Source organism: Natator depressus, chromosome 10 (assembly GCF_965152275.1).
Source record: "Natator depressus isolate rNatDep1 chromosome 10, rNatDep2.hap1, whole genome shotgun sequence".
Taxonomy (NCBI): domain Eukaryota; kingdom Metazoa; phylum Chordata; order Testudines; family Cheloniidae; genus Natator; species Natator depressus.
In genome coordinates, this window is record NC_134243.1 from 13,289,184 (window position 1) to 13,433,362 (window position 144,179).

Below are 144,179 nucleotides of genomic sequence, written 5' to 3' on the forward strand. Positions count from 1 at the left end.
CTCAAGGTCACGGAAGGGAGTCAGTGTCAGGGCTGGGATTAGAACTCAGGAGTGCCCTGTCCTGTGCTCCACTCACTACTGAAGCTCTCTCTGAAATGCATCCTTTGTTTCTGGATGGAATTTAATTATCCAAGAAACAAGCATATCTTAAAAAGGGAAACCCCTGAGGTTTGGTCTGTGTAACAGGAAGACCACAGTGTAACTGTTATCAATTCAGTTAGAAGTGGTAGGAGGAATTGCTTTGTACCCATCTGCTGATAAGGAAAAGTGTAATGGGGAAGGCTGCCTCTCTTCTGCTCATTGGGAAACTAACTATGTCCTTTCCAGATGATATAATATTCCAGACAGTTTTGCTTGTATTCAGTTACTGTCTGCCTGAATTATGGATATTTCAGTTAGGCTTTGCTGTACATGTATTTGCTGTGAACGGTTTACTTGTGTAATGGACTGAATACCCTTTAGAGTCACATACAGGCTTTGAGTTTAATACCTTGCTACTTGCATAATCATGGTATTGATTTAGCCATTGCAGGATCGGGGCCTTAGAGACTCTCTCTCAGCTTCTTTGAGTTATTATTGCTAATATGTCCTCTTGGTTTCACCTATGAGTAACTCAGATTCCCCCTTTTGGGACAGCTGCTTTTGCACTTGTTCTATGTAATTCCCAATAACAGACCGAAGGAGTTTTATTTTGTAAAACAACTGCTCTCGGCTCTTGCCAGCTGCAGCGTAGACGAGATTTTTATGGCCAGTAAAACTTGAAAATAGAATTTCATAAGGGAAGATGCTGACACAGCTGTAACCATTTAACAGTGCAAATGGCTCCTCCATAATAAAAGGAAAGCAGCCTCTTTTCCTAGAGAGGAAAGAGACAACAGTGGGGAGGAAAAGATGGCCTTTTTGGTAGTCTCGGTCAGATATTTTCAAAGTATCACCAAAAGGAAGAAGCTCCTAGGCAGAAAGATTCCAATGAAACCGCTAGTGTTTCTCAGCTTGAGTGTAACTCTGCCACACAGGCCAGCATTTCCAAAGGTGCTTAGCTCCCACTGACTTCATTATGAGGGCTTGGAACTCAGCAGATCTGAAGATCAGGCTCACAATGGCTGCTACTAAGGCTGCTATTTTGCAATTCAGAAAATATTTGCTGGTTAAAAAGGTTTAAAATATTATTTTTTAATTAAATCTGACTAAAAATGCTGATTGGCAATGGAAACACAGAAACCATTGGTGTGAGGACAGCCTAGTATCAGAGCTAATCCCACCTCCAGTGGAGATAGTGGGAGCTTTGCCGAGCTTGCTAAAGTCCCCCAGCTGGTTACGCTCTCTGGGCTGATCCAGCACCTGTTGAAGTCATTGGAAAGGCTCCCACTAACTTCAGTGGGCCTTAGAGCAGAACCCTGGGCAGCATGATAGCAGGGGCTCTTCTTGTGTGTGTATGTAAATCCATCCCTGCCTTTAAAGCTCCCATCATTGTGACTCAGGTCAGTAGGTGATTGTGTCTTTGCTGTGATGGGCTGTGCCTTGTGGAACTTGCTTTCCCCCAACAACCACCACAGAACATTCCTTCCCACTTCCACTGTTTGTGCTTTCACATTCCTGTACGGCAGGCATAGCTCCACTGAAATGCATGGCATGATGAGGCCAGATCCTCAGCTGCTATCCATCAGCATAACATTGTTGACTTTCATGGAGCTATGCTGATTGACTAAGGTTCTGGATCTGGTGTAAATCAGGAGTACTCAACTCAGCTGAAATCTATGGCGTTAACACAGTGTAAATCAGGAGTGAAGCCATGGAGTTAGTTGTGTAAAGTTGGTGTAAGTGAAAGAGGATCAGGGCCCTTTATTTCCAAAGCATTTTTACTATGACTGCTTTGGGTCTCATAGGTATGACTTCTCCACCTCCCATTCTCTTCTTATGCTAGGCCCCTGTCCTCTCTCCTTACATGCACTTTTTGTTCTCCTCATTTGAAGTTTGCAGTGGGATTTTTACTACAAAGTTTTTCTTGCATTGTGGCAGGGCATGCTCCACAAATTATATTATTATTAGATTTAAATAATGATGATTGCTCTCAATTAATCTTCCACCCCTACCATCCCCCTTTCCTTTATGAGAGGGCTTGTTCTGATCATCTGCAACAGTCCCTGTTATATTTGATTTTATTACAAGATATAAATTTCTTTCTGCAGCCCTGGCACACAGCATGCAGAGAGGAGAGAGGAATTGCCTAGCAACCAGGAGAACAAAAAATTAAGAGAATCAATAAGCCTGGATGGAAAGCTAAACAGGGACTTTAAAACAAAATCTTTTGTTGTTGTTGTTCCTCCTCTGGTAATGATTTGCAATATCTCAGCTGTAGCATGGAGAAGCCTTTGTGTGCAATGGATGCTTCTGGGGGCAGGAAGGGCCAAGGGACTGGTCTGCATCAAAATTAAAGGATAGGTGAAAACCCAGCAACGGACTTACATAATGCCCTCATCCTGCAAACACGCATATGAGTAATCCCATTGACTTTAATGGAACTATTCACGTATGCAAGTGTTTGCAGGCATGGAGCTAAGAGTCTGTCTGAGGGCCAGTTCTGTTGTCATTTACACTTGTATAAATCCAGAGTAATTCTACAGAAGTCAGTGGCTTTACTCCAGATTTACACCCGTATAACTGGAAAAAGAATTTGGTTCAGAGTTTTAAGGAGGTGACAGGCTGTTTGACATATGAGTGGGGGGCCCAATTCTATAGATAGTCCAGATAAAGTCAATAGTAGGATTACTTCACAGGAGTTAGAGCTGCAGGATTGGACCTTTGGTTAGCATGATAGAAAAAGCAACCTGTAATGTACAGAGGGTCGCTTCATGATCATATCAATTTTAAAAAAGATCAGAAATTGATGCAGTTAAACTTAGTATCTATCCGTAAAAATGGCAAGATAATGTAGGAAAATATTTTCCAGATTAAGGAAGAGTCCCATCGAAATCAAAGGCACTATTTACAGAACTGAAGTTACACATGTGATTAAGTGATTGCAGGATCAGGGTGATAATTTGGATTTAGTGGTGGTTTTCTGTTGGGTTATTTGAGTCCTGATCCTGAAAACATTTGCATACAGGCTTAACTTTGGATAGAAGTCAAGTCAATGGGATTCCTCACCATAAAGTCAGACTGATAAGTAAGCCTATGCACGATGAAAGTTTTGATTTTTCTTTTTAAGGGGATGGGGTAGACTTGAACAAGTGGATTCACTTCACAAAACCAAAAAGTTCCATAACGAAACTGAAGTTGTATGAATCAAAAATTACTCTGGCACAGTAATTTCTAGGCTATGTATGATCTCGATGCAATTGACTAACAGTTGGAGAGGAAGGATGAGCCAGTATTTAGCATGTTCACCTAGGACCTGGGAGACCAGGGTTCAGCTTGCTGCTCCATCACAGACTTACTGAGTGACCTTGGATAAGTCCCTTAGGCCCAGCTCCCCATCAGTACAGTGGGGATTATAGCTCTTCCCTACCTCACAGGGGTATTTTGAGGATAAATATATAACAATTGGGAGGTAATCAGGTGCTATGATGATGAATAGATTTGTAAAGTGCTTTGAGACCCTTGCAAGGAAAGTGCCATTGAAAGAAATGAATCAGTTTTTTTTTTTAATTTGAAATTTTATCAATCAAGAAGAAAAAAAAAAAGCAGGAGGGTAGGGAAAAAAATGTGGACATCAGTCAAGTTTTTTTTTTTATTGAGGGGGTAGATATTTTAATTTTACTAAACAAAAATACACTAAATGATCAATAGAAAACAAAAAAAAAGAAATTCCGAAATATCAACCCCCAAAACATCCGCTGAAATAAACACAAAAGAAGGCCCTGCTCATACTTAACTTTATGCACTGCGAGTGACCCCCTTTGGTTTCATGCAAACTAAGGCCCCAGCCTTGCAAATGGCTCTGTCCAGGTTCATCTCGGCACCCAGGCAGCCCTTCACTGCAATCAGAAAGTGCCCTGACAGATCCATGGCGCCGAGGGCCCCAGCCTGCCAACGCATAGGCAGGGGCTTACGCTGAAACCTCTCGGCTGTGGTGTCCGTGAAGCCGGCGGGGCTACTCGCCTCTGCAGGCTCGGGGGCAAAAGGTGGGATTGGGAAGAAGGTTTGGCTCTGTCCCCCCCCCCCACGCAGCGCGCCGCTCTCGCACCCAGGGGGCTCCGTGGTGCCCGCCTGCAGGAGGGAGGGTTCGCCACTGGAGGTCGCGGGCGAACAAGGCTGGCCAGGCGAGGGCCCGGCTCGGGTCTCCTGTGAAAGGCGGACCGTTCCCCGCCGCCGCGGGAGGAACGCGGAACCAGCCCCGTGCAAAGAGCCGCCGCGGCTGCTGCCCGGGCTGGAGGCTGCTCAGAGCCCAGTGAGGAGGATGGGGAAGCGGGAGCCCTAAGCGCCCTGCTGCCCAGGGCGGTCCGCCTTGCCCGTCGGAGCCGGGGCCAAATGAAGCAGCCCCCGGCGGCGAGGTAGCCTCTCCAGCGCCCCCCAGCCCAGCCCCATGAAGCTCATCTAGCGGAGGAGGAGAGAAGCCAGAGCCGAGCCCTTCTCACTCGCGCCGTCCCCATGGCGAAGGAGAAGCCCAGGAAGGCTTTGCAGGAGCTGCTCCAGAGACCGGGCAACCAGCTGTGCGCGGACTGCTCGGCACCTGGTAAGGGCGTGGGGCTGGAGCGAGCCCCCCCCAGCTGCCACCCGGGGCGGGGGAGCGGCGTGGCCGGAGCATGCGGGGGAGTTGGGGTCCCTGGGCGGCCGCCGCCCTGTGGGGTCAGGGCTGCACCTGCTCCCATTCCGCCAGCCGCCCGGGCAGGGTGGGGTCCCGTCCAAGTTTGCCTGGGCCAGGTGGCCGCCCGCTCGGGGAGAGCCCTGCTGCGGCGAGCTCAGCGGCCAGCCTGCAGTGGGTGCTGGCCCCTGGCCGGGCGATTGCAAAACTGCGGGCTCTGGAGAAAGAGGAAACCGGCCGCCGGGCTCTCTGGAAGGGGGCCGCGAGAGCAGGGTCCGACCCCACCCTCGGCCGGGGGTTCCCAGGCCGCTCCCCTGGGCGACGCAGGGCAGGAGGAAGGTCTCTCAGCTGGGGAAGGGGATGACCCAGGAGAGGGGTGAGGCCCCGATCCGGCAGCTGGCCGGGCCAAGCCGTGCTCTAGACCCTGATGGGGTGCCAGGAAAGACAGGGTGCCCTGGAGTTCCAGCAGGGAGGGCCGGGGTACCTCGCTTCCCCTCCCCCCCGCTCTCTGGGGCTGACTTATGAATGCTGATGTCATCCCCGGCTACTTCAGCCGGTTTGTGTGTGTGAGCTGCAGTGCAGATCAAGCCCTACGCTCACATGAGAATGCCACTTCATTACTTTGCCAGGGTGGGCAAGCAGGCAGCGCTGGGGTATGCAGGCGTTGGGCTGGGCCATCCATGTCAGGCTGGGTGCTCTGCCTCCTTGCTCCTGTCCTTATTTCCTCCCTGCAAACTGTGTGGGGCTTTTGTTGCCAAGTAGCCACGGTTCCCTTTCTCAGTGAATCAACAGACCTGGTGTACCCAATGCCTGGCTCTGTGCCGCTTTCTGCCAGCCAGCCTTTGACCACCACACAGGTGTTTGCTGAAGACTTTGCCTCTTTCTTCATGATTCATAACTATAGATGATAAAATACCAGTTGTGCTGGTTGCTGGGAGGGAGGGGATGGCCGGGTTGATTCTGAGCCAGATACACACCCTTCCTTGTCCTTTGAACAGAGAAGTCACTGGGGGCTGAGCCTGGTGGTTTGAATGCCTTACTGAGTCCAGTGATGCTCAGGTCTGTGTTTGCAGGTGTCTGTACAGATCCCCTGGGGAAAAGTCCTGTAGAGTTTAGTAGAAAATAACCTTCCGGGGGAGAGTGGCCGAGAATGATACCCCTCTTGCAGAAATTGGTAGGATGAGTTTAAAATATCAAGCCTGCAGAAGGGCTATCTTAAGCTATTACACTCGATAGGTTTTACGACGTTCTACAGAATGTTATTACCTTTCTGTAGCACCTTATTGAGTTCCACCTTGTTAAATATCAATAGGACTCTACCATCTGGGATGGATCATTAACTGTGGGTTGGTGTCCCTAATCTGCATTGGAGCTAAACTGGGATCCCCGAAAGATACTTTCAGTCACGTTGTACCTGGCTAGTGATGCCTAAGAACCTGCTACTACACAGTGTGTGTGGCTTTGCTGGCTGGTAGAACTCCTGCTAGTCACTCCTACCACTTGCCGTATAAGCTTATTAATCCACCTTTTAGGCATCTTGCTGTACACAGCTGGGGTCTGATTGCAGTAGGAATCTCCCTAAAAACCTTCCTGAATAAGAATTTACAGGCCAGCGCTGTTCAGATGGATAGAATAAAAACCCACCCAACAAAACAGGGAGCAGTTACCCGGTATCATTGTGATTAAGATGAAACTATGGTTCAATAAAATAGCTTGTGTTGTGGATAGGTTGTTAGGGACTCCAAAGGCGGGTTTTAAGGCTATGAAGCCACGGTCTGCTGTTGGTTTATGCCTCTGACTGGGGTTCAGTAACTGTAAACTGACATGTGGCTGCCTATGCATGTTATTTAGGACAATTAAAGATGAGACACACACACAGTGTGCATGTGTATGACATATAAAATCAGTGGACCAAATCTGGTTATTCGCATTGGGGTAAAGGAGAGTAGGATTTGGTGTAATGTTTTCCAGCCTAGGCTAGGCAAGGCAAGGCAAGGAGCAGTGAGGTGGGAACAGTTACATGTCCCTTGACTTGCGTTGCCCTATACTACATCCTGGCATGTGCAGATTAAATAGCAGGTGGTGTATTTCCCTGATCCTGCAGTGGCTCCCAATACAGCCAGTCATGGGAGTTTCTCCTGTTTACAGGGCTGCAGGGGCAGGCATATTAGCACAAATTTCCCTTCTCATCCTAAAAAAATGTTAGTCTCTAAAGTGCCACAAAGACTCTTTGTTGTTTTTGGTGATACAGACTAACACGGCTACCACTCTGAAACCCTTCTCATCCTGTGTCTCACTTAACTCAGGGAGTCTACAGCAGTGGTTTTCAACCACAGACCCTTGGGGTCACAGACTATGTCTAAGATTTCCAAAGGGGTCTGCATCTCAATTTGAATTTTTGTTAGGGTTCTGCAAATGAAAAAAGGTTGAAAACCAGTAGTTGAAAACCCATGGAGTCCTCAATGGAGAATAACCTTCCTTTTAGAGAGAATTGGGGCGGGGGGGGGGAGGGGGAGAACGCACACAACAAAATAGAAATAGGGAAGGAAAAAATTTAAGAAAACAAGATGAGAATGGGAGAAGAGAGGAGAGAAAGCAAACAGAAGACAGGAAGGCTGGTGCCAATTGGCAGATGGTGCAAGGGGACAGAGAGAATAGGCATCCAGCTGCCAGTCCAGTGCAATCAGGGATTTGGTGAAACTAAAGGCTGATATTCTCTCATATGGAGTGTGTGTCTCTCTCTAACTAAAATACAAGGGATAATTCATGAGCCAGTGATGATTGGCTCCAAGATGCAGCTATTTAGTGAAGGGATTCTAACAATAGGGTAAATAATAGAGCTGTTTGGAAAAACAAAACAAAATAGCTACTGTTTTCAAATGATTTTCATTCCATTTGTAATGAAAGCAGCTCACTTCTTTTGAAATTTTCTGCAGAATCAAATCTTTTTTTAGAAACCAGTGATTTTTTTAAAGTTACATTTTTGTCAGTTTTGGAAAAACTCTCCCTTATCATTGATTATTTGTGTTGCGGTAATGCCCCAGAGTCCCAGTCACAGACCAGGACCCCATGGTCCTAGGTGCTGTACAAACTCTGAACAAAGAGATGGCTCCTGCCCCAAAGAGCTTGCAATCTAACCTCTCCTAGTGACTAAGCTGTGCAACCTAACAGCACAGCAAAAAAAACCCAGCCCCCAGAATGGTAAATGAGCACACAAAAGTAACCTGAAATAAGCACCTTTCCCTCCAGGTTGTATAGGCCTCCTGGTCCACATACTCCCCCTGCCCTCCCCTGACCACTTAGGTTAACTGCTCCTCCCAAGCCTTATGGAAACCAAAACCAAAGGGAAGACCAAAACCCAAAGATTGGAAAGCAAACTAACAGGCTTATTTTTTCATTTGCAGTTTTTATTGAGCATTTTTTTTAAAAAAAGCAGAAACCTAATTGTGGGGGTGGAGGGGTGTTGTGGGTGTGCAAAAGTTCATTTTTGCAGAAAAAGGTTATTTTTGACGATAAGTGCGTTCTGTCCAAGAATTCCAACCTGCTGTAGGGAACAATGAGAGAGCATGTTGTCTGAGTCTTCGAGACTGAATTACAAATGGATAAACCATTGTAATAAAACTGTTACTCGGAACACACGGCCTTGGATCACACACACTGCAGGACTCTTTGTTGGATTGTGTGTCTCACCTGGTGGAAGCCAGGTTGCAGCAAGTCTGTTTCACTGGACCAAGGTGTTGGTCATCGGGGAAGGCAGAGGGTGGTGCGCAGGTCTGACGACACAGCGAATAATCTCTCCTGACGGCTGGCGTGCAATGTCTCCTAATACGTTGGAATTTTTTTTTCTTTAAGACTAATATGGCAATGCAATTGGTTTTAAACCATTCTTTGTTTCAGGCAGTAGCTTTCTGCACATTTTGAGATGGATAGTTGTCTGGGGGCATAGCAAGGCTTTGCATGTTTCTCTTCATATTTCCATTCTTATCCGGTTTAGGGTTGCATTTCCACTGGTTCAGAATCTTTTTACATTGATTCAGGGAGGAAGAAACATGGACCCGCAGGCAAAAGTGCAAATGCCACGGGAGTGGTGCTACGGCTTAGAGCTCGTCAAGTGCGTTTTTATGGGCTCCAACCCATTCCTTGTTAATTTTCTGTCATGTGCTTTCCCATTTGACTGGGGTTGTCTGTACACAGCCACACACTGGAATGATTGAAATAAATGGGAAAAAGTGTAACTTCCACTTAGAATTAGATGAAATTCATCTAATTCTAACAGGATGGGTGATAGTGGGAAGGCCAGGAATGATAGTAGGGCGGGACCATGTTATTATAGGGCTTGATCCTGTAAGGTGCTGAGCACTCCATTCCCCCTGGAGTTGAGGGTATCTAGTACCTTGCTGTACTAGGCCACTCAGAACAGCCTGAGGGGTAAGGAGAGAGCTTACAGCAGGGGCCATTACAACCATAGCTCCCACATACCCAGGAACTGGGGCATCTTTCTGTGCTTAAATTGTTGCTCTAGTTAGGCAGAGCCATTTAATGGAATAAATACATGACATAAGGTTGGTGACTGCAGGAAAATGTAAAGAAGTGCAAGAAACCCCTTGCCTTGTTTTGGGAGAAGGAGGGCATTGAAAGAGGTGGGCTGCGGGGGTTAAGATCAATCAAAAGGATGGGTAAGGAGCTAGCGGGCAGAGGCGGAGAGGAAAGAGTTCCCATTGTGTTTGTGTTTTGCTTTAGACCATCTCTGCAGGGAGAAGGGCTTTTTGACCCACCAGAATGCTTCATGTTGCAGGGCTGTGACTGTCCATCCCAATTTCATAACTCGCTAAGCTTGCAGCACTGCTGTGATCTGCAGATAACAAGCCGAGGGGGGTGCTCAGGCCCCGAGCGCTGGATGCAAAGGGTTTGGCATATTTGTAAAAATGTCTGGGTAAAAGCTCCGCTTACAGGGAGTGGTTGTCTGCAGTATGCATCCTCACATGTAAAGAGCAAAGCCCCTTTCTAAAACCCCAGCATTTTCTCCTAAAGTACAGTAGCTTCGAGACGCAACAAAATCCTGACTCTGCACACAAATGTCTTCTAATTCCAGCATTAAATCAAGCCTTTCAGCTAGCTAGCTACTGAAGAGATATTTGCTCTAGACTGGGCCAAACTCAAGAAATTGAATCAGTGGCTGACGTTTCTAATGTTTAATTGTATTAAAATTGCCATGGTTGCACCATGTGGTTAGTTAACATTCCTATTACATGGGAAGAAATGTTTTGCCTACCTGTCAAACTTCCCCCAAGGTTTTCTTCTTACCATCAGAAACTATAAGCCTCCTACTGAACCACTGTTGCTGTCTTCTTAATAGGACATCAGTGCCAATCACAAATGGTTTATCTTGGATGCAAACATACTGAAATTATCGGTCAGGCCCTTTTTTCAGCACGACATGTCTGAGCCAGTGATGTCCACTGGAGGATGCATTAACATGTTATAGCATTACTGGCCATTGAACAAGGTCCCCGAGCAGGGTTGCCAGGCATCCAGTTTTCAACTGGAACTCCCAGTCGAAAAGGGACCCTGGTGGCTCTGGTCAGCACCATTGACCAGGCCATTAAAAGTCCGGTTGGCAGCACAGCAGGAGCCCGGGGTGAAGGAGGGCTCCCTGCCTGCCCTAGCTCCGCACGGCTCCCAGAAGTGGCCACCAGGTCCCTGCAGCCCCTAGACCAGTGGTCACCAAACAGTCGATTGCGAGCTACTGGTCAATCCTAGAGGATCTCCCAGCCAATTGCGATCTCCAGCGGTGCAGCCAGGTTCCCACTAAGGCTTGCTCGCTGCCTGCCCCGGCCCCACACCGTTCTCAGAAGCGGCCAGTGCAGCCCCAGGGGCACGGGTCTCCATCTGCATGCTGCTCTTGCCTGCAAGCACTGCCCCCGCAGCTCCCATTAGCCGGGAACAGAGAGTTGTACCCAAACTCCCACCCAGAGCCTGCACCCCCTCTTGCACCCAACCCCCTTCCCCATGCTCAGCCCACAGTCCCCTCCCACATTGTGAACCCCTCGGCTCCTGCCCAGAGCCCACACCCCCTCCCAAGCCCCAGCCCCCCACCCCAGCCCCGTGAAAGTGAGCGAGGATGGGGGAAAGCAAGTGACCGGGGCGGGGGGGAATGGAGTGAGTGGGTCAGGGCCTCGGAGAAGGGGCGGGCTAGATCCTGGGTTGCATAAAAAGGTTGGAGACCACTGACCTAGATGCATGGGCGGCCAGGGAGGCTCTGCGTGTTGCCCTGGCCCCAAGGATCGGCTCTGCAGTTCCCATTGGCCAGGAGCAGTGACCAATGGGAGCTGCGGGGGTGGCACCTGTGGGTGCGAGGACAGCGTGCGGAGCCTCCCTGGCCGCCCATGTGTCTAGGGGCTGCAGGGACCTGGTTGCTGCTTTCTGGGAGCCGCAGTAAGCGCTGCCGGGACCCCGCACCCTAAACCCTCTCCTGCACCCCAACCCCCTTCCCCAGCCCGGAGTCCCCTCCTGCACCCAAACTCCCTCCTGGAGCCTGCACCCCCACAACACCCTGCCCCAGCCCCCTCCTGCACCCCTCATCCCCAGTTCCACCCCAGAGCCCACAACCCCAGCCAGAGCCTTCATCCCCCCCACCCACATTCCAGTCCCAGCCTGGAGCCCCCTCCTGCACCCCAAACCCCTCATCCCTGGCCCCATCCCAGAGTCCACAACCCCAGCCTGAAGCCCTCTTGCACACCCTGAACCCCACATTTCTGGCCTCATCTGGAGCCTGCACTCCCAGCCCAGAGCCCATACCCCACCCGAACCCCCTGCCCCAGGCCGGAGCCTTCTCCTGCACTCACACTCCCTCCCGGAGCCTGCACCCCTCCAACACCCTGCCCCAGCCCCCTCCTGCACCTCAAACTCCTCATCCCTGGCCTCACCCCAGAGCTCGCACCCCCATCTGAAGCCCTCACCCCCCTCCTGCATCCCTGCCTCAGCCCAGTGAAAGTGAGTGAGGGTGGGGGAGAGTGACAGAGGTAGGGGCTGGTTGGGGAAGTTAATTTCTGAATCCGCTCTAAATTTCCCATATGTCCTGGGTCCTTCTCTCGCCCTTGTCTAGCAGTGTCTTCATTTTCTGTACTTTCAAGATGAGTGAACCATAAAAATGCCATCTGAATATCTCGCTCCTGGGCTTAGTTTGTAAAGATAGGCATGATAACAGCAGATTTGTAACTTTAAAACCAGTATAGTCCATCAGTAAACACCATAATTATCTGTAGTGTTTTGCAGTGGAAGTAGTCTGAAACTGGCATCTGTTGTACTGTAGCAATGATACTTAAAGATCAGTGGCTTATTGCGTTTATGGTGGTGTGTTCTATTTAATAATCTCCTAGATCCATGTTATTTTCCTTATATTGGCTTGGCTTAAGGGAACAAAGCCATTTGGTTGGCACTTAGGAATGCCTGGAGGTTTTCTTTGATCAGGTTGTACTGCTATTTACTAAAGGTAGAAGCTTGATCATAACTGTTTTTTCAGTAGTGGTCATGGTGATGGGAAAACTAACAGCAAGAACTGATTCCGTCAAACTTTATCTTGGGCAGACATAAACCTGCAATAAATTGAAACCAATAGAGAAAAAAGTGCATGTGAGTGACAGTATTTGTTACTGGCTCAAAAGGGGCACGGCACATAAGTTGTCTGAAACATAATTATTTTTGAAATACCTAGATTTACATTAGACAGCCTGTGTAACTGCGGTTTCACTATGGGGCACTTAACAAGAACGTTCTCTTTCAAAGCATGGATTTAATCAATGTGGTTAACTACAACTTGCTGTAAAACTTCGTAGGTGGCTCTTCTTTAAAACAGCTTCACGAGTGTAGTCATTTGCTTGGTCACATCACATCCTGTCTCTGAAATCTGATCGTGGTCCATCAAGACAACCAACTGCTGGGATGAAACCTCTGACTACCTCGAGGTCTGGGCATGTTTTAGGCTGCTCTGTGTCTGAGCTGAGAATTTTTCAACATGTTACCCTGGGGATCAGTAATGAGGACAGTGAGGCTATGACTGGTGGTGGTTGTTATAGCTTCCTTCATCCAAAAGTAGAGCAAAGCACATTACAGAATAATACATGCAGAGCTGGGGACCAAACCTATAAACTGTGCATGGAACTCTCTGACTCCAGTGGGAGTTCCCTGTGTGCAGGGTTTGCAGAATGCGGTGCTCTAATAATAATGTTATAAATGTACATAAGAGGACTACACGGTAGCAGAGGCAAGAGGGGAAAAAAGGGAGAAGCTGGGGAGGGGGTGACCGTGAGTAATTGGAGGATGGAGGGGAGTGGAGAAATCAGTAGCAGATTATTTAACAATAGAGTTTCGAGGGCCAGTTCCTCTTGCGGAGCAGACAGTCCTGGCAAATTTTAATTCTCCACAGTTCTTTTCTCCCCCAGCTTAGGTTGGAGGGGATTAATTTCACTCTTGACACTTCTGAGCTATGCTCCTTTCCACTCATCCTGCCGGCACCAAAAACAATCACCAAGTTATGCTGTGAGAGGACCGCAGCTGTCGGTGCTCAGCAAAACACAGACATCAACGCACATCTCCCCGCTCCCCACCACCTCCTCCCCATTGCCATTCTGCATTTAGGAGCAGCTAAAATATTTGAAAACCAGAAGAGCAATAAACAGAAAGTCAGTGCTAACACACAGGACGGTTAGTGAGAGCTGCCCAGCTTGAAAAATGAGTCCCTCTACCTTGTTGCTTATGCAGCTCTTTCATTGTGCTGTAGAAAAGGTTAACTTGCTCTGTTGCAATTTGGTGGGACTTGAGTTTGGAGCAACACCGCCTCTGTTGTAGGCTAGAGCTGAGCAGGTAAGGTTGAAAGGAAGGTGGCAGAGAGAGAGATGGCTAGAACAGCCAAAGGCTTTATCGGGTAAACTGGTACAGTCGCTCCAAAAAATTGGGTCTCCCTCCCCTCGTGCTTTTGCCGCGCTCTGTTCTTCGGAAATATAAACGGACTGTAAGGTTCAGGAAAACGTGGTTCCTGCTAATGGCCCAAATTCTGCATCCTTAATCAAGAAAAGCTGCCACTGAATTCAGTAGGGGTTTCGTTTGATTAAGGACTGCAGAATTTATTTCAAAGAACGGATTAGTTGCACTAGGGTTGTGTCTAGAGGCCCCACCTGGGCCTGGAACCCCTTTGTGCTTGATAGATAGTAAAAGACAGTCCCTGCCCACAAGAACGCACGCTCCGAATAGACCAGACAAAGGGTGAGAGAGAGGTAGTGTAACTCTCCCCATTTTACAGGTGGGGAGCTGAGGCACAGAGTTATGAAGGGACAGATTCTGAGCTGGTGTAAATCATTGTGGCTGATTTATGCTAATTGAGCATCAAGCCATCCGGGGACTTGACCAAGAGTCACGCAAGGAGGCAGAGCTGGTTAGTGAAACCTGATCTCCTGTGTCCAGATTGTCCAACAGTTCTGAAACTGGCAGTCGTGAGATTGTTATGTGCGGGATCGTGAGTTGTCAGCCTCCACCCCAAACCCTGCTTCGCCTCCAGCATTTAGAATAGTGTTACAAATTCAAACTTTTTCTTATATTTAAGGGTGGTCGCACTCAGAGGCTTGCTGTGTGAAAGGGGTCACAGATACAAAAGTTTGAGAACCACGGTGATAACCTATGAAATGATCCCATCTCGAATATGGATTTTCTTCCCTTGATCTGTGATACTCTGTCCTTCCTCTTGTGGCCCACATTTCATCAATGGCAAGTTGCAAGCTTGGAGCCTGATCTAGTGGGTGGAGTAAAATGTGACCTCTCCCATCGGTAGAACACATTTTAACAGAGCTTTTCCAGGAAGGTTTTTGGAAGCTTGCACCTAGACAGTTCAGGCAGTGTAAAAATAAAAAAAAAAAATTCCCTTAAATACTCCTGCCCGTTTAAGATAACATTTGTTTTGTAAAGAGACAAACCTGGTATTTTTTTTAATCTCTTCTGACAAAATTCACACGGACTGATGTGCGCTTTGGTAGAAATTGTGCTGAAAGAGGCACTGCTTTGATCTGATCTCATTACACTGAGAAATCTTAAAGCATGATAACGTCATTGCAGAATTGCTTTACTGGGACTATGGTACCAACCATCACTTGAGTCAGCCTCTGACAGGTTTATTCCTGTGGTTAAACACATGCTTTGCAGCCCTTGATGTTTATATTTGAGCCTTGTTCATGAATTTGTGAAAGAAAAGCAGTTAACAGCACTTTCTGCACATCTTGGATGTGCCATGGCCTAGCCAGATCTCAGAGGGCCTTGGTTCAAGAATAGGTTAGGGGGCCTCTTTCCCAATTCCAAAATCTAAAATTTTGCTTACATTTACCAACTTGGAAAATCAGAACATATCCCTCTTTTCCACAAATCCATGAACACAATATACAGGCTGTCTCTATACATTTTTGCAGGCTGTCTACACACAGAAACATTCTATTTACACACTTATACAACAATTAAGTAAAACTGTTGTTTTCTAGCTTTTGGGTTGACAAATATATCAAACTTCTCTATCTTAAAGAATAACTTCCAAAGTAACCATTAGAGTGTCAGGAAATTCAAAGAATAAGGCTTCTACAGTAACATTAACTCAGCCATATGGCACATTCATAGCAATTGATGTTCCTTTCTCACTCTTCAGTATATATTTTATAACACGTTTTTGTCAAAACTATACAGTCACAGGTAACATTGTTTTAAAGCTTATAAAGATGCAGGTTTAATCTTTTTTCATTGTTTCCTTACCTTTGTGTCGAACACCATTTTAGAGTAAGACTGAAAGAATTTTAAAGGTCTACTTTATTTCTCCACACTAAAGCTTAGTGAAATGCAAAGAATTAAAAAAAAAAAAAAAAAGAAAGCAAAATCATACATTCAACAAAGCAAAAGTAAAGGATAGTGGAGACTCCATGAATTTCCAGGTGAATATCCCCCATGTGGAACAAGCAGAGGGAATGCATGGGAGGATTGGGGAGCCTATCACCACAGATCGATGCGGTTGCCAGGTAGACAAAGGCAAAATCGGAGGAATAATGTCTATATTTATTGGAATATTTGAAGTGTAGTGTTTACATGTGCTACTCCCTCCCCCGGACACTAGTTTGGGTTAAAAATTTCTAGAGGGGTATTTAAACAGTGTTATGTAAGGTTTTTGTTCTCTGGGGGTTACTGGTTAGCTGATGATAAAACTGTGTAAACCATGTAAAATTGCTTAAAAGCTCATATGAGAAACTCTTAAGTGCACTCCAGATTTTTTTAAGAGCCTCTCTACCAAGAGCAAGTATTATTAACAAATTGATATAGTTCTTTATAATAACTACACACAAAAAACCCCAAGAGGCCAGAAAAGGGTTTAGAAGAGTTTGTAAAAATGACTTTCCTGTAGTTTCACTTCTTGTTTTGATGCATGTGTGCTGCGTGGTGTGCTGACAGAGCGGTATCATAAGTGCATCAGTAGACTTGCAACATACTTTGCTACATATACTTTATTTTGTTTTGAAAACTCATGAATTAATTTAGCACTAATTAAGGTTTGTTTACACCAGATTAAATCATGCCACTGTCTGAGACAGGATACTGGACTGCAAGTACAAGATGCTTCACCGGAAGGTGCAATACCACAGCGGACAACCACAGAATAACCTCTCCATAGGGAAGTGTGTTCCAAATCCCAGCAGTTTGTGGTTGGTTTAAACGCTGAAGCATAAGGGATATAAATATTCATTTTTAAAAAAACTTACGTGAGAAATTTCAGGGCGCTCTAACAAAGCTTGGTGACTGGGCAACATGTTAACAGATAGATGAAGTTCAGTGCTGACAAATGCAAGTTAAGGCACGTTGGAAGGAATAATCTGAACTACTCATACACGTTGCTGAGTTCTACATTGCTGACTACTAAATTAACAGGACAGAAACCTAGGCATCCCTCTGACAAGTACAATGGAAGTTGGAAACCTTTGCTCAGTATGCGGGGAATCAACAGAATAAAGAGGTAGGATATATAGGGACATCCCACAAAATACTAATGTTAGCATAACACCATAGATGTATATACTGTGTCCTCAACTCAAATAGCGTGTGCAGCTCAGGTAATCCTCGCCCCGCCCCGCCCCGAACCCCCCGATTGGGAATAGAAATAGCAAAACCAGAAGGGGTTCTGAGTGATAATGAAAATGATTGAGGCAGGGAGAGACTGTTGAATGAAGAGAGAATTAAGCTGTAGTTGACAGAGGAAATGAATCAGAGGGGACTTAAGAAAGGCGCACACAATAATTAATGTTATAGAGATGGTAAATTGGGGGTGCCCTTTTTTGCGGTGGGCACCCACCCCTGCAAGTGGGACACTCATGGCAGTGGAGAGGCAGCAAGTATAAAAAGGCTAAAGATATTTTGCATTACACAGCATATTGTTAAAGTTTCACAGTTTGGTAGGAGACAAACAAGAATTATCCATTTATATGGATAACTAGAAGATTCACAGCTATTGTCAGTAGCTTTCAAAAAATGAAGAACTTGTCTACCTGAGGAAATTGGCTGGAATACCTGTTCTGGAATAAAGTGATTTTTATTTCAAAATAGCTGGAAGAGCCAACCCGGTCAATTTCACCTTGTAGTCTTCCAAGAGTTTGTCTATCAACCCTCATGCTTCTGGGCACAAACAAAGCAATAAGTGGGGCAGGGGGTGGAAGCACCTTCCCCAATGGATGGGTTCCCATTTGCTTGGGTTTCTTGATCTAGTTCTGAAGCATCAACCCCGGCTGGAGGCAGGATATTGGCCTGGCTGCTGGGCAGGGCAGTTCTTGTGTCACAAGCTGGTGTCCTCGTTATCCAGCCTGCCCAGACTCCAGGCAATGGCCTGTAGCAGGTTGTTCTGCAGACTGCTCGCATGCAGGGTGTAAGAGCCTTGCACAGCCTGGGTAGGGCTAGTTCCCCCCCGAGCACCTGGGCTGCAGCAAGGCAGCAGCTATGGGGCAGTGGTTTGGGGGCTAGAGGGTTGCCACCTCAAGACAGAGATGATGGTGGGGGACGGGCAGGGGCTCTTTTCTAACACACACGTTGTCATCAGAACAAGAGACATGGATACTGATATGTATCACAGCACATCCCTGTAGGAAATATCAGAGAAATTGATTGTTGCCCCAGGCATGGGCTACCCTGGAAGATGGCCCCACCCCCTGACAACCCTTTCCCTGGAGCCACTCAGCTCAACCACAGCTGGACCTGGGGATCCCCCTTTGGCCCCCTGCACTCCACACCCCTACCCTGCACCCCCAACCCAACTCAGCCTGCACCTGCTGGTCAGCTCCCAGCAACACCCACACTGCCCGGTCCACCCTCCACACTTTTCCAGATGAGCTCCTCACTGCCTCAGTGTGTGAATCCAGGCAGCAGCAGCCAGGGCAGGGGCTGGGGTCTTCCCGGGTAGCAGACCTGTGTAGGGGTTGGACATGGACCAGCAGGTGGGCAGGGTGCTGACCTGGAGTCAGGCGGGTTGCTGCTCTCGTGGCTGAAGCCCCAGATAGCAGCACCTGGTGGTGCTGCCAGGAGCAGCTCCAAGTCGCTCAATGTCTGAGGAGCTGTGGCCATGACCTTACTCATGCTGGGGATGGGGAGTAGCTGGGGTGGGCGTGGAAGCGCTTCCCTGGCAGGGAGGCCATGTCCTGCTGTGTCCTTGGAGCCTCGTCTGCCTATAGGTAGACTGTGGCCTTACTACAATGGGGCCGAAGGTCGAGTGACCTAATGGGCCCCCGTAACATCATGGGCACTGGTGCGACTGCACCACTTGCATCTTTGTAGCTATGCCCCACGGACGTGTCACGCGTCGCTTTTATGAGCCATGACCCCCGGGTGTGATTGGTGATGGCTGTCCGTGGTTATAAAAGTGCTCAGAGTCTCTATACAACTTGTTAATTCCTCTCCAAACCAAAGTCAACGAGAATTATAGACCCTACCTGCGTGGGGCTGGAGTGAGAATAAGGTTTCATAACGATCATATCCACACCAAGTAGGAGGTAATTTTAAAGAGAAGCAGGCAGTAAAATTCTCTTTGCTGTTTGAGATGCGAGGAGTAAGCACCACTCACTAGAAGGTTATGGATCTGAGCATCTCACTGGGACTAGGGCTAATACACTGGCTGCTGTATTAGAGGGACAGGTTAGAGATGCCACCCTTCAGTCGTGATATTAAGCTGAAGTCCGTCCGTCCTTCCTGGCTGGAAGCTGTGTAGGTAGAAGTGAAGGACCTGCTACTTTTTGAGTCCTTGATGCTTCGACCTTGCCCAGCATTCCTCAGCAGATTCTGAAGGCCAAGGCTGTATGTGAGCTATTGTTGCACTTTGGACTCATTTACTGTTTGAAGCACAGAGATTCTGGGAGGTACCGTAGAACAGGATTTGATTCTACTGGTATGTTCTGAGATCACCTGATGGAAGGGGATAGAGCAGTGCAAAAAATTAAAGTGTGTGTTTGTGTACACGCATATCACATACTATAATCACTCTCCGGGTACGCCTATAATCTAGCTCAGTGGTTTTCAACCTTTTTTTCATTTGCAGACCCCTATAAAATTTTGCATGGAGATGTGGATCCCTTTGGAAATTTAGCTGACCACAGACTGAAAACCACTGATCTATCCCCTGACAACAGTCTTCATTACTTTTGTGGTGGAAATATATGGGACCTGCATCTCCTCTGAATTTCGTTAGTGTCAATCTGAGTCACTCCACCTAACTCAATAGAGTAACACAGATGTAAGTGGGAGGAGAACCAGACTGGTGGTGCAAAGTGCTGAGCACTCTCAACTCCCACGGATCTTGATAGGGCTGGAGGGTGCTTGGTATCAGACAAGATGTGCTCAGCATTTCACAGGATCATGGATATATCCCAGGCTTGAGCCTCGGCTTGTGTCCCAGAGCTTCCTAGGATGGTAGACTCCACAGAATGAAAGGAGCCCATAGGGTCTGGAAGCTGGATTCCAACCCTGGGACAGTAGAATTGTCACTGGTTCTCAGGACTAGGGTCTTCCTGGGAATAGGGTTTCTCCTCCTGTGCAGATGTGACAGAACCTTGTAGACTAAAATGGGGCATAGTGGTCATAAAATGAGTTTGACCAGGCAATTCATTTTGCTTAATTGGTTTTAAATCAGAACAACGAAACTGCAGGTTGATGTTGATAACCCGTATTCCTCTTTTGGGGTGTGCCTGGGGAAGCAGCTCATGGTCCTCTCCTTAAGACAGACTTTAACAATGGATCCCAAGGAGCAGCTCCAAGCTAGCATGGGAGAACCACAGAGACTACCTAGAGCTGAGTTTCTTTGACTAGCCCCTCCTAACCCAATTCCTGTTTTTCGGTTGCACAAATTGCAATACAAGGGTGCCATTAAATATGCATAAGGAGAAAAAGCACATTCTCTTGCCTTTTATAAATAATTGCTGCTCTGTATAGAGTAAATGTTTAGCATAATTACTGCAAGAGAATAAACAAGTTATGACAGTTTGCAAGAAAATGATCATTCCCCATATTCATTAACAGCCTGATCCTGTGAGGTGCAGAGTGCCTCACTGCTCCTGCTGATTGGGGGCGGCTGAGAAGGAAGCTCAGCTGCTCCGAGGAGGCAGTTTGCATTTGAGTTGGAATAGCAAGTGCTGACATTTATTACTGGGCGTTCAAACAGAGATCATTGCATGGGCATCAGCCAGAGACGCTGGCGTGTGTGTCCTGCTGTAACGCCTGCTCTTTTTCTCTGTTAATCGCATTAACTTACTTTAACCCTGCGTTTATCAGTAGAATGTGACGTCCCTCATTTGTGGTGCTAAGGAACAAACCAGGGATTCAGTGAGAGTGGAATCAAATTTAAAGTGCCCTTGCCGTTTGTCAGCTCAGAGCCCAGCACTGTAAACAGTGGGGCTTTGCTCAGCAGAAATGCAGAGCTACAGCTCAAGCATTCATCTTCCGCTCAAGCAAAGCCTGAAAACCCTTCTGGTTCAGATTCATCCGATGAAGTGAGCTGTAGCTCACGAAAGCTTATGCTCAAATAAATTGGTTAGTCTCTAAGGTGCCGCAAGTCCTCCTTTTCTTTTTGCGAATACAGACGAACACGGCTGCTACTCTGAAACTTTTCTACCATGGTTACTTTGGGGCCCTGTGTAGAATTCCTTTATTCTAATCAGAGAAACATAGGGCTGGAAGAGACCTCAAGAGGTCATTTAATCCAGCCCCTCGATGATGTCTCTTTTGTCTGGCTTTTTCTTGGCACAATAGTATGGGGTTTTTTTATGATTATTATTATTGTGATGTGTCTACTATAATTATAATTGTTTTCTTCAGTGCCTGAGCACCTCAGTGGGACATAGGTTTTATCACAAAAGTTGGAATTTCTCCTCTTCATTTCATGAACAAATGCTGACGATGAAGAGAGATGAACGTTACAGCGGTTAGGTTCACTATGACTGTGCATGCAGATCCAGTAACTGTGTGAATAAATGAGCCCTTCACATGATTTTGAATGTAAATTAGACCCACAAACTTGCCTTCCTTTTGCATGTACATTTGCACATTAAATGCCTTCAAAATCATAAAGCCCTTCTGAGCTCTGGGAGATCTCCAAATTTCACTCTCTTTTAGTCCACTTTTCCCCTCGCTAAATTCTGTACTCCAATTAGCTGTCCCAAAGCAATACTTTTCCTTTTTTTTTTTTTTGTCTTTCAGATCCAGACTGGGCATCGCATACCCTAGGAGTGTTTATCTGTTTAAATTGTTCAGGAATCCATCGCAATATCCCGCACGTCAGCAAAGTGAAATCAGTCCGTTTAGATTCGTGGGATGATGCTCAAGTTGAGGTATACGTTATTTTTTAACAAGTCACAAAAAATGTGATTCCATTTTTGACAAGCTCAGACAAGCAGCGATATTGTGTGTGTGTGAAAATTGCAAATTTCAAAAACTTTTAACCAGTCCTGCTGCTGACTCATGTTATTTTAGTTGCATTCTATCACCTCTAGTATGTTGGCTATTTAGGGCCTGAAAGCCCTCGAATCCCATCTTGCAGAATTGGGCTCTTACATTGTGCTCTCTGTGACAGAGACCTTAACTCTTCTCTGTATGAAAAACACCTCGCTAGCTGGCTGTGGGGCTATACTAATAATTAATAAATCTAACTAGAAAACCTGTAGGCTCTCACATATATTGTACCCCAAGGCATGAGCCGTGCTACCAACTCTCAATTTCATCACGAGTCCTATGATTGGGGTGTTTTCTTAAAGCCCCAGCTCCTGGAGTCATGTGACATACATGAGAAAATGAGCTTTCATTTTAAAAAAATTGTTTCCAGCCTTCATGGCTATAGAGAAAAGTTAGAATACAGGAACCATAAAGCCTCAATCCATATAAAAGAACCCTAACATCATTATTTTTAGAGACTTGTGGTTTTTATGCAAATATCATGATTTTGGGGGCTTTACTCATGTTTTTTGAATGCATAAGAATCTCTGGGACAAAATACAGCTTCATAGAGTGCAGAGGTTTTCTCTGTGTGTGTTTGTTATTGAATTTGTACTGAATTCTGTGAGCATGTATGTGTCTATCACTGCAGAGTTTTCAGCTTAGCACTTTCAATCCTAGAACAGAAGGGAATGAGGACAGATACTGCCATGACAGACTGACTAATCATGTTAAAGGGCAGCAAACAAGTCCATTTTCCAATGTTGTTGTTGCTGAGGAGGTTGTAGGATGAAGGTTTAAAAGCACCTTTAAACTAAACTGCCAACCTTCAACCTACTTCCTGTAGTTTCTTCTCCAGGAGATCAAGGTTCTAGCCTTCCTTGTGATGCTGATTTCGCGTAAAACTTTGGATAGGTCATGTAAGCCTAGGGTTTCAAAAGTGGGTACTGACTCCTTGATTCTTCCATTCCAGGGGCCAGTTTGAGGCATGTTGGGTGTGATTTTTTTAGAGTGATGAGCATCCATGACTTCGTTGACTTCAGTATGAGTTGTGAGTGCTTAGTACCACTGAATATCACACACAAGGCGTCTTGAGCTGGTCACCCAAACTCAGAGGCCACTTATGAAAAAATTGCATGAAATCCTGGCTCTGTTGAAGTCAATGGAAAAATTCTCATTGACTTGGGTCAATGGAGCCAGGATTTCATCCCTTGATCATAACCTCTCTGATCCTCATTTTCCCTGAATGTGAAATAGGGGTGGTGTGTTGGTCAACTAAATTTTGCCTGCAAACACCTCTGAGTGCAAATTACATTTATGCCACTGAAGTGTCAGAGGCAGGGGAACAGCTGCTTCTCCTTCTCTCTGCTGTATAGCAGTAGGAATTGCACTCCTCAAAGGCATGTACCTATGAGGAGTGAGCATAGTGAGACCTAGAGGCTGGTCAGGGTAATCATGCGCTGGTGTGAATTGCAAGAGTTCTTGTCAGTATAGCTCTTAAATTCTGCTTCCTTGTATAACAAAAGGGCCAGAATTGGATTAAGACACAAACTAATTGCTGAGTCCTGCACATCCTCATGCACCATCAGCAGCAGGGGGCTCTTCCAGGAGATTTAGCTTACTGGAGTGGCTTTGCACAGAAGCTTCACCCTTCATTTTTATGCCGATCACTTAATCTTTCCCAAGGAGCAAAAATAGGTACAGATTTCTTTAAAACAATAATAAAATCAGAGGATCTTTTTCTGACTGTCATTTGGCTAGGGTAGAAATGCTAGGGAGCAGATTCAGTGCCAGATTCTGCCCTTGAACATGGCCAAGTTAAGGCAGAATTTGGCTTGGAGAATCCGCCAGTGCGAAATGGGGGAGACCTGCCCTTAGTTCCATGCATTGACCTACACCTACCAATGAAACCAGTGGGGATCACACATGTGACCAAGGGCAGAATTTGGACCCGGGGATGAAATGTCCAATCTTGATGGAAGAGGTTGTTCCCAAGTTTGTAGCAGCCTATGTAGTCACCTGCCTGATGAATGATGCATCACGTTGATGACAGCAGCTGCTAAGAGAAATGGAAATCTATGGGTCCTATCCTGCAGATACACTGCTGCAAGATCTAGCACGTCCTTCCATAAGAAGCCCCAATGGAGTGTTGCCATACACGTGTGCAGAATTGGGTACTATTACTACTCTGTTGAACCAGAGATGGGTGAAAGAACCAGAGCTAAAATTGCTTAATTTTTTCTTTTTTTTTTTTTTCCCTCTCACAGTTTATGGCCACAAATGGAAACAATGTAGCAAAAGCAAGATATGAATCTAAAATACCACCATTTTATTACAAACCAACATTTCCTGACTGTCAGTAAGTAACTAAATATTTTCACTGGTAAACAGCATTTATTTGTTTGTGCAACTGCAGCCTCTGTAATATTTGAGTTTTCAGGGTTTGGTTTGGTTTTAAATTCCCAGCGGGGTTTCAGTTATAAAGGGCCTTGAGAAGTTCCATTCCTCTGGATTTATATGGTAGGCTAGTACTACGCATGAGATTTTATTTAATAACTACAGTTGGATGGGGCAGGGAAGAATCAATAGATTGCTCGTTCCCTAGACCCTTCCAAGTTTCTAAGGAATTTTTAACTATGGTTTTTAGACCCTCCCCCACCTTTTAAAATAGCCCTTCTGCATGAAAACATGGCCCTACCATCTGATATACTAGATGCTATGTTGTTGTTTGTAATACAAAGATGCTCTTTTCTGTAGTGCCAAAGCTGCTATCATATGCCCAAGACATAATCTTCCAGGATAGGACAATAAAAGAGAGACTCTACATAGTACTATGCGGGTAAACACTCACAATGGGCTGGGATTATTACAGTGGTGGAATCCAACATGACAAAGGTGCCATAGTATGCCCAAAATTACTCTGCTTCAGCATTTGAAGGGAGGGGAGAAAATCGGTTTATATTGCTTGTCTGATTAGACCCATCTCTAGGGCCCAATCCTGCAAAGTCCAGGGTGCCCTTGACACCAATTGAAGACAGCACTCTGCAAGATTGGGCCCCTGGAAGGCAGTACTTCCAGGAACGAGGTTGTAGTGTTGGCCAATCGGCAAATGACAGCACCACTTTGTCACTCTGTCATGGATCGACATGGATGCTCCAGCTTTTAAATGGTCCCTTGGAGGAATCCCTTCTGTTTGGCAGACCTTCCCCTCTCCCCAAGGGGTCATACTTGTACTTAAGATTGGGCTACATGGTCTCAATGCCTGTGAGACTGAGCCCCTAGGCTCCAGCACTCCTGTTTCATGCCGGGAGCTCTGCCCAATGAGTCCAACTGAGAGAGACTCCTGGTCAGGGACTTGTGCATCCTTCAGGGACCCATGTACCTCAGCAAGTATATGCAGTGACACCTGGCAGCCTTTTAAAAACAGAATAGGGGTTATTAGTGAACTGGAACACAGCATCGGAAGTCCTTGGGTTAGCACAGAGAAAGGTTAAGACGTAGTCCATCTGGCCACGCCAGTGCAATCAGCCAGCCAAGCTGCTCTGGATTCCATTCCAGGCTCTGTCTCTCTGTCCCTTTGTCAGTCTAAGTTGAGGGCTCTGCCTGTCTGCAGAGGGCAACTCTTAACCCTACCACCTGCCATCTTTCCCTTTGTTCTCAAGCTGGGGCCTTGGCTCTGCTTCCCTGCTGAGAGTGGGGGAAATGATTGAAGGATTCACAGAAGGGCCCATATTAAATATCAAATCTGACTTCCTGCCTAAAGCAGACCAGAAAATACCTCCCAGTAAGTCCTAGACCGAACCCATGTGCATGATACTGCTTTTACTAGATTCTTAATCCTGTTGCTATGGCTGTTAAGAAAAGTTAGTTCTCTTAGTTTTCTATCTTTTTTTTTTTTTTCTTCAAAACAAATCTTCCATGGAGAGGAAGAGAGTGTATGGGATCCCTAACTGATTTCTCTTGTTGTGTGCTAGAATCTGTGTGAGTCTTTTTCTCCCCAACCCTTGTTTTAAAATACCAATGGTAAGTGTAGGATTTTGGAAGCACCAGGTTGAGTCTGTCTTGGCTTGGCACTAAAGAATTGTTCATTTGCAAAGTGTTACCAGATCATGATTTTGGTCTGATATGATTTTTGGTATCAGATCCCAGTACTTACAGTTAGAGAAATGATTTGAGTAAATCACTGTAAATGACCCCTTTAGAACAATAATGCTGTAAAATGGAAAACAACCTCATCTTGTTACTGTTCCTCAAAAAAGCCTGCTCCCTCTCAGAAGAGTGACACCAAACCATAAAACAAACAGCCTGCCCCCAGGGCACAATTGGAGCCCCATTCATCCTGGAGGGTAACGTTTCTAAGGACTGGTTAGGAAAACATCTCCCAAGAACCTAGAGTTGTGGCCATTGTATTCGTGGGAAAAATAACAGAATTCCGGCTGGAACACTGGAGCTCAGTCATCTCAAAAAGTCATTTCAAAGGGGGAATAAAGTGCGTCTTTACAAATTCATGATATTTCTACAATTTACTACTTTTTTGCCCAAATTTTCTGCCTCTCCATAGAGGGAGCATGGCCCAGAGCCTTGATTACAGGGCCGGGCATTCAGAACCTGCCAGGATCTGTTCCTGCCTCTGCCTGACCTTAATGCTTTGCTTGCATGCATCAGATGTTGAGCCAGACCTTTTAACTTTCACAGCTGCTCGTGTGAGTGAGTCCCATTAACGTCAATGGGATTTCCCCTGTGATGAAGAGCTACTTTCACAAATAAGTTTGGAAGACAAGGCCTATTATTTAATAAGGCCTCCTAGCCCCCCCGGGAAGTTACGTAAATGTGATTGCATCCCAACTGAGGTTTAGAGAAAGTGAAGTGACCTGTCCAAGGTCGCACAGCCCAGCAGTGACACAATCTGGTGCCACCTGCCTGCCATTCCCATGCTGAATCGGCAAGACCCCTGCCTCCCCATGCAAGCCACTGAATCTCTTTGACCCAGTTTCCCCATTCACAAGTGGTGACAATAATACTTTACATAATCATCCCCGAGGTTTCTCATACAGTTTTGATTGACCTTTGGTTAAAGACACGTCTTGGCTGGATTGCCAAGTTTTTGTTCACCCCTGGGGCAGTCCCTTCAGACAGGTTGCACTGTGCCGAATGACGGGACAGGGCTCTTCTAAGAATGGTGGTGTTGACACCAAGCAAGGGCTCAGATAGTGTCTGGCCCCCCAGGTGCATATGGAGAAGGGAGGACACAAGAACCTTCCCTGTTGACTTCCCAGCCACAGTCAAACAAGAACTCCTTCTTGTTAGACCCACACAAAAGGCCATGCCACTCCTTTTCCCCCCGGACAAGCCAAGCTGGCCAGCTATGGAGGGGAGCACCCCTTACTGAATGGTTCAACAGCCTCCATCCTCTTACAGACCTGGTAACACCCTTGAAGCAGGTCTCCCAGAGTCCCCATTGGGGTGGTGCAGCTCAGCTCATCCCCAGGGCTTAGCTGCTGTGGGAATGGTCACCACCATTCAGCTCCGTGCATGTGCAAGAGGAAACTGTTGCTGATTTTCTCTCTTGCATTGCTGGACTGAAACCGCCAGTCTATTTACAGCTTCTTGAAAGATTCTGTACAAAACATTCGTCATGTTAATTTTCCTGGTTTAGCCTCTCTTGTGATACAGAGGAAAGTGGTCTGAAATCCAGTCCTCCTACCAGCAAAGACAGAAATTACTTGATACCGATTCAATTGAGACTATAGGGTAGTCTGTAGCCAGAAGAGCAAACTGTCCACTCTAGGACCGATAGCCACATTTGCAGCTGTTTCCAAGCCCAGTTAGTCTAGCTCTCTTAGCTGCATTTCAGGCTTGCCCGGGGAGAGCCTAACAGAGGCCAGATGCTGGCAGTGTTTCATTCACTGTGTTGTCTGTACTTACTCTGAGCAAAATTAGACAACACTGTGCTTTAAAACACACCTGGAACCCTGTCTACAAATGCACTTCATATGCTCTGTAGCGTCCTCTCAGGTGATTCCATGTGCTTTGGGTGTTTACATGCCAGCTTCTTAAACTGTGCTAGCAACATCAAGAATAGTAAGGCAACAAGCCATTGTTCCTGGTGAAACTGGGAGAGGCTTTAAATAGTGTTTTTAAATTACAGGTGATGTACATGAGTGGCCTGGGGCAAGTGACCCTTAGAGAGGGGCTAGGATAGGAAAACAGCTATCGGTCATCTGGCAGCCCAAAGGAATCCAGGTCGGGTGTTCATTACTCACATTGATTTGCTACAGTATCTAGCCAACCCCCTTTGCTAGGGAGCAGAGGCACTGCAAGCATGGAACGAGGGCTATTCAGGAAACAGTCACACATGGAGGGTTGTCTGAGCTGTGGTTGACGTGCCTGCTCCTGCAGCCTCTGATACCTGCAGCCTCCGACTCGCAGGAGTGGTCCTACTGGTAAAGGCTAAGCTCTGACTACTCACTCTTCGCTATGAGCAAGGACTGCAAGGGTGAGTAAGGATTTGTAGGATCATGCTCTAACCATATGTCTACTGCAGGGAGGGGGCCTCCCAGCCCTGGTAGACAGACTCACACTAGCTGGAACTAGCATGCTAAAAATAGCAGTGTGGACATTGCACTTCGGGTGGTAGGTCGGGCAGTGACTGGAGCCCTCAAGTCAGGGGTGCCAGAACAGAGGGGCCAGGGGGCCATGGCCCCATCACTTTTAAAAGTGGGAGAGCATAGTCTTAAGAGAGAGCGGAGGAGGGGGACGGCGTAGAGAGGAGCAAGCAGCGTGCGGGGCCCGGGGAAAAGGATGGAGCGGCGGGGAAAGGATTGGGACTCAAGGGGGAAGGGGCAGGGCTCCACTTCTCAGGAGCTTCTGGCATTCCTGCCTCAAGGCCACCTGAACCCCTGGGTCGGAGCTCAGGTGGCTAGCTCCCCCAGAGCTGCAACATCCAAGCTGCTCTATTTAATGTGCTAGCTTGAGCCTCTCTAATGTGAGTCTGTCTGCCTGGACTGGGCGGCTCAGTCCCAGCTGCAGGGTAGACGTACCCGAGGTGAGCTGTGGATGAAGAAGGAAGCATACCAATACTTATCAACAGAGGCAAAGACAAGTCTTAATTTGTTGACACAGCTGGCTGAAAACCGATTAGAAAAATACAGAAACGCCCCTCTGTATATGGCTTTACTTTCTGTGGATCTAAATCCACACCTTCACTCACTACTTACCAGCAGCAAGATCTTCAGATTGAGTTGTAATCCTACTGTGGCATGACTAATGCTATAAGTGAAATCTAGTGTGTTGCCTCAGTCTATACGTTTCTTTGGACCAGGTTTTGATCTTGGTTATTCAAGGCTTACGTTGATGTGAGTGAAATCAGCGTCAGGCCCTTCATCTTTAACAACATAATATTTTAATGAATCAGCTTTCAGTGCCCAAGTGCTTCTGGTGGGAGTGTGGGACACATTAGATTTAAATAAGAGTACAAAGTACCATGGGCAGTTGCAGTACCTGGGGTATGATGAGATGACAAACCAGAGCGGTCAGGTGCTTTCAAATCATCCAAGAAACAGCAATGTCCCAGTAGGGTCCATGCCCTGGATAGTCCTAAGAATATAAAAAGAGATAATTATAGGTAGAAAAATAGTGGTTTCTAATATCATTGCTATTGTGCAGTTATAAGTACTTTAAAAATGTGTTCAGTCATTCAAAGCGCTGCTCTAGTTGAAAAAGCAACTATGATTATTTATTGATATTTTTTCCAGGTTTAATGTGCTCAATATACAGATCGTTAGATGCTCGCTTGTTGTGTTCTGTTTTTGTCTTTTCCCTTAACTACCAGCCCTGCAAACCCATGCTGGGCCCTGAAAGTGAAGCTGGGTCCTCCCCTGCCCATGCAGCAGCTGTAGCAGCATCAGTAATGGGGTTTCTGTGTGCCAAATTCTGCCCAATTTGTTACCCTCTTGTCTATGCAATCCCATTGTTTTTAGATCATGCCATCAGTTACAACTGTGTAACTCTATTGCCTTAAGTGGATTTGCACAAATGTAACAGACTGGAATTTAGAAAGCCATTCTGTTGATGTTCTGCAAACAGAGCTAGGATCCAGCTCTCACACTCACAGCTGGGTTGCGTCTTCAGACCTCACAAGAGCAAACGCAGTAGACCATGTTTATGTCTCTGAAGGCAGCAGGTGTGAAGACATGCATGGAACAGATCTGCTAAGGGAGAAGACTATCTACCCACTTACATAGCCACTTTTGGGCCAAAGCCCAGTGAAGACAAGGGAAAGGCTCCCATGGACTTGAAAAGGCTTTTGGATTAGGCCTATTAAGCCAGGTTCTAGCGGTGCATTCTAACTTGTGGTGTTCTTTCTAGCCATGCCGCTGTAGTCTGTCTATGTTAAGCAACTATTAAGAATGACTTCTAGCTTCGTAGAAGTGTAATTGTTTTGATTGCCCTTTGCACCAGCCATGAGATACCAGTGGTGGTTTGCGGAGGATGATTGATTTATTTGGTGTAGTCATTTTTTTTTAGAAATAAGCAAGTGAGAACTTCTGAAACCATCATAAATGGGCATTAGCTAATATAGGTAGCTATGGTGATGGTAACCGTGTCTTCTACACTTTGTACAGCATTGAGCATGTTGTTGGGGCTCAATAAATCATCAGGATATGGAGCATTGCGGGAGCTCCTTTGTCTCTCAGGCCACATGCTTCTTTTAGCCAGGTCCTATGTTTGTGCTATTGTGAATTTTCCATACTTGAATCACACAACAGGTGGCCTTTTCACAAAAAACACATCTTTTTTTATTATTATTTGGGTTTTTGTATCTTTTAAGCAAGGCAGTTCTCACACAGAAGATGGAGTTTGAAAATTGGCTTCCCCAGCCTGTTAAAAAGGGTGTTACAGGGGGACTGGATGGTAAGCTAAGCCACAGGGGGTCTGTGTCTGGTCAGATGAGCCTGTGGCACCTGACAGTGGAAACTGTAGGCAATTAGCAGAAGTCTTATGTCAAACTTAAAAAAAAAAAATCCTCCATTCTTATTTGCCTCTATGCGTCTTCTGTTTTGTAGTCTGAACACATCCCATTAGGGGTCTTTTCACATTTCACCTAGGTATTCAGGTCCAACCTGAAGAGAAGCATCATACAACACCGGCACCAATTTGGTGCTACTACACCTAGCCAGAAATACGTCTGCTACATCGGCTTAAGCTGCACTGAGAAGAGGCAGTGAGGTCCAGTGACTAGGACCCTGGACTGGGAATCAGGAGAACTGGGTAACACTCCCAGTTTACCACTGACTTGCTCTATAAGCACTAGCAAGTCGTATCCCATCTCTGTATGTGTTTCCCCGCTCATGCTCTGTCTGTTGAGACTGTGAGTCCGAGGCTCTCTCTTGCTAAGTGTTTGTACAGCCCCTAGCACAGCAGGGCCCCAGTCTCAATTTGGGGCCTCTAGGTCAGAGGTGGGCAAACTACGGCACACGGGCCACATCTGGCCTGCAGGACCATCCTGCCTGGCCCTTGAGCTCCCGACCGCGGAGGCGAGCTCCCAGCCCCTCCCCTGCTGTCCCCCCTCCCCCCGCAGCTATGTCGCTGTGCGGGTAGAGTGGCTGGCTCCGGCCAGGCGGCGCGGCTTCCAGTTCTGCCGCTCTGAGCGGCATGGTAAGGGGGTGGGGAGCGAGGGTGTTGGATAAGGGGCAGCGAGTCCTGGGGGGCAGTCAGAGGACAGGGAACGGGGGGGGGGGGGTTGGATAGGGGGTGGGGTCCCGGGGGGGCAGTTAGGGGTGGGGGGTCCCTGGAGGGGGCAGTCAGGGGACGAGGAGCGGGCAGGGGGTTGGAAGGGTCAGGGGTTCTGAGGGGGGCAGTCAGGGGGCAGGAAGTGGGAGGGGTTGGATAGGGGGCAGGGGGCCAGGCCGTTTGGGGAGGCACAGCCTTCCCTACCCGGCCCTCCATACAGTTTTGCAAACCCGATGTGGCCCTCGGACCAAAATGTTTGCCTGCCCCTTCTCTACATGCTCTTGTAATACAAATAATATGTCCAAGTAAGTCCTGCTTGGCGCACACAGTGCAGTCCTGGTAAGGCAACCAGCCGCATAGGTTGGTGCAAGAGAGGTAAGAATCTTCAAGGGCTGTGGGCTACCTACAGGTAGATGTGGGCCACAACACACTGCACGTGTTGCAGAATTAACCAGTTGCCTTTCTCTATGGCTTTGCTGTCAGCCGCTCTCTGTGCAAACCCTAGTTGTTATCAACGTATGGCCCTGAGGCACTGTTTCCAAACGGTCGCTTCCCCGGGTGAATGTTTCAGAAAGTTGTGAGCCTATGAAAACAACTGTCATGGAAACGTGACAATAGCCAATGCTACTGGAATCTGGTATCGATACTAACAAGATCTTCTTTCCCTTTAGCCATAAAACATTGTGGTTAAAGGGTTTCATTTTATACCTGACTCTTGCCTACTTACTAAGGTATTACGGCCAACATTTTCAAAAGTCACCATTGCCCAACTTGAGACATTGTAAAATGGCCTGCTTTCAGAGAGGGGATGCTCAGCACTTTCTAAATCAGAACTCTTTATGGTGTTTCAGGCTGGACACCCAGAATCACTGGTCACTTCTGAAACTCTTGACTGAATTTGGTAACTTCTACTGGCACGTGATTGCTTGTAATCTACACACTTTCCTCGATTCAGTGCTATGGAATCTGCGCCCCCCCCCCCCCATACAAATCATCTTGTCTTTTGCCATGAGTCCTAAAGACTATTCATTCATATTGATTTATTTAATTCACGGAGGAGTTCTGGGTTACAAACAGTACAGATACACAGGCTGTTTCCTGCACGTTTCTAACCCAAATGCTCACCATTTTAAAAAACAATGCTGCTGTGAGCCAGATGTGGTGTTTAACTGGCCCGTCCCTATGCAATGACTTTAACTGAGCAGGTGTTTTTAACCAGAGTATAAGTGTTTTTTGGTTGCTTTTCTTTCTTCATATCTCCAAAAAGAAAAGGAGGACTTGTGGCACCTTAGAGACTGACAAATTTATTTGAGCATAAGCTTTCGTGAGCTACAGCTCGCTTCATCGGATCTGCTCAAATAAATGTGTTAGTCTCTAAGGTGCCACAAGTACTCCTTTTCTTTTTGGGGATACAGACTAACATGGCTGCTACTCTGAATTCTTCATATCTGTGTCACTGAAGCTGGAGGGAGACCATTTATTCAAGGAAAATTGGCATTGGATTAGAGCAAGTTGAAAATTTTCAGTCAAAATTGTTTCTTGATGGAAAACTGTGTTTTTGATTAAACAAAATTGTTTGTGAAACATGTCTGCTTTCTGCGGAAACTTTTTGTCAGAAAAACCCAGCACCTGAAAACCAAACCTTTCAATTCAGAAAGGACATTTCCCAAATCACAAGGCTTTGTTTTGGCTTGATTCAACATTAAAACTACATCCTCATGAGCCATCGCAGTGCTACATGGGAATCATAGTTTGTGTGCCTTATGTCCCTATTCTCCTATGTGGGCTAGATTTTCTGGCTGAACTACATCTCCCATGATGCCTCAGAGGCAGGTGACTTCCATGATGCAAGATAGGAGACTTTGGGGCATCATGGAAGATGTAGTCCAACCAGGGAGACTGGGGGCATAAGGTACTCTAATTACACCTCCCATGAAGCACTGTGGCAGTGCAGGCAGATACAGTTTGTCAGACTGCTCCAAAATGGAATGTTCTGTTTGGATTGACCCAATATTTCATTTCAGTGTTTCCCAACCAAAACTTTACGTTTTCAGCCAAAAGGTTTTGGGCTTTCAACAATAAGCCTAAATGTTCCATGGAATTTTTTTATTATTTTTTTTTTGGATGAAAATGAATTTTTTTCATCAATATTTTTCAAGGGGAAAATACCCTATTCTCCAGCCAGCTCTTTATTGGACACTCCTGGTGTTTTTGCTTTATATTTTCAATGGAAAATGGCTTTGAAGCAGTGAGGAAGGGAGGAAGACATCTGTTTCTTTCCTATTAATTTCACCTCCATAAATATATTTTTCCTGTGATGTGGTATTTTTTAAAACGTTATTAGACAGAGACTTGTCCTGAATCTGTGCCAGCTACTTGCTTCATTTTAAATGGCATCTGACTCAGAACTAAAATGACTCAAATGACTCCATCTGGAACCTTTGCTGCTGTCCCTTTGACCTGAAACCATCTACTTTGTCAATGGCACATTCTCATTTCCAAAAGCAAACAAGTAAAAAAAAAAAATTATGACATTTCGAGTTCTCAAGCACAACGCCATCTGACCCTTTCTTTGACCTCTCGCTCTGCCATCTCTTTCATTCAAATGGGAGTTTTCCATTTATTTTAGTGTTAGCATATTCAAGACCTGTTCTGTTTTCTTCTCCTCCATTAAATTTTGCTCTCATTTTGATTTTTGATTTCAGTTTGCTCTTGTGTTAATTACAGAACAAAGAGCCCACTACCTTCCTTCTAGTCATTTGCCAGGAATGACACATTCCCTGTATCTAACAGTCTGGCAGACTTTAGGTGGGCTGTAAGTTTTGGATCAGATTGCAAAAGCTGTGTATCTTCTAAGTTTTGAAATAGAAATTGGATCATTCCTAGAAATATCAACCTCATTACAGGGCCCACTGGTCACTATAAACCTAATAAATGGTGGCCGTTATTTCTGCTTAGAGAACTCCTATTGATGTTAATGGGAGTTTTCCATATTTGGTCCTCTATTTGGCATGTATTGTCTGTCCCAACTTCTTTAATTCTTTACTTCTTTACCCTTCAGTTCAGTTTATGTAGAGCCTACATCATGGTAAATACAGCTAAAATCAAACATGCAGAAATAAGTTTACAGCACATATGTAGAGCAGCCGCAAGGGTTCATTAAAGTGAAACATCGGTCTGATTCAAAGTCCAGTGAAAACGGTGGAAGGACTGCCATTGAAATCAGTGGGCTCTGTGTTCTGAAGCCTTCAATTAAGGCTTCATTGGTCCTAACCACTTACAACTCCCGCTGACACCAGCGCAGAAATCCAGCCCCTACTGAACTTAATAGGAATCTTGCCATTGAGTTCAATGGGTCCAGGATTTCCTTGGGAGTTGCAAATGATTCAGACCTCTCAGGATCAGGCCTTTATGGCCAAATAAGCGTATAGAGTGCATCCTGCAACTGGCCTGCTCATGCAGAGCCCTGATCAAACAGATCGGAGTCCCAGCATAATGGCTCATGAATTTGTGCACATCTGCAGGTATGTGTAGAAACATAGATTCTTGAGCATTGCCAGTTTCATAGAAAATACAGAATTGTAGAAAAGTGTTTCCTAAGGCATATGGATGACCTAAAATACCTGCTGTAGAATTTGCATTGTACAGTGAGGGGATGTGTTTCAAACTTGTGTACGTGAACCTAAATCCATATTTAAGCACCTACATAAGAAGCCTGACTTTCAGAAGTACGAAGCGGGTGCAGCTCCTATTGAAATTAGCAGACTCCACTGAAGTTAATGTGGGTGCTCTGAATTTTCCTCCCCAAGGTAAATTCTGACTAGTGTTGTTTGAAAAGTTTCAAAGATTCAGTTGTGATCAGCTTCTCAAATGTTCAGCTGTGGACATGACAATATCTGAATTTGATGGTTTTTGTTGGTCCCTCAGTGTCTCTCTAAGCTGTGCCACAAGTACCAGCCCTCATCCCCAAAAGGGTAGCAGGTGTGGAGGTTTTAGTTTGGCTGAGGAGATATTGGCCTTCTGCAACAGCCAAACTGAAGAAAATAGTAGGATAGTAAAATTAAAAGTATTTGTGATTACGTCGCGTAATAGGTCTGTAGCTTCCTAGATGGACACAGCCCTTTACAAACATAAGAAGACAAGATCTGTGCCGCTCTGTAGAGTTTACAGTCTGGATTACAGCTACAAACCTAACAATTAAGGATCAGATATGAAAATAAGACGAAAAGGGATTTGGAGGCAAAGGGGGAAAGGCAGATCCAATATATTTATATTGTAGTAATGCCTAGAGTTCACAACTAAGATTGGGCCCAGTTGGCCTATACACTGTGTGTACACACAGGGTATGTCTACACAGCATGTGAAGGTGTAGTGGTAGCACAGTTAGGCATGCTCATGCTAGCCTAAATTTGGGTAGCCTGGGTAACAGCAGTAGTGTAAACAAGGTGACATGGGCTTTAGTATGGGCCAGCCCCCGGAGTACATATCCAAGTTCCCTGGCAGGCTTGAACTCAGGTGGCTAGCCCATGCCACCATGTCTACACTGCTGTTGTTACCTGTGCTTGCTAGATTAAAGATAGCATGGATGTGCCTACCCATGCTCCAGTGACACCTTCATTTGTGGTGTAGACACACCCATAGTGAGAGTCAGTTCCTGCCCCAAAAAGTTTATAATCTAAGTAGATAAAACAGACAATGGATGGGAGAAAAGAAATATCACTATCCCCACGTTTACAGACCAGGAAATGATTATACCTACAGATATGGATGAATATTCTCTTGTAAATTTGATTAAGTTGTTTGCTGCAGCTAGAAATGATTTTTTATGATGAATTTTGTATTCATTTTCATAAGGAAACAAATACAAACAAAAGATAAATGAATTACAGCTTGTAGGTGCTACCCAAATACTGCACATTTCACAGGCTATCCAATCAAATAATGCAATCACGCAATTTTACAACTTGTCAAAGTTGCAAGGCCAGACAATACAGAATCAGGCAATATTACACAGACATAATACATTAAGGTTGGGGTAACAATAAAAGAAAAAGACATACACAAAGAGGCAAACAACAAAAGGAAGGAACAAGTGGATGGGAAGAGGGAGGGGAAAAGGCAGAGAGGTCAGATGCAATGGAAGTCTGATATCATTTGAGCTATCTCAGCATTCTGTATCCAAATATATTAATTTAAAAAAAATTAACACTTTTTTTCTCCTCTGAAGCATTTTTTGAGAATGAGGAAGTTATGCCAAGCAGATACTGTGTTTAATTTTCATAAAAGCATGAATACATATGTGCTCCTTCCATGCACACATTATTTATTTATTTGGTCACACAGATATGATGGGGTTGAAGTGCCATGAGTTCTGCAAATGATGAGCAAATCTAACCCGATACGAGGTCATTGCTGAGTGATACTCTTGCTGAGATCAGTATAACCTACTTCTAAATGTGCCCACAAAGAAACAAACTTGGAGTAACCCGTGGTGCTCTTAAGATTGTAGGTCAATAGACAATTAGGAACAATTAAAACAGTCTTGAGGCTACAGCAAATTCCAGGCCAAATACCCTCATTAATGCTAGCAGTCACTTTTTTATTTTAATTTATTTGTAATCTTTGATCTAAATGTTTTTCTGAAAATAAAGACCTTGTGTGCCGTATAAATGACACCAGTTTCCTTTCTGGAGATTTCAGTTGGAAATGTAGGGCATTTAATAATAGACGGATGGTTTTCTACAAAGTTTTCTGCTATGCGCTTCGAGTTCAGCTCTTTTACACTGAGGAGTACCTTCTCATCCTGATGCACAGAGATCTCTTTGCATAGGCTGCAGTCATTGAGAAGAGATGATACCTCTCAATCTTTAATTGCTGAAAAGTCAACCATTTAAATGCATTGTCGTTGGCATGCCTGATTTCTGCTGTATACCAGCAGCGCTGCGACAATCTTCTCCTTTTGTTCCTGGACTGATCCCCCTAGTTAAAGAGTTCAATCTGACAAAAGTATTTCCTGGCCTAGCATTCCAAATTGAAATGAAATAATATTTGAAATTACTCTTATGTTAAGAAGGACATCTTGCACTGAGGCTAGATGCTGAGTTACTCTGCTAATTTTTGCATATACATTTTTAAAAGTTCCATTAGAATTGTGTGCACAAGAATCAACTTGTGGTCTAACTGACAAACAGAGGAAACCCAAGCCAAGCCAATGACTCCGGCTCATGTACAGTTTAATTTTTGGAGGGCTTTCAACTTGCACTCACATTTCCATTGAAGAATTAATGATCATAAATTATTTTTTAGCTTATTCTGGACTATGTCTCCTTTTCTGTTTTTTTTTTTTTTCAGACTGCTACGAGAACAGTGGATCAGAGCCAAATATGAAAGAAAAGAATTCATTTACACTGAGAAGCAAGAGCCTTATTCTGCAGGTAGTGAAAGAAATTCTCAGCAGATGATTTTTGCTGTGTACAAAAGCATCCATTTACTTTCCATGGTCTCCTTTTCTATAACATTGAAAAATTACAGCTCCCTAGACAGGAGGGGAAAGTGCAACTCCTTCGGAAAAGACTCCCCTTGGGGTTGGGTCGAGACTTTAGAGTCTGATTCAAAGCCCGATGAAATCAATGGAGGGGTCATTTCATTGACTTCAGTGGGCTTTGGGCCATGCATGTGACCAACAAATAAAGTACAAATAAGATACTTTCTGGTTGCTGGGTGTGTTAATAGGAATTAAAATATAGGTCACTACTTGGTAAGGATATGACCAGGAAGAGTTTTCCTTTGGGAATGATGAAGTGGGGTTATTAACTCATTTGGTTTTGTTGTGATGTCTTTGTAGATAAGTGTTTGGGGGCAATATTTTTAAATTGTTTTTCATGCAAGGTGACTGTGTGTGTGTGTGTGTACCCACAGGTACCTGCTCTTGTGGTTAGGGTCAAAAATTCAGCCAACGTTTAAGTGCCATTAAATGCAAGTTGACTGTTGTTTTTAACAAAAGAAATTGGGGGTTTATTCTTTAGAATTATCACAATGATAGCTAAGCCATCTGATTTGATTCAGAAGTCATGGGATCCACCCCACTTCCCCATTAACTTCAGGCCAGGAGGTTATTACTTATGTATATAGGGACTGATCCTTCTCCCATTGCAGTCAATGGTAAAACACCCATTGTCTTCAGTGGAGCAGGGTCAAGCCCATGGCATAACAAGTGTACCATTGAAAAGGCTTTCCATGCAGCCATTGAAGTCCCTCCTCCAAATAGTTCCAATCAATGCATGCAATACAATACAGCGAGGAACTGTGGAGTTTGTAGATAGATTGACTTGTGGAGCAGAAGGATCTTCAGAAGAATTTGTTGGGGATCTTTTTAAGTGGATGTATAGGATTTGGCGAACATTACTTTTGAAGCTGTTGTGAGTGACGTGAAAGGAGACATAAAATTGGCTGGTTTCCTGTTCTTTTCTTTTCATCAGATGAAGGTGGCATTGAATTTATTCTGTATTTATACTGTACTTTTTTTTTTTTTTTGGTTTTTTTACACCAGCTATGTGCATGGATGGCGCCGGAATAATTATATTAACAAGGACCATGTTAGTGACGAAAAGGTTAAAATATTAATTTCATGCTGCTTGTGGAGCCTAATAATAAGCAGGTAGCACCTGCGGTTTGCTGCTAATCGAGCTACAATTAAAATCTGACCTCATGTATACCCAGCTTATGTTCAAAGAATTTCTGCTATGCCATTTTATGGTTATATGTCACTATATGTAATGTACATATTAGTGTGAGAGAGAGAGTGAGTGAGTGTGTGTGTGTGTGTGTGTGTGTGTGTATATGTATGTGTAAAAGTGGTGTGTTTCAGATTTTCAAAGCTGCCTAGCAGATTTATATATAGTCCGTTAATTTTAATGGATGGGGGGTGTGTGTGTGTGTGTGTGTGTATATATATATATTTATATATATATAAATCCCCTAGACAGCTTTGAAAAATATAAACTAAGATATGTACAATACACACCCACAGAGTAACACTTTACTGTCCGCGGAATATTAATCTTTAGTGTTAAGGGACTTTAATTACATGCCTAACTTCAAACACATGAGTAATTCCACTAACTTCCATAAAATGACTGGTGTTTAAAGTTAAGCATAAGAAAGAAAACATAAGAATGGCCATACTGGGTCAGACCAAAGGTCCATCGAGCCCAGTATCCTGTCTACCGACAGTGGCCAATGCCAGGTGCCCCAGAGGGAGTGAACCTAACAGGTAATGATCTAGTGATCTCTCTCCTGCCATCCATCTCCACCCTCTGACAAACAGAGGCTAGGGACACCATTTCTTACCAATCCTGGCTAATAGCCATTAATGGACTTAACCTCCATGAATGTATCCAGTTCTCTTTTAAACCCTGTTATAGTCCTAGCCTTCGCAACCTCCTCAGGCAAGGAGTTCCACAGGTTGATTGTGCACTGAGTGAAGAAGAACTTCCTTTTTTTTGTGTTAAACCTGCTACCCATTAATTTCATTTGGTGGCCTCTAGTTCTTGTATTATGGGAACAAGTAAATAACTTTTCCTTGTTCACTTTCTCCACACCACTCATGATTTTATATACCTCTATCATATCTCCCCTTAGTCTCCTCTTTTCCAAGCTGAAAGCATGTCCGAAGCATGTGCTTAAGTGCTATGCTTTGGATTGGGGCCTAAGTGTTTTGAGAGTTCTAAATAGATACTGTAGCAAGGACTCAAACAGGAGTTAATTTTAGCTGCATATTTTACAGGTGTTGTCTGATAACTTCATTAGTCAGGAAAAGCTATGCATTGTTTAAGCACATATTGATGCACTCTGGTTTTTTTTGCTTTTTAAAAAAATCTTCATGAAAAATTAAATAGAGAACAAAGTAGAACAATGAGACATTTTTAAATGAACATCACAACCATTTCTGTCAGTCTCTGGACAAAGGAATGCAACTACATGCATATGCATTGCTTTATGCTTTTAGCTTGTCTTTTTGGGGGGGGGGGGGGAGGCGGAGATGAGAATTTGTCACAGTTAAGACCTGACACAGGGCCCATGTATATTAGCCACAAATGTAATCTAGAAATATTAGCCAAGATCTGCAGCTATGGCCAATGAACGCACAATACAAATCAGCCATGGGGTTGCAAAAAAGCTTGTTAGATATATTACTGTCCCTCAGTCCTAGGCCTGCTGCATGCCAGTTTGGTCATGTGGCACAAGTTAGAGCAGCCTAAGAGCTGCTCTAATTTACACTGCCTGCAAATGGCTCCAAGATCAACTGCCGTTTGTCAAGACCGAGGAAAATCCTGACTGGAGATGGTTGAAACTTGGAATCTTCAGTTCACTGGAAATTTCAAAATTTATTCTTGATCCAAATCAGAATGAATTTTCAAAATTTCCCATGAATCAGAATTTCCAAAAGATCTGAGTTCCAAAATTTCATTTTAATGTGTTCATTGTTATATTTATAATTTTTACATTATTTCATAACATGGCAGTACTAGTGGTGTCTAATATGTGCCGCTGCCGCTGACTTGTCATCATATGATGTAATACTTGAAATAGTCTTTTTATTTATTAGTTTTCAATCATTAAAGGCAGTTGCTGCTTAGTACACATTGAAATATTTCATCTTGTTTTTCTAGATCAAAGTTTCTACTGTCCCTATTCCTATGAAACAGTTTGACGCTTTGTGTCAACGACTCAACAGAAGCCACAAATTATGCACTGCTGCTACTGACGTGTTCATGAAATAACATAAAAGTAATTTGACACTGACAAAAATCCATCCAATAAAATTATGAAGCAAAATTTTGGAGTTCTGAAACGAAATTTCATTTCTGTATTCATGAACATTTGTCCAGAGGAAAAAGCTTTTCGTTTGAGACTATTTCTTCCCATGGGACTGTTCTTTGAAATCAGCGCAGTTTCTGAAATGATTTGATTTTGAAGAAAATGGCATTTTTCATCGAAAAAAACGGTTTCAGTGCAACACTTCCAACCAGCCCTAGTCCCAACCACACTGCATGCTCCGGCCATTCCCCTCCCACCAAATGCCAGGGTGACGTGGCTTACGAACCACAACACCAGTTTGGTCAATTCCTCATGTGCTGGAATGAGCAGTATGTTGCTGGTGGCCCCATGCTTATGGCTTCTTTGCACTGCAGGAACACATCAGGGGATCTGGGCTGCTGGTGTTCATTAATGACCTCATATACAAAAGGTGTCTTATATCACAACCATCTCACTGGAGTATGCATTTTCCCTCTTTTGTCTTCCATGTGAAGTTATGTTTTCCCCCTTAACACTATGTTTGACTATTTTTCTCACCATTCTGAATTCCCTGGAGAGGCGCTAGATTGCCAGTTTCCAAGTACGAAACATTTTGCTACTAATAGAGACATCAAGATCCATTTCCTGGTGTTCGCTGGAAGATTTAATTCCATCTTCCAATCCCAGGGGCAATTTTGTGCTCTAATATCTTTGCGATAATTGCATATAAAATAGGAGAATGCTCTTCTTTCAGTAGCTCCAAGCGAGGTCCTTTTCCAGCCAGTCTAATAACGAGAAGTATTTTTTTGAAGCCCTCATCAGAAATTCAGCTTCCTCTGTTTCCGAACAGCCTTTGGGGAGAGATTGTCTAGAGTCTGTAAATGCCAAACAAAAACTACTGCAGCCTGACTGACAGTCACCGCTTAAAGGAGTCTCGGGACTGGAATGTCAGATGTTGCAAGTCAGGACTGAGGTGCACAGGGAAGCAGGAACAGAGTCTGCCAGGAGGATGTGAGTTAACCCTACAGCTGCCAGAGAGCAAGAAGAGGAAGGACTCAGGGCTGTGCAGGGAATATAAGGTTCCATCGCTGCTCCCATAGAGATTTTGCAGAGCCCCTGAGCCAGCTGTCGCTGGGTCCCTTTGCTAGGTTAGTCTGCCTGGGGGGATAGGAGTGGTGAGGTGGGGGGGAGAATTCACTCTTACAGCCAGAGTAAGATGGGACTTGCACTGCTGCTCTGATTTCATACCCCAAGTGCCATCAGAGCACGTCCCCACCCATCTTACCCCCCCGAAGGGTCTGCAGGTTTCAGAAATCAACATCCAGTGTACCTAGTTTAATGTTTATTAAAATAAATCCTTCTTTCTGCAGGTGCAAGGCCTCGTGGTGTTCCCAGCTACATCCATATCTTTCAGCTCCCAGGCTTCGATTCTCCCCCGCCACACACGCGCACCACACTCGGATGGTTTCATTGCTTCAGAAGAACCATCGTTAATGGGTATATGAGCCCCATAGATTTTAGAGTGAGGAGTCAGTTCAAGTTCAGATGGCGCAGGAAGATTAGCAAAACAGCAATTAAATGCTTCAGTGATCTGCTATGGATACTTAACTGAGTTATACCTTTGATCTGCGGGAGCTGTTTAATTTCAAATGTAGCATTAGAGCTAAATAATTTGTTCACCCTCACCAAATTTTGAGGCAAAGAACTATTTGCATCTCAGTAATTTAGATTAATGCTGAAAGTTTGCATTCCTCCGGCAATTGAAACATTCGTTGCACAGTGACATATAATGGTACTAGTTTTAAAGTGTCTCATATCATTGTGTGTGGTTCAGCCTGGCTTAGTTCCTTTTGATAAATGGGCTGATTAAATTACTGTCAGTCTACAGATCGTTATTCCCTTTAACTCAGTTTAATGGAGCATGAGCTCTGAATTTGTTTGGAACTCAGATGGAGATAATCCCAAACAAAATATAGGGAAGACCTGGAACCAGAAGTCATCAGATAGGATTTCACTTTTCGTTCAATCATTTTGAAAAACTTAACGTTTTCCCTTGGAATATCATAGTTAGCTGTCGGCATTTAGGGGAACATTTTCAAAAGAGCCTTAATCCCACTGAAAGCCAAGTCACTTAGGTGCTTTTGAAAGTGTTACCCTTAATCAGCTGCATGTATATTTGTGACCAAGGAGAAGTATGGCGAGAGGAGGGAGGGGGTGCCAGCTTCAGGGTTAAAAGTATTACAATAGTTTGAAGTGATGAAGGTTGCAGCACTTGGTGCGTGCTGGGCAAAGAGCAGGAGAACGGTGTGGATGTATGGCTTGGAGTTGGTGATGGATACAAATGGGAAAAGTTAACTGATCTGAAAATGACCAGCATTCCAACTGTCCCTTTTATTGTCCCTGGGTTCCCGAATAAATCACTGCCAGGCCAGTGCTGTTTGTATGCTGTTACTGTGCATGCTGAACCCTAAGACAGGTAAAGGGAATACTCTGGAGGATGCATGTGTAGCTCGTCTTTGTACTTGCTTTAACATAAGAAAACAAGAAGGGAGAGCTGGTGATTCCTGTCTTCAGTGGGTAGTAAGTCACTTGATCCTTGCAAGGAGAAATGACTTGACTTCACTGTTAGGATCTTTAAAGCATCCATTCAAAGGCTTGATATAGTGAGTGCTCTCTCTGAGAGGGCTAATCTGTGTCTTGGGAAGCTAACAGAACTGCCTCTGTATATGTGTATGCCGAGGAAGGCAGTAACATCTCTCTCTCTCAGCTCTGCCTGTTAACCAGCGTTAGGATTTAGGAGTCCAGCACATTAATGGGATCCCTGCCTGTAACGTACACTGTACTTTCACCTGTACAGGCAAATGCAACCAACCCTATGCACATCAGTAATTTTATTTAACAATTTTTATCCTATACCCGTAGGATCAAACAAAATGAATCTGTTGTCTAACTAAACACTTTCCCCAGCCAACTAGAATGAAATGATTGACGGCAACTAAACCAGCTTTAAATGTTCCCTCCAGCTTTCACTCTTGCTTCCCTTGTCCTTATCCTATTGCCCTTCTCTGGTGGGAGCAGCCATCCTTCGCTTCCCTCCCCGCCTCCTCCTGTTTCATCATCATCATGCATCTTATACAGGCTGAGATTTTTCAAAGATGCCTAAAGGTCAGGTGCCTAACTTCCTTTTGCTGTGGAGATCACAACCGATGCAGTAGAGATGTTCTGTTTGGGGATATGTAGACGCTATAGTCACTAGCTTTCATCTGTTTTGGCAAGATTTAAGATCATCTTAATCTTGGTGGCTGACACGGCAGTGCTGCCTTATAGGACAAGAGGCAATGTTGTCAGGAGTCAAGGCTTGTTGGCGCTACAGCTGCTTATTCTCCGTGGGATTTATTTTGCCTTGCGATCGCTCTGCAGGAGATGGCATTATAGATGCTCCAGAATGTTGTAGCCTGGAACATGATAAACTGAGCGGGGCAGATAAACGGATGAAGCATCTATGGGACAGAATATGTATATAACGTATCGCTAGGAAAAAAAAACCGATCCCTCTTTGCATTCCAGTGTGTAAAATGGAAGGCTGATTTTAGAAGGCTCCAGTTATCCAGGCCCTTGAAACGTACCCCTGATTATCTTCTGGCCTTCACTAAACCATTCATGTCAGGGCTGTCATTGTGTTGCTGCTAAGGTAATGCCCTAAGGCTGAGGTCCTGCTGCGGTGTGAGATGTTGTGAAGCTTCACAACGTTGCGCTGAGTGTAAGAAGCATTGCATAGTTCTGTCAATGCCTGTGCTTAAATCCTGTTGATCTTGTTGTGAGTTACACATATTACAAAAACCATGCCTGGCTAGTACAGTTGTAGCCCCAAACACTGCCATGTTCCTGTTGTGAGCTGTACTGTTTCGAACCATTGCTGTAGACCACTGGAGCACTGTCACTGAAGTGTATTCATAGCACCACTAGGTGATAACTATGGGCAGTCAGGGCATAATTGTGTATTAGCTGCACTGGGGGTTGAAGAAAGTTGTAGGGGCTGAGTGGAAATGGCATGGGGAGGAGGGGTTGGTGCAGTACCCTCTCCGCTTCTCTCTACATCCTTTTGTAAACTTGACCAAAGGAGTGGATGTGCTGAAGGGAAGGAGGGAGCGGGGCAGAACCCATAGCACTCTGTCTCCTCCCCAGCTGGCTGCAGCTGGGGTAACCCGGAGCAGTCCTGGGGCATCCCCAGCCCCACCTATGCTAGGTGTAAACTCAGCACAGCTTAGGACAGAACTCCCAAGTATTTTGTCTGCCAAAGTGATGCTGGTGTAGAATGTAGATGAGCGATCTTCTGCCATCTGCTGGTGTAAATGTGGTTGGGCAAAATTAGTGAATACAAATACCTTGCATCATATTTGTATGTGGCAGGTAACGGGTAGCAAGGACACGACACTTCTGGTGTTTGTGTGTGTGGCTAAAACAATCTCTGTGGAGAGTGGGAGAGGAAGGATTTTCCAGTGGTCACAGCTCTAGCCTGGGATGTAGGAGATCGACATCCAGTTCCCTGCTCCATCACGGACTTCCTGTGTGACCTGAGACAGTCCCTTAGTCTCTCCATGCCTTAGTTCCCCCTCTGTAACATGGTGATAATAACACTGCCCGGCCTCACAATTAAGTATATTAAAGCCTGAGAGCTGCTATTGAAGACTGCGGTATCATAGAGTGAGTGCCAACAAGGAGTGGGGGACATTTTAAATGTTACATACCCTATTACCATCCAAAGGCATATGCTTAGTAATTGGATCACCTACTGCTCTCTGTTAAACTGGTGTAAATGCCGAGTAGCTTCACTGACTTGCACTGGTGTAAGAGAGAGAAGGATCTGGCTCATTGTTCTTAAAGGGTCAGCGTTCCGGGTATAGGAAGGAGAAATCCCATTGGTGAGCTACAGACACAGGAGAAATATGGACTGCTCAACAGTTTACCTGGTGTAGAGCTTTGTTATTTAATAAAATCATCAACACAATTCAAGAAAGTGACTTGTGTGTTTCAAATCAGAGGGTGCAAATGCTTTTAAATACAACACAAACTGACAGTAAAACAGCTTCATCTAATGAAAAGTTCAGCCTTCTGCAATTTTACTATGGAATTTAATGTAGTGCTACTTTGTTTGTTTGTTTTGTTTTTTAATCCTATAAATCACATTGTTGTTAATTCCCATACCCCCTTTACCAGGTTACAGAAGAACAATCAATGATAGGAGAGGATTTAGTGGCCGGAAAGATGGATAATTGCGCTGCTACCAAACCTGTGTGCTGGCGTGAAATCGCTCTAACAGAATAAGAAACCTGTGGGCTTCCCTTAATCACTCCCTTCATTGTTACTAAGGATCCATAATGAGACATTTTGATTTCAACAAGCTTCAATCCAGACGCTGAATTGTCACAATCATTTGCCAGGAAAGGGGTGTAACGATCAGTGTCCATCTTTATGTAGAAGTCACCTTTCATTACTAATAAGCCACCTTGAATCATGGCAGGCCAGATCCTCAGCTAGTGTAAATCCAGGCAGCGCCCTTAAAATCTATGGGGCTGTTTGGATTTATGGCAGCAGAGGATCTGAAATGGGATCTTTAAGGTGGAAGCTAGAGCAGGTGGATGTGCATGTGACTAAACACATAGAGGATGCCATATCATATTATATAATGTGGAGGAGGTGTTTATAGCATGGGCCAATTTTTCCTCTATTCAAGCCTATTGAAGGCAATGAGTGGGTGGAACTGAAGGCAGTGTTTAGCTGCGTATGTGCATGCACTTCCATTACACTTTTCCCAAATGTTATATAAAATAATAGCGTATAAGTTAGTTCATATGTTGGCTATATGAATACAATATTAATGTAGGATTTTGGAAATATTATAACACCCCAAAATACCAGCAAAATCTCTTACTCTGTACTGGAAATATTATCTGTTTTCTGCCCCAAAAGATTTTCATGTGACTTGGGAAATGTAGCTGGAATTCTTTCCCATCTGCACTTGAATTTGAAGGAGCCTTTGGTGGAAAGGAAATAGAGAAAATGCCTGAACATAAATACACTCCTCTTGGCTACGAGAAAGATGCTCTTATTAGCTCTGTCTGACCTGCTGAGACCCGGTGCAGTTTATTTTGGGCCTGATCAGACAAAGTGGTGAGGAGCACAGCAGCTAAACCCCAATTATTTTAGCCGCCAGACCTCATCCTCTGTCTCGGACCTGACTGCCACTAACTAGTGAAAGAGCAAAGTGTCTGAGCAACACATTGTCTCTAACCCACTGCAGCCTTGTGTGTTTGTTATATTACACACAGCCTCAAAACCGAAGCTCCTCTCTCCTCCTCCTAGCTTCTCAAGCTGTGTGTGAAGGCTGAGCTGAAGCAAAAGAACAAACAAGCCCAAGTGATAATCTAACAAGGGCAAATCTTACTACTCATCAGACACAGCCCATAACACAGGATGGGCTATGTTAACCAACCAGTGCAAAGAAAATAAAGCACAATCTGGGAGGCACAAAGTCATTTGTCTAAATGTGAATGCCCAGGGTTCTTAAGCAAATGTGAATGCAAAGGGAGCTTGCAATGATATCCGAACCAGCACCATCCGTCTTGGCTATGCAAACGTTTGTGCAGTACAGTGCGAAAAACATGCATAATGCCTCACTCTTACAATTGTCCCTAAAGCCCAGCAGCGGAAACGTCAGAGTAAGAAACATGGTAATTGATGAGGGAGGTAGATAAAGAGATGAGAGTTGTTGGTAAGAGACCGTGTCAGTGTGTGGAGTTAGATGTTGGCTGTGGGTGGGAGAGAAGAGCTGGTTGTGAGCTGTGATTTTAAAAAAGGATGAGGAAGCAGAGAGGACAGAGGTGGAAAGACTGTTACAGCTCCTACTGCAGGTAGGTAGGACTGGAAAAGGAAAAGGAGGACTGAGATGAGGCTAGAAGTAGAGTGCAATGGTCATTTTTGAATGACATTTTTTCACTGGAAAATGCCAGTTGTTCAAAACTGAACCTGTTCACAGGAAAAGGCCAGTTTTGACAAATTTCTCATTTCAAAAAATGTTTCAAAATTGTCAAAACATCCCATTTCAACACTTTTTCAAAATGAAAAAATTCTCTTTTAGGGGTTGAAATAACTTCATTTTGAAACTTAGGTTTTAATTTATAGTATTAAAAAAAGACAAAGAGGAGAAAAATGTAAAAGCTCAAAATCAGAAGGAGACATTTTGAAATTATCTAAATGAAACATTGTGCTTGATCCAATCTACAATAATTTTAGGAGTTTTGGTGAGTGAAAATTTTTGACTTTTTGGGTTGGGGGGAAAAATTCAAAATCTCAAATCACAATGCAGGGAAAACATTTCCTGCCCGCCTCTAGGTAGAAGATGAGGGCAGACTGGGGCTGTCTCTCCAGATGAACTTTACAAGTACAGGACATAGCAGGCAAGAAGGTAATCAGAATAATGGAACTTTAAGGATTATGACGCAGCTGTTTCCAGGAATGCTGGGATTTGTGCCCAACTTGTCAGTGACATACAGCATGCATTTTTAGCCCTGGTGGTTTCATGAAATTGTCACTGGACTGATCACTGGTCATAAAGAACAGGCCATGCTTTCAGCACAAGGGGTAACACCATCAGGCAGCAGAGTTTCTAGTTGGAATTGATGTCCAGAGGGGTAGGGGGGTGGCTGCAGAATAGGCTACCTAAGTCAGTGATGTTCTTGGGTGGAAGAGCTCTGCTCAGGACTGAAAGCTGCAAGCTGAGATGAAGGGTGTGTTGTCATACAGTCAGCAAGCTTTTAGATTGCAACCCACAGGAGAAAAGTAGTGAGAGAGAGGAAAATCCATACCCCAGCTAGGGAGATATTGAATAGAGAAGAGAGAACACCGAGGTTAGAGGGAAAGAATTTTCGCCAATGTCTTTCGTTCTCTCTCACTCTGCTTCCCTACAATATAGTCTATGTATACTTGGCTGCAGTTCCTTTGGCAGGAGGGTCAAAGCAAAAGAGAAAATGATGCTTGGGGAAAGGTCTTTGTGAAAGAGACTGCTGCAAAGTCTCAATTTTGGACCCTCGAACAGTGTCAAGTGTAGAAACCATTTGTTCATTCTCGTTTCTGCAGTAGATGCTGGAAGTAGCAAATTGTTCCATGCACTGTACTAGCACTGTACACTGGCTGTGAGGAAGGTGCACCAATACAGCTGAGATTTATGTCCGAAAGCATGCAAGCTTCGTGCACAAGATCTTGAACAATTGCTTGTGAAACAACTCTATTTGCAGCAGCAAAGGAGTGTGCTGTTCACAGGGGAGACTGTTTAGCGGTTAGTGCTCAGAATTAGCATCCTGGGTTCTGGTCCTTAACCTATCCCTGACTGGCTAGTGAGCCTGAGCAGCATGCTTGTGTGCCTGTATGTCCAGTTTATCCATTTGGAGAGTCACACTTTCTCTCCCATGCACAAGTGTTGGTATGCAGAATTAATGTTTGTAAAGCACTGTCTGGGTTCTTACGATGAAAAGTGTTACATAGATAAGTGCAAAGAAATTGGTGATGGTATTTTCTGATTGGAGCTAGCTCCCCTGCAGAAAGCTACACGAAAATAGCATCCATGTTGTAAGAAACCTTAGTCCCTCTTCTTACAATGTGTATGATAAACACCCATTTTTTCATGGTCTGTGTGTATATAAATCTCCTCACTGTATTTTCCACTTTATGCATCCGGTGAAGTGAGCTGTAGCTCACGAAAGCTTATGCTCAAATAAATTGGTTAGTCTCTAAGGTGCCACAAGTCCTCCTTTTCTTTTAGTCCCTTGGTTTTTCCTATGAATGTGTATCCTGGCTTCTGTTTTCTTTCTGTGTTTAATCAAAGATTTCCCTTTTCTGAATTTTTCTGCTAATATGTTGCCTGAATGATATGCACTAAAGGGCTTGATTCCCTTTGTGGGGAACTCCTGCTTTTTGGGTGCAAGTATTTTCAGTGAAAGTGAAATATACAGGGGAGTAAAGAGTTGGTTGCATTAGTGGCTCTGTAATAGACAGGCAGCATTTCTAAAACTCTGATGTTTATACGCGGACGCTTTGGGGAGGGTGAGGTGACAAGGAAAAATACAGTATGGTTTCAAAAGGGAAATTTACAAAGCATTGTGGGTAATGCTATTCTAATTAAGGCAATGGAGGTGGTAAAGTTATATATACACATACAACTTACTTATTTCAAAGCAATAAATTGTGACTATATGGTACCTGTGTATCCTGTCAAAGCTGGAAGAGAAACCACACGCACAAGTCTAATTTTTCTCAAGGCTACGCAGAGAGGCACAGCTGTTACTCCAATAAGCTGACGCTTCTCTGACTTAGACAACAGCTGCATCATGGTGATAGGAGTCAAGAAGTGTGTCAGGAGTTGCTATGTTAATTCAGTCAGGGCCTAGGCTTGCATCTGTTGCTGTTGGTAGGGAGCAGTTCTTAGCATCGCTGTCCTCATGGCAAGACCGCTTTCCACCATAATGCATGTGGTTTGCAATCTTACTATAAAAGTGTTAAACTATAATACCCAGAGCATTTATAGCACCTTTCATCCAAGGATCTCAAAGTGCTTTATAGACATCAGTTAATTCACGAGGGCCTGATCTTCAAAGGTGATGAGCACCCACAACTCCAGCTGAAGCCAATGGAAGCTGTGGTTACTCAACGTATCCAAAATCAGGCCTTAGCCTCGCCTCACCTCACCTGTTCCCATTTTACAGATGGATAAATTGAGGCAGACAGACTGAACTTAAGTGGCTTGCCCAAGATTACTCAGTGAGCTAGGGATGAAGCAGGGGTTAAATCCAGGGCTCCTGTCATCTAGTCCTTTGCTGTAGAGACTACACAACATTCTTTCCAGACCTTAATTTAGATCTTGATTCTTCTGTTCCTCTGTTTGTCGACAGCTGTTTATTCTGAATTGTGTACAACTTCCAGCATGAAGCATAAGGGATCATAAATAGTTCCTGCCCCTTGTGGCCTTTGGAGTAAAATGTTCCAAGCAGGAGATTGGAGCTTTTAGAAGTAAACGAATGGCAAGAGATGGACATGGCCTGCCTCGTAAGAGCACGTTTCTGTGAATGGCAATTCACAGCTGCAGTTAGACTTGTCTACAAGCCACCTCTAAAGTGCTGCTCAGAATATCAGTGACATTTCTGTTCCCCTCAAAATGCTCCCTAGTGGCAGGATGGCGCTTGTTAGTCTGGTATTTGCTGGGCTTTGCATCCGCCATAATCAAGTTTATGCAGCATCGTCACCCACCGTCTTTTTGGTACGGCATCTGCTCCAGACAGAGGTCCAGATTCTCAACGTAGCGCCATTGAAGCCAGCAAGTAGATTTAAGCTGGCTGACAACCTAGAGACCGAGACGTAGTCTCATCACTTGCAAAATGTGTTTTCACAACATCATCGTGGCAGCATTTGTCTGCAGCTGCATTCCCTTGCACAGTCCCTAATGGTACATGATCAAATGGTGATCGGGAAACCCGAGTGGCTATGCTATATGTAGTTCAATAGGCTGCTTTGTGAAATGAAACCACCTACTCTCAAGGGGCTTGAAGAAGTGTGGATGTTATCTGCCGAGCATCTTTACTGTGGTCATTAAGCTAGATGTGTTAAAACAACAGAGCCTGCTGCTCAGAAACTACACTCTTGCAGAAATGCCAGCAGCTGGAGAGGAGGCTCCTTTTAGCATGATTTCTGTTTGAATGCTGGCTGGTCCAAATCACATGAGCTATCTTACCTATTTTTTCCTAGAGGACAAACATAGCTTCACAAATATAGTCTGCCAAAATTGGCCTGTGGGGCCAGATCCTCAGCTGATGTAAATGGGAGCATCTCCATCAACTTCAGTGAAGCTTTGCTGATTTACACCATACAGTTGCTGTGATTTCAGCTTCTCATAGTAAGTTTATTATTATTGATACCGTGAAAGCACATAGAAGGCCCAGACCCATTGTGCTAGGCACTGTACAGAACACAAAGATGGTCCCTGCCCCAAAGGCTTTCAATCTCAATACAAGACAAGAGAGCACAAGTGGACTTATTACAACACATGAGAAACCAACATACAGCTTTCCCATTAAGGACCGAGTTCAGCCAGATACTTAAGCACATGCTTAACTTAAATATGTGAGCTGTCCCATTGACCTAGTGCCCTGAAGCCATGCTGTGCCCCTTCTATAAAGCTGATATGAACACACATCACACTTCTTCTGAGCTTCTCTAATATATCAACATCGTTTTTTTTTATGGTGGGGAGCAAACTATGGCCTTGCCAAGTCCATGCTCTGGAGTAGTCCTTCTGGATAAAATATTTCCAGATTCAGGGCCTGATCCAGCTCCCACAGAAGTAAATAAAGTGACCTCTGTTGCATTCAGTGGACATTGGCTCAGACTTGTGATGCAGAGATCAGACATTTATCAAAGCAGAGAGAAGTATAACATCCACAGGAGTGGGAAATAGAAAAGACCAGGGCTGTCAAGCGATTAAAAAAATTAATTGTGCAATTAATCACCGGATTAAAAAAATTAATTGTGCAATTAATCGCACTGTTAAACAATAATAGAATACCATTTATTTAAATATTTTTGGATGTTTTCAAATATATTGATTTCAGTTACAACACAGAATGCAAAGTGTACAGTGCTCACTTTATATTTTTGATTACAAATATTTGAACTGTAAAAAACAAAAGAAATAGTATATTTCAATTCAGCTAATACAAGTACTGTAGTGCAATCTCTTTATAATGAAAGTTGAACTTAGAAATGTAGAATTATGTACAAAAAATAACTGAATTCAAAAATAAAACAATGTAAAACTTTAGAACCTACAAGTCCACTGGTTTCAGAGTAGCAGTCGTGTTAGTCTGTATCTGCAAAAAAACCAGGAGTACTTGTGGCACTTTAGAGACTAACAAATTTATTAGCGCATAAGCTTTCATCGGCTACAGCCCACTTCATCGGATGCATTGAATGGAACATATAGTAAGAAGATATACATACACACACTCTCACACATACAGAGAAGGTGGAATTTGCCGTACAAACTGTAAGAGGCTAATTAATTAAGACAAGCTATTATCAGCAGGAGAAAAAAACCTTTTGTAGTGATAATCAAGATGGCCCATTTAGACAGTTGACAAGAAGGTGTGAGGATACTTAACATGTGGAAATAGATTCAATATGTGTAATGACCCAGCCACTCCCAGTCTCTATTCAAACCCAAGTTAATGGTATCTAGTTTGCATATTAATTCAAGCTCAGCAGTTTCTCCTTGGAGTCTGTTTTTGAAGCTTTTCTGTTGCAGAATTGCCACTCTTAAGTCTTCTACTGAGTGGCCAGAGAGGTTGAAGTGTTCTCCTACCGGTTTTTGAATGTTATGATTCCTGGTGTGTGTGTGTGTGTGTATATATATCTATATCTTCTTACTATATGTTCCATTCAGTGCATCCAATGAAGTGGACCGTAGCCCACGAAAGCTTATGCTCTAATAAATTTGTTAGTCTCTAAGGTGCCACAAGTACTCCTGTTTTGTTTTTTTTTACAAGTCCTACTTCAGCCAATCGCTCAGACAAACAAGTTTGGTTACAATTTGCAGCCCACGTCTAGTTTACAATGTCACCTGAAAGTGAGAAAAGGCGTTCGCATGGCACTGTTGTAGCCGGCGGCGTAAGATATTTGTCAGATGCACTAAAGATTCATATGTCCCTTCATGCTTCAACCACCATTCCAGAAGACGTGCGTCCATGCTGATGATGGGTCCTGCTCGATAACGATCCAAAGCAGTATGGACCGATGCATGTTCATTTTCATCATCTGAGTCAGATGTCACCAGCAGAAGGTTGATTTTCTTTTTTGATGGTTCAGGTTCTGTAGTTTCTGCATTGGAGTGTTGCTCTTTTAAGACATCTGAAAACATTCTCCACACCTTGTTCCTCTCAGATTTTGGATGGCAGTTCAGATTCTTAAACCTTGGGTTGAGTGCTGTATCTATCCTTAGAAATCTCACATTGGTACCTTCTTTACATTTTGTCAAATCTGCTGTGAAAGTATTCTTAAAATGAACATTGGGTCGTCATCATCATCTGAGACTGCTATAACATGAAATATATGGCAGAATGCAGGTAAAACAGAACAGGAGACATACAATTCTCCCCCAAGGAGTTCAGTCACAAATTTAATTAATGCATTATTTTTTTAACGAGCATCATCAGCATGAAAGCATGTCCCCTGGAATGGTGGCCGAAGCATGAAGGGGCATATGAATGTTTAGCAAATCTGGCATATAAATACCTTGCAACACCGGCTACAAAAGTGCCATGCAAACACTTGTTCTCACTTTCAGGTGACATTGTAAATAAGAAGCAGTCAACAGTATCTCCCATAAATGTAAACAAACTTGTTTATCTTAGCAATTGGCTGAACAAGAAGTAGGACTGAGTGGACTTGTAGGCTTTAAAGTTTTTAATCATTTTGTTTTTGAGTGCAGTTATGTAACAAAAAAAGTGCAACTTACAAATGTAGATTTTCACAATAAAGAGATTGCACTACAGTACTTGGATGAGGTGAATTGAAAAATAGTATTTCTTTTGTTTATCATTTTTACAGTGAAAATATTTGTAATAAAATTAATATAAAAATAATATAAAAGAGCACTTTACACTTTGTATTCTGTGTTGTAATAGAAAATGTAGAAAAACATCCAAAAATATGTAATACATTTCAGTTGGTATTCTATTGTTTAACAGTGCAATTAATCCCAATTAATTTTTTTAATTGCAGTTAATTTTTTTGAGTTAATTGCGTGAGTTAACTGCGATTAATCGACAGCCCTAGAAAAGACCCTTAGGTGAAATCCAGATTCTACTGCAGTCAATGGGATTTTTTCTTTCTTACTCACAACATTGACGGTACCCGTTCTGCCTGCCATAAATCCCAACCATCCAAAACAATATAATAAAATGAAACCGAAACCCCTCCTCAAACAAATCAACCTAACTCCCTCCAAATGAATAAAAGTAAATTAAGAAAATTTAAAAAATCAGAAAACTGTACCCCAAGCAGTGTTTTCACCCCAAAAAAGCAGATGGTCCAGAGACTCCACGTAGTCCAGTAGGGATTTATATGGAAGGTGCTCAGATACAACATGAAAAACCCAGAGATACATGAAATTTCATCTGTATAGTCCATCCCTCTGCAAGGGCAGGATGAGTGAGGGCAAATCCCGTGAGAGAAGGAAGACTTTCCCATCCCCAACGTCTCTGATCTTACGGTTTTTCATCTTCCGGGAGAACAAGAAAGAAGTTAGCAAGATCCTTAAATTTAAAAAAAAAAAAAAAAAGAAAGAAAAGTTCAAACCATTTTTTGGCCTGTCTACGCTAGTGAGCTTACAGCAGCACAGTTGAACTGATACAGCGACTCTGCTGTAAGATGCTCGTGTAGCCGCTCTATGCCAACAGGAGAGAGCTCTCCTGGTGACATAATGAAACCACCTCGACGAGCGGCGGTAGCTCTGTCGGTGGGAGAACTTCTCTCGCTGATATCGCGCTGTGCACACTACCACTTATGTCGCTCGGGGGGGTGGGGGTTTTTTTCATACACCTGAACGACATTTTGCTGACAGAAGTGGTAAACACTCATTTTTTCATGCTTTGTATGTATAAAAAGATCTTCTATACTTTCCACAGTATGCATCCGATGAAGTGAGCTGTAGCTCACGAAAGCTTATGCTCAAATAAATTGGTTAGTTTCTAAGGTGCCACAAGTACTCCTTTTCTTTTTGCGAATACAGACTAACACGGCTGTTACTCTGAAACCTGTAGACATGGTGTAAGCCTAACATCAGGCACAAAGCTATGGAAAAGTTGCAGCCTGCAACGTGAAAAAAAGAACTACTCTCTGGCATCAGGGAAAGAAACATTATGCATGTGTAATGTGTACACGTGGGAGACTTAAAATGTGAGCAGGAAATGAAATGTGACATCCAGACTCAGCCATAGAGATCCTTGACTTAATATTTAATGTGACCAGTGAAAATCATGAATAAATCCAACCCTAGATGTGCAATCTGAACACTGGAACTCCCAAGCCTCTGTAAAGTACTTGGGGAAAAGGGGGTGGGTTGGAAATTCTAGAGCAGATGCATCAAGGCCGGTATTTACTTTTGCAGAGCATCAAGTGTAAGGAGGTCTGTGAGAGGAGCCCGACACCTTTCTTCATGGGTAATGTGTGTGAAGTGAGCTGCTTTCACTTCTGAGCTCTGCCTTTCATCCTGTGGATCACTTAACAATAACGTTATTAATGCTGGGGGTGGGTAGGACTGGATGTGGTACAGCTGTGTGCATCTGGGACTTGACTCCATTAGGGAACACACAGTATCTTTCTCGTTATATGTGAGATCCTTTTGCATTTTTTTTTCTTCTCTCCAAAGAGTTCACAACAACTCCTTGTGGTTTTAAAAAAAAGACCCTTGTTTCATGGCCCGGCTGTACGAGGCTGAGCAGAGCCCCTGTAGATCTGGCTGCCCTTTGTTTTAAAAGACAACAATATAAACAAGGGAAAGGCTTGCAGGAATATTAAATCCTGGAGCAGATCATGCGGCTAATGTGGCATGCTTTATAAAGCAGCTAGGAGCAATTTGTAATAAACCATAAATATATTTCTCCTCACTTAACAAAAGCCAATTTACTACATATGCATCAGTTTCCAAACCTCCAATACCTGCTTCTTCCTTTTGAGTAATGGGGAAGTAACTATATAGCAGTTGTCATAATTTTTACCTAAGTAGCCTCTTTCGTCCCGTGGTCATCAAAGGCTTGATCAAAAGCCCTGTGAGATCAGAGGAAAGAGCCTCATTGACGTCAATGGGCTTTGAATCAGGCCCCAAGTGTTTTGCAAACATGAAGTAACATTAGACTGTAAGTGTCATAGCGTATGTCGTAAGACTATATAAATATAATGTCAGACCATAAGCCTTTCGGGCCAGGGCTTTGTCCATCTTCCAACACTTCTGGTGCTGCATAAATAATGGATCTGATTCTCTGCTCACTCTGGTTTAGCACTCGTGTAACTCCATTGATTTCAGCAGAGTGACTCTTGATCTACACCACTGTAAATGAGAGGAGAATAAGGTCCAATACAGGAACAGCTGAATCACATACAGAACTTTCCTGAACCTGGCTCTTTTGTTAGGAAAATATAATTTTAAACACTGTTTTCCTGGATTTTTATCACTGGTTTTAAACTATAAGACTGTCTGTCTGGAAAGTGGTTGTTCCTGTATTTGGTTGTGGTTGTGCATTCTTAGCTTCCTTTATTAAAGATCCAAATAGTTAGTTAAGCCTCTTAAAAGAGTATAGAGCCAGCCTGTGTGTGGTGTGTCACCGCCTCCCAGGCAAGTTCTGGGAGGGACTGTGCCTAAAGAGGAACATTTCCACCAACAGTTGGCCAGCTTGCAGGTGAAGTGCACTCACTGTACACGGCCTGTGGATGTTGCAATGTGCTCCCCTCGGCATACCCCTCCGGTTCCACCAGCCAATGCAGCGAGAAGGCGGAGCCATGGTGGAGAGGGAGCAGTCTCTGTAGCTCTCGGAGCACCGCCCCCATGCACAAATAGTTTTTCCTCCAAGTTTGGATGACTTTAACTCCCTTCAATTCTCTTCCTCCTTGAACCTTTTTACGTTTTATTGTCTATCTTGAATGTGAATGTTATTTTTGGTGATATCATGAGTTGGAGCTGATCTACACAACAACATAAAGCATGTCCAAGGTGCTAATCTTGTGCACACAGCGCAAATCAAGGAGGGTAAGTCACTAGTCAGTGTGTAATTGTCGCCCTCAATGCCTGATTCTTGTGCAGCACAGTTAAGTCCCATCCCACTGCAGGTTTTGACTATATTGCGATCAGATGTTGTTATAATTAGGGCTGGCTGAAACTATTTTTCAATGGAAAATTGGGTTCTTGACTAAACAGACTTTTTTGTGAAAAGTGTCAGCTTTCCATGGAAAATTTTTATTATTATTTTTTATCAAAAAGCCAAACTCCTTCAAACTGAAATATTTTGATTTGGAAATGCTGCTGCAGTGCCTTATGGGAATACTAGTTTGGTTGCCGCATGTCCTCATGTTCTTCTTATGGACTGGGCTTTTCAGCTGGACTACTACTCCCATGATGCACTGTGGCCAGGGACTCCCAAGATGCACCGTCTCACCTTTCCAAGAAAATCAAAACTTTCTGTCGAAAATTTAGACAAAAATTCATTGAAATTTTTTCACCATCCATAGTTATAACTAAATCTCCTTTTTCTTTTTTTTTTTTAGGTAGCATATCTGGAGTTACATTAATAATTTTGGTTTCAGAGTAGCAGCTGTGTTAGTCTGTATTTGCAAAAAGAAAAGGAGGACTTGTGCCACCTTAGAGACTAACCAATTTATTTGAGCATAAGCTTTCGTGTGTCTGTCCACCTATGCAAAACGTCACAGCCTGATCTTACCTATCGAAAGACACTGACATATTAAACCCCCATCACCGCAGCCTATGAACCTCTCACAATCTTTCGTGTACTTATTCTTACAACACCCCGGTGGGGTAGGCCAGTGCTATTATCCCCATTACGCAGATAGGGAACATGACTAAGGATACGTCTGCGCTGCAAGCAGAGGTGTGACAGCAGCACGGGCTAGCTGCTCGAGTACGTTCCCCTTGTACAGCCCGCGCTGCTCCTTCACAACTATTATCTGAGCTAGCTAGAGCCACATGCTACAGTCGCACCCTAAGTGACTTGTGCAGGGACTCATAGAAGTTTATGGCAGAGCAGGGACCTGAATCCATGTATCCTGACTGTGTCAGGCTAGCACTATAACCACTGGATCATACTTTCTCTCCTGGTGCTCTGGTCTTACTACCTTTCCTGCCCCACTCCTCAAATCCCCTCACCGGCCTCCTCTTCAAGCACCTCATCCTGATCTTCCAGGTCCTGCCCAGCTCTGCTGCACCCACTTACAACTCTGCTCTCACCTCCCTGTGCTTTGGCTTCTCTCCTCTTCCACACACCTTCTTTCAGGCCATATACCTGAAACCGCCTCTCCCACAGTGCACCTGGTACCTCACTCGTCTCCATCCAATCTTCCTATCTTTTTTGAAGCCTCTGCTCTCTTTCGTTCCCCATGCCTTCTTGTCTCGCTGTGTAGGGCCTGATTCTGCAAACCCTTTTAGTGGGTTTCAGTGGAATTATGTACAGAAGGAAGCATGGCATCTGGCGGGGTTTGCAGGATTGGGCCCACAGATTGCAAATTTGCTGGGTTCAGATTTTCAAGTCCCACCGTATTTTGAGTTTGGGCCCCATCTCCATTTACCACGCAGGGACTGGGAAAGGAATAACATGATCCAATGGCTGGAAGTTGAAGCTAGACAGATTCAGACTGGAAATAAGGCATACATTTTTAACAGTGAGAGTAATTAACCATTGGAACAACGTACCAAAGGTGGTGGTGGATTCTCAGTCACAGACCATTTTTAAATCGAGATTGGATGTTTTCCTAAAAAATCTGCTCTGGGAATTGTTTTGGGGAAGTCCCGTGGCCTGTGTCATGCAGGAGGTCAGACTAGATGATCACAATGGTCTCTTCTGGCCTGGAAATCTGTGAAAAGAAAATAGCACGTGTGTGTCATTTATCCTGCACTTTGGGGCTTATCAGTTTCCAAAGAGAGGGGGTATGTGTGTGTGTGTGTGTGTGTGTATTAAGTGTCTGTGTAGTGGTCTAGCCATGGACCAGGACCCCGTTGTGCCAGGGCTGTACAAACAAAGAACAAAAAAACGATGCTTCCTGCCCCAAAGAACTTGCAGTCTAAGTAAGTTTGACCCTCTGCGTGCATGTGCTCTATAAAATCCCTCCTGTCCAGGCTGAGAGTTTAGATCATACACATCTACACACACGTTCCCAATGACATTAAATATTGGTAAAAGAAAATATCTAAAAACGAACGTCAAGGTTATCGGATATACAGGCTTTACAAAATGCTGATGTGCTGTCGTCAGGGATGGTTTAACATGCAGAAATTTCCCAGCTGAGCAGTGCAGAAGTAATAATGCATTACTGACAAGGCAGACACCTCCTGTACGTGTGGCAGGGGAGCTGGAGAGAGGGCTCGTGTTCTTTAGTCAGTTCCATCACTCTGCCATGCAGGGGAAATGACTCATCGTGAGAAGCAGGACTGGACATCAGGGAGTTGGCTGCCGTACACAATACAACATGCTTTAGTGCTTCTAATAGGAGAGCTTTTAGACATTTCATTTAGCACCAGAGACTGTGTGGGTTCAAAGAATGCGTGCACCTAATACGATAGTTAAAGCAAAACCTGGGCTGTCAGTCAGCTTAGTCACACATGAAAGCCTCTGTGTTCTATAGAACTAGGTGTATGAAAACAAGGATGTTAAATGGGAGTTGAGAACTGACTATACTGAATATTAATACTGTCCACTCCTGAGAGATTATCCCACCCCAAAAAGAGCTTATTATGCAATAAGAAACCCATAGCACCAAGTCTCAGAGCCCGGGTCAGCTGACGGGCTCATGGGGCTTGGGCTGTGAGACTAAAACCTGCAGTGTAGACATCCAGGCGTGGGCTGGAGCCTGGGCTCTGAGACCCACCCCCATCCTAGGGTGTCAGAGCCCAAGCTCCAACCCAAGCTTGGACGTCTATGCTGCAATTTTATAGCTCCAGGACATGAGCCTTGTGAGCCTGAGTCAGCTGCGGCTGTGCCTCCGGACTCTTGTGGCAGTGTAGACGTACGCTTTAAGACTTACATTACCTGCATTTTACAATGCAGCAGAGACTTGTGTGGGCCACAGTTAGAAGGGCAGAGTGTGCTATTGTGTTTGCTCACTCTCCAGGAAACTAACACGCTGAACACGTGCCAAAGTGGAAAGAAATCAATATTCCTCTGAAAGGTAAGGTAGAGTAAGAAGGAAATTGACATGAGTAGGTAAATGAGCTGATGCCGTGGGCTAATGTGAAACATGGTGGCTCTTAGTAGGCAGAAAAGATGGGATCTGATTCACTGAGCTACCTACCATAACTAATTTCAAACCAACCGGATTAACTCAGTGCTGAATCAGGTCCAAGGCTTCTACAAGTACTCACAATAGTAACTTTTTTTGCACAGATTAAACCAATGGCTTAATTTGCTACAGTAGAAGCAGGATTGTTTTAAAAATAAGGAGGTTACATGAGATGGAGCGAACTTTGCTCATAGGAACTATAGCTGCTCAGGAATTCTTTCATCAGTGTTTTGTGGTTTGCTTCCCTCTTCCCCCGCCCCTGCTCTCCTCCTCTGCCTCCCCAATTTTTCTATTTGCCATCAGGAAAATTGGAATGAAGTATTTTGTTTCAGGTTGGCTCATCCTGAATTGAAATATTTCGGTTTGTCAAACCAAATTAAAATGTTTCATCTTGGGTCAGTTAGGCAGACACAGATTCATGTCAGAGCTGCCACAACATCTCATTAGAGTTATACTCTGGGTCCCTCGTGCCTCTGTTTTCCCCGCAGGCTAAGCTCTCTACATCTCCCATGATGCTCTTTGGCTGCTTAGCTGGGGGAGCACAGTGCATCAGAGGAGATGCGGTCCAGCCAGGGGACCCAGCCCACAGAGAAGAACGGGGGCATGAGGCACCCGAACTATAGCTCCCAGGAGGCATTGCAGTAGCTCAGGTTGGCACTGTTTAATGTCAGTCCAGCTAGAAACAAAACACTTTGGTATTGCCAGAGCGTGTGTAAAGGGAGTCTTCAGGAGGCTTAAAACATAACTCAGGGCTTCCCTGTGTGTATAACAACTGGTTGATATTGTTTCTATTCAGACATAATGGAAGATACAAATACAAGGAAATAATAAAGCTTGCGTGCATACGTCTTTGTTGATACACTTTTAGGTGCAGACTAGCTGAGTCCCTGTTGTTCCTGACAAGTTGCCAAGGAACCCTGCAGTGTGGTCAGTTTGGGGATCTGTGCATTCAATGTTGTTCAGGGTTTAAACACCATATAAAGCACTTTTCCCTGCTTCCTGATATGGAGCCAAAAAGTTGGTCTAAATTTACAATGCAGCTAATTCTGTTTTAACAGTAAGGGAAAAGTGAGTAGACGAGTAATAATATAACTAAGTACTGTGACAAATTTAATTTCAGTGCAACTTTTCTTGTTTAAGCCTCCTGTAAGCAAGGACTGTCTCTTACATTTGAGTCCTGTGCCATGCCAAGCAGGCGCTTGGCTCTGACCAAATAAAGCTTTCCTTGGGGCAGGGCCCTGCCTTCCTTTGTAGGTTGCTGAGTGTATAGTTGATGCTTAACAAATAACAGGTCAAAACTGATGATAACTAACAGCATTTTGCTGACATTGATGCTTGTATGGAACCGTCACGTCTCTCCTTATATTTCCAGGATCCAACAAATAAAATCATGTAAAAACACAGATATTGCAGATTGTAGAATAAGCCCTCATCCTGTGATGTCCTGAAGCCCCCCTCAACTGCCGTTGACACTTGTTGAAGTTGTATGTCACTTAGCATCTCTTGGGGTCAGCCCTGAAATGAACACCTGCCCTTTTCTTGAATGGAAAAGAGAAAAGTGAAAAAAGGCAACCATTCATTGATTTGAGGGCTATACATCTGATAGCATCATGGAAAGTAGGTCAACTTGCTAGAGCTACTAGAATAGGTTTGACTGTTTCCAAACCTGAAGCTTTGGTATGGTATGTTATACTAGGATGATAGCTGCTGGCAATGCTAATGAGGACAATATGAAGGAGTATCAGACAGCGGTACAGCGCAGAGAGGTGCATTGCATTCAGCCCCTGCATAAGCCTGTCTCTGTTTTCACCTTGAAATCTCTGATTCACCAGATACATCTGCAACGGTAATTTCTTTCTTCAGATGCTTGGAGAGAAGTATTTACATTGCTGAAGAAGCTGTGGTCAGCACTGGATTGGAAGATACTTTGTCAGCACATCCAAAGCTGGGGGTCAGAAAACTTTCTGTGAAACAACACACAGTGGCCACCTTGCTGAGCTGTGAGCTCTTCTGCAGGATAGTGCCTGGCTCAGTGGAAATCTCTAGCTAGGACGTTCGCCACCACGGCAGTAACAAATAATAATGGTCTCCATTCCCATAGCATCAAAGGCCCTGTCTACATTGCCCCACAGTTCAGACTACAAACTCGAGACCTTTAAGCCCATGCCACAGTGTTCCCATGGGGGAGGTTTGCAGTTCAGCACTTCAGTGCACACTGCTGTTTGCACCCCCTTAGTCTGAACAGTGGGGCAGTGCAGACATGCCCTAAAAGGCCAGAAAGTTACACAATGGAGAGGGGAGTATTAAACCTTCACAAAGTACAGAAGCTACTGATGAAATCCTGAGCCCAGTGAAGGCAGTGGGGGTTTTGCCATGGACTTCAGTGGAACCCTGGGTCCATACAATTGGATCATTCCATAAAATTAGATTACACTATTTTGTGGCAGTGCTCCTAGAAAAGTAAAACATGTGAGCGAGCACCCCTTTCCCCTCCGACATGCAAATTGTTGCAGCAATGTAGTGCATCGAATCACCTAAATCAGCTTGCTAGTTACAGAAACCTGCAGTGTGAGCTGATGGCTGGGACAGCTGCAGAACCGGCAGAGGAGAGCGGAATGATTCCTACATTTAAAAAGTTTTTAATATGTGCACTGCATAAAGCAACAGTTTTGACTCTAAATGTGAGGTACACTCAATCATCGATGATAAGGAGCCATTCAAGACAACAACAGATGTGCTGAAGCCCTTTGAATTGCTCTTCAAAGCAAACAGAAAGAGAATGTTGTCTGCATGAGATCTCTGGCAAGATGTTTGCCTTGATTTGTTACTGTACTGGACGACTGCTAGTGGGAGGGTGGAGGGGGAGGGGGGCACTTTTAATCACTAATTTATTCCAGAGTGAGTGCTCTGTAGTTAGGGTCTGATCCTAAGGCCATGGGGATCTTTTTCCATTGACTGCAACAAGCTGTGGATCAGGCCTAGTGAGTGAGTTCTTCCAGTCATTGCTAGTCCTGATCTACGTGAGCAGCTGTCCTGGACTGAGTTTTATTTACAGACGTGGCTATGCGGCGATTCATCTAAAACTATTCCTGGCTTGGAGAATAGTTTGGACTATTTCCACAACGGTGGTTTGAACAGGGCTATGCTACACAGAGCCTATACTGCTGAATGTAGTCGTAGACGTGTCGGTCCCAGGATATTGGAGAGACAAGGTGGGTGAGGTAATAGCTTGTATTGGACCAACTTCTGTTGGTGAGAGAGACAAGCTTTTGAGGCCCACAGAGCTCTTCAGGTCTGGGAAAGGTACTGTAGCATCACAACTTAGCATAAGTAGTTAGCGCACATTCTAAGGGACCATGCCAGGTAGGCCCGTTCACACCTCTGCAGTCATAGGACAAAGAGCGGTGGGAGGGGTTTAGGGGGTTACAGATTGTTGTAATAAGCCATAAATCCAGTGTGTCTATTCAGTTTTTAGTGTCTAGCAGAGTAATGGATTTAAGGTCCCAGGCTCGTCTTTTGAAAGAGTTGTGCAGGTTTCGTGCAGGTTTCCTTTGCGGACGAGGACTGATAGATCAATATCACTGTAACTGTAGTTCTTCTTCAAGTGGCCTCTGCCATATTCCTACTGGACCTGGATCTCCTTGTGGGAATATGCAGAAGCCTCTCAAAGAAAAAATATTTGATTTCTCTGCAAAATTGGATTCCATGCCGCAGTTCTCAGTAATGCAACCACAAGACTTCCAGTAAAGAAATTCTCTTTAGGAGAGCACTTCTGAATTTCCCAGCAGATCCAGTCTAACTTCACTATAGCCGCTAATTGCTGTGTTATCTTTAATATGTAAACACTCAGTAATTAAGTTATCAGGAAAGCTACTATATCAACCATCAGTTACAGGATAAACTGATAGAAGAGAAGGTGGCTGCAATCTCCATAGTACAACTTTATCGAATATCTCTGAAATGATCAGATTTTGAGCTGGAAACATACTTTAAGCTTCAATATATTTCCTCCCCCTCCCCCAGCATTTTCTGAAAGGTTTAGTACTGGCTGAAAGGTGATTTTTCTTTCCTGGAACACTATAAATAAAGGAATCTTTTCTCTCCCGTAGTCTGGGGCCTTTTCTGAGTCTGAAGCTCTGGCAATCACTGGGTGAGATTCTGGCTGCTCTTGCATGATGCACAAGTGAGGAGAAAGAAGATGGCATAGAAAGCTCTTTGCACCCTGGCTCACTTGTGCAGGGGGCAGCCAGAATCTTGGTATTCGAACTCCCAGAGTCCAAGGGTAGATAGAAATATAGCAAACCCAGTGGTGCTAGATACGTCCCCAGGGACCAGGACGGGTGTGTGCATGCTGCATCCTGGTGAATGGACATACCTTCTTGGGGAGTGCACAGCATGAGCTTCCCCAGTACCACCCCTGTACCGTGTGGGGTTTCTAGTGCCCTTGGGGGTTTTGTGCCTTTCTCCCTTTGTGTTCAGTGAATGCAAGTCTCAAGATTCTGGCTGCCTGCTGCGCAGGTAAACTAACCCCTCTTCCCCATCCCCTGGGCATTCATGGAAGCTGTAATAACCAGGAGTGCGTCCACCCCTTCTAGCACCTAACCTTATAATTGCTAACCTGAATAGTGTAGTCTTCTGATCACTTGAATAGCTACCACCTTTCATCCCAGCAGTGACTTCTTTTCATTTCACACCTGTGCACCTTGCCATATGTTATCCCTTATGCACCGACTATAGATTCAATAAATGAAGGAACAATATGATGTCATCTCTGATACCGTCAGGGAGTATTAATGAAAATATTAATTTCTTGTTCGCTGAGAGGGGCTCCAGTGGGAGTCCTAACTTGTGATTAAAGGAACTAGTTAAAAACAACTTATAAAGCTGGATTAGATACATGATCTCCTATTATGTTCCCTTTAGCTGACAACTCTCTGAGAGAAGGGGGGTCTGGATTACTCTGGGTAACGTCAGAATTGGCTGGAGTGTTTTCTGACTGTTAGGTTTAGTTGGTGTCATGAATGATTTTAATCAGATTTAAATCGTGGCAAACATCACAGGCTTAAAGGATTTTAGCTTTATTGTTGGAGATTTACTTAGAAGCAATTTGGATTTTCAGTCATGAGCCTGCAATGCAAATTTGTTCATGATGACATTCACAGGACCCTAAATCTCAGGAACAGACCTTGTGTTTCAATACAACACAAATCCATATAGGAAAGATCCAGTGCTCTTTGAAGTGAGCCAAGGACTCCAACATTTTGTTCAGCTCTGTTCGATGTTTTTCTTTAGAGACACTGTATTTTGGCTCCATTTCACTATATTGATTTCCAACAGATGAGTAGCAAGAAAACTACACATTTGTCATTTCAAAATGCTCTCTTGCTTAAGATACAGCAAAATAACATAGGTATTTTTGTACTGATCTATATATATATATATATTTTTTTTTTTTTTTTTTTTCTTCCTTACCATTCACCTGGCTCCAGCCCAAAAGTCAATCCGGATGTGGTCTAACCCTATCTCCATTCTTGCTTCTGAGGCTATTAGTTCACACTGCTTGAACTCCTGGTGGTCAATATTTGTGTTTGCTATATTACTCTGCTTGAAAGTTGGGAACGTGCTGTCTCTTGGGCCAGTGTTGTTTGATCTGTGATTCATCCAGACCAGTACATAGATTCTGGAGAGGACGATGCCTATGTACATTGTCTCTAACTCCATATAGTCCTGACATTGCCTGCAAGTCCGGTCTTTAAGTGGTTGTGTTTTATGTTGTGGCAAAGGATACCTTGCATGAAAATCTGTGTTCAGACGGTTTTGTGAAATGTGTTCGACTTACACTATATCAGTCCTTCAAGCTAAGAGAGGGAGCCTGGAACCAGTAGCTTACCAGTTTGAGTCCAGCCAGGGTCACTAGTGATTTAAATGCTATCGCCTCCTGATAGCTGTTCTTTGGCCTATGTGAAAGGGTTGGTGTTCTCAATGCAGCTTCACATGTGCTGATGGGCCCCACCCACCCACCCACAAAGTAACAAATGATGTTTCTGGGCTCCCTTGTTGGCATTCTCAGCGGAGGCGCTGAGCCTGGGAAATGAATGAACATTTCGTGTGTAGAGGATGGGTCCTCCAGAACCAGGTGGAGGCACTTTGCCGGCATGATGTGGGGAAGCTCATTCCACCCCACCACCGCCTGTGCAGTGGAAAATGACAAATCTTCCATCTTCAGGGGCAAATGACACATTTCCCTTTGTTATATGTTATACGCAGTGGTGTTGATGCTGTGTTGGTCCCAGAATATTAGAGAGGCCAGGTGGGTGAGGTAGTATCCTTTAGAAGCTGGTCCAATAAAAGAGATTACCTCACCCATCTTACCTTTCCCTTTATCAATAACATGTCAATTTTTCCCTAAAATCTTGTCAGAAAATAGCCTCCGTGTGCATGCAGTCTCTCCCCTCCCTGCCCCTCCTGTCTTCCATTTTATATTTCAGCTAAAACCACAGACATGCCATTTCAGGCTGCTCCAGTACTGATCTATACATTAATAATGACGTTATCCCTTGGAAGGTCCACTGAGATGTCCCTAACATGGCATCTCAATCACCTTCCAAGATATCTCTTCCTGCAGTGATTTAGCCATTCAAGTGCTAATTGCCTCTGATTAAGTCAATCATTTGCAGAATGAGTGGGTTAATTGGGTATAGTGGAAGCAATCAATTTAATCAGCAGCTTGGTTCCATAGCTGAGGCGCTACAATGCAGCAGGACAATAATTGGTTTATTAGCTCCTGGAAGGCAGCAAAGACAGATCTGATGGCAATGGGAAACTCTTTTCTGTTTAAAATGGCCTTCAGGAAAGATAATTTGCATATTAAGTGATTGTTAGGAAAGGACTGATTCGTTAAAAGACTGGAAATTCTTGCGTTTGAAATATGTGCCTGCATAAGAAACCATTTGGTGCTAGTGCGTGGAGACCTGGGCCTTGGCAGCCAGTTACAATGTGAAGAATATGTGTTCTGTCTCCAAGGAGACTGGTTGTTTCAAATATCGGAGTGATCCTGACGGGTGCCAGAATGACAGAACTAGCAATGGAAGATTCATGTTTAGTCACAAAAAGGCGATAGCACAAGTAGCCGCAGTGCCTCCCACTGGCCTGACGAGCGTGCCTCCGCCTGATTCTTCAGGTACCACGTAAGCGGGCGAAAGGGTAATTCAGTCTCCATGCTCACTCTGCGTTTACTTGTTTGCCTTTCTGGCGAGACTCTCATTTTATACAGGCCACTGAACAACCGCAGCTGGTAACAACTATCAGTTGCAACCGACCTGATCCAGATATGGACCAGTGACCTAGAGGCAAAATTTCTCATTAGCAAGTCCCTGAGCCACTCAGTCCCTCTTAATTGACCTGCGGTTGCTGACATCTACACACCAGTAAACACTTACCTGGTAAAAAGAAAAGGAGGACTTGTGGCACCTCAGAGACTAACAAATTTATCTGAGCAGAAGCTTTCGTGAGCTACAGCTCACTTCATCGGTACCTGGTAGTAAGTGCATTTGTTCCAAGAAATGACTGTGTAATTATTTGTAAGACGCTGTGCAGCCTAAACTCTTCAGCACCACTACAGTCAGGGAAGAAAGAGCTGGAGACATTCAGTGGTAGATGAAGAGTGCATTTAGGGCCTTATACCGCAAACCCTTGTTTAGATGATTAGTCCTTCGTAACTGAACTAGTCCCATTGATTTATGTAGGGCTACCCCTGTGAGTCGGCGTTGCAGGTTGGCCTGGTCGAAAAACGGAATTTCTGCTTCTTGGGAAATTCTGACATTCAACATTTGTTTTCATTCTGAATCAGTAAGGGAAAGGGGTTTAGTTTTTCAAATCTAATAGCTTCCCCTGTAAAATGCTCTGCTTTTAGGAAAGCCCCTCCCTGCCCCCATTCTGCAGCCAGTATATTAAATGCCTTCCCGTAGCTGTTTTCAGGATCTTTCAGACAGAGACATTCAAATCAGAGCCTCTTGCTGACATATTTAGTTTGCCTAGGGAACCTGGATGAGTTCATGTTCAGTTCAAGTCCAAGTGAATGTTTTTTCTACTTATCGGTGTTGACAGGGGTACAGACTCTCATTTTGGACAGGACAGAGAAGTAATTCCTAAGGACGTTGCCCTAAAGGAAGGCAGAGAGAAATGAAGCAAGCAATGTGCTTATGAAAATCCATGCCAGTGCATAAAGGGAAGTAGCAGCAACGGCTTTACAGCAACTAGGGTTCTCAGGACAAATTTTTTGGTGACCTCAGAGAGCGGCCACCAACTCTTGCTGGTGACCACTCTCACGCTTTCCTCTAAAACACATAATTAGCTTTAGAGGAAAAGCAAATAAATCTGCACATAGACACATCCAAATCATTGTCATTTATTTATTGCTAGCTAGTAAGTCCGTTGTGACAAGTGATATTAACAAACATACAAGTATCACTTTTCACAGCACACTTACTCAGCCCTGCCAAGCCTGGGGACAAATTAATTAAGCCCTGGATGGGGGCCAGGGGAAGCATCGGGGAGGCTAGAGCCTTGGGCCTGTTGCCGTGCAGCCGGAGCCCAGGACTGGTGCCCGAAGCCCCGCGGCCAGAGCCTGCCACCTCGCTACCCCAGGGCTGAACCCCAAAGCCTGAGCCCCACTGCCCCTGGGAAGGTGGGGAACTCACTGGGTGCCTGCTCCTCCAGTGTTGTGCCCCAGGTGTGTCCAAAGGGGGGCAGGGCCCAACCCGCTGCTGGTGGCCCCAGCAACCAGCACCAAGGCAGGGCATCCAGGAGCAACAGGGAGGGGAAGGGGCCACTACTTTGCCCTCCCCCCCTTCCCCAGCCCAGGAGGCTGTGGCCGCAAGAAAAGTCCCTGGTGGCCACATTGGAGAACCACTGCACTAGACACCCAGCCAACTTGGGCTCAGGCTGCGGTGGGGCTGTTTCATTGCTGTGTAGACTTCAGCCTGAGCTCTGGGACCCTCCCACCTCAGCGGGTCCTAGAGTCTGGGCTGCAGCCCGAGCCCGGAAGTCTACACAGCAATGACACAGCCCTGCAGCCCGAGCTCCGCAAGCCCAAGTCAGCTGGCATGGGCCAGCCGCAGGTCGGTGTCTAGGTGCCACGTAGACATACGTGTCTTGTAGCAGGGGGGTTCGTTCTGGAGACATCCTCCAGGTGAACTGCAGAAAAATATCACACAGTTCCGTTTAACGGATACTCAGGAGGTAATGCAAATAACACAATGCACCATGAAGTGATTAAAAACTGGAGATCATAATTTTAAAAATCCATATGTGGTAGGATGGCTGGGAGATCTGGGTCCTAAATCTGGCTCTGCCACTGAATCAATGTGTGACTCTGGCAAGTCACCAAATCTCTCTGTGCCTCAGTTATATATATATATATATATATATATATATATATATATATATATATATATATATATATATATATATATATATATAATTTCTATAAAATGGGGATAACACCAATCTCCCAGAGGCAAGTGTGAGGTATAATTCACAAATATGTGATGCTTTTTGAGATCCACCTAGTAACAATACTGTGGAAGTCCAGAGTATTAGTATTATTTATTCTTTAATAACAAAACCAAAGACGAAGAATATGTTTCTGTGAAGGAGCGAGTAGATTTAACAGAGAACAACTAATGTGTCCACTACCCAAGATACTACTCAAATATTTATAATTTTCCACTAAAATAAATGAAATAAAATTAAAACAAAACTCAGCCTACGGCTGCTTCATGGGCTACAAAAGACATGTGTGCTGAATACAACATGGGGAGCCAGACCAGGCTGAGCTCTGATCCTCACTGTGCCACCTTCAGCAAGTCACTTGAGCTCTGTGTGCCTCAGTATTCCTGTCTGTAAAATGGGGGTAATAATGCTGCCCTACTTTTCTACTTTACCAACAGGGTGCGAGGATTGGTGGCTAATGTAGCACACTGATGATCTGAAGTGCTGCCTAGGGGCGAAGCATTGTTTTTGTTCTGAGGGAATCAGCATAAAATCAGAGTGACCCTTCTAAGCTCTTAACCAGGATAACGAAGCCTTGATACTACCTGACCTTAACTACCTGCACATTGAGACTGTGTCCCCACACAGTTAGCGCCTGGTTAGCGCCTGGACTTTCGGGCAAGTCCTGCATCTCACAGGATTTTGCCCCTGCAGGGAAATCCTGCCCCTTCCTCTGCAGTCATGGAGAGGTGCCTGGCAGTGGAACCAGTGCCTGTTGGCTACCAGTATGGTGGGCAGTATATTGGGGTGTGGCACAGAAGGAGTGTGCACCTTCTGCATGGCACAGAGCCCCTGTGGGGGATGGTGGGGATGGGCAGAGTCAAGGAAGAGGATCACTTTGTGCTGGAGAGGAGGTGTGTGTTGGGGCCTAGGAGTGCTACCTCAGCCAGCAAGGAGTGATCGCCTCCCCAGAGCAGCTCTGCCACCCCGGGGGGGACTTCCTCCCAAGGTGGTACCAACAGGCATTGGGAAGCTTGTTGTGGAAGTTTGGCTTGTAGGGAAGGAGGACTGTGAAGCCTCCAGTGGTTGAGATCATCATCATCTAAACGTCTAGATCTTTGTCTGAACTGCAATACTTCCAGGCAGCCCTGGAAGCTGAGAGCCCAGAGGCCCCCGGCCGTCCTTTATCCCGGACAAAACATCTGAAATGTTGGCAACTCTGAAAACCTGGAGGTGAGATTTTAAAGGGGGAAAAAAAATGCCTCCCTGCTACGCTTTGTTGACTTTGACATTGGTCACCGTGTCAGGCAGGCATCAGATGTTCTTCCTGTTCACTCTCTCCTGGCAATATCCTCCTCCCCCCCCACCCCCCCAATTCAGCCTCTGGCTAGCCTGTCATGCAGCTTCTTAAGAGGTGTTATTGTTTCCCAGATGCCCCATACTATTAAGTGCTGCTGAGATTCTGGAGCCGCCTCTCTAGTTTAAAGGGACGAATAGAAATGGCTTCTGATGTACTCTCCAATCCCTTCCATTAGCGCCATGTTGAATATTGATTTCCTCAAGGAAATACAAACACTCTAAATATCTACCCTTGATTTGTAAACCACATGGCAAATCTTTGAGAATAAGCTGTATAGCATTCGTTATTCAAGAGAGCAACCAACAGACACAGACCATCAGAACCCAGTACATGTTTCTGCCTCATGTGAAGCAAAACTCGCACTTTCATATCATATCAATGAGGCGTCACCTGCAGACTGTCTTCTGTCAGCACCCTCAGAGGAGAAACACATTATTCCCATTCAGATCCATTGTGTACAGAGTATGTAGCATTTTCACTGATGGATACAGACTTGGCAGGTAGATATATCCTATTAAGAAGACTTCAAAGCTTGAGTTCCTCATGAAGTCAAGTGAATTAATCTGTACCGTGGTGGTGATGAGAGTCCTCTGGTGTCAATCAGTGTATTTCATGCTCACCTTGATATTCTCAGCTGTTGCAGTTGTTGGCCAGGTTGACACTAGAGCCTTTTAGCTTTTATACTAGCGGGCCACATATAGGCAAAATTAGGTGTGGGATTTTTCAGCTTGCTGCTTCTTCTCTTCTTCTTCCGACTATTCAGCTTCCTACTGACTCCCAGTTCTACTGCTTGGTGAAATGCACCCAGAGCTCCCAGGTGACTATTGAACTCAGATTTTTGTTTTGTTTTTTTTCATTAAAAAATGAAAGAAAAAGAGAAAAGTCGGGGGAGAAATGCCCCTGTAGTTTGAATTGGATTTGATGGGATAGATTCTCTGGCCCACTCTGTCCTCCGAGGACAGGAGGCCTGTATAGGTCATTGGAAAGGACAATTTTGGTTCCAACTCGCAGTTCTGCAGAGAATATTTGTGCTTTTTTTTTATTAATTCTTTGGATTCATACGTGTCTCTGTTGCTCGTACTCGTGCAGTAGATAGATGTTTAACCTAAAATGGCAGAGCTTTTGCCAACACAGGAGAGAAGAAGAGAGCTGACAGGTAGAAGAATTTCACTGACCACAGACTGTAAAGACAATAGCCCTGCTGGGGGGATGTGGTAACTGTAAAGGAAGTTGTGTAAACACATCCTGGTGACCCCGTGGGAGCAGGCTGGCTAGAAGCATGGAGTAATGGAGCCAAATTTTGCTCTGATTTAAATTACTGTAAATGTGGATTAACTCCATTGACCATTTACATCAGTGTACCTGGGATCAGCCCTGAGGAAACAAAGAAAAACTGACGAGGAGTCCTTGTGGCACCTTAGAGACAAACAAATTTATTTGGGCATAAGCTTTCATAGGTTAGAACCCATTAATTTGTTAGTCTCTAAGGTGCCACAAGGACTCCTCGTTATTTTTGCTGATACAGACTAACACGGCTACCACTCTGAAAAGAGAAACTAATTTATTCTAGATTTAGTGCAGGTGAACCAGGCAGAGGTGGTGGTTGGTGGGCTTCACAGAGTCTGAGGAAAACCAATGAGCAGGATTTTGACTGTAAGAAGTTAGTGAGGGGTTGGACACTGAGAGGTGGTGAGCAGCTCCTCAAGAGACTTGCTCTGCTGTGGTCTGAGGGACCAGCTGAGACCTGCAGAATGGCTGGCATCAGGCTAGTGAGTCCGTGGGACTTGTGGCACTTGGAAGTATTTAGGTTCAACCGACCTCAGGTAACGGGGATTGTACGGTGCTGTGTATGAGTGGGTACTGGCTCCAAGGAAGGATCCTTTCTGTTACACACCTGCTTCCATAGGCGCCAACTCCATGAGTGCTCCAGCCCCGGAGCACCCATGGAGAAATATAATAGTGGCTGCTCAGCATCCACCAGCCACCTGCCGACTAGCTGTTCAGTGACGGGTTGGGTGGGAAGAGGCGGAGCGAGGGTGGGGTGCACTCAGGGGAGGAGGTGGAGTGGGGGTGGGAAGAGGTGGAGTAAGGATGGGGCCTTGGGGAGGGGGCGGAGCAGGGACAGGAAGAGGCAGAGCAAGGGTGGGGTCTTGGGGGAAGGGGCGGAGTGGGGGTGGAGCACCCACCCAGAAAAATGAAAGCCGGCGGCTGTGCATGCTTCATAGCTGTGTGTGTGTGTGGCTGTGCACAATCTGTACTAATTTTAAATGATAGGGCTGTCAATAATGTATTATGGGATATCCCTAGAGACTGGTGAAAATGCAAGTGCTCTTTCCTGAGTGGTAGCACACATCTGTACCTATTGGCAGCCAAAGGGGTTGTCGGGGAAGGTACGACGGGGCCCAGCATTTTAAAAAGGAAACCCGCTCCACTATCTGACCCCGATAGAGGGACAAGGAAAAGAAAGCACTGCCGACAGGCTCCAAATAGTTCCATCACTTACATCTGTATCAAGTTATTGGCCCATTTACCATCCTGCATTCCAGCGGTCTGATGTGTATTTTGGATTTATGATGTGCTGTGGAGTTCACATTCGGAATTAGCAACAGCAGGGTTTTCACCATTGCACTTATGTATGCCTAACATTGATGGCTTTGATTAACACTTCAGGGAAGGTCCATTTCAGCTTTTGGGAGACCGGTTGGCCTTTGCTTTCATAAATCCAGAAGGGGTAAATATAGTCTTGAAAAAAACCCCAAAATTGTGTGATACTGGTTTACAGACTATAAACATAGGCACATTTAGGGCTTTTGTTTGTATGTTTAGCAGTAGCATATACAACTAAATTATCTTCTTCAACCTCTCATCCATACAGAACATTTTTATGCAGCTCATACCTAGAAGGTGAATAGCACTTTTTTCCCTTTTTGGGGGGTCTGTGGTTTATATAAATTTGACATGGTGATAGACATTTACAATAACAGTCACTGGTAGAAATTTCTGAAATGCACTCCCAGGATGACATTTCTGTAAATTGCCATTTTTTTAACGTGCATACAGATGATAGTCTGCCTGCTAATATGTAGCTACTTTGCATATAGAGAAAGAGCTTAGTTACAAGTAAAAAGCATTTAATTTTTTCACTTTACAATCCTAGCTGCTGAGAATCAATAATAAAAACTAAATAGAACAGAGAAGATAAATTGAGAGAGAGAGAGAGAGAAATCTCGACGGGAATATTTTTATAATTAAGATCTCAAACTGAAGGAGAGCATCAAACAGCTCAGTCAGTATTTATAGTGATTGTGTAGGAGACTGCTTGTGAAAAACAAAAAGAAAAAAAATGTTGCAAAGTAAGGACAATGCTTAAAAATATCATTTGGCTGGTTAATCTGCACATTCTGGCTATTGAGCCACTGGAGAAGAGCGTGCAGTGGTGAGTTGCCATTGTGTTTGCTGTTCGGGAACGCTGAGGCGGAATAAAAATCAGCCTTTTCCTGATTTGTTTTAAAAATAATCTAAGAAAACAAAACTCTTGTATTGACTTTAGTGCTGGTGAAAGCCGTGTGGGGAAACAGAACAGGAACAATATGGGTGGTGAAAGCTTCTTCTTCCAGTGATGGTCCCTATTGTATTCCACTGAGGGTTATGCGCATGCTTCCCTGTGATGTCTTGCTAAAGAATCTCAGAGCTGGATGGAGCAACTCAAAGCGGGAGAAAGTAGTTGAGTGTCCCATGGCTCAGGTGCTGATCCAAAGTCCAGTGAAGTCAGTGGAAAAGCTTGTAAGTGGGTTTTTTCCCTGTTTGTTTTTTTTTTTTTTAAGGTATTTGAAAATACTCCCATTGGCTTCAGTGGGCTTCGGGTATGTCCTGTTTGAGCAGACAGACAACAAAAGCAGTCAGCTATGTCCTTGTGGTTTTCTGTGTTATCAGCCACTATCCACTGGGAACTGGGTTTTATTTTTCCCTTCTGATTCCTTAGTAACGTCAACACGTGGGGTCAGATCCTGCTTGCCTCAGTTATGCTCCAAAGGGCTACTGACGCAAGCAAAATGAGCAAGGTTCATGGGGTGAGACATGCTGGTGAGGTTGGTGTCTTGGGAACCAATGAAAGAACGCAGCAGTGCTCCGAAGGCTTCCCCAGTGTCTCTGAATGCACTGTGCAGTGCGAATCCCAGACGGCCTGTCAAATCCCAGTATCAAAGAATGGTGACCTTTGAAGCACAAGATACAAAAGAAAGAGCGAGAGAGCAGAGTGAGGAAGAGACGTCTGAGGGGAAAGGTGGCTCTGTGGCCTGTCGGCTCTGTGTCTTGTAAAATGTTCATTTTTCAGCTTTTCTCTTTGAAAAACAAAACTTGTCATCCACGATTCTCTGATTTTCTTTGCAGGGTACAGAGAAGGGCTTCTCTGGAAAAGAGGACGTGACAATGGGCAGTTCTTAAACAGAAAATTTGTGTTATCGGAACGGGAAGGTGCACTGAAGTACTTCAACAAAAATGATGTAAGCATCCGGGGCCACAGCACAGTCACCAGAGGTTTTATTCACATGGGTTTGTCTTTGATCAAACAGTCCCCATGGTACCGTTTTGTCATAAGGAGTCATCAACTTTTCGAAGACGTCAGGTCGTTTATTCTTCTACTGCTTGAGGAACAAAAGCCCAAGGCCCAGATTTGTAAAGGTATTTAGGTATTGCTGGGCTCAGTGGTCCAATGCTGAACTGATTTAGGAGCCTAAATTTCATGTTAAAAGGGGATTTAGGCACTTAGGAGTCCAAATCCCATCAACTCTCAATGAGGGTTTGGCTCCTCAGTGCCTAAATCCCCTTTCAAAATGATATTTGGGCTCCTAAATCAGTTATGCATTGCAACACTGAGCACAGCAACGTCTAAATACCTTTAGAAATCTGGGCCCACACGTATAGAGCACTACAGCTACCTGACCCCATCATCTTTGTTTTCTGAGAGGAAGAAGTTTCCCTTAGCTCTAGCTCTGCAATGCTAGATCATAAGGATCCGCCAATCCACTCTACATCAGTTTTATGTCTGTGGCCACACTGTGGTGAGGACGATACCACGCAACAGAGGAGAGGCTGCAGGCCCACTGTGGTGTTTGGATAGCAGAAGGAATTTGAAAGCCTACAGCAGCTGCAATCCTTGGTTTGTAAACTCCAAGGGCACAGAGGGGCAGCCAGTGAAGAGTTCTCCTTTGGATTCTGAATGCTCCCTTAAAGATGATGACAAACAGTCACAAAGGAAAGTGCATCTGGTTTTTTATATTTCAGTGTCAAGCTAGGAAGTATTTGTCTTCTTCTCAGGAGTGGATCTCATCTAGTGTAAGTGAAACGTGGAGCCATTAAAAAGAAAATTACATTTGTGATGAATGGACAGGAACTTTATCATCATGCACTCACCAAGTAGAGAAATCCAGTGTGCTTTCCTGGCCTTTTTACATAAACCCAGAGGTGCCTTGCTATCCTTGTGAAAACCTGGCACCTCTGTGGGCCCCAGTCAGTAGGGAAGAGAAGCTGATTTGCCACCTGTCCCACTGCCTGCCCTTGACACATAGCTGTGCTGTATGTCTGAACAGTATTCTGTGCCAGAGGCAGCTCTGCCATTAAATGCATGATGGTGCCACTAGTCTGAATGAATGCTGGATGAAAGTATGTGGTGAGATGTGGACACTGGACATTATTTGATTTGTTTTACCCCCAAATCCTCTCGTTAGTTTCCCACACTATCCTTCCCACCCAAGTAAAACTCTTGTTAATGTCAAACCCAAGCAGTGCTGCACCCTCTCCCTCTCTCCCCCTCCCCCCAACTCCCCAATCTTGGTGCTTATCTGTAAGTACCATTGGGCCAGTTCATTTAGTGATGTCAGGAGTGACATTCAGATTCAATACTAATCTGCTGATGCATCAAAACAGTGTCACTTTTAATGCTGATCCCTCTCCCTCGCCCCTCAAGCATTATCCCTCTGCTCCCTGTAGCCTTTTTTAATGTCAGCCTTATTTCCTCAATCCTAGGCTTTGCCAGCCATTTTGTGTGCGGGCTCAGTGGTTATAAGATCTCTTGCTAACCAGCTCGGGGCAAAAGTTCTGTTAAAATAATAGTGGCTCGAACCAGCAGCAGTCTTTTCCTGGCTGATTGGTGAGCGATGGCGTCATGGAGGGGAATGGCAATGGAGGGAGCGACAGCTCTGCCGGTACTTTCTCCTCCATTCCCAGCAGCTAATTTAGAGGGGTATCGCTGTCATCATCTCCGCCACAGGCTCAATGATGCAGTCCTGGTTTGTGGGTGGGAGAAATGCAATCCTTGCCTAAAAGGAAGTGAGAGTCTCCAGTAACCCAGATGAAGTTGCTGTCGTCCACTCCAGTGGTTTAAAAGCTTCTTTCACGGTACTCAGTGTGACGCCAGCACCAACCATGGATGTGATGGGGACCATCTTGTCCACACGCTTCTGCCCTGCTTGGATTTCCCCACCACCTCACACACCCACATCGAAACCACAGTAAGACTTCATGAGCCCAGGGCTGCACACTTGTATCCGCTGTGAGGTGGGGACTTACCCTCTGGTCACTGGGATACAGGAGCTCAGCTAGTCTGACCATATGCACACGTAAAAACCAGCTGCTGTGATCCTAGATGTACTCCGCTCCCTGCCCAAAAATAATTGTGGCAGATGTCGCATCTCACTCAAGCCAGTAGTTGTAAGCCAAGTCGTGGGAAAATAAAAACCTTTCACGATGCCTGTGCACAGAGATAGCAATGTTCATAAATCCAGGATTTTGGTTTCGGCCCATTCTTCCAGGGTCCATTTCTAGTGGGCCTGCTTGTGTATTGTGTCATGGCCTCCGTATTGGATGTCTGTCTGGCTGCCATCTCTGAGGCGTATTAGATATATTTGAAGTATTGCCTATTCGTCGAATTCAGTGCAAGTATCTTAGGCCACCTGCAGGAGGTGGGAGCTGGTTTATTTTTCTTCTTGGCTGTAGGTGGAATGGGCTGGCATCAACATTTTTAGATTCTGCCCCCAAGTTATTTTTCATCGCTGCCCTCTCACTTGTGCGGAGTAAGTGCATGTCATAGAATCATAGAATATCAGGGTTGGAAGGGACCTCAGGAGGTCATCTAGTGCAACCCCCTGCTCAAGGCAGGACCAATCCCCAATTTTTGCCCCATCCCTGAATGGCCCCCTCAAGGATTGAACTCACAACCCTGGTTTAGCAGGCCAATGCTGAAACCACTGAGCTATCCCTCCCCCCCTGTGAAAAATGGAATGTTTCTTCTGTCTCTAAAGCCCAGGGATCCAAAATCATCAGCAGGCTCTCCTCTGAAGGGACACTTGGCTGTTTTGGGATAACTTTGCTCAGGACCCAAGTGGTCCATGCCATGCTGTATTTGAGCCCCCTGTGAAAAATGGGTGTAATGATGCTTTCCTACTTCACGATGGCCTTGGGAGGCTTATTTCAATAAGCAATTAGAGATCTTTGCCTAGAAGGGGCCTTGGAATAGGGAGTATGACTTGTAAATTCACTGTTGAAGTGGCTGGGAGAAGAGATTACAAAGAATGAGAACCAGCCTCCTGGTCATTGTTTCTGTTAGAACAAAATAGATACAAACTTCTGGCCAATTTCCACCACTGAATATACATGGCTTCCAGCAAGTTTAGTGGCTGTTCCACTCTTATGCATCTAATCATAGAGTTTAAAGCACTTGGCGCCTCCAGCCAAGCATCATAAAACCAGTCTCCAGTTTGTTCCATCTTCATCATGCCAGCGCAACCCGAGAACTGCATGTTTCTCTGAATGGTCAGAAGGTGAAGCATGAAGCAGAACCGATCTGTCTAGGTATGACCTTAGACTGCACACTGAGTTATCATGCCCACCTGAAGAAGACAGCAGCTAAAGTTAATACGTGCAACAATCTTCTTAGCAAACTGGCAGGTTTGTCATGGGGTGCTCGTGCTCCAACTTTGCGGACGTCAGCTCTTGCCACCCCGTATTCGGTGGCGGAGTACTGCGCACTAGTCTGGAGTCGATTGTCACACACAAACTGGTGGATACGCAGTTACATGCCACCATGCGCGTCATTTCCGGTACCCTGCATTCAACTCCACTCCCATGGCTTCAGTTCTGAGCAATATCGCTCCTCCTTATATCAGATGAGAGGTTGCTACTGGCAAGTTACTGGAGAAAGTACATGCTAACTCAAGCCTGCTGCTGCACAATGACCTTTTTAAACCACCAGCTGCATGTTTGCCGTTACGTCATTATGCTCTCATCTGCCACTCCAGGATGTTAGAGCGGAAACGCTCTGGCAAGAGGAATGGATATCTGTTATAATCCCCAGCCAGTCCCTCATTGCTGACCCCACAATTTGCCTGCCTAGTTTTGACCTGCCCTGTCGCCAGTGGTCCCTGTTGAACGGGTTCCAGATCGGGCAAGGTCTCTGTGCAGCCAACCAGTATTGCTGGGGCCTTCGTGACAGCCCTTTGTGCAGCTTTGCCGCAACACAGATGACGCACAGTGTCGATGAATGCCGGCCGACTCGGTTCAGCAGTGACTTAGAAGAACTGCACCACGCCACTGAAGATTCCATCGCTTGGCTAGACGACCATGCACACGCTAAACAAATAAAAGTACTTACAGGGCAAGATCTTTGACTGACGTCAGGGGGGGTACTTTGATTTGCACCAGCTGAAGTTCTGACACGCGGTGCGTAGGACTTTTAGGGCCTAGTTCTCCATTGTCTTACCCCAGTTGCACCCAGTTGTAAGTCAAGGGAGCTACAGCGGCATAAAACCAGTGGTACCAAGTGGAGAGTGGGGTCTTTAATCTTCAAAGGGCTTTATTCACCTTCAGTAGCTAAATCCACAGAGGGCCCCTTTGAGGCAGGTTAATTGTTAGACCTACTTCATGTGTGTGGAACCTGTGCTGCAGAGAGAGGTTCAGTGAGCTACCCGGAGGGAGTCTGTGTCAGCCCTGGGATTAGTGCTCAGGAGGTCCCAGCTCCCAGACTCCTACTTAGACCTAATCCATAAAACAGATCTAACCAGAGAAATATATGATTTTCCTCCTTTGTGAGGGTTGGAAAGTGCTCTGCTGTCTCTTGCTCTGCCCAAGGACCTCCCAGTGTGGGGGCAGATAAGAGCAATGTGAGGAGTTCAGTTAAAAGCAAACAAATGTGCTTGTATAGGAGAGAGAGCATGACCTGTGTGGAAACTGGCACTTTGTGTCCAGACAGATAGCGTGGCAATAAGAGCTTCATTGTCATTGGCAAGGGAATAATGTTCAGTCCTTCCAGGCCAGCAGTGGACTGGTCCAGGATGATTGGGATGCTAAAAGCATCCTGGCCTATTTGGTAAGTGGTCTGTATTTTTTGCGTGGTTGAGCACATTTGTAATAGTGTTCAGCCAGGCAAAAATACAGGCCATTTACTAGTCCAGTGAAGATGCCAGTGGGAATCTGGAGTCAGGAGGGAGGTGATTGAGAAGGGCATGGGAGCGGGGGTTCTTGTACTAGGGAGGAAGCTAGTCACTGAAGTCACTGTGTTGCACAGCATCCTATCTTGTGACCTAGCTGGTTCACCCCACCTCTGGCCTGAACCTTCCCCCTTGTGCTATAATATTATACCAATTCTTCTGTATTTCCCAGAGCTGCAAAGCGCTTTCCCAAGCTGACGGCAGCCATTTATGGTGGGCTAGGAAAGTTTGCTGCATCATCACCAGGCCGTTTTGTTGGCCAGCAGCCTCAATAGGGAGCGTTTATGATTACATGAACTGCACGCTGATTTGAAAGATGCTTTTCTGGTTGCTTTTCAGATGTTTATTCATTCAACTGTGTTTTCCAGGCAAAAGAACCCAAAGCAATTATGAAGATTGAACATTTAAATGCGACTTTCCAGCCTTCAAAAATAGGGAACCCACATGGACTGCAAATCACTTACTTGAAGGACAACAGCACAAGGAATATCTTTGTCTATCATGACGATGGCAAGGTGAGAGCTCCGAGCTAACGGAATAGGCTGGTTTAGGTCCCAGGGGACATGAGTGCTTCCACAGAGCCTCGTCTAAGGGATGCCCTTAGGGTGACCAGATAGCAAGTGTGAAAAATTGGGACGGGGGTGGGGGTAATAGGCGTTGGTATAAGACAAAGCCCCGAATATCGGGACTGTCCTTATAAAATGGGGACATCTGGTCACCCCAGCCTAGATGAAGTAGTACAGCCACGTGCGGTGCCCCCTTGCCCAGCGTCTTCCAAGCAATGGAACCACAGGGTTAGCGGCAATAAAAATTTTCTTTTTATTTAATAGGAAGCAAATAGAAGGGGCAGAAGAGGCAGAGCCTCCTGGGGAGGGGGAGGGGAGAAACCAAGTGGTCCCTGAATGCCTATAAATAAATGAATGTACCGTGTAAAAGCTCAAATGCTGGTCTCTCTCACCAGCGAGTTGGTTCAATAAAAGATATTACCTCACCCAGCTTGTCTCTCTAAATATATGTAAGATCAGCACTGCCCATGGGCGCTGCAAAATGCAGTCCTAACCCACTTCCCCCTCAGCTGTGGGGCAGCCAGATTGGAGAGGCAGTTGCGACAGTTTGAATTGGGGTGTCTGCCTCCAGTTATGAATTCCCTTGGGTTGTTGAACGCTATCTGCAATTGGAACCGTCGCTCTGGATTAGATCATCTGCTCTGTAGCAGGAATGTGACATGTAGTGGGGAAGCTGTGTCTCGAAAGCTGCCACAGGCTGCCATCAAGGGCCATCTGCACTGAAAGGCTCTCCCCTGGTGAAACAATGGGGATGCTCCCATAGGGACAATGACTTCGAATAGACTTTCTAGGCAGAAACCAGTTGGAGGGGGGAGGGGTCTGGAATTCCCACCCTCCTCCAGCCTACGCACCCAGGTTGTTTCCCTGCTTGACCACCTGAGCTAGAGGGGCAGAGATTGTTTCAAAAGGCGTGCTCCTCCTCCAAGCCAAAGGAAGCTGTTCCCACTCCAGGAAGAGAGAGCCCAGCAGAGGAGAGGAGGCTGGAGATACCGTGCCTTCCCTCAGGACCTAACTCGGGCTCTCAAAAGGGGATGAGATCAGCCTGAGAGGGGTAGTCAGCAGTTTGTGATTTTCCATAGATCTGTTACTCTCTTATCCTGTGTGTGTGTGTGAGAGAGAGAGAGAGGGAAATCCCTTTCCTAAGCCTGTGTGCCTTGCTTTACTGCCATATGGTCCCTGAAGGGTATAGCTAAGACCAGAGCTCCCACATCCACGTGGTCTCTGGCAGGGAATGTGTCCAAACAACTCGGGGGCTCTGGAGGACAGAGCCTTCAGGGTCTGCACCTCAGAATGCACCGGAGACACCCAGACCAGAAGAAGGGATCCAGAGACGACAGGTAACTCTTGTTGGGGGAGGGTGACCGCCCCATCTGTCGCCTCTGGGCTGAGGAGCAGCAGCAGAGCCAGGAGTGCCAGGGCAGCAGCAAGAAGTGCCTGAGGGAGCTTCTGGTGGCAGCCAGGCTCTGCGGGCAGGGGTCAGCTCCAGTGGGCATCGCTGGCTGGCGACAGGCTCCTTCAGGGGAGAGGCAAGAATGCATCAGGTGTTTACGCATGACCCTGCCTGGGGCACGCCCAGCCGTGCAAAGGCAACCCAGCTTGGGGAGCCGGGCAGGAAGGGCTGCTGGGCAGCCAGCAAGCGCCCTGGCTTTCACAGAGCTGAAAGACAGGGGCCCGAGTGGGCCAGGAGGCTCCCACCAGTTTCTGATCTGCCGGTTCCTGGCAGGAGGTGATGGTTTTCATGGGGGTGCGCTCCACAGATTGAAAACCTCTGTGCTAAATAGAAGACAGAAATCGGGAGGGGAGGGGCTGCATTGCCTCTGCAGTGGTCAGTCACTATCCAGACCCAGGGAGCTTAGCAGTGGATAGGATCCAGTGGTTGGCTCCCATCACTGGTGTCTTTTCAGAGAGTAGGACCAGAGTGACAGGAGCCATCTCCCAACCTTATTTCCTTCCCCCAGCTACCTGGAACCCACTGGATCATAAGGCCAGCCCTGAAATGGTCATCAAATTAAAGCCCACCCATGCTTATGGATTTATTTTCCTTTGAATGTCAAGCTGCCTTTATCCTTGGACGCTGCATGAAACTAAGCAGGGACTGTCCGAATAGCACAGCAGGGTTTCACAGTACTAGCCACTCCTGCAGGAGAAGGATCACCTTGCTGCTTAACCAGTTGCTCACTATATGTCCACACAGACATTGTAAATCCAACAGCTTTCCTAGTGGCAAGCAGTCAAGATGCAGGGCAGATTCACTCCCCAACTCATCTCCAGACAAAAAGGCCCGTGGTGCTAGTAGGAAACAATGCCTCATTGATAGATCTGTAACCAAAGCGATCTCTTCCCCTGTAACAGATTCAGGGTGAGGTAATTATTGAGAACACCTTTTTGCTTCCGTGTCTCACTGCGGTGGATCTGAACTGGCTTCCTGCTTAGTTCTGACACTCCTTGTAAGCAGCAATTAGCACATCAGGTCAGATTAGTCAGTGGAATGGTGTGCTTCTATGGTGTTAGCTCTTCTGTCTAGCAAAGAATGGATGGACGGATGGATGAAAGCAAACACCGATTCCCCATTTTTAAATGGGTAGGTCTTGGAAGGGTTGCTTGATTTCGTCTGTGTATCTTGTGATTGCTTTGGTGATTTACTTGCAGAGGTGTTTTTCGTTAGCCTAGTGGTCTGAATCAAGTGGCGGTGGCTTCTCCGTCTTAGCACACTGCAGTTCATTGCTCAGCGCACCAGGAGACTCGGTCACAGTTAATAGTGCAATGTGTTTCTGAATCTCAATGAGCTGCCCCCAAACTCCCACTGCCCCACATGTGAATTCTGTGACAAGGTATCAGAGTCCTATACAATGGAGGTGGTGAACCTGATCACGAGATAGCTGTTCAACATGGCAAGGTGTCACTCATGTCATGAACAGTCAATTCCCTGGCAACAATTTTACTCCAGCGACTCCTGCTTATGAAAGATGTAATTGTTATCATGACTATTTATGATTGGTTTAGGGCTGATAATCTACTTGGCCCTGTGCAGCGCACAAAATAGAAACATTCCCTGCCCCGAACAGCTGGAAGACAGATACAGACAAGATGAAACAAACGGGGAAACTCAGACAAGGCTAGTTTTTTTTCTTTTAAAATGATAAAGTCCCTGCTGAACAGTCTCATAGAAGAAGTGGTTTGTGTGGCTTTGTCTGTTCTTTTAAGAAGGACCTTGTGGTCTGATTCTCCTCTCGCCCTGGAGTTATTCCTGCTTTACAACGGTGAGACAAGGTGGGTGAGGTAATATCTTTTATTGGGTCAACATCTGTTGGTGAGAGAGACAAGGTTTTGAGCTTACACAGAGCTCTTCTTCAGGTGAGTGAGAGGAGAATCAGACCTCTGATGTATCTTTTATATGCTGAGCTGATGTTTTTTGTGCAGACTATAAAGTAGAGGTTTTCAAACTGTGGGTCTGGACCACAAAGTGGGTCATGACCCCCTTTGAATGGGGGTCATCGGGGCTGGCAAAGACTTGCTGGGGCCCAGGGCTGAAGCCCGAGCCCCATTGCCCGGGGCCAAAGCCAAAGCCTGAGGGCTTCAGCCCTGGGCAACATGGCTCAGGTTGCAGGCCCCGGGCCTGGGGATGAAGCCCTTGAGCTTCAGCTTTGGCCCCCCTGCCCAGAGCGGTGGGGCTCAGGCTTCCGTCCCCCGTCCCGGGGTCGTGTTTGTTGTCAGAAAGGGGGGGGGTCACGGTGCAATTAAGTTTGAGAACCGCTACTATAAAGGAATGACCTGATTTGGGACCTTTACTTCTACTGTCTCGGGGCCTCATTCATTCCCAGTGTAACGAGTATTCAGGGTTTAGCTACTGAATTGGTTTTCTGAGCTTCTCTCTGCAGCTGGAGCTCACTCTACAGGAAGTCTCCTGTAGGGCACCCTGCTTGGAAGGTTAAAAGCCTCAGGCTGCTAGGTTACTACCAGGCAAGAGATGAGATGAGTTGGGGGAAGCCCTCTCCCTGAAGCTTCCCGGGTTTCTAAGCCATACACCAAGCTTTTGGTAAGGTTCTGAAATGTTTGGTTACAGGATTGTGCTGGGTCCAACAGAACTGAAAGAGGTGTCAACATAGCATCTCTAATACAACTGGGGATGCGCATATCTTAAGCATCTGTTGCTTGAGGGCCAGCTATTCCAGGGTCTGTCAGGTAGGAAGGCACACTGGAAGGTTATATGTTTACCTGGGCTCATGAATCTGAGGCTGGCCCCACAATGTATGGATGTTCAGGTTCAAGTCTGGGGCTGGAGGCACAGTGTGGTTGCTTAGAGTCAAGAATCTGGAGTGGGAGTCTGCATTGGCAGTTGTTCTTTTTTTCCTTCACAAGTGAGGTGGCAAAGAGCTGAGACCCCACCAAAGTCAAATGTAACAGGCAATAGCTTAGTTTCTGCTTGCTGAGGGTATTAGAAGCATAAAGCGATAAATGAGTCTCTTTTTTTAGAGGCTATTGAAAAGACATCTTTTTAGTCCTAAAATAGGCAAGGAGTTTTAAGTGTTTTTCTGGTTGATGTTATTTTGAGATTATTTCCCTTATATTTATAATTTAATTTCAATTCCTGATGGTTGATCTTCCTGTCTTGCCATACTCAGCTGTAGATTTTTTTCTGACTTGCTAGAATAAACTTGATTTTACCATTGCCCCACGTTTAATAAGCTAAGAAGAAAATTAATGGAGCAATGACAATTTACCCTAGCTGGGACCAGCCCCTATGTAGGGAGGAAAGATGTCATAAAACACTATAAGGCTCAGGGAGGCAACCCTCCAACCTGAGATCCCAAGCAAACACACTAATGATCCATTTGGTGGCATTGTATTTATTCTTCATCTGCATTTTGATCATAAACCTTCCCCCACCCATAATTCTAACTCAATTTGCTCATCACTAACATCAGATTCCACTGCCTTCTGCTCTTCCTCTTTCTGGTAGTATGGCGAGGGCTGGGTCTGTTTAGTTACTCCAGATAAGAGTAAAAGACTATTAAGTAAAACCTCAGCCATTTGTCCAAGACTTTCCAAAATGCCTAGCTATTTTGAGTGCTACTATTTTTGCCGAACTTGAGACACTTAAAAGACCCGTGAGTTTTTGAGGGCACATCTTTAAGGTGTCTCAGGTTGGACATCCAACAATGGAAGCCTTCAAAATCACTAGCCGATCTTTAAAATCTTGGCTCTGAAGCATAGAAAAGTTTAGCATCCCTAGAAGTTGGCTTCTGGTTTGATTTATTCTCTCCTATGCTAAAACAACCTCACTTGAAAGAGTTTGCGATGTTTATTGTAGGTTCAATTCTCGCTTATTTAAAGTGTTCCAGACTTGTGAGTTAGTGAAGTCTTCACATGTATTAATAACATGCAATTATTTCAAAATCTTCCTCCACACTAATGATTATTGAGAGACAGACAGGTGTCAGACATCCCTTCCAGAACACCTTCCATTGTCCCGTACCTTTGAATTGTTATGCAGTAGTTGAAAGTGCACCGATGCAGGTAATTTACTGTAAATTCATCTAAAATTTCCTGAATGAAACTTTAAAAAAGTCCAGCAGCACAAGATCTGGAAATCTCTCCAGAAACAAATCCACGAATCAGCCTGGGGAAAAAAGGGAACTTAATAAAATCTAAATAACTAAAGACATAACCCAAAAAGGAAAAAGTGCTAGGGACTCCAGGAAGTCCATTAAGGACTTTACTGTTACTGTAGATTTAAATGGAAGGTGGTCAGAAACTACAGCGATGGGTGGCAGTATAAAACCCTAAGATAGGCCCAAATTCAGCAAAGAATTTAAAATATGTGCTTAAGCCCCATTGGCCTCAGTGAGGCTCAAGCACATGGTTAAGTCCTTTGCTGAATTGGAACCTACCTATAGTCTCTCATTCACTATTGAAATGTTGACTACCACTTTTTATCAGCCAATGATGCCAGCCTATGTTGCCTACTTGTTACATTTTCAAGCAAGCATTCTAGCATGCTGCCACTCACACTTGGGGTAAACTCACCGTAAATAGCTACAGAGCTCCCTCGTTATTTTCCTTCAAATCCCTCCTTAAAACTCTCCTTTGCTGTGATGCCTACAGTCAATTTTACCACTGGTTGCTGGTGTGCTGAGAGCATTGCCTGTCAGGCTGACCAATATTGTCTCATTGTTTCCTTGTATTTCCCCCTCTGTCTGTGTCCACCTGTTGTCTTACACTTAGATTGTAAGCTCTTTGGGGCATGGACCTTCATTTTGTTGTGTTTGTACAGTGCCTAGCACAATCAGGTCGTTGGTCCGCAACTGTGACTCTTTGGTGCTATGGCAATACACATTATAAATAGTAATAAATGCACCTTCTGATTCACCAACCTCACTTCCTGCAGCACCTGGGCTTTCCTCTGGAAACCACCCATCCTAATCAATCCCAATCCCAATCCCAGCTTGATTTATTTTACATGGATAGAGACCAGACCTCTGAGGTGTTGAGCTGCAGGCTGGGAGCTATGGATTATGAATCATGTGGTACAAGTTTTTCTCAACCCCAATAGAATTTTGTTTCTTTGTTTTGTTCTGAGAAATGAAACTTCCCAGTTCTGTAGTGACGGTTTTCTGTTGTGGCATCTGGAGACTGCTACATGTTACCAAAGAACTAATAAAATGCACTCTGTCAGATGAAATGTTGTGTAAGCATCCTTTATGGTAAGCTTTGGTGCAGGGACTTCAGACGTATGTACACTGAAATGGTAGCTGTACACTGTGAAACTGTGTGTTCTGTATTGTCCAATCCTCATCATAATGTCCCACCTAGTAAGGAGACAGGGCTCTGTTGTAGTGAACAAAGAGGGGGTTTCTGTTAGTTCTCTGACTCTGTAGCCTCCAGTCTGACTAGAAGAACATGTGTGGCTTGTGGTTGCCACACAGGGTTTCCCCATGGCCTGGCCTGAGCTAAGCAGTTGTAGAAGAAATTGCAGACTACGCCCCATGTGTTAATGAAAACGGTTACTGCATAGTGTAGGCGTGGCCATTGCCACCTGCATGCATATTTTTGTCCTGTACTCAAAGGGTTAATGGTCATTCCATTATTTACTATAGAATATGAACTCTGTGCTGCAGAATGTCGCCAGGTCTTTCAAGCTGATCACTGCTGGCTGATGAAGGGGGGAAAATACTGAAGGAGCAAAACTTAATTTCTTTTTAAATAGAATACAGTGTTCAAAGAACACCATTGAGATGAATGTGAGAAATTCTGGGTAGTACAATTCAGCCATGGAAACTGAATTACATTCTAGATTTTGATTTAATTTTGTTTGTACCTTTAGGCTGCAATTCAGCAAAGCACTTGAGTACGTGCCTTAACTTGGGGCATGTGCTTAAGTCCATCCCTCTTCAGCAAAGCCCTTAGGCACCCTTTGAGCTCCGTGGGGCTTAGGCATGTTTTTAAAATCTCTGCTTTTGCCTGGCCCTTCCTCTTCAGAACCACAACTCAGCTGAGCCCTGTTACCAGAGTCAAAATGATGGGAAAGACAAATCGGAGCAAAATCACCACAATGATCACTGTGTAGATTGTATGTTTGCTGACTCCAACCTCTCTTTTTCATTATCAGGAAACAGTGGATTGGTTCAATGCCATCCGTGCAGCACGGTTCCATTATTTACAAGTGGCGTTCCCTGGAGCTAGCGATGTCGATGTGAGTTTTTCCTAGTCATTTTTAGTATCTTGTTAACAAGCTGGAAAGCCTGGCGAGCGCTCGATTCTTCAGAGTGTGCTTTACAATTATTATGTTTAAATGATTTTACTGGGAACTAGAGCCCAGGTGCAACACCTGCTACTACGTCTAACCACAGAAACTGGGGTGGGGGGTGTACATTTTAATTCCTGCATTCTCAGTATTGTGCCAGATTCTGTTTCTGTGTTTGTAAAGTGCTGGTTGCTACGAAGCTACTCAATTAAAACTGTGTTTAAAATAAAACGGTGAGGAGGAGATGTCCTACCAAAACCCGGCCTTCTGGCTGAGATCAAGAGCAGTATTGCTTTACAATTTGATGCAGCTTCTTTTGCAAGAGTCTGCCTTGCATTTGCTGGAGGCTGGAATTGATGATCTAGCTACAATTTGCAAGTATAGTCACAAAATATAGTATAATATTAGGATGAGTTACCTTTATAATGAGTTTATTATGTTGTAGGTACACTGCAATTACAGTTTAATTACACTATGGTTTTGCTTTTAGATATGTGTAATTACCACTAATTCATATAATCACCAAGTTAACAACATGATTGAGTTATCCACTATTACCTCCTTGGTTTTATACCTAATACATGTATTTTAGAATCCACTTGCATTAACTAATGATTGTATGAACTAGTGGTAATATTGGTACTGAGGAGCATCACCAGAGCATAATTACTCTGTACTTGCAGTGCAAATGCCGCATAATTATAGCCACTGTAGTGTAACCTTTGTCTAATAAGACTTTTCCATCTCTAAGTACGTGATTCTGTTAAAATTTGTTTACACTGCAATATAGAATTCTCATGAAAATGCACAAGCCCTAAACACAAAATGTTTTTGCCTGGCCATTCGCATGATGATTAATGTTAGAAATCTGGTTGCTCTCCCAATACCATTGACAACAGAAGAAAAACTAACGAGATTTTACGTGCCCATCAAAATAAATGATTACCTGGTGGGGCTAGGTTGTGAGTAGAATTTTGGAAGCCTGGATTTATGACCTTGGAATGTAAAATTCCCGTATTTTTATGCTGGTGGAAAACTCTGTCAGACCTTATTGTTGTTTACACTAAGGCATCTTACAGTGGGTATTACTGGAATTTATACCCACTTTCAAGCTCCTTTCCATTGCTAGAGTGATGTAAAGGGGCCTAGATGTAAATGAGAATCAGGCTGAGTGCTTCAGGAGACAGGTACTGTAGATATTTTGATATAGACACAAGAACCACAAACTACACCTCTGAAGAAACCTGCAGCCTTTTATAATGTTTTAAGCTGGCCCATCCCTGCTATGTGAGGAAAGTCTGTGTCCAACAGGAAGGATTACACAAAAATACTGCACCCTGGACGCAGCTTAGCATGATGCTTGGCGGCAAAGGGTTAAGAATCTTGAAGTGATAAAGGTTCTTTCCAGTAAAGACAAAACTACTTTCTAAAAGCAGCTGACTGCCAGTCTAAAGACTGGAGATTAAGATATTCAGGATCTCTGCAAACTGGCTGTGGGATTCTCCAGGGTGCTTTTTATGTGATCACATAACCGGTTTATCAGAGCCTTTTGTTAGACAGAATTACATGTCTCAGGAATATAATTTTTAAAGCTTTGCCATAAATAACTTGTTTAAATGCGAGGCTGGGAGTGGGGGAAGGTGAGAAGTGTTTAATCAGTCCTGTCAGCTCCATTTGCTGGTGAGTCTCACTTTTCTTTTTAAAGAGCCTCACGCATCCATCTGCAGAGATCTCACAGCTAGCAGCTCATCTGCAGCAAGCATTTTTAAAAATAACCTAGGCCCTGTAATTATTGTCAAGTAGATCTCAGCAAAAGGGGAGTTCACAGACATGTGTAATAGCCTTTAAAGGCAGATGGCATATTAGAGCTTGTGGGTCTTCTGTATGAGCTTTTGGGTCATACTGATCTGAGAACAGAGGACGAAAGGAGAAAACAACTGGGTGTCTGGGGCTCATACCTGATGTGAAAATGATCTGGGACCAGCTCTTAGGGGCCCAATCCTGCAGTCCTTACTCCAGCGAGTAGGTATGTTGGTGTCCCTGGGGCTACCTTCCTGTTCAAGGGTTTACAGAACCAGGCCCTGAGTTTTACTCAGCCCTTACTTCAGCAAAACACCCTTTGCGATGAGAACCTACCAAGTCGTGATGATCCCAACCCCATAGAAATGAGTGGGACTTTTGGCACCGAGTTCAGTGGAAGCAGGACTGGGTTGAAGGACTTCATGAGCAATATCTGTAGGCCAGTTAACCATAAATGGGGCTGCCTAGAATGATCCGTCTCTTTACTTTAACCAGGTTGAATGTTTAAGGACATAGTGTAACTATCGAAGAGTGAGCCAGGGAACCCTGGCATGGCCCCAAAGCTGAGGGGCAGTGGGCATGGGAAACTGGGACATGGGAAACTGGGACCATCTCAGGGCTTCCCTGGGGTCTGCTCCCTCCTCAAACCCAGGAGCAGGGATCATCTTTTCATTATGTGCATACAGCACCCAGCATGGTGGACCCTGACTGGGGCCTCTAGGTGCCACTGTAACACACGTAATGAATTATTAAATATTATCGCTACATCTTTGCATACAACCCCAGTTCTCACACTACCTGGGGACAACAGGCTCCTGGACTGCAGCCTGATTTGGCTTTCTTTGAGGTCAATGGGAGTTGTGTTGTTGACTTTAATGGGAGGCAGGATTAGGCCTCAGAGAGCTCTTAGATAAGAATTTAACAACTGGGAGCTTCAAGTTAGATCCTAAATTCATAGTTTGGCATTTAAATAAGTGGCCTGATTTTCAAAAGCACTGAGACCTGTAGTCCTCTTGAACGTCAGTGGAGCTAGTGAGTTCTCAGTACATGTGAAAACAAGGCCACTTATTTAGGTGCCAGACAATGGATAAACCTAACTTAAGGCCTCCAGTTCTGAATATTCTGACACACTCACCGGGTTTCAGAGCTCAAGCAGGAACATCTACACTGCTGTTTTTAGCCCCATAATGCGAGCCCGAGTCAGCTGACCTGCGCTCTGAGACTCTCAGTGGCTGGGTGTTTTGGGTTTTTTTTGCAGTGTAGTCATACCTGTATTACAAAGCTAACACAGGGTCAAAGAAGCTGAAAAATTCTTAGGGGAAGATGAGAGAACAATAGGAATAAATAAATCCACTTCAGTATGCCTTGAGACCAGTGTCATAAGCTGTCCCAAGCCTGCATGTGGGCCGGAGGTAACTCTTTCTCTTGGCATTTTTTTCCATAAGCTCCCATTGAAATGATAACTGGGGGACTATGGCATGACAACACATAAGCCTGTGTTTGTGACTAACGTGCACTAACATTGTACTTTTTTTTGCTTTCTTATTTTGACAACTCTAGTTGGTGCCAAAGCTTTCTAGGAACTACTTGAAGGAAGGTTACATGGAAAAAACTGGGCCAAAGGTGGGACATCATGTATTTTGTCTTCATACCAAAAATGAGTTTGTTCTGTACTGCGTTGTGATCCACATAATGGTGGGGCAGATATGCTTTGAGAGGGTTACTGTGTGAAATCCAGCCATGTACCAACACTTCAATGCCTTTGAATGTATCTCTTTGTTCTGCACCTCACCCTGGATTTTATGTCCAAGTTTCTTGTGTTCTCCCCTCTACCCACCCTTGTTTCCACTATTCATTGCACTTTCCTGTGTGCTTATAGTTTTGTAAGCGGGCTAGAGATAGCCTAAAGGTAAAATTCACATTCCCCCATGCAATGCACGAGTAAAAGAACTTGGTGTGGGACTGAGAGATGGAACCTGTCTCTCCCTCCATCAGCCCCACATCAGAGGTAGTACATGCAACCTTTCCATATCACTGTTTCCCCACTACATGGTGTTCTGGACCAACGGATCCACCAGCTCAACCCCCTCACTGCGCTCCCAGCAAATCCCATGCACAGAGCCACTGTTGCTCGCTACTTTGTAGTGCCTTTTCCCCTCTCTTGGAATGGAGGGCATGTGGCTGGCATTGCTGCAGAATGGGAGGTTTCCCTGCCCAGCTGGCAGCCAGGAAAAGGGGTGTCTGAAGGCGTTCAAGGCCTCTGTGAAAGCACAAGGAGTTGCTGCGTACGTGGGAAATGCCCACGTCGCTGGATTCACTGCCAGTCTCAAACCAGGGAGCGGGTTTGGCTTTTCAGGCCCCTTTGTTAGCAAGTGAAAAAGAAAGAATAAAATCTCCTACTGTGCCAAGAATTGAGTAATGACTCTTCTCTTTGGGCTTTATATCCCTCTGGAGAAAAGGAAATGCTTCCGCTCTTGAAGCTGGACTCACACCTTTCCTGCCAACTAAATGCCCATTTTCACACTCTCTAGTACATGGACTAACCGCTTATGACTCAGAACCCCCTCTTCTCGGTAGCTATTATATGAGGTCACCTCCCCGCCCCCTGTTCATTAACACGGGAGTGCACAGCTGCAGTGGGGACACAATCAGGTGAAAGAGGAGCATTTTGAACAGTATAATCATCTCTTCATACATGGGTGAAATTCATCCCCATGCAGAGAGCTAGCACATGGCGTAAACACTGCTTAAGCCCACTAGGCATAGACCTCGTGCTGGCCTTCTTCATAGTGATAAATGTCATCTATGCATGAAGAAACCTTTAGGCCTGATCTGCACCTGGTTTTTGTACTGCTATCACTATGTCGCTTAGGGGTGGGATTTTTTACCATCGTACTGGTACAACCCCTAGTGTGGACACTGTTATACCAGTATAAAGGTGCCTTATACCTATCAAGCTTATTCCCCTTCCCGTACTGGAATAAGCTACATCATTATAAGCACTCTGACACCAGTATCACTGCATAGACACCAGGTACCAGTACCGCTTTAACTGATAGAAAGTGGTACAACTATTGTGTGTAAACAAAGCCTTAAAAACCACTGGGTGAAAAGGAGAATGCCATAATTTATGGCAGGCCCTGGATATTAGTAATGTACGTACCATTGATTTTACATGATTTACATCTATTTTTTTAATGACTATTTCCCCTAACAGCTGCTGTATGTTATGGGGCCTATCTTACTAAAGAGCTACAGAGGGTCTCCTTATGTAGCCCAGTTATGTGTTGGGAACTTCCCAGGGTTTTTCAGCATTTAGTGGGTGGAGGTTGAGTTCATCTTTTTAGACGCAGGAGCATTTCTTTAGCACTGTAGAACTCTGTTTCTTATTCTTTCTTAAAATTCTTTTTCTTCATTTTAAGGTGGGGGGGGAGCAAGAGATTGTAGTTGACAGAACAGAAACATTTCAGAAACCAAGCCAGATAAATTGGTTAGGGTCATTTTTGTTTCCTTCTGATGCCTATTCTGTGATCAGCCCTTATAGGACTGGGACACCCATAATTAGCTCAACTGAGAGCTACATGGGCAGGGCCAGAGAGCTTCATAAAATGCATAATTTGCGTGACATGGAGCAGATTGCAGCCATCCACTTATATAATACAGAGCTGAGGTCTCCAGAGACTACAGATCCCAGCATGCAATTCTACAATTCAATGCATGTGGATGGCTGGGTTGAGAACATTCCATGCTGGGATCTGCAAGGTGCAGCTCCCTGTTAAAGATAAGGGTGGCCACGGTCTGCTTTCTAGAACTCTGAGGGCCACATTTGATCTCCAGGCTATGCTTTGGGCCTCTTGTTTCAGGGACAGGCATTTGCCATCAATCCTGGTGACTCTCACACTTGCAGAGCAAACTGCCTTCAGTGTCAGCACCAGCCATTCCAGCACTCTGCAAATGACTGAGTGATGAGGCTCCTCAAACAGCACTTAGCTTAGAAAAGCCCCGTCTCGTAGGCACTGAACTTTTTCCACTCCCACTCCACCCCGAGGCCCCATCAACATTCCACCCCCTCCCCCAAGTTCCTGCCCTCGCTCCGCCTCATTCTGCTCCGCCCCCCCCCAGAGGCTCTGCCCACCCACCACTCGCTCTCTGCCTCCCGCAAGCCCCTTCTCAAGCCACCAAACAGCTGTTTGGCTGATCTGAGGTGCTGCCAAACAGCTGATCGGCAGTGCCTCCAAACAGCTGTGGCTGGTGGGTGCTGTTTTTCCCCAGCACTCTCAGAGTCAGCACCTCTGCCCTGTCTTCATTTCTAATAGAGGTAAATGGGGCATTCCAAGAAAAAGCACAATCCTATCCTAAACAAACCAGCCCTGCTGGAGATTTAGAGCTGCAAGGGCCATGACATACCTGGACCAATTTAGATATCTGCTAATCCGATAAAAACACCAGCCAATCATGAGATTCCCAGACCTTCTAGAATTCAGTGGGATCAGCTGGTAAATTGACTAATGGTGACAAATCCACTGAAATTAATGAGGCCAGTAGCCTGGCAGTTTACTGCCTGTGCTAAAATATAGGGATCTCACACTCCTGGGTTGGTCAGGTGCTGGAGGCTCTGCTGTTGGAATGGAGGAAGCATCTTATGCCATTCTCCAGCACTCTTTTGGCTATTAGAGGAACGGCACTGACATACTGACGGGGAGGAACAGCTCTCAGAGTGTGAGGAGCTGGAAGGAGGGAGGTAAAAAAGCTTAAAGGCAACCTGCACTGGGGAAAAAACTGGTTCATGTCTTGTTTTTTTTGTTTTTTTTAATTCTCTATAAGGTACAAATATGGCCTTGAGTGGATTTCCATTCCCTACCCCTCCACACACAGCCTGCCCCCAAAGCAGAAAATTTGAGGGTTCTGCTTGCTTTTCGTATGAGAAATTCAGGTCTTTTCTACAACTTCTCTTGAGGTCTGAACTTCAGCAACCTGTGTTGCTATGAGACCCTGAATCTATTTACATTGGAAAATCAGGGGCTGTGGGACAGGAGGTTGCAGCTAATCAAACTGCTTACTGTATTTTTCACTCCATGCATCTGATGAAGTGTTATAGCCCACGAAAGCTTATGCCCAAATAAATGTGTTAGTCTCTAAGGTGCCACAAGGACTCCTCGTTGTTTGTGCTAAGATGGTGTCTCTTTCTCCTTGAAACATATGTCCCAAGGCATTTGTTCATCATAAGGTGCATGGGATCATTCCCCCCCCCCCCCCCTGCAATCTAATGACTTTACACATGTGTAAAGCGGCGAATGCTGTACTTAAAAGACCCACAGTGTGGGAAATGTTGATAAGGAGGAACTGTGAAACAGCAGTGCCAGGGTGCAGGGAGGCACAGGCTGGGTGGTGGAGGAGGGGATATAAATGTATCTTAAAACAACTGACAGATTAGCCTGTCAATTCTCCCTCCCTAAAACTCCTATTAAAATGAATGGCCCTGTTGTACTGGGAAGTATTATAAATATTATCACCCATTGGCAGATAATAGCCACTCGGCCCTTAAGTTAGTGCAGAACCTGCCCTTTCTGAACTGACTGAGTACGTCTCTCCCACCAGAACTACCTTGAACAACACCAGTGCCCCGTAAATTCCCTCAACTTCTCTCTTTAGAAGTGAGCCGGGTTTTCCTTTGCCTTTGCTCAATCACTTTTTCCCCCCAACTCTTTAGCAAACGGAAGGTTTCAAGAAGCGATGGTTCACCATGGACGACCGAAGGCTCATGTATTTCAAAGATCCTCTGGTAAGGCAAAGGCGTTTGAGCTCCACGCGCGTCTGCACGGAATAGCCTGTAACAGAGTTTGGTCTAATTTGGGAGTAACGTGAAAATACTTGGGGCAGGTTGTTCGACTTTTGTCCAAAGCCCAGTGCACAATAGCCTGGTTCACAGTTAGTCACCGAAATATCCAGGAACCCCTCTTTAAATGGCTGTAAACGAGTCCCATCCCAACCTTTATTTCCTTCACCAGATTTTTCTTTCTCTCGGCCCTTTTGCAGGGCTTTTCGGTGCTTTGTTGCCATCAGGGCTGGGATTGGTAAAGGATTTCAGGGGAGTCATTTGCCCCGTTCCACTGGGTCCCTCTCTCCATGAGGCTTCTTTGAAAATCCCAAACTAAAATCGTTGCCAGTAATTAACATTGCCATGGTAGTCACAATATTAATTAATATTACCACTGAGAGGAAGGATGGGCCATGGTTAGGGCATTCAGCTAGGATTTGGGAGACTTGCTGTGCCACAGGCTTATTGTTTGACCTTGGGCAATTCACTTAGCCCCCCTATTCCTTGGGGTACGTCTACACTGGAGCTGGCTCAGATACATATACCCATGCTAGCTCTGATCGAGCTAGTGCGCTAAATGTAGCAGTGTGGCTGCAGCAGTGCAAGCAGCAGGACAGGCTAGCTGCCCTATGTACATATGTAGGGCTTCAGATGGGATTGTACTTGGGGCTAGCCAGGGCTAGCCTTAGACCAAATGGCGCCCCCCCCCCCATTTGTTAAACTTTTGAATATCTTAATTTTTTATTGCATTTGTAGCCCATTTCATGACTTTGATGCATGATTTGCATGCCTGATTGATCCCTGTCCTACAAGACGATAAATTTGCACACTAGGATCTGTAAATTTGCCAACCCTGTGCCCCACAAGCCCGGCACCCCAGGCAGTCGCCTGGCTCACCTGCCCCTAAGTCCGGCCCTGGGGCTAGCTTGTCTCACCACTCACACAGCCGTGGCTACACTGCTCTTTTTGGCTGGGGTCTGTGTACCACAGCTGGAAATTACACCTCCAGATCCAGTGTAGACATACCTTTAGTTTCCCATCTGTAAAATGGGGGCGATAGTGCTGCCCTACCTATGGGAATGGGGCCCACGTAAGATAGTTAGACAGATGTTTATACTAAGCACCAAGCTGTAAAGATTTTAATGTTGACCATGGGACCTTTCAAAGCACTGTGAAAACACTCATCTTCACCTCATCCTTCCAGTGTAGGCATGGTGATTATTATCCCCTCAAAGGGCCTGGTTCTGATCTCATTCCACTGGAGTCACTTCTCATTTATTCCAGTGTGTGATCAGAATCGGGCCAACAGTGACTTAAGTAATTTGATGAGTGCCTCATATCACATCAATGGCAGAGCTGGCGTTAGAATTCAGGGCTCCTAATCTCATGTTCTAAGCAACTGGCCACCCACCTTTTTCTCTTTTGTCTTGATTGACATGTCTGGTAAGAGAATAATTGCCACACAATCAGACCTTTATAATAGTACATGCAATGTTTCCATTTCACTGGAATTAATGACACCAAAGATTATATACCAGAGAGAGAGAGAGAGATTTCTATCTTGCAGGCTAGAAAAATATCAAGCTGAAAAGTTTAAAATGCAACAAGGAACATGCAGGTTAAATGGTTGGAAAACTTCAAAAATAGAAGAGTCTGGGATTGGGGCAAGCTCCTGAGAGGCTGCAGAATCCCTGGGCCCAATCCTCAGCTGGTGTAAAGCGAAAGAACCCCACTGAAGGCATGGAGGCAGTGAAATCAGAAGTCAATGGAATTGTGATGATTTACCTCATCTGAGGATCTGACCCACTGTCTCTTGGAGTTGATACTTACTAATGAAGAGTTTGGGGGGTGAGACGTTAGAAGGATAGAGGCAGTAGCAGGTCTCTCTCTCAGAATGAGGTCAAAGCACAAAATGTGTGTGGATTTAGAAGTTTGGGGGGGGGGAGGTGGAATCTAGGGGCTTGGTTTGGCTCATTATTAAGTAGGAGCTACAGTATTTGCAAAACTGAAATCTTGTGGATTTCAAATACCTCTAATCTTTGTGGGTGTTTGACCTTGGGAATTTGCTTCGTAGACCTCTCTCGCTGTTTTCTGTTGATGGGAGTGCTGGAGGCTGTGCAGGGAGAACGCTAACGTTAGTTTGCTGCGTGATCCGTATTCCACATCACCTTGACAAGCAACTTTGAAAGGGCTCTGAATCATTTATTTATATCTTGTAGGATGCCTTTGCTAGAGGGGAAGTATTTATTGGGAGCAAGGAAAACAGCTACAAGGTCCTGGAAGGACTCCCACCATCCACCCAGGGAAATCACTGGCAGTATGGGATAACCATTGTGACCCCAGACAGAAAATTTCTCTTTGCTTGTGAGACAGAAAGTGATCAGCAAGAATGGATTACAGCTTTTCAGAAAGTCATAAGCAGGCCAATGCTGCCTCAGGAATATGCAGGTAAGTTACCCTGCCAGACTGAGACCCCTGGAGAATTAAGGCCTCCGTTTATCCACCATACGTTAGAGAATGGGGAGACTGAAGGAGAGACAGAGCCTTTTACCTCTAAATCAAATCTAGTCTGTATGGGAAGTCCTTACCATCTGCTGCCTGTTCTGTAGCTTATGCAAAATGTGTCCATTTCCTAGTAGATAGGTGTCCACATCAATGGGACAATAGCAGTCCCTTAGGCCCATCCTTTGTCTCCTTGTCTTTTTGGATTGTAAACTCTTCTCTCCCTATGTTTATGTACAGTGGGGCCTTGATCACAGTTGGGGTCTTTATCTGCTACTGTAATAATAATGATCCCCATCACCACCACCTGAAAGTGGTACCACTATCAACAGTATCGGCAGGCTGAGGAAACCTACCCTCTCACTCCTGGAGGTGGTGCTGCCAGTCCAGAGTGGAGGCCCTTGGTAGGCACAGCATAGGGGAAGCTCTATTATGCTCTAACCTTTCTCTGTGCCAGCCTCTGGCACTATGAACATGGCATTCAGTTGAAGTTAAAAAAGAGTTTATAAGTAACCTTTCATGGGAATCCACTTAAGTGCACGTAAACTTGATTTTTAACAATTGAGTTAAGTGCTGGCAGATCAGTGTAGACAAGGATGTGTCGTGTTCAGTATCTTGTGAACCGATTATCAGTAAACTCTTCTGGGATCAGGGTTTAGCCACAACTAGCTGACTCCATGGTGAACACAACTTGTCCTTGTCTACGCGCTGTATCAGAGAACTTGACTCTTTGCAGTCGTGTTCTAACACAACAACATTCACAACGGCCGCTCGTTCAAAGCTGAGCCCGGCCGGTGGATTGGATCCCAAAGGGTTGCGTGATAACCCATGTTCTAACATCCATTGTATTGTCATTTTCGGTTGTTTTTTTTTTTTTTTCATTTCAGTGGAAGCCCATTTCAAGCATAAACCTTAGCTGGGACTGTCGGAGCAGACGCAAGGAATGAGATTATGTTTACAACACAAGATGGTTTTATTTGAAATGTTTAAAAAAAAAAATAAAAGAAAATTAGAAACCAGTCATTCACTTAATCCTGCTGGAAGCCAAGAAGTCAGCGGCAAACGTCACATAGAAGCTGCTGGGCCATAGCAAAAACAAACCGTGCACTTCTCTAGGTAGGCGCTGCGGGGATCTTGTTTACAGCACTACCTAATGCTCGTCCATAGGCTACACGTCCATGTGCCACCATTTTGTGTATCTCACTCCATTAGGTAAAGAATTACCACAAACGCCTGAGCATGTTGTCAGCATAGTAGACTCTGAATAATGTGCGCCAGGATGCCCCTGGGTCTGTGCTAACTTGTAATAATAACACAACCCAGACCAGAGTGGTCCAGAATGCTTGTGAAACAAATTTGGTTGTATTCCTTAAGTAGCATTTTCACAGGGTATTGATGATTAACTTGAAAACATCAGTGGCACCTCCCAAAGGTATGGTGTGCTTGATAGTCTGCAAACATGGTCAATGGCTAGAAATAACTGATGCAAAACATCCCATGGAATATGGAAATGAGCAACTTAGCTCTTGATGAGAAGAGAAGAAAAAGCGCTTCCTATTATATCTCTCATATATAGACCTCTTCAAAAACCAGTTATACTAATGACGACTGGGTTTTGGCTACCTGCCTTTTATCTTCTGTAATGGTTCAATAGTTTAGATCAGGAATGGTTCTAATTTGGTCCTCGTTTTTCAGATCTGAACTTTCCCAACATTCTGGAGAGTCTGGACCTGGTATTGTCACAGGGGTAAATTTGTGAAGTTCTGATCCAACACTGAAGTCTCTCAAAGTTCACATCTCTGGCCTTGCTCTCAGTCTCTAGTTTAGACACATTAGTCTTTGGGATACCTTCTCCTGGCGGGGCCAGGATATTTGAATTCAACAGGGTTTTCCCTGATGAACTCACTGTCCCAACTCTCTTTTTACAAAGCATTTTCTCATCTCCCAAGAGATCATGAAGTCCTAACAGAATATAGAGCACAAGCTTAAAACACAGAGTAAAAAACCCCATTGTCTTTAAGTGAAGGGAATGATAAATTATAACCAGAAAGGAGAGTTTGAAATTAGCGCTGATGCATCAGAAAGGGGTGTAATATGCTCTGTGGTGTGGATGGTGCAAATGCTTTAAAAAGCAAGTAACATAAATACTGCTCTTTAGGTACTTAAATTTAGGTTCCAAATCGTAAATTGCCTCTGTGTTATTCCATACAGACAGTGTATTCTGGACAGGGTCTCAGATGCTTCCTTTTTTATTCTGTTTGGTGGTTAAGTGACTAACTGTTTTGCTTCTGTTCAAAGTGTGGTGATGAGGAAATGATTTGCCAAGATATTTTATTGACGCCAAAGGCTTAGGGGAGCATTCTCCTCACACCATAGTGTGGCTCACTGTTGGATTAAGTATCACTCCCACCAAAGAGCTTTCACTGAAATCCAGGATGCTGGCATCAGAGATATGCAGCGTACCTTGGAGAAATGAACATAGCCCACACTTCGAACAGAATCCATTAAAGACTTGATCCTGCATCCCTTGCACAATGGAAGCACCTTTGGGCTCCAATCGGGGGGTAAGGAATGCAGGATTGGGGGTATATTTCGGGCATGATTTAAAGTATGGCTCGGTGCAGATGCGCATGCCAATTGCACAGATCACTCCTTCGAACAATTCCTTCTGAGCTGAATGAGGTACTAGCCAAAACAAAGGGCTCTATTCATAGCAGGTCCAGCCAGTTGTCTTTACAGTGCATTGCAGAAGCACACCATGACTTGAAGAATATTGCATGTGTACTTCCTCGGAAGCTCAGACAAAATGGCATTTTGAAATAGTTCGGCTTCCGTGGTCTTGTGATGTGTAAATGTTGCTAATGACTCATTCTCAAGCTATCATAAAGGTGAATTTATAAATAAATTGATGTAATGTAAGTGACCGTCACACCTTGTAAGTAATGCTAACTTTATGTAGGCTAGTTTCAAATGGGATTTTAAAAAGAAATCCGTGGGGTTGGCCTCTTTAGCTGCTTATCAAAGTGCACATCCAGGAAGTGCCCGTGACTGACAAAAGAATGTCAGCTCAGAGAAATCCCACAATGACCATGGCGTGTGTCCGCAGGAACAGTGTAGGCCTACACAGTGGAGTGTGAGAATTCAGCATTTGGAGTCAGATGATAAGCACACACAAAAAATCACTGTCCTTCAGCTGGGCACATGCAACCCTCGTCCTGTTTGCAAGGCATCATGGGTCTAATTATAGTTCAGAGCTTTCCAGTTTACTCCCAAGAGAAAACATTGCACAAAAGCAGGGGGGATTGAGCAATACCCTCCTAGTGCATCTGCATGTTGCTATTTCCATGCTGGGATGGGACGCAATAGTGAGATGAGCTTTGAAATATATACTTCCCGTCCAGGACCATACATCTCCTCATGACCACGTTCCATGGCCTCAGACCCGTCAGTGTATGTTGAGTTTTTATATCTTCTCAGCTCACACTTGAGCAATGATCCCCGTTATTTATTCAGCCCAGTTCAGAGGCCCAGCATGAAAGTTATGCACTACTTATGTCCAACCTTGAGGACTTAAGCAATGCATAGGGCTTCTGTGGGCCCTCTGCACAAGGGTAGATTTCATTGTAAGTGCACTGAGAGCTTTGCTAAATCATAGTAGAAGGAAGCGTGGAGCCTGAGCGGGAAAGGAACAGACAAAGAGTACATCTACACTGCAAAAACCAGCAGACCTGCGGCAGTCAGTTTCAGAACCCAGGGAGCTGACTTGGGCTCCTGCTACAGGGCTAAAAATAACAGCGTAGATGCACAGGGCTCTGAGACCAATATCCCCTTGCTGGGTTTCAGAGTCTGGTGCTCCAGACCGAGCCTGGACATCTAAACTGCTATTTATAGCCCCGTAGTGTGAGCCACGAAAGCCTAAGTCAGTTGACCTGGGCTCTGAGACTTGCTACTGCAGGCCTTTTTTGTACAGTGTAACCCACCCAGACAGTCTAGTGGGGAAAGACAATTAAGAAGGGGGACAGAGAAAAATTTCACTGAAAAGGTAGATCCAGAAACGAGCGAAGCCACCCAGCCAATCTTTTGGTGAGCCCTCCCCCAAGAATTTAGCCCTCTGATGGGTACAAAATGATGCCATTTGAGTGGTTTAGATTTGATATTCAGAGTTGGCTGATGTTTGTGGGCCTCCCAGAGGCTGCGAGGAGGGTGTGTTGAAAGGCAAGGAGATGGGGGGACCTGGATGCGGGAGGGAGTTCCAGGGGGCAGTGTGGAAAAATTTAGTGAGAGAGAGACACAGCAGGTAGCGAGGCAGGATGAATGAGTGGCGTAATGTAAGGGTGGGGAGCCTGTGGAGAATGCAGATCCCACCCCCACAACGCTAGACCATGAGCTGAGGAGCCTTGCTGCCCAGAACACACTGGGGTAGCATGCTTAGACTTCGGTGGAGACTTCACATACGGGGGGAGGGTGACGCCCATGGCCTGGAGCAGGAATCCACCTCTGTACATGGTGCTGGAATTGGGCCTGTTGTTCTCCAGGGCTGCAGTCCAGTCCGTTATATGTCAAATTAAGTGGGGCCTCCTGGTAAACGGGCTTTGGCTCAGCAAAAATGTAGACAACCCTGCCCTAGAAAGTTAACACATTCTCTCGAGCTATCTCATATTCATTTCTTTCTAGCTCATCTCACTTACGTTGTGTCCCTACCTGTGGCATTTGAGCTGGACCATGGGGAGCATTATTGAGCCTCATTCACTGGTACAACAAGCTGTAGACCATCTGGCCAATGGCAGGGTTAAAAATAGGAGGCCTAGTTCTCAGTTACACCGAGGCCGTTTTATACTGCTCTGTGGAGCTACCTTAAAAGGCCTCCCTGAAAACACGACAGGGCCCCCGTGGCTGGTTTCGACCTCCGCACCAGTCCACCTCCCCCAGCATAAAGAGTGTGGCAGGGCTGTGGCAAGAGAACGGTACACTATCGCTATTCTCTGCTTACCTGGGCCAGAGGGGCCCATGAAAAGTAGAGTGCAAGCCTTGAGGCTGCTCTAACTTGCACCCAGGGCTGGCTCCAGACCACAAAGGTGGCATGAAGCTAAGTTCCCCTCCACCAAGCACAAGAACAAAGTAATTGAGCATGAGGATATGTAGGAGACAGCCACCAGCTTCCTCCTGAGGCTGCCATGATGGTGAAACCAAGTCAGTCCCAGTGATTTTTTTTTTAAACTGGATAGAGTGACTCTGTCCTTAACCCTGACCACACTTTCCTTACATATTTTGTGGGGATGGAGGGAGAGGGATCTTTTTAATGACATCCTCAGCTTGTGCCAAAAGCCCTGCATGAATGAATTGTCACAAGAATCAAAGTTTTTTGGTAAACAAATATTGCACTCCACGAAGGGTCACCATGATAGATTTACTTGCCGTAAGTATTCATTATCAGTCTGGTCCAGAGAAGACTCCCCTCCCTCCTTGGGATGGGGGGGGGGGTCTTAGTTCAGTTATTTTTTGTCACTCAGTTGTGAAAAGAGCTGAATTGGTTTGGGGGGGGGGGGTGAGGGGATGGAATCCAGCTTGAGGCATGAGATTTGATCTTTCCAGTTCTTTTATACTGATAGGTCCAGCACAAACAGTTTGACCCATTGTATCCTATACATTCCTTCACAGCTCCTTGGCCGACATCAGGTTTGCCCGTGCTACAAACTGGCTGTTGCACTTTTTTAACTATAATTCTCTTTATTTTATTTGTCAAAAGCTGCTTAAAGTGACATTTCAACAGAGTTGTGGAAAATGGTGACTAAAGGAAGTCTTGGAATGTCCAGGTGGATATAATGGGTATTAGTACTGTACATAACATGTTTTGAATTTTTACCTGAACTGATGAAACATGTCCACTTAAATAATGGAACAATACATTTGAGTATCAAATGCATTTCTTAAGTTAGTGTTTGTAAACTGAAATCCATCATGTCAGTTGTACACATTTGTTATGTCACTGGTAATAAAATGGTGGTACTAAATGGCATTCAAACCAATAAATTATTATGTCAAATCAACGGAACATGTGTCCCGTTAAGTCTGTGACAGAGGTGAGATGAAAGAAAATATGACCTATTAGATCGGTCTTAATGTACAGCATCCAGTTAGAGGACAACTGTATTTCTCACAGAGGATAGTAATGAGCCTGTTATTCTTATCAATGAGGTGTAATTGTGTAGGAGCCTTTGTCACGGCCCAGAACCCCACTGGGCTAGGCACTGGACCGTACTTACTTTCACGTGCAGGAGGAGCCACCGCGGCTGTGATAGTGTTGGCTTTTTACAAGCTAATGAGAGTTGGGCCCGATTAATACTTAGATGGGAGCAAATGTAAAGTACTACCACAAGTGGTGGTGAAGATTCAGGGAATGGGCTCTTCCTCCCACTGAGTCTCGACTGAACTGTGGCCATGGGTGGTGGTATGAGGCTCCAGGCTGCCTTTTGCATGAGCGCTACCTTTAGCAAAAGTGGTCGGTCCAGAGCCCAGGCCCCCCTTTCAGCCTGAGCTACACTTAAAAGAACTCTTTGGCCAGTATAAGCTGCCTCTCTGCGAGGAGGATTTACATGTCTAGCCATGCCAGGAGCCCTTTGTAAAGCAGAGTCTTCAAAAGCGTGGGGCTGGTAAAATTCCCGTTTGGGTAATTAGTGCGCCACCACTAATTACCCAAAAGTGGTTTTCATTTCCTGGGCTGATGCTTGGGGTGCTGCAGCTTAGTAGTGTTAAACGCCTATTGCCCAGAAGTGGTTGCATTTCAGTATCAGTAAACTGATTCCTGTCCGTGCATATGACCGTACTTATAACGTGACAGTGCCGAGGGATAAAAGGCATGCCGTGCTGTGCCATGCCATGAATTGTCTCCAAAACGCAGTATTTGAACCCCCACCTATCTCAGCAAAAGCAAGCACTAGCAGAAACCATGAGAGGGTCAGGTCTGCCAAGCCAGATGCAAGGCTCATGGCTGGCTAAGCACATGCTTGCATATTCAGTGCATGAGCTTTGTTGCATAAATGCTCGAGACTAGCCTTTTGGCACATCAGGCAAAAGTGGGTAAAAATACTAACGCATGATTCCACAGCATCATGTTGCCCCCTCCCCTGGGTGTCGTTTAGGAAGGCCTGACTTCCACCAAGTAAAACCACGCTAGTCAAAGCTGGGGGGGCTAGCACCCTCCTCACCTGACCCCCAGCATGCCCTTTTCAGTGCCATTCCCCCCACAATTATGGAAGGCAGCCTATTCCCCATAACTGAATAGCTTGCTTTGCTAATTTGCAGTTTGTCGAGTGGTGGGAGGGGGCTGGGGGAGGTTGGTGGGTGATTAATACAATTGACTCAACCAGCATGACTTGCTTTTCAGTAGAAAGTTTTCCTTCCTTTCTGACAGCCGGTTCTGGGGAAGATGCCAGGAAAGGTCATTCACGACACTGAAGCAGTGGCATTGGACTGCCTCGTCCCTCAACCCCAGCACGTAATGGACGCCTGCGAAGTGGTACTGTATTCGTGTACATGTGACACATGTACTAGAAGCTGGCACTAGTATTGGCGCGAGAGGCAAAGCTTTACATAAAGAGAAATGTAATGGCAGCTACTCCTATTGGTCCAACAGGAGCAAATGCCCCCTTGGGGAAGGAACATCGGCTTCTTCTGGATCTCAGACAGCATGGGGTAGTGCGTCAGTGCTTAGCCTTAAGTGATGCTAATTAGGCTGGCAAGCCTCCCAGCATTAATTTTGGCTTCTGCCTCCCCGCCACCGCAACCTCATGGAGTTTCACTGGTTCCTTTTTTCACTGTGACCTTTATACAGTATTCAGAGTAGCAGCCCTGTTAGTCTGTATCTGCAAAAAGAAAAGGAGGAGTTGTGGCACCTTAGAGATGAATACATTTATTTGAGCATAAGCTTTGGTGAGCTACAGCTCACTTCATTGGATGCTGTAGCTCACAAAAGCTTATGCTCAAATAAATTTGTTAGTCTCTAAGGTGCCACAAGTTCTCCTTTTCTTTATACAGTAATAAGCCCTGGCTTCACAAGAATGCTGATCGCTTCCTGCCCCAAAACACACAGTTGTGAGAAACTGGGCATTCCTCCGCACTCGGTGATTCTTTCAGAGGACGGAGGTCAGTAGGTCAGTCACAGCATTGCCACAGTTGGTTTTGTAGGGTGTGCAAGTCACTGCCATTTTGCTTTTCACCTGCTGAAGAACAAATACTCCAAGCCAGCTGAGGGGTGTGGGGAGGACTGGACATGAGCCAGCTCAGTGCTCATCATTGTACTAAACATGGCAGACGAGGTTAGTGGGAAATGATGACTGACCGGCTTAAACATGAAGCCCTAGAGAAATGAGCACCAGGCCACCACAGCCACCGGTCACAGAGCTTGAGCCGCAGCTTCGCCGTGTCTAGACGTTGGGTGGGCCTCGTTTTTCGTTACCGTTGTGCAACTGAAACCATGAGGCAGGTGGAGACACAAAGGCTCAGGCGCGGCTAACTGAAGGGGCTGGCCCATGGCAGAGGTCGCCAACCCCAGTGCTGAGTTCACGTGACCCAGGATCTATTCTGAGTTTGAAGCGGCTCCTCCAATGTGGGGCACGCTCAGTCAGTCCTGCCCCCACCCCCGCACCTGAACCATTTCCTGTAGCAGCCCCAACGAAACCCAGAGTCCAACTGTACCAGGTAGTTACAGTCTAAAGCAGCAGGACAGATTTTTGGGAGGATTGGTGTCCTGTCGGGCTCCTTTCCAAGCCCACAGGTAGGCACCAGCACGACACTCATTTCCTGAAGGGCAATGAGGCCTATTTGGCCACGTGCTACTGATGCTAGAGGGAGCTGCTCCTAAGCTCAGCCAGCTCTGCCCTCACCTGAGCCCAGCGTAGAGCAGCCCTGCCACCGTGCCTGTCAGTACCGAGAAATACTGTGGGAGCAGCCCACACACAGGGGCCTTCACCAAGGCAGAAGTGCAGTGCTGCTGTGCATGGGTTATGGGCCCATTACACGGCCGACAGCCTCGCCTGGCAGGGGCAGCGCTAACGGTCAGCTCAACTTCAAGCCAGCACTTTGCCCCTCCCAGTAGGGTTGCTAGCCTTGCCCCGGCCCCGAGGTCCTGTCCCTGCCCCACCCCGTCGCCGAGGCTCCGCTCACGCCATCCCCCTGTTGGTTGCTCTCCCCTACCCTCACTGGGTGGGGGCAGGATTTGGGGTGAGGGCTCTGGCTGGGGGGCTTGGGGGGGGGGCGTGGTTCAGGGTGCATGAGAGGGCTCCAGGTTGAGGTATGGGCACTGGGCTAGGGATGCGGGCGCTGGGGCTGAGAGGCTTGGGGTGCAGGAGGGGGCTCATGTCTGGGGCATGGGGTTGGGGAGTGGGCTCCGGGAGGGAGTTTTGGTGCGGGAGGGAGCGCAGGGCTGGGGCAGGGGGTTGGGTGTGAGGTGTAGGCTCCGGGAGGGAGTTTGGGTGCAGAAGGGGTTCTGAGCGGGGGGCTGAGAGGTTCAGAGTACAGAAGGGGGCTCAGGGCAGGTAGTTGGGGCATGTGTGAGGGGTGTGGGCTCCAGGCAGCACTTACTTCAGGCGGTTCCCGGAAGCAGCTGGCATGTCCCTCTAGCTCAGGGGTCCCAGGGAGCTCTGCACACTGCCCCAGTCTGCAGATGCCGTCTCCGCAGTTCCCATTGGCCGCGGTTCCCTACCAATGGGAGCTGTGGAGCCGGAGCTCAGGGTAGTAGCAGCACGTAAAACCTTCCTGGCTGCCCCTGCGCCTAGTAGCCAGAGGAACATCAGCTGCTTCTGGGAGCCATGCAGAGCCGGCCGCTACGGCCACCTGGACTTTGATCAGCTATGCTGACTGGAGCCGCCAGGGTCCCTTTTCAACTGGGCGTTCTGGTGGAAAAACCTCCAAGTGCTGCAAGATTACGTGATCCCATGGTAGCCTGAATAATAAGCAAAGCTGGGTGGCAAGCAGTGAGCCTGCAGCAGAAGCTGCCAGCAGCCTCTTGGCATTTCCCAGCACGGCACGTTTCACAAGCCCCTCTCTGCAGAGACACATTTCCTCATTTCTTTGGTGGGGGGTGGGGAGCAACAAATAGCATGGGTGTCTCTGCTGGAAGGCAGCTCAGCTTGAATCCCAGACAGGCGCCTCTGATGGAATATGGATAATCCTCAGGTACCTGCTCCGTCCTGGTTCACATGCTCTGCCCTGCCTGGGGTTTGGCAGCATCCCTACCTCGCCACTAGCCTACTTCCCATTCCTTATTCTTTGTATTACAATTCAGTGAGTTGTTATTGGCGTAATGAGCTATGCACCAAAGTGTAAAGAGAAGAGCTAGACTCTTTGGGAAGTGTCAGCAGCAGGTGTAGCTTCCCGAGGACAGCTTACTACATGTAGCTGTTGAGCCCCTGCGTCTATTCTTTCCCAATTGAGCGGCAGATTGCTACAGCACCTGATGGCTTGTCTGCCCTCTCTCTCCTTCAGCGGAGGGTCAGGTACGGTTTGTCATCATATTTGGACAAGAAATCTTTTATGAGCCCTGATCATTTGAGACACTCTCTGTTCTCCTACTTCCTGGTATGCGACTGGGCTCTCAGCCGCTCCTCTGACACTTCAGCAGCACGGTCGCTCTTCCCTGCACTCAGACAGTGCTTTGTCCCACCCCATGGCAGGAGCATGTGCAGGCCCCAGTGCAGATCAGGACACCACTCTGTCTAATTAGCGCTTCGGGGGCAGTGGCTGCCTCTATCTGTGTGTGGATAGCAGCTAGCAAAGGGCAGGAGGGGAAACCGAGGTACGAAGATGTGAAAGGAGGCACCCATGATCCCACAGTGGGTCAACGACAGAGGCTGAAATAGAACCATGTCGTCTGCCCTGTGGCAACGGCCACTAGAGAACTCTGCCCCCAGCCCACTAGTATTACTGGGTTTAATCTCTCTCTCTACATATCAATTCTTAAATGCCTAGTGCCCACAGCACATTATTATTAATTTCTAAGGTGTCCAGCACCACAGTGTCTAGGCATACTTTATGCAGTGCCAGAGTAAACACGGATTGCATTCTTCCCCGGCACTCAAATATTATGGCACCAAACTAGCTAACCTAGCAGTCCCATGCAGGTGGATGCAGCAGGCTAAAATCCAGGAGTCTAAAGACCACTTAAGGGAAAGCCCCTATAAAGAGAGGAGTTTTACTCTGTGTGCTAACAGACACATTTCTAGGGGCACCAGCACCTGAGGACACTTGCCCCTCTTCAACCTTAGGAGATGTGCTCCAGCCAAGCGTAGGTGCCATGATGTGCATTGGGGTAGAGATGTGCTCAGACACCTGGGCCCTAGGGATGAGTATGAAATCAATGGGAGTCAGGCACCTAAATACCATTGAGGATCAGGGCCAGCACCTGAAATTCCTTGCAGCGGTGAATAGGCAGCCAGTGCAAATTATGTAGAAGAGGTTAGATACTCTCTGTTTTGACCTACTTAAAAAGCACACTTAGCCAGTACCAGATACCTCAAAGGACAGGTTAGGAAACCCCACCGTAGGCAGTTATAGGATAATCTACTTGTGGGGCCAGTTTCTCCCTAAGCCCTGGTGCATTGTATTTGAGAAAGCATATTAATGTGGAGCATCTTGTTCTTATGTCCCTTAGTCTGATCAGAGAAAGTGGTCCTTACCCTTTTTAAAAGTGTGAAGTCCAAGCCTTCAGTATCAGCACCATCTACTGGTGAAATTCACTGGGAATAGCAACAGCAGCCCTTGGGTCTCATGCAGTTCCCTCACCATCTTCAAAGCCGGGCTTAAATCTGGTTGGCTGTAGGCGTCTCACCCACACGCAGTTAAAAAAATCCCCAACTGCTAAATGTCAGCAAGAAGTGGGAGTATAATTGTGAATTTTAATCAGGATCAGCCCCCTGCTCGAGGTGCTGGATTGCTGGATTGAGGCGGAGTACAAAGCGCACAAGATTCCCTGAGACTGTGACATTCCAGAATGTGCCCTACCAAGCACCCAGGGGTGGGGAATAGCATGACAGCTTTGCAGAGCAGACTGTACAGTGTACACATCACACTTTGCTACAGAAGAGCTCAACCATATTTGTAGATTGTGAACCCCACCACCACTCCAGGGACACAAAGACAGCGTAGCCAGCTTCCTGAAGATTCCCTAGCATAGGGTAGAAAACACTCGGTAGGGTGTAGAACCAGTGCAATACTTGGCACCCTCCTCCCCCACCGAGCACCTGGTATAGGGGGTGGGGCTAGCTAGCCCCAGCTGTGAGAACAAGACATAGGGGACAGGGCCAATTTTGGAGCATTCTTAAGGCTGCTCTGGAATACACTCCCCAAGACTGTTCCAGGATCCGGATTATGCAAAGGTGACATAAAGCCACCTTTACTCACCTACATCCTATGCTGAGAACAGCTCGGCCCAATGACTTTGTTCTGAGCACTGGAGCCAAACACAGCAAATCTATACTAATGAAGCGTTAGGGTTTCATAGCTAAAAATGAAAAGGAGTCAGGAAATGCACCAGTTAAAGCCCCAGGAAAGCCCCAGGAACAAAACCGATTCTGTCACATTTCACAGCTGCCTGTTAGGTCTTTACAACATGGACAGTAAAATATATTAAGCTCACATTGCAATAAAAAAGCCCACCTGGATAGATCATTTGTAGACCGAAGTAATGATGCCGAGGGAACATCACTACGGGAACTTTTGTATTTCCTGACTTGTGCAATTTTAACAGCTTCAACCATAAAGCCACACTAACACGGTGTTTTGTCCCAATTACCTAGATTTTTTTAAAAATGTACGTATATAAAGAAATAGAGCCTTTGCTGACGTTACCAGTAGGTTTCGGAAGATCGCATGTGGTTTTGAGGTGAACTTCTCATTTGTGCTACTGCTATTGTTTGGCTGGAGATTGTTTTCTCTGTTATTGTCTGTGGTACGGGGGGGGGGGAGGGAGGGAGGGAGTGTGTTTTTACCAGATGTTAAACACCACGTTAAAATCTTAGTGTAGACAAGGCAAGTTGTGTTTTTAACCACCTAGATTTACCTCAATCTACTAACATGCTAAAATTACAACTTGCCTTCACTAGGATTTTAACTTGTTAAGAATACACATTTTTTCCCGAGTGTAGACGTGGCCTAAGAGTTTACCCATTCTGATAGCTGAATCACTGCGAGAGTGAACGATATCTTTTAATGAAAGCATACAATTTGCAAAATATTGCAGAATGCATCAAAAAGCCTTTACACCAATTACACATCTGTGATTTTTTTGGGCATGGGAGGGGGAAGGAGATAAAGGCTTCTTAATTGAAAATGAAGACTATTTCCCAAACAGATAAACCCCGTTTAAAAACACTTCAGTTCTTTTCTTGCCACAGAAAGTCAGCTTTGTAGACGATGCTTGTGGGGAGATTTTAACCAAGTAATGGACCTGCAGCTTCAGAGCATTAGAGTGCCAATGTCATTCAAACCTCCACTAGGAGACCCCATCACTGCTATTTTTGGTGACTTGGCACCATTCAGAAATGTTGTAGCAAGAGTACCCTGTAAGAAAAGGTTATTTCTCCCCTATGCCTAGCATAACATGAATTACACTGATTGTAATTTGAATCAGTCTCCTCATAATTTTAATCAGATTTAGACAACAGGAAATGCTATTATGATTTCAGTTCATGGTCCCAGTACCGTGGAATTATGCAAGTCCACTAAATGGTGTCTAACCCATTAGTCTGAAAATGAATTTATCTGTTTAAAGAAAAGCAAACTGTAGGTCTCCATCCCCCAATCCACACTCTGCATTATGCTTAATGTGTCATTTCATTTCAATGCTTTAGATGCAGAGCATTTAGGGTTTTTTTTTTAAATAGACACTGTTAGCTGTTGCTGTAAATATGGATACAGACAAAATGCACAATGAATAGCAAACAGCACAATGATGACTTTCCACGCTCCCACCTCAAACTGAAATATTAGGAAACGTGAGCAAAGAGCACTGGTTTGCAAATTAAAATAAATTGAGGCCAAAAATTTATACTGATTAAAACCTGTGATGATAAAATATTTCCAAACATGAGAAGGCTAAGGATAGAAGAATGCTTTAATAGATTACAGCTAACAACCCCACCCAAAATATTACACTTGCTTTACAAAAACTCTACATCTTTACAAAGAAAAAGTAAAATCTGGAGAGACAGTTAAGGGACCCAGTCAGATCCCCTCTACCATAAAATCCTTCATTACCCACTCTAGCGCCTGACTCACACTGAACTCACTCCAGCGATTTTTTCATCCTTAATCACATTCTTTTCTTTGTTAATTTCCCCATATTTTTAAAATTCCAATTCTTTAAGCTGGGTTGGCACGTCAGCAGATAGGGAGCCTCCACTGACATGTTATCAAAGTGGGCCTCCCCTCCCACCGACTAACAAGCCCACCCACAGGATGTACATGTGGCCCATGCTTAGATTGGACATTGCAGGGAGGGAGGGCATAGATGATGGTGGGGCTTGGGATTTATTCTGGCAATTATAGTGGTATGATTATGGTAAATTTCTCTGCATAGGCAAGCCCTAAAACTCTGCTATTCTTTAGGCTTCTCTCACTGCACCTCTTTTTCTACATTTCCGAGTAGACTGAACCCCATAATTGTGCTCCATGTCCCAGCAACCTCTGGCCCCCTCCAGACAAGCAATTTTCCCACTCTCCCCCCATTCCGAGATTCAGAAGGACGACTCCCTGCCACTGTAAGGCCCCCTGCATCCCACCCCCAATCTAAGTATCTCACTGTCCCCTACCCTTACTCAGAACTGCTGCCCTTGGGAATACCACCATCCATAGGCCTCCACCCCACCTTCTTGGCTTGGTCCGGCAGCTCAGCCTGGAATCAGGAGGAGCCTACGTATGTCTGTAAAGGGATTAAAGTAATTTTCAGTGTTGCTCTACATACATGTGAAAGCAGCTCTGGCTTAGATCCTCAGGGAAGGGAAAAAACAAGCAAGACCATAAAAGTGATCGTCACTTATAAGGTACACACCCTTCTTTGGACAACATCTCCCTGCCCAGGGCACATGCAATAGGAGTCAGAATCCCAGCTTTCTTCAGTCTGATCCAAAGAGAGAAAACCACCAGACAAAGGGTAGCTGGCCGCAACTAGGCAAAATGAAACACTACATCCCTTGCAATCATGTTATGTGGGCAACCTGTGTAAGGCAGATGGGCAATATTCCAGCTCCTCAGGTGCTCCTGACCCTCTTTCCTCCCTGGGCTAGATGAGATGCCTCTTCCTCCTTTATATAATCCCTGCACTAATGAGGCTCTAGTTAACTTGTTTCCTGCCTGTCTTAGCATGTCCTAATCAACTCTTTATTGGTATGTCTGCACTTCAAGCTGGAAGTATACCTTTCAACTCGAGGAGAGATATACCCATGCTAGCGCTGATCCAGCTACATGCTAGAGTACAGACGCACCTGCACATGTGATGGTTGTGTCTGGGAATTAACCAGAATGGGAAGGAAATTATTAGAGAGAGATTTATCTTCTGACAACGTGACAACTTCCTAGAGATCCCCTGACCTTCTTACTTAAAGCTCCAGTAATGGATCTACATTTTAAACAGGCCAAACTGATTTTTTTTTATATGGTTAGCTACAAGACTTTACACTGCACATTTTGGAAAAATGTGACTTCTCTGGAAGTGTGGTATGGTAAAATATGGACCGTCCTTGTAATGGAAAAGCTTTCACACCAAGTATGTTCACAAGAGAAGCACCAAAAAGAGAAGTCTTTAGAAATTTGGTCACCCTTTTTAGCAGAGGAGGCTGGCTCCCTACTCAGCAAGCCCAGAATGTTTATCCAGGTTCTTGGAATATTAACCTGATCCTGAATGAGTACTATACAATATAGTATGTTAATATTTTATTGTAACTGTGCCTTAATAAAAAGTTTGTAAAATATAGTGCCCACATGAGGGGGTAGATGTTCGGAGTATGCACCTAGTGGCTTGGATGGGATTGTTCTCAGGGTGGCTAGCCCCTCCCACTGCCACAACTACACTATTTTTAGCACACTAGCTCAATCAGAGCTCGCATGGATATGTCTCCTTGAGCTGGACTTTACATTTTCAGCTCGAAGTGTAGATGCACCCTGTGCTCTGTAACTTCCCATTGCAAACCCACCCTCCCCACACTCACACCAAACAACTCCCATATTCCACCCCCCAATACTAAGTATATTTCTCCACAGTAAGCCCAGAAAATACAGCTCAAGCTATTCGGAGACATGGCGAGACAAATCATTAGGAACACTTTCAAGACATCAACAACAGAGACATTAGTAAATCATAACTCCACCCCCCACAACCAAAAACACCCACAAAACCTTAGAAGTCTACTTTGGGAAGAAATGAGCCATGTGAATTACAGGGGGGGGAGGGGGGGAGGCACTTTCTTTTGGGGAAAAGCTAGGTATGGGTGGGTTGGGTTCTTTGGAAGTAGGTTTACACTGTAAAGCTAGATTTAATCTTTATACGGAGTGGGTGCTGCTGGTTTATAATACCCTTGCCCTTTAGACAAAAACTAAAGTTTTGAGAGCGTCTCGTGTACAATTGTGCACTGCTCCTAAATGGTGATTGTAGCTGATGTACACTAGTTTATTTCAAATTCTGTCATTACCTAAATTGTTCACTCCAACAGCCCCAAGTAGCTGGATGCATCTATTCCACCCAGTGAAACAGCACAGGGAATGAGAACACGTCTAGACAGGGGTAAAGCACTGCAAAGCAAAAGCCAGAGAAAGATCTCTGGGTTTCTTGTACCTGTCCTGCACTGGTAGCCTGGAATGGGCAAAGCAGGAGGCAGAAAAATGAGCTTTGCAATTCAGAAGAGCAAACGGGAAAAGACCCTGCTCTATGACATCATCTCAGAGGCAGTGGCCAGAAAGGGCCAAAGCACTGTCTTGGCTGTGGAGCAATGGGAGATGGTGGGTGCCCAGCTGAGCACCTAAACCCCATAGAACTGGAGCCTTGAATGGAATACCAAGTGGTAGTTGATTTCTCTCAGAAGTGTTAGATTTTTTTTTGCTCCTCATGTTGCTCCATGTGCCTCCTTTCCCTGCAAATCACTCTTCCTCCAACCCCCTCTTCCCAGAGGGCTACAGAGTCCAAAAAGACGCCCCTCCTAAGCCCTGTAGGAGTGGTATTCCTGTCACAATTCAAAATGATTTCATAACCACTTAACATTAGTGCAGCTCTGCTGCACAAGGAGTGTTGCTATATAATTTAGTCATTTATAGTACACGGGGGCCATAAAAATTATTCATTAAAGCACCAATCAATCCTACAAAAATAATGCATAGAGGCCCATTAACTTCAGTTGGGTGCTGCAGAAGCCCACCTCCACGAATCTCTTTGCAGGCTCAGAGCCTTTCAAATTTGTTTCTCAGGAAGCTGGGGATCCCGGTTATACCGTATTTGAAAGAGCTCCAACAGTTATTCCCTCTGCAGTTGGCAATGAATTCACTTAAACTAGGCACTTGCTTTAAATATAATTGATCTGCATGTAACATCCCAGCATTAAGAATCCCACAATCATTTGGGTGTGATTTTCACAAGTGCCAAAGTGACTTAAGAAGACGTCCAATTGTCCCGCATTCCATACACTGGGAAGTTATTCCGCATTAATACTACTGGGGTCACTACTAAGCTTGTGTGTCAGAGTGCAGATCCACACCCTCTATTTTTGGTAAAGTTACCCAAGCTATATTATCCAGAACTCTGGATTGTTAAGGATATGTTGAGTAGCTCCACCGCCAAGACGTGGTGCACTGTCTGCAAAAGAGGGGTTTAGGGTGGGCTTCAGACAGGGTTGCTTTTTATTGCACCAACTCTAATCAAGGTAGGAGGCGGAAAACGGTTTGAGAAGCAGAGCTCGACTGCTGGAAAGCATGAATATACAAACTTCCTATTGATTGCCTGACACAGTTTGAGGAACTCTGTCAGTCTGTACTTGTAGCAACCATCCCAGAACTAGTTTTAATGAACAGCTATTAACTTCTGGAAGTATGAAGCAAGTCAGAACTGCAGAAGTTATCCATAGCCTAAGATGAGAACTGCATAATCAATGGTTATGTCAGGGGAAAATGCCTTAAAAATATGAGACCTCCAATTGTGAAACTGGCAAAAAGCAACAATGCAGCAGATCCCAGTATAAAGTATTTATTTAATACTCAACAATTAACACAAAGTCCTCCTTTAAATTCTTTTTTTTTTTTTTTTTTTTTTACAGTAAATAAAAATGTATTATTCCCCCCATGCATGATCACTGTGTATTAATCTAAGCCTTTTATTTTAGATGTGAAAAAATAAAGTGTTTCCCCGATTTCATCTTTTAATCATACAGCTATCACGTGGTGCACTGCATTGAAAGGAGACGAGAATTATTATGCCTAATGCAGTTTGTGGTTATTTTTTTTTTTTACATAAAGTGTTAAATGAATCAACCACCCAATAAAAATAAATATTGTATCTTAAAGAACTGATAGTTTTGCAGTATCCCTTTTCTGTAAATAGAACTGTGTTGCAAAGATTTTTTCCACGTGCTGCTTATAGCAAACAAATGTAGTGGTTTTGTTTGGTTACTAAAACAAAACCTCAAACTGTCACCTTTACGCACTATTACAGACCTAAACCTAAAAGACTCCATTCTAAAAGAAAAAAGTGTGTGTTGGAGGAGGTTTTTTAGCTGCTGAATATCTATGTATAAAACAACAAGGCTAAGAAAGTCTGGTCTAATTAGCAGCCAATCATCTACATTCAAATGATCCATTCTTATCAGAGGAGAGGTGAGCAACTACTTTAAAGGAACATCTGTATAAGAATGGTGTAATTTGGAGACTGATTTTAGATGCACCATCCAGAACAATTCTGTGTAAATTATACTAATTGCTGTGACAGGAATGAATTTCAGGGATGCGTGTGTGGTTTTGAAGTTTCTTGACTGTGCACCTTTAATTACACCCTCTCTGGGTTGTCTTGAAATACTTTTGGCACTGGGTTTATAGATAAGCTATACAACTATTTACCCTGCCTTTCAAGACATTCCTTTGTGACAGCAAAGGTCAAGCATTTTTCATAATATACTAAAACAAAACTGGTTTAAAAATGTAAAGCACCAAACAAATGTTTATGCTTTATTTTGTGTTATTGTGAAAAAGGGAATACTGCATTTGAAACTGCAGAAGACTATATATCTTAATCAAAGCCATCAACCAGCATACTGGAAGTCTGATAACAATCATTCCAATCAGTTCTATTGGCTATTTCTTTTTACATAAATAATATAGACCAATCATAAAACATTTCAGCAACCTTCTTTAACAGAACAGAGGAGCCCTTTTAGTTGTTGAGAAACAATTGCAGGATCCAAATTCTGAAATTGTCTTTTGAATTATCAAATTGCCAAATTCATGCAGCTCCTAATGAAAAAAAATTCAATCAAGTTCAATAGGACTGCTATCTTCTTGACCATCTTCTGCATCATCATCTTCCCCAGCTCCCATCAGACTGTTTAAAAGATTTCCTATAATTAAATACAGGATAGTTAAATTTTAATTTTGGAAAACTGGTGGAATAAATTTATTTTGAAGTTTGTTACTGTAATGGAGTGGATAATTAAAAATCTAAATAGAGAAGTTAAAAGGTATTCCTCAAACTACAGGAGTTTCACAGTAGGGTACATTGCAGGCCCAATCAGTGTTTCTTATGTCCCTTTAAGTCAGGGGTGGCCAACCTGAGCCTGAGAAGGAGCCAGAATTTACCAATGTACGTTGCCAAAGAACTACAGTAATAGGTGAGCAGCCCCCGACCCTGCTCCCAGCACCTCCTGCCCACTGGCAGCCCCGCTGATCAGTGCCTCCCCCTCTCTCCCCGCATGTCCCAATCAGCTGTTTTGTAGTGTGCAGTAGGCTCAGGCAGGGGTGTGGGAGCAAGGACATGGCAGGCTTAGGAGAGGGGTTGGGAAGGGGTGAAGTGGGGGCAGGGTCTGTGGCAGAGCCAGGGGTTGAGCAGTGAGCACCCCCGGCACACTGGAAAGTTGGCGCCTGTAGCTCCAGCCCCGGTGTCAGTGCCTACACAAGGTGCCGCAAATTAACTTCTGAAGGGCCACAGGTTGGCCACCTCTGCTTTAAGTTATTCAGATACTTACAGATATATGGAAAGTTTTACTTCAGAATTAATAATTCTTTAAAAACAAGGCCAATTTCTAAAAACACCATGTGAAAAACATTTTATCATCAATAAAAAGTGATTACATGAGACCACAGTGATCATCTCAAAACCTGCATGCCAAAGCGAGCTAGAGCACTTTAACTTCTGAGCTAGACTGGACTAGAAAACTAGAGAGCTGTAGCTGAAGCCAAATGTTCTGTAAAAAGACTGGGCATCTGAGGCTCCGTTTACAAACAAAACAAATCAATATATTTTAAGTTAAAAACCACAGAAGCAGTGAAGTTATTTACATTAATTTTGGAAGCTACTTTTTCCAACTGAAACATTGATTAAATATTACTCCCGGGGGGATTAAATTAAAATTAAAAATTCTGCCGATTTTATTTGTCAAAGTAATGCAATATAATCGCACCAGTTTTAATTGTTTTGGTAAGTTATTTAACTGCAATACAGAAGAAAGTCACAATAACTATTCAGCATTTCCTAAACACATGAAAGTTGAGTTAGAAATACTTGGTAACTAATACCCTGCATTCCAGTTATAATCCTGGATTTTTCATTTAAATTACATTACAGAACACCAAACAGGAAGAAGAAAAAAAAAAAGCAGAATGTCATTTTAAACTGCTCAGACTTTCACACATGGAAGTCATACAGTTTTACTCATCATTGTCCTGGATCTAGCTGGGTACTTTGGAAAGGGGCTTGGTTCTGATTGTCCTGACATTTTATTGACTGCTTGGTAAAAGTTTTATTTGCCCTCAAAAGTCTTCTTTTTTTAAATGGGTAAGTAAAAATCTAACCCCATTGTGCCACTTTGGCACAGGAAAAAAGTGAGAAAACGTATAGATCTTCCTAGCTGATTCCCTTACTGTCTTTACATCACTCTGGCAATGTAGGGGCCTTATAATTTTTTACAGGTTTTTATGTTCCTGGAGGAACTGACTGAGAATGGAACAGTTAACTAACAGTAGAATAATTAATAATGTTACTATGCAGACAGGTTGCTACATTTCTGCCTCAGAGAAGATCAATTAACAAAATGTGGGGTTTTTTACAAAAGCTATTTTCTTTAACATAAAAACAAACCATTTTCAGTAACATGATACTAATATTTAATTATTTTTTCAGTTCTCAAGAAGTTACATTTTACTAGGCAGGCAGGCTGCTACACTTCTGCCTCAGGGACGGAGCCTTCCTCCTGCATACCAAAAAGACCTACCCTCCTCCATCCCCCTCGAGCGGTAGTATCAAGAGAGAGGGACAGAGTCTCTCTCGCTTGGTGGCCAGCCCCATCCCCTGACAATGATCAACATCTCCCCTGTCGGCAAGCAAGTCCCCTCCTCCCCACAGTGATTTGCATCTCTGAAGCTGCTCCAGGCACGCTGGAACAGAAGCACTGCCTGGGAAGAGATGTGTTCCCCCACAGATTTCTTTTCTGCGCAGGGGTGCACAGAAATATGCAGGCCACATGAATTCTGCACCCCCGCATGGGTGCAGAATTCTGTCAGGAGTAAAATACGGACAATTTTAACTTCAGTGGGATTTGAGGACAATCAGCACTTTAGTGACCAGGCCCTAAAAAGACACATCTGAGAAATTAAAAGTTTTTAGATATATATCAGATTGATTGATTATTGACATGCTTTTTAGATTCCAGGTTTTACTGAAGTTGCCTCCGTTAACCCTGGAAAAGTTGCTGGAAGCACTAAAGGCAGAACAGATATACACTGTAACATCTGCCTTAAATACAGGAATGAATCTTGGGAAACAAAACTGTAGTTTATAACATAGCATTCGCATGTCCTCCATCTCACTCTCACAGACTCAAACTTCTGAAAGCCTGTTTACATAAAAAGAAAAGGAGTACTTGTGGCACCTTAGAGACTAACCAATTTATTTGAGCATAAGCTTTTCATGTAGCTCACGAAAGCTTATGCTCAAATAAATTGGTTAGTCTCTAAGGTGCCACAAGTCCTCCTTTTCTTTTTGTGAATACAGACTAACACGGCTGTTACTTTGAAACCTGTTTACATACTGGATCAACTACAATAGTTATATTTTCTACTAAACTTTGGGAACCAGATAAAGGAATTAACGGGTATTTATTATAAGCCAAAGAAGTTTCTGAGGAAGAGCTTATTTCTTTATGGGAAAATATTGTAGTCAATGGTTTTTTTTAATATATTGTGGTTCAATTTGTTCCGTTCGGATTTAAAAAACACAAACAAAAACGTGAACAGTACTTAGTAACTGATGTTTTGATTTCTTCTTCCAATAAGACTTTTGTAGAAAAAACTGTATCAATATTGATTCCTCATGCATAAACAAAACATTTTCTACACAAACACTACTTACTTTGAAAAATATTAGACTTCTCTCTAAGGTCCCAGTTCTACAAATACTTCCAGATGTACTCAACTTTAAGAAATGAATATTCCCATTGAAATTAATGGGAATACTCACATGCTTCAAGTTAAGCCAATGCATAAATTTTAGCAAGAGGGTTTACTTTTCAATTTACTATTTAATCTTAAAATTTAATATTTATAGGGATATTATACCATTTCTTCCCTTTTTTAACCCGAAGTGAGGATTTTACAAACTTTATATCCGTTACAAGTATAATGGATTCATTTTATATTGGTGACTAATTTTATCTATGTTTATTTGTGTCAAAGACACTGTACATAAATTAAAATTTAATAAATTAGGCCAAATACAATGCGTAATAGTCCGTAGACTGGTACTATTTCCAAAAAGATTTGACGTTGTATCCACAGATATTTCATTGTTATAAATTACCTAGTAATCCTCCGTAGGATGATGTCTGCTTGGGTGGAACTCCAAAGAAGAGCTGTCCTATTCTATCTAGGTACTGAAATGACACAAAACAGATGTTAATTGTTTATACATGTCAAAGTATCTAAGATAAGAAAAGTCAAACCCTATAATTTTCTAGCAACACAACTTCTCTTTCCAATTTGCAGAGGAAACAAATGTTTTTGAAAAAAATAATCAAGACAATGTGCTTTACATTAATAAATTACCGTAACTGCATTCTCAAAAGGCAATTTTCTAAACCTCATATTGTTCCACTGACAAACACTTTGCAGAGTATCAATCCCATTTGATAAAACCCTGATAAAAAGTCATCCGTTGCATTTTATTAGGCTTCACAATATAGCACGTGTGTATGTTATGTTGAAAAGGCACTATTTAATCAATTCTACTGGACTGTGTTACAACTAACTACTGACAACTCACCTCATTATACATAGGATCTCTTTTCAGTGAAGGTTGATACTGTTCACACAATACTGTAAATACTGTTAGTTTTCCTCTAGAAAGGAAACAAAAGCACAAAATGTAATTTTAGCACAAAATGAAAAAAGTTAATTAAAAACAAAGTAATAAGTCATACCCGTCGACAGCCAGCAACAGAAACCAGATGAAATTTAGCAACGGTTGTACAAATGGAGGCCCCTTTTCTATTGAAGGATGTTTCTGTGTATATGTCGTAAAAACCACTGATGCACTCGTCTTATTTTTTAAGCAGAGAAATCTGAAAGAAGCAGTAAAATAGATGTTAAAAATGGTATTTGGGAGCTCCCAAGAATTTCTTTTAAACTAAGAAAAAAAAGTCTAATGTTCAGTCTGATCTACAATAACTAACTTAAATAAGCTACATCAGGCTCAATAGAGGAGTTAACAACAGAAGCTCTATTAACTGAAAATGAAGAGCTCTAGCAACTGCTTAAAATCAGCCACGGAGAAAATTGTTAAACGACTTTAAAGAACACCAGAAGCATTTGCAAATTAATAAGAGTCATACTATTATTTTAGATAGTAATAGTTAATGAGAAAGTTAATCTAAAGGAAGACATGATTCTATCCAACTTTATTCAACCTCTGTCAGAAGCACAATTAAAAACTATAATGGATGCTACTTTTTATGCATAATTCAAGTTAACTGGAGCTGTCCTTACTGTGGCCAAAAGTTTATCCCGTGGAAATACATTTTAATTTCAGCGCATACCTCATTCTTCCTGATATCCAAAATAATCACACCCCTCTTTTGGTGTACATCTGTTAATCTTGAATGACAAATAAAACTTCTCTTCTACTCTTGGTAGTGATTCAGTACTAGTACCTCAAACAAATTCTGTCCATATTGAGTCTAAATGTCTGCAAGTCCTATCTTAAGTAAATACAGTCAGATTCTCAAACAGAATTTGTCACTAGTTAATGAACTGATTGATGACCAAGATCATCCGATTCTTGAGTAATGCCAAGTTATTTCTAGTCATAGTCTTCGAAAGACCCACACACATACTGGCAACTTTCTGCTCAGGTGGCAAATATTAGCAAGTATTGAGAAGGCTGTAATGAGCGTTTTCATTTTCAGTTCTGTATTAGCCTCTGTACCTGAACCATTAGACATGGTGAGGTTTTTTTATTATTATTTCATTATTATTGTTCACTACTGACCAAGAAGTTACAACATCGATTTTGCATAGGATTATAGCTTGTGATAACTCCACATATGTTGTAAGATTTATTCTAGCTACACATCTAGGTCAGTAAAAGATTTAGTTGCATAAATACTGCTTGGCACAATATACCTTTATAAATGCTTTTCAACATATGTAATTGCCCTGCCTGTACTGGAAACCCATAAGGAACTGCTCCAGTTTACAGGCTGGAGAATGTTTCACTAAAAGCAGAAAGACTAGGTTTGAGAAATGTTTCAGCATGACAAAAGCAACCTGTCCAACCTGCCATATAAGAGGCTTATTATAATAAAAAAATTAGAGGTGACAGATGAAAGAGAAGCCATTTTTGCTGGCAGTTAGGCAGGCAGCCTGGGAACTGTTCATCTTCAGAGCGTGTTAGTTAAAACGGAGTTAAAATTGACACAGTCCAGGCTAGTAAATCACAGTATTTGACATATCCAGTTTGTAAAGCTGCATAATTATATGTATTCCTTCCCCCTATAAAACAAATACTTTAATGAGCTTAGGAAACTGGCAATAACTCAACTCATCGAAGTACCCTACACTGTCATTGAACGTGCTTGATGGAACAAAAGGAGTAATTCTTAGATGGCTTAGATTCTTAGCTCCCAGGCAGGGACCACATCAGCCTCTTGTGTTTGCAATACAATGATCTGGGCCTCTGGGCACTACCATCACATGAATAATAATGACAAGGACATATTTCAACATTGGGGGTATTATGAAGAGAAGAAAGGGATCTTACAAATGATTACAAATTCATTTTTAACATAAGGGCACTAATATATCCTCTTAAAAGGAGACCTTTTACTTTAATGATGAGGATGCTACTCTTCGATTCAGATGGATTAGTTTAGTTCTCCCAATAGTTAGTGTGATTTCACATCTTCACTGTCAATTTTTGTTGGGGTGTTGGGTTTTTTTTTTGTTTGTTTTTACACACACATATATATACACATTATGGGAATGGGTCACATATAATCTTTGAATCAAAATACAAAAGTTTTTCCATCTCATTAACTATACAAAAGACTAAAACTTTATTCACTTTTACAATTTCTTTTGCAAAAAGATATATTTCACTCACAATTACCCTACTTCACTTGAGGCCAGACTCCAGAATGCAAACAGTTTAAGCCAACATTTTGCCCAGCAAACACTTTTATTACAAATAAATGTTGAACACCTACTGTAAGACTGCCTGAGCTACAAACATGTCCACCTCACTGCGATATCCCCTGGATGATGAATATTCTACTAGCATATTAGCACATCCTTCGCCATCCATGGAGTGCAAGAAGTGATACCGAGATTCACAATAGTTTTGCTCTACAGAAGACAGACAAAAAGAAAACAGTTGTTAAGAACTCAGTTTATTATGCTTAATTCAAAAACATTTGGTAGGTTTGTTCCTTTTCCAAACAGATGTGTCATGTGGGCTGTTATGTAAACATGGGTATATACAAAACAAATACAAGGAAATGGCCATTTGTCTTTGCAAATACATTTTAAATATATTTTGAATCAGTAATATTTAAAAACTGTTTGTATTCAGACATCGCTTCTCCTGTCTAAATTGGTCTTACTCCTCAAATACACCAAATTACAATCTTGACCATCAGCATATTAAATGTATTACCACCAGTAGTGAGATGAGGGGCAAGACGTTTCACCTTAAACTCAAATGCCCTTACCTTGAATTGTGTGGAGAAGAGGTTTTGCCTAATTTTAGTCTGACCCACTCCCACTATCAAACTTAAGTTATTTCTATACCGTAGCAAAAGTTAATAGAAAATAAAAAGATTTACCAGAACTTCATTTCAGGAAAAGCTGTATTCTAGCCAATGGCCATGATATATCATAGTCATGATATTAATTATATTTTGAACCCAAGAGTCCCGTTTTAATAATCCAGCCTTTTTCAAATTAAAGTCTCAAAAGATATGACCTAAGAGAACAAACAAACTTTCATCTGTGGACGGATAGCAAGTCATCTGCTCTAGTCTGAGGACACTCAATTTTAAGTACATGCTGTTTCCTTTGCCCATCATATCCACACTCCTGCTGAAGCCTCATTGAGAAACCAACACTAATACTTCAGAAATATTCTCACTCGGCAGCTGACAACAGCAATACCCATCAAATGCCAACAAACAACTCACACAATTACGCCACTGAGAAATAGTACGGCACATCAAACAAAGGCAGTCTGAACTTTTGACCAAGGGGTAAAGTTTACTATTTTTGACTAACAACCGAACTTCAGAGCTGCAGAAGAGCGGGTCTGATTTCGTTTGCTTAGAAAGTTCACTTAGTATACTGGTGTTGGTAGAGACCTATGGGACATCAGAGAAAGTGACTTTTTGTTCAATTATTCTCAAACTAACGTTCGTATGTACTGTATATATAACACACCTTAAATTCATTCATCATCTATGATTGAAATAAGAGTTTTATGCACCTCTCTGTTTGATCATATTTTACATTTGATTTCACGCATAATGAAACCACAATAAATTCTGAAATTGCTTTTTTCCCCTTTTAAATAGCAGACACTGAAATAACTTCTAATTGGTGGTGTCTTAAACTCTATTGCGACTAGTCTGGGTTTACTAGAGCACTAGGTGGAAGCCTCACTCTGTGCTCTGCTCTGCAATAGGTTTGTCAAGCAAAATTTTAACTTATACAATAAGAAAAGAACAAACCCAATCTTTACAAAGTGATATTTTCATTTTTTTCCCACCCTTAAGAAAATTAGTTATTTATATAATTATTTTAAAAGATGTTAGAAATATCAGTGTTACAAAAATGATCAAAATCAATTGTTCCTACCTTTCCACAACGTGATGGCTAATAACTGATGTAGTTTCGGATGACCAAGTTTCCCTGATCCACCACTGGACCATTTCAGTGCTCTGGACACAAAAGCTACTCTTTCAGGAGAATTTGGATCCATCAAACTAAACACTTTAGCCAAGTTTTCTAGAAGCAATACAAATATGCAATTAACATTACCAGAAACGTAGCAAAGTTTCTCCTGTTATCAGTAAACCTTTGTAAAAACATCTTGAAAGATTACGTGTTCTTCTTAAATGAGTGACTGAACAATGTACTTCCATGTGTAACAGTCAATCTTAGCTCTGTAAATCAGTAACATCCAATTGACCTCTCCGCTGCAGTGCCAGAAACCATACCCTGCCTAGTAACTGGCACTAGGTAGGAACAGCTTCCCATGTCCCATGGCTTAGGATAGATGTTCCTTTGCAGTCAGGGAGTTCCAGTGAGGAGACAAGGCTTCAGTTAGGAAGATGCACACCAGTCATAAGAAGTATCAGGGATGGAAGCCTGTAATTAGGAGCAGGGCTGTCGGAGGACCGTGGAGTGAAATGCCAGACTGAATCTATGGAAACCAAGTGCATTCCCTATCCCATTCTCCAGTTGGTCCGCAGGCCCCTAGAACAGGAGTTGATGTGGAAGGGACTCTTCATATGATTTCCAGCTGGGCAGCTCACAAGAAGGGCTTTATGAACTGCACGCTTACCGAATCAGACAGTCCGACAAGCAAAGTTTCTTTGACAAAATGGCCGACCCGCGGGCAATGCACACATCACCACACTGACTGGATAGGAAGCCGCTGTCCATCAAAGCGGCGGAGAGGTCAATTACTGTGCAGACAATACTTGTCGCTCCTGTGCTGGGGAGAGGACAATGCCAAAAATCATGCTCCACCTACAAAACATAGTGATGTTTGCTCAAAGTATGTCCGTATGCTGAGAGCCACATCAATTAGTGAGAATCCATTATTTTTCCAGCAGTTTTGTTTGTGTGTCACTTCTGGAACTAAATTAACCCCTTAGCAAAACAGGAGCCCACAACTCACGGCACAATGAAAGGAATTGAAGGTTTAGGAAAACGTTACATTTCTGATAACACAAATTTCTCTGAAGTGCAAATACACTTGAAATTCTGTCAAACTAAACACAATGAGATAATCTCACCTAGTAGTTCATCTGTTACTTTTGCGTCCGATTTCTCTAAGGACTCTAAAACCAGCATGGACAGATCAGCAGCACTGTTTTGCTACAAAATGTGCACAAAAACAAGAAATGTATGGTTAGTGCTGAAGCTATCATTAGTTGCTAGAAAAAGATCAAGAAAATGCTTAAAGCATTTTGTGAAAAGCAGACAAATTTTCAGATGGAAAAGGGACAATTAACCCTGTCCCACCCTCACAAAAAGTAGTAGTAATTTAATAAAGTAAACCAAAAACCTGCATGAAAATACAGCACAACTGGCTTAGGTTGCAAATGCAGTGTGGACACATATGAATGTCAAAATCTCTACAAGTGATGCAATTCATCTCTACACTGAAAAGACACAGGACTCGTGCACTGGGAAAAGACTACATAGCAACTTCCCACAATAAAAGACTTGTCTGCATGGGGACATTCAGGAAAGTTAAGATGAATTAACCAAATCCTTGAAGAAGGATTGAGTGAACTAAGCAACACCACAGAAGGGCTTAATGTGCTTTAACCTGTGTATTGCTTCATGATCTTAGTTGATTTGTCTTTTCTGATTGTCTGAGTGTAGACAAGCCCTAGACTGCTTATTAGCCCAAAACTTTTAGCACTAATGAGTCACCATTTAACCCTCAAACAATTTGGAAAAAAAAAAAAAGATTTCTTACTTGGCTGTGACTGAAGAACAACAGTGCCCCTGAATACATCAGTTCTCTTGCTTCTACGTGTTTGCCTTGGGACATATACCTGCAAATAGAAACAAAGCAAAGCAAAAAATTCTTCAGACAAAGTATCATTAAGCGACAGGTTTGCATATACTCAAAATCACTTGAATTTGGAAGTAATTTAATATTACTTGAAGCACAAGGTGACACAAAGATTTATTTTCAAAGATGCATATCTGTATTGGAAAAATCAATGTATAGACAAGTGAAAACTACAATAAAGCTGGTTGTGCACAAAGCATATAGTATATGAATGGACCTTATTATAAATATTAAAAAAATAATAATTTCCCTTTCCTGGTCCTCCCCCAAAAGTTAGTCCCAAAGAGAGAACTGGTCAACAGTTAGAAGCATATGAAAACAAGGAATTATAATGGAACTTTGGAACATCACATTATCACTTTTGCCCTAACAAAATTTTTAAATATAAAAAACTTAATATTCTTACTCTCTTGGAACAGTGGGACAGCACCCAAAAGTCTGGTATGATGCACAAGACATTTATTCTTATTACATGAATAATAAATGAATGTCTCCAGCATGTCTTATTACATCAATTAATATATGGAAGTTTAAAGTGCTTTCAGTATAAATGCTATCCAGCACTGTAACATACAGTTGAGCCATTACAAGACAAGCTTGCATATCACAGACCTAAGAATGGCCCTACTGGGTCAGATCAAAGGTTCATCTAGCCCAGTATCCGGTCTTCCAACAGTGGCCAGTGCCAGATGCCCCAGAGGGAATGAACAGAACAGGTAATCATCAAGTGATCCATCCCCTGTCACTCATTCCCAGCTTCTGAGACATCTCCACTCAACTCTTTCCCAGTCTCTCCTCACTCTCTTCTAGTCTCCCCAATTACTACTTTTGGCTACTACACAAGAGGACACGGGGAAGTGCAATCATCCTTAGTAGAGCCAAATTAGTGAAGCTTTGATAGTATCTACAAAGGTGACAGCAATCAGAAAGTTACCAGGCAATATTTCAAAGAATCTGAGCAGTCGCTTTCACCTATTTACAAAGACAGCAAATACAGTCTTAGATCTTGTCTACACTTGCAAGTTGGAGTGCATTAAATCAGACCTGGGAGCCCTAACTCCTGAGGTGTCCACACTGGCAAGGCACTTAGAGCGCCTAGACCCCGCAGCTGGAGTGCTCCTGGTAATCCACCTCCACGAGAAGAATAGAGCTTTCTGCGCCCTCGGCTGAAACGCCGTGGCGTCAGTGTGGACGATGTGTTTGCATTACTGCACGGTGATTGGCCTCCAGAAGTGTCCCATAATACCTTGAAGTCAAGTGGCCACTCTGGTCATTGTTTTGAACTTGGCTGCGGGCATGCAGCTATCCCCTTTCAAAGCTCAGTTTCTGACAACACCCACGCTTTTCTGCTCTGGGACACAAAGCAAACCATTACGGTGGAATGCTCCTGCTGCAGAGGCATGTGTTTGAAAGAGAGGGGCTGATGTCGGGTTTCCCCCTTCCCCAACTGTTATCTGAACTTACAAAATAGCATGCTGACACACACTGCCCCCCAAAACACACTGTCTCTCCCCCCATGGACACACAACACACTCCCTGTCACACTCCCCATCCCCTCATTTGAAAAGCAGCTAGCAATCTAGTAGGATGCTCATGGAACAATGGGATTGGGAATCCTGCATCATGTGACGCTGTGCCTGCCCCATTAGGCATTGCAAACCCTTTCCAAACCACACTGCAGCCACTTGCACACTGGGATAGCTACCACAATGCACTGCTCTCTGTGGTGCTGCAAGAGCTGCTAAAGTGGACATGCTCCAGTCACAAGGAGCACAGTGTGAACACAGCAGCACTTTCCCTGCTGCTGTCTCCAAGGGCTGGTTTAACTCCCAGTGCTCTACATCTGCAAGTGTAGACGTAGCCTTAGAAACTTCACATTTCAAAACCCAACTGCTCAACAATTCAGCTTCTAGCTTCATTTAAAAATGAATATTAAAAACTCAAAGTGAGTCAAAAACTACCACCACCCTTCATTCCAAAATTGCCATCATAAGACGATGTGATTACCACCACACTGCTGTCATTACAATCTCCTGGACAACATCCACCACTTTCTAAAGCTAAAGGTTTTGGATAGTCTTACTGCATTTTTAATTTAGAATTATCTCCTACATGTGATAAAAGGATCTTAGAGAAATGAGGAATTATTTTTGTGGTCTTGTAATTCACAAACCTGTTTTGCTTCATTCTAGATTAGAATACTTGTCAACTGTGAAATCACCCCTGAAGGATATTAGCCATTGGTTTAAGTAGTCTTGGGTGCTCAAAAGAACATTTGAGACAAGATTACCTTTTCTAAGGGTATGTCTACAGCGGCAGAGTTATATCGCCGGCAGTTACAGTGCTGCTCAGAGAGCGCTGAAGGCAAACTGCTGTTGTGTGTTCACACTGTCAGCTGCCTGCACAATAGCATGTTCACGCCTGTGGCACTTGCAGCAGTATTCAGAGCAGTGCACTCTGGACAGCTATCCCACAGAGCAGCTCTTCCTCTTCTGCTGCTAAGAGCTGTGGGAAGGCAGAGGGGGTCGCAGGGCATCCTGGGTCCTGTCCCAATGCCCCGTGATGCATTGCTTCGCATCCCAGCAATCCCTGTGCTTCTGTCTGCATTTGGTGCCAGCTTTCAATGGTTTGCATACTGCACGCTCTGCCTCTTCAGGCTGCAGGAATGGATCCCACACTATTGACCAATATGCTGCTCGCTCTCACTAACACGTCACAAGTGGCAGTGGAGTTGTTCCTTAAACTACAAAGGCAAGGGGAGTGTGACATTGATCTCGCCGCGCATAGTAGCTACGACACGAGATTGCTTGCGGCATTCACAGAGGTGCTGACCACAGTGGAACGCCACTTTTGGGCTCAGGGAACAAGCACTGAGTGGTGGGATCACACTGTCATGTACGTCTGGGATGACGAGCAGCAGCTGCAGAACTTTGGATGAGGAAAGCCACATTCATGGGACTGAGTGATGAGCTCGCCCCAGCCCTGCGGTGTAAGGACACAAGCACGAGAGCTGCCCTGTCATTGGAGAAGCACGTGGCAATTGCACTCGGGAAGTTAGCTACTCAAGACTGCTACCGATCAGTCATCAACCAGTTCAGAGTGGGAAAGTCGACGGTTGGACGCGTGTTGGCAGCAGTGTTCAGGACCATTAATCGCATCCTGCTCCTAAAGACCATGACTCTGGGTAACGTGCTTGACATTGTGGATGGCTTTGCACAAATGGGCTTCGCTGACTGAGGAGGGGCGACAGATGGCATGCATATTCCAATTCTGGTAACACACCACCTAGCCACCATGTACATCAATCACAAGGGGTATTTCTCTATGGTTCTCCAGGTGCTTGTGGAGCATCGTGGGCATTTCACGAACATTAATGCAGGCTGGTCCGGAAAGGTGCATGACGCATGCATCTTTCAGAACGCTGGCCTGTTCAGGAAGCTGCAAGCAGGGACTTTCTTCCCAGACCAGAAGATCACGGAAGGGGAAGTTGAAATGCCTCTAGTGATCCTGGGAGACCCTGCCTACCCCTTAATGCTGTGGCTTATGAAGCCATACACAGGGAACCTTGACAGCAGCAAGGAGCAGTTCAACAACAGGCTGAGCAAGTGCTGAATGACTGTTGACTGCGCTTTTGGCCGCTTAAAGGCCTGCTGGCACTGCCTAGATTGGAGGCTGGACCTGGACAATGACAATATTCCTACGCTTATAGCCATGTGCTGTACGCTCCATAATACTGGTGAAGGGAAAGATGAAAGCTGGACCACTGAGGCTCAGCACCTGGAGGCTGAATTTGAACAGTCAGAGACCAGGGCTGTTAGAGGAGCGCAGCACAGGGCCATAAGGATCAGCAATGTCTTGAGGCAGCAATTTGAAGCTGAAATCCACTAATCGTTGTTGCTATGCTCAGGAGCAGACTGCTTGTAATGCTAGGATGTGATGGGTGCAGACGATGCACTATAAAGGTTTAAGAAAATTGCCTGTTGCTTTGCAGGGCTCTGTTTTGCTTTCAATGAAGGGAATAACGATGGCTTTCAATCCAAAACAATTATTTTATTAAAAAACAACCACCGGAGGAGAGAGACAAACAAGGAAAACATCAACACTGTGGGGGATGAGGGAAGGGAGGGTCCCAAGACGGTTAAAGATCTGTGTATATCCAGGTATCATATGCAACCTTCTCCTTTGGAGTACAATGCAGCGGGTACCGTACGTCAGCAGGGCTAAACTGCAGAGGGACAGGTGTTAAGTGCAGCAGGTACTGGAAGTCCTCAGGGCTGGACTATTACGGGGCTGGCGTGGAATGCAGTGGGTACAGACTGGAGCCAGGAGGTTGATAAGAGTGTGTTGGTGGTGTCTGGGGGGCACATGGGAAAGTTTTGTGACAGCGGCTGCAGGGGAGGGCGGGCGCAGAGCTGCTTGGTTTGTAGTGCTAGTAGCGCCTGGAGCGTGTCCGCTTGGTGTTCCATAACGTTTAAGAGCCGCTCTGTGGCTTTGTTCTGGCACACCACATTCTCCTTTCATTCCCTCTTCTCGCTATCCTGCCACTCCTTCGATTCTTGTTTTTCAGCCGCGGAGTGCATCATGACATCACGCAGAAAGTCCTCTTTAGTTCTTTGTGGCCTCTTCCTAATTCTGTGCAGCCTTTCAGATGGGAGGCTGGGCTCCCAAGGTCATATCTTTGAAGCCAAAATACAACATTTTACAGAAGCAGTATTGTTTGCAACATACAGACCACTGATTCAGTGATTTAAAACACAGCCACTATTCACATACCTGTCACTAACAGGTTGACTCCAGGCAAGCACACATGAGTCACAAGACCCCCAAAATGGTGAGTAATGGCAGGGGAAATCAGTGTTCCAGGACTGGACATTCGACATGTGGCTTTTGGGGGAGAGGCAGCACTGGGGGGGGGCAGGCCTTATAAAATCATTACTGTCCCCACATTTTCCCCAGGCTGCGTTTATTATGGAAGATATCTTGCGGCTGACAGTGAGCAGGGAATCAAGGGAGGGTCTTCTCCATGACTGCGGCTTCCACCCTGACCCTTATGTGGCTCACCTGTGTGCAGCAATGCTACCGCCGCCCCTCCCCCTGCAGTGACAGCAGAGGGGTGCAGGAAAGTTACCCTTAATGGGGCAACAAACAAAGCAGCTCTGCCAAAGAACCTGTAGCAGCAGATTGCCCAGTATCTCCATGAGAGTTTTGTGGAGATCTCTGAGGCAGATTCCTGCGAAGTGAGGGAGTCAATCCACACCATGTTCCGCCGCTCAGAATAGGCATGTGGTGGTATGCGCATCATACAGACACAAGCCCACTTTCTGCAACCCTCCTAACCCCACCAACTCGCTTCAGCGGTTCCCAAAATCAAAGCCACTTACCAGAGACGACCTCTCCTGTTTGATCTTCGCCAAGCTCTGACAGCTGTGACTGGCTAGCCTCCTCCAGGGTAGAGAAGAGCTCCTAGCTGCATGCATCTCTGACCTCTGAGTTGTCCTCTGCCTCTGGGTCCCCCTCCACATCCTTGTCCAAGATTTCCTCCTCCTGGCTCGGTCCACTCTCGACAGACATGCGAGCCACCGAAGTATCCACAGTGGCCTTCGCAGGGGAGGTGGGGTTGCCACCGAGTATTGCATCCAGCTCTTTGTAGAGCCGGCAGCTTGTGGTCACAGCACCGGAGCAGCAGTTTGCCTCCTGCGCCTTGTGATAGGCGTTCCGCACCTCTTTCACTTTGACCCTGCACTGCAGTGTGTCCCGGTCATAGCCCCTTTTTGTCATGCATTGTGAAATCTGTCTATAGGTTTCATAACTCCTACGGCTGGAGCGCAGCTGGGAGTGGACAGCCTCCTCTCCCCAAATGCTGCTGAGGTCCAGCAGCTCGGCATTGCTCCAGGTGGGGGATCGCCTGGTGCGTGGAGCAGGCATGGTCACCCAGAAAGATGTGCTGAGACCACTGCATGCATAACTGAGCAAACAGGAAGGGGACTTTCAAAATTCCAAAGGAATTTAAGGGGCGGGGCTCATGGTTGGTCACCTGAGGGCAGGGCAGTGGAGTTCAAACCGATGACCAGAGTGGCAAAAACACGCATTGTGGGACACCTCCCGGAGGCCAATCACTGTAATTGACCAGAGTGTCTACATTGGGACCGCGGCGCTGTAGCCTTGGCGCAGAAAGCTGTATGCCTCTTGTTGGGATGTTTTGTTTTTGTTTTTTTTTACAGCACTGTTCCTGCGCACTAAGTAGCTTGGCAGTGTGTACACATCAGGTGTTACACCGCAGAAAGCTGCTTTACTGTGCAGAAACTTGTCCAGTGTAGACAAGGCCAAAGTTGACCTTCCTGGATTCCCACTAATCTTGCAGCCAGACAGATAAATAAGAGATCAGAGATTGTATCTTTTTGAGCTAAGATTTTTTTTGCGCTCTCAGCTAAATTTCTGAGGCTGACCCTGCTTAAATGTCAATACTCCCAGAATTTTAATATACTGTATGCTCCAGTGATTTCATTTTTATTTGATCATACTATGCCTTCCACATTATTTTGGTCCTTGGTTTGTTTATGTGTTGTTTTTGTTTTGTTTTTTTTTTTTTTACTAAAAGATTACCTTCATCTGACTGCTGCTAAAGAGACTTTTTGTGGACTCTACCGTATAGCAGAGATTGGTTTCCTGAATGGGTGAATAGGTATGTAAGTAAGGATTTTGTAATCCTGGCTATTCATATTTTGAATAATGGCTGTTTACTGTTTTTATATCATAGAATCATGGAATATTAGGGTTGGAAGGGACCCCAGGAGGTCATCTAGTCCAACCCCTGCTCAAAGCAGAACCAATCTCCCATTTTTGTCCCAGATCCCTAAATGGCCCCCTCAAGGATTGAACTCACAACCCTGGCTTTAGCAGGCCAATGCTCAAACCACTGAGCTATCCCTCCAGATTGCTATTGTTAAACCTACTGTAACAATGTTCCCTCTGACCAGACAGGACAAAAATACCTGTTTCCAATAGGAGTATCTCTGTTCCTCCTCCTACAAGCAAACTGCACTGTAACACCACCTTCCTGCTAAGTGAACTCTAGAGACCCATTAATACTGACAGTTCAACAATACATGATTCTTTCTCAGTTCCTTGCTTCCTATTCCACTGCCCCCAAAGCATTGCCTTTCAAGGTCACTGCCTGGGGAGTAAAATACCAAAAAAATCAGGAAGACACCTATGACTAGGTGTGGAAAATATAACCACTTAAGCTTGTAGCAATTTTATTTATTTAAAGCAGCATCTTACAAGTCTATTTTAATTATCATTAAAGCATATAACTATAAATGGAAGGTATTAGGGATCCTGTGCCTGCCAAAAGCTCAGTTAAATTCCTTCTTTTGAAGATAGGACAAACAAAATAATACCTTTTTAAAATGAAAATTGTTTAAAAAATAGTTGTGTTGACATAACTAATGTACTGCATTACGCTTATCAAAATATAAGTGGTGCGTATTTGCACAGTTACATAGTGGAATTCTATGTGCAGGTTTATTCAGATGTGAAATGAGCACATTACAAAAGCTAAAGACAAATTAAGCCTTCAAATCTTTCAAAAATAGAATTTCTCACTTCATGATACTGTATAGTCACTCTCCAGATCACGACTGTAGTTATTAAGAAAGCAACACAGGAAACTAAGTAGCACTGTACCTGGCATGTCAATTAATGAATTAAATTGATAATGCTTCTTGTTCCTTATCTTTTATAAGATTCCCCATTGTTATAGATTACAGTGGAGTGGGAGCAGGGAAATGTAGACATGGATGGAAACATTTCTGTGAGTAAACCATCAAGGTCTCATTTAGATTAAACAAAGTGTCCATGAGAACTAATAAAATGTAAGCCAATTTGACTATCACCTTGAAGTTAAACCTGGAAGTCTGACTTGAAATTTCAAGAGTCAGAAACCTAGACGCATTTGAACCAGTCAGTACCTACATTAATAATGCATCCGATGAAGTGAGCTGTAGCTCACAAAACCTCATGCTCAAATAAATTGGTTAGTCTCTAAGGTGCCACAAGTACTCCTTTTCTTTTTGCGAATACAGACTAACACGGCTGCTACTCTGAAACCTGTACATTAATAATGAGACCCAAGTATGTACATTCATAGGAACATAAGAATTGCCACACTGGATTAGACCCGAGCTCCATCTATCCTGTCTTCAACAGTGGCAAGTATCAGATGCTTCAGAGGGAGGTGTAAAAACCCTGAAGCAGGGAGAAATGGATAATTTGTCCACCCTAATTAGGTCTCATCCTAATCTCTATCAGGGAATGGTTTAAACCATAAAGTTTAGTATCTCTTCCAAAATTTATTAGCACTAACTATAACAGCTCTAGATATTCTTGTTATTCCTAAGTGGTACCCCTTTCTGAATATTGATAAATTCTTGGCCTCAATGACTTCCTGTGGCAAGGTCCTCTTTAATTATGACTTATTATGAAAAAGTATTTCCTTTTTATTATTTTTGAATTTACCACTTTTTATTTCACTGAATGCCTCCTTGTTCTTGTGTTATGCCTGATCTACCCATGTTAAATTAATTCAATGGGTTCGAGCCAGGATGCAAGTTACTGCACTTTAAATTACTATGAAAGAAAAGAGTGCTTGTTACAAGTTGTGTAAGAAAGAAAAACAATGTCACAATCTAAACTTTTCTGCAACAAAATTAAAGATAGACTTCTGCTGACATAAATGGTGTCAACAGAAGTATTTGGAGATGTATTGTTACCCTTAAACATTTGAGTACTATTTAGTCACTCAGACTAATATTAAATGCAAAAAAGAGTGCTTAATAATAAAGTCTTACACAGTAGATGACAATTCAAGATTACAGCAGCCATGTACTCAAAGCAGTAATACCACAGTACAAATACTGTATCATGAAGCAGACCTGTTACATTACTCATTAATAGACAAGGCACAAAATGTAGAGTTGTGCTGTAATACCTGCCTTTTTAAAAAAATTTCCAAATTGACTAAACATGGTGAGAAATCAATGTTTTTTTTGAAGAGTCTTCAAATCAAGTTCTGCTTGATAATCTGTCAATGACACTAGAATCAGGACATCCAAAAACAAGAATTACATCTGATCTGCGATTAAAAGCCAACCTGCCAAGCCACCCATTTGGAGAGAGACCCTCACTGCGGATTCATTTTACTCTTAAAATGGGGGATTTCATTGTGTATTTTAATTAAAATATTGATCAATGTTTGTTTTGTTTTTTAAATTCAAATTGTAATTTTATGACAGGTTTGAAGAAATTTGCAGTGTACTTTTACATATGAATGACAATTAAAAGGAAAAAAATTCAGAGTAAAAGAAGAGTTTACAGGTGCTAGGAATATACCTAAGTTACCACCAAATGCTAACTTTTACCCATCATGAGGTTTACTGCAGAACTACTAATTCAATCACACTAATAATATTAACACACTGTACTACTATTCTATCTTCCATCTGGGGATCTCAAAGTCCTTTAGCAAATGTTAATTGAGTCCTTCAGCAGCTTGTTTTAATATATTTAGCCTTTAAATAACTGACAAGAAACCGCCCCTCATGAACTCACATTCTTTGATCCATCTTAAAATGTGACCTCATCCTTTTGTTTAAGTTTAAACATCCCTAAAAAGGAATGAAAGCAGCTAAGAAGGTGGATGGGGTACAATGTAACTAACCCATTTATGCATCTCAATAGAAAAAGGTGCAACACTACCTTGATCATTACCTCTCTTTCTGTTGGTTAGAGAGGAGACCCCTACCAACAGGACTGGCCTTAGGATGCCAAGATGCTGGAGCAAATTGGCACAACAGGGTTAAGAAGAAATGAGTAAGGAATCTTTTTCTCCAATCCTGCTTGTTCCAAGGCAAGTCTATGAGTAGTACCAAACAGCCAGAAAAGGAAGAGAGAATGAAAAACCAAGCTGCATCCGCTTTTGGGCCTAATTGTTGTTGAGATCATGTGGGACTTTCTAGATGTGTGTGATGACATAGGCCTAGCAAAGCAGTAGAGTACAAAAAGAAGAGAAGTTGAATAATGGGACTATTTACATATGGGAGGCGAGGGGCCCATGATTTACAGGTCTGTGTGGACCTTCCACAAGAGGTCAAGCACCCATCACGCCACAGCTGAGTGGTGGTGAAGAGCTAGGCCAGGAGCTGCCTCACCTCCCAGGCCAATCACTTCGGGGAGGAGGGTAGCCCATGATCATTAACTACAAGACCCCACCAATCAATGGGTGGCCCCAACCCAGAGTAGGTTAGAGATGGGGGGCCAGTCTCCAGACTTGCTGCCCAGGGAGTCTCGGGGCACTATAACACCCCCCTTCATTGCCCCCTCCCCCGCAAGCCAGACTCCAGCCCTGGTTCATAGAATATCAGGGTTGGAAGGGGCCTCAGGAGATCATCTAGTCCAACCCCCTGCTCAAACCAGGGCCAATCCCCAATTTTTGCCCCAGATCCCTAAATGGCTCCTTCAAGAATTGAACTCACCACCCTGGGTTTACCAGGCCAATGCTCAAACCTCCCCCGCCAGCCAAGAGCCCCTCCCCACCCCGCGCCAGCCAGACTCCAGCCGCCCGTCATTACCCCCTCTCCCCCCAGCCAGACTCCAGCCCACCCCCCACCTCCCGAGGGGGAAGGACGAACTAGGGCGGCGGGTCGAGGGAATTATTCTCACCCCTCCCGCAATCCCCTTCCCCTCAATTCCGCCTCCCCTATGCACTTCACGCTACCCCTCACGGTGAGCACCTCCCCGCTCTCGCCCAATCAGCTGGCGAGTAGGAGAGACGGGCAGGCCGCGCGTCCAACAGCCTGGGCGGGGCGCGCGGGCAGCACGGTAGTGTGCGGTCGGAAGGCTCTGGAACGAGCCGAGGGGAGGGTTGCCGGGCCGGGCTGTACCTGAAGAAGAGGGTCCGGTACATCTGGTGCGCCTCGTAGTATTCGCCCTTCTCCACGCTGGCGCGGAGCTTCCCCTCCACCCGCTGCACCCCACCCCGGTTCCGCCCGCCGCCGCCGCCGCCCTTCGAGGCTTCCTGCTCCGCCGCCGCCATCATCGCCGCCGCCATTGATGCGGAGAGGGGCGGGCGGAGAGAGACACGGGCCCGGCCCCGCAGCTGCCTTGCTACACGCAGGCCCTAGCTGCTCTCTACCCGGGCCGGCTTCCGTCAGCCCCGCCCACCAAGCACGACGGCAGCCTGGGCGGGCCAGTGCCCGCAGCGTAGCTTCGCGGTGGCGACGCCACACCACGTGACTCGGCGATGGGCGGGGGAGGGAGGAAGGCGGCTATGGGGGAGAGGCGGTAATCGCAGAGAAGGGGAGGGATGGAAAGCGTGGGCTGAAGGGAGCGAGGAGGAGGGGAGGGAAGGTGCATGCGGGGGGAGAGGGAAGGTAGGAGTGGAAGATGGTTTTGGTGAGGCCAGGGCTGAGCTGTCCCAGCTGGAGGGAGCAGTGGGATCCTCTGACAGGATTGCCAGCCAAGGCTAAGGCTGCTGCAAAGGTGCATAGAATCATAGACGATCAGGGCAGGAAGGGACCTCAGGAAATCATCTACTCCAACCCCCTGCTCAAAGCAGGGCCAATCCCCAATTTTTGCCCCAGATCCCTAAATGGCCCCCTCAAGGATTGAACTCACAACCCTGGGTTTAGCAGGCTAATGCTCAAACCACTCAGCTATCCGACCCCCAAGTGTCTCAGGCCACTTGTGCTTGTTTGGGTGCCCTTCTGCTTCGCTATTCATTTAGCGGGTGCTTTTTTTAACCTCACAAATATGAGGAACATCAAGCCTGGTTTTGCTGGGGGGGGATCTGTAGCGTGTCTGAGTAGAGGTGTTGCTGGCACAGAGTGCCCAAGGCAAGCAACAGCTGGGTTCGTTGCCCGGTGTGCGTCGCGCCAATGACCACAACGGGGTGGAGAAGCAAAGAGATTTATTTGGAGCTCCAAATAGGGCGCAGGGAGACTGAGCTGTCTCAAATCCTGCCCCAGTGCAGCAGATTCCAGTATACATTTTATACCTTTGCCTACTTCACTACACAAGCTTATGTAACCAATTGCCTGTTGCCCCGTACAATACCGTAGCCAATCAGCTAAAGCAGCCAGTTGTGTTTTTCCTCAGTAGCATTGACCGAGCCTTGCCTTACTTGGTCCTATTTGTTACTGGTTTTTGCTAAACATTTCTGCCTTATCTATCTGTTTCCCAGGCCGAAGCTGGCCTTGACTGGCGAGCCGTGTGCAAACCTGTCTGTTTGTGTGCTAGCTTCCTCAGTGTTATGCAGGATCACAGAGGGTTCAAGGAGCAAAGGGGCCTTGGTGTATCCGGGCCTAGAGCAGGAGGGCTTCCTTGACACTCATGGTCTTCCACCCTCCCGAGTTACCTAGTGTAGTGCCCAGTGTCCCCAACAGAGGTGTATTTGTGAACTCACCTTACCTCAAGTCACGCTGAATCTTTTACAAAACTTTCTCCAATGTGTGTATTAGTCATGAGTTCAATAGGGCATCGGTGTGGAGACAGTTTTGTCAATACAATTATACATCATTCATGGCACACTGATGGTAAAAAAAAAATTTCAAACTATGGTCACCTTTTGGAAACAGGACTAGAGCAAAGCCAACTCACAATGCATGGCATCAGGGTCCATATACATGGCAAAATTCACAGGTTCTCTGACATTGGTGACCAAGCAGACATAACTGGATTCTTAGGCTGCAGCAAAAATGAAGTGTCTGTCTAAAACTTCCTGTCCTTAGTTGCTCAGCTTTCATTCTTTTGTGAGGTTAATTTTACTAGCCCTTCAGTCACCTGAGACTTCCAGGATAAAGGAGATCTGAATTTCTAGTTCTCACTCTCCAGTTCCCTGCTCATGCCCTTCCCTTTTAAAAAATAATAAAATGTTCATTGTTTATACGTCATTAGGAGCAAAAACCAATTTCTTCTTTGCAAGTTAACTTTAAATATTGCTGGAAAAAAACAATTAACACTGGGCACTTACATAAGATTTCCAGTGTCAAGAACGGATTCTGGAGTCTAACGAACACGCATCAATAGAGGAAAAACTAACAGAGTAATGCAGTGGGTTAGGAACATCCCTTCTAGATTTCTGAGGACAGCTTTGGAAAACTCACAGAAAAATCTGTCCCCACATCCCAGGTTTTATCCTGAGCCCAGTTGTTTTGACAATGTTGTGTGAATACTCAAGTACAGGCTACCACACGATCAATAACGCTCAATTATGTATCTCTCCACTGAGTCTTAAAAAATGTCCCAGACAGGGAAAACATGGGGTGGATGACATAGCAAATACAAGGCTTCTTGATGCCATGTTGCACATGGCTTGATGCACATGACCTGTATTTTAATCTTTACAACTACTGATCTGAGTAGCTTAACATGGAATTGTGTGGTTTCTCTCACAGGGTTCAACAAGTTTTATTCCACTAGAGGGCAACTGTTTTACACACACAAATTTTGTGCAAGGGAAAAAAAAAGAAAATAAAACCTTGAGGACTTTTGTTCAAATGCAGTCCAATGGAGTTGCAACCAAATACCATTTTCTTAATTTTGCTAAATTATATTAAGTCACAGAAAGGACAAGTTTAAATATATATTTTTATCTGACTTAATCTGCAGCTTCCTTACTCAACATTACTGTTTAAGTTTCGTTGTGTCATTTTGGAACAGCATAGTACTTTAATGTCTGATTGAATTTTGGGGGAAAGGGATACATAAGAATGGCCATACTGGGTCAGACCAAAGATCCATCTAGCCCAGTATCCAGTCTTCTGACAGTGGCCAATGCCAAGTGCCCCAGAGGGAATGAACAGAACAGGTAATCATCAAGTGATCCATCCCTGTCTAGCAAACGGAGGCTAGGGACACCATCCCTGCCCATCCTGGCTAATAGCCATTGATGGACCTATCCTCCATGAATGTCTCTAGTTCTTTTTTGAACCCTGTTATAGTCTTGGCCTTCACATCCTCTGGCAAGGAGTTCCACAGGCTGACTGCGCATGGTGTGAAAAAATACTTCCTTTTGTTTTAAACCTGCTGTCTATTAATTTCATTTAGTAGCCCCATGTTCTTGTGTTATGAGTAAATAACACTTCCTTATTTACTTTCTCCACACCATCATGATTGTATAGATCTCTATTAGATCCCCACTTAGTTGTCTCTTTTCCAAGCTAAAAAGTCCCAGTCTTATTAATCTTTTCTCATATAGCAGCTGTTCCATACCCCTAATAATTCTTGTTGCCCTTTTCCAATTCCAATACATCTTTTCTGAGATGGAGGCAACCACATCTGCACGCAGTATTCAAGATGTGGGTGTACTATGAATTTATATAGAGGCAATATGATGTTTTCTGTCATTATCTATCCCTTTCTTAATGATTTTCAACATTCTGTTTGCTTTTTTGGCTGCTGCTGCATATTGTGTGGATGTTTTCAGAGAACTATCCACAATGACTCCCAGATCTTTTTCTTGATGGGGT

At 44.6% G+C, this 144,179-nt stretch overlaps 2 protein-coding genes across 2 annotated transcripts; one reads left to right on the forward strand and one right to left on the reverse strand.

Moving 5' to 3' along the window:
- Window positions 1-4,233: 4,233 nt before the first annotated feature.
- On the forward strand, window positions 4,234-106,165 carry ADAP1 (ArfGAP with dual PH domains 1). The gene is made up of 11 exons (XM_074965244.1): window positions 4,234-4,675; window positions 21,491-21,621; window positions 23,989-24,080; window positions 37,805-37,887; window positions 76,596-76,708; window positions 82,057-82,203; window positions 89,864-89,947; window positions 93,359-93,421; window positions 97,509-97,580; window positions 99,836-100,064; window positions 101,006-106,165. The coding sequence occupies exons 1-11, from the start codon at window positions 4,591-4,593 to the stop codon at window positions 101,032-101,034; spliced, it is 1,128 nt and encodes a 375-aa protein (XP_074821345.1). The 5' UTR covers window positions 4,234-4,590; the 3' UTR covers window positions 101,035-106,165.
- Window positions 106,166-118,322: 12,157 nt separating this feature from the next.
- On the reverse strand, window positions 118,323-140,891 carry GET4 (guided entry of tail-anchored proteins factor 4). Its single transcript, XM_074964588.1, has 9 exons — window positions 140,595-140,891; window positions 129,556-129,634; window positions 128,864-128,945; window positions 127,698-127,847; window positions 126,056-126,194; window positions 123,773-123,913; window positions 123,616-123,691; window positions 123,154-123,226; window positions 118,323-119,701 (listed from the first exon to the last, which is right to left on the reverse strand). Exons 1-9 carry the CDS (start codon window positions 140,759-140,761, stop codon window positions 119,613-119,615), a joined length of 996 nt encoding a protein of 331 aa, XP_074820689.1. The 5' UTR covers window positions 140,762-140,891; the 3' UTR covers window positions 118,323-119,612.
- Window positions 140,892-144,179: the final 3,288 nt, after the last annotated feature.

Bases quoted from the DNA above. Each gene is read 5' to 3' on its own strand.
- ADAP1 (XM_074965244.1), top strand. From the start codon at position 4,591: ATGGCGAAGGAGAAGCCCAGGAAGGCTTTGCAGGAGCTGCTCCAGAGA. The intron at 21,622-23,988 runs GTATACGTTATT...TCCCTCTCACAG, and splicing joins GGGATGATGCTCAAGTTGAG to TTTATGGCCACAAATGGAAA. The intron at 93,422-97,508 runs GTGGGACATCAT...CCAACTCTTTAG, and splicing joins TGGAAAAAACTGGGCCAAAG to CAAACGGAAGGTTTCAAGAA.
- GET4 (XM_074964588.1), bottom strand. From the start codon at position 140,761: ATGGCGGCGGCGATGATGGCGGCGGCGGAGCAGGAAGCCTCGAAGGGC. The intron at 129,635-140,594 runs GTACAGCCCGGC...TTCTATTTGCAG, and splicing joins TACCGGACCCTCTTCTTCAG to GTATATGTCCCAAGGCAAAC. The intron at 119,702-123,153 runs GTAATTTATAAC...ATTTAATTATAG, and splicing joins ATCCTACGGAGGATTACTAG to GAAATCTTTTAAACAGTCTG.